The 138783-nt window shown below is 33.1% G+C and overlaps 19 protein-coding genes, 4 non-coding genes and 2 pseudogenes across 27 annotated transcripts in view; 14 read left to right on the top strand and 11 right to left on the bottom strand.

The window, feature by feature from the left end:
- Positions 1-6797, top strand: part of LOC105647772 (heat shock cognate 70 kDa protein 2) — a 10084-nt gene extending 3287 nt beyond the window's left edge. The window contains exon 3 of the mRNA XM_089722790.1: positions 6727-6797. Coding sequence (XP_089578916.1) covers positions 6727-6758 — 32 coding nt within the window. The 3' untranslated portion in view covers positions 6759-6797. The remainder of the gene's footprint in view (positions 1-6726) is intronic.
- Positions 5784-6722, top strand: LOC149495848 (heat shock cognate 70 kDa protein 2 pseudogene; annotated as a pseudogene).
- A 464-nt stretch (positions 6798-7261) lies between the features above and the next one.
- LOC149495847 (heat shock 70 kDa protein 4 pseudogene) lies at positions 7262-8734 on the top strand (annotated as a pseudogene).
- A 55-nt stretch (positions 8735-8789) lies between these two features.
- On the bottom strand, positions 8790-12896 carry LOC149495846 (uncharacterized). The gene is made up of 9 exons (XM_089722791.1): positions 12717-12896; positions 12577-12638; positions 12258-12348; positions 11875-11961; positions 11611-11664; positions 10687-10871; positions 9939-10021; positions 9715-9815; positions 8790-9253 (listed from the first exon to the last, which is right to left on the bottom strand). The coding sequence occupies exons 1-9, from the start codon at positions 12762-12764 to the stop codon at positions 9038-9040; spliced, it is 927 nt and encodes a 308-aa protein (XP_089578917.1). The 5' UTR covers positions 12765-12896; the 3' UTR covers positions 8790-9037.
- Positions 12897-18935: 6039 nt separating this feature from the next.
- Positions 18936-21877, top strand: LOC105647790 (heat shock cognate 70 kDa protein 2). Its single transcript, XM_012234021.4, has 2 exons — positions 18936-19280; positions 19905-21877. The coding sequence occupies exons 1-2, from the start codon at positions 19067-19069 to the stop codon at positions 21635-21637; spliced, it is 1947 nt and encodes a 648-aa protein (XP_012089411.2). The 5' UTR covers positions 18936-19066; the 3' UTR covers positions 21638-21877.
- A 523-nt stretch (positions 21878-22400) lies between these two features.
- Positions 22401-28004, top strand: PGGT-I (Prenyltransferase family protein). 2 transcript variants are annotated; one of them, XM_012234031.4, is made up of 11 exons: positions 22408-22797; positions 23209-23284; positions 23438-23496; positions 23654-23793; positions 24255-24310; positions 24390-24466; positions 24646-24691; positions 25060-25184; positions 25394-25461; positions 25542-25629; positions 27603-28004. In XM_012234031.4, exons 1-11 carry the CDS (start codon positions 22570-22572, stop codon positions 27750-27752), a joined length of 1113 nt encoding a protein of 370 aa, XP_012089421.1. In that variant the 5' UTR covers positions 22408-22569; the 3' UTR covers positions 27753-28004. The 2 variants fall into 2 exon arrangements, 1 of the variants encoding a protein (XP_012089421.1); XR_005178374.2 differs by lacking the exon at positions 27603-28004 and having other exon boundaries at positions 22401-22797; positions 25060-25301; positions 25542-25614.
- A 1576-nt stretch (positions 28005-29580) lies between these two features.
- LOC105647810 (uncharacterized) lies at positions 29581-31516 on the bottom strand. Its single transcript, XM_012234041.4, has one exon. It carries the CDS (start codon positions 30817-30819, stop codon positions 29875-29877), a length of 945 nt encoding a protein of 314 aa, XP_012089431.1. The 5' UTR covers positions 30820-31516; the 3' UTR covers positions 29581-29874.
- Positions 31517-34439: 2923 nt separating this feature from the next.
- Positions 34440-34513, top strand: TRNAN-GUU (transfer RNA asparagine (anticodon GUU)). Its single transcript has one exon. It is a non-coding gene; the product is annotated as a tRNA-Asn (tRNA).
- Positions 34514-35279: 766 nt separating this feature from the next.
- On the bottom strand, positions 35280-35813 carry LOC149495845 (RING-H2 finger protein ATL39-like). The gene has a single exon (XM_089722249.1). It carries the CDS (start codon positions 35811-35813, stop codon positions 35280-35282), a length of 534 nt encoding a protein of 177 aa, XP_089578375.1.
- A 10439-nt stretch (positions 35814-46252) lies between these two features.
- LOC105647821 (uncharacterized) lies at positions 46253-49374 on the top strand. Of its 3 annotated transcripts, XM_020684820.3 has the most exons (3): positions 46253-46411; positions 47010-48817; positions 48959-49374. In XM_020684820.3, the coding sequence occupies exon 2, from the start codon at positions 47279-47281 to the stop codon at positions 48776-48778; it is 1500 nt and encodes a 499-aa protein (XP_020540479.1). In that variant the 5' UTR covers positions 46253-46411; positions 47010-47278; the 3' UTR covers positions 48779-48817; positions 48959-49374. The 3 variants fall into 3 exon arrangements, with proteins under 3 accessions (XP_020540479.1, XP_012089441.2, XP_037495660.1); XM_012234051.4 differs by having other exon boundaries at positions 47010-49098; XM_037639732.2 differs by lacking the exon at positions 46253-46411 and adding an exon at positions 46434-46708 and having other exon boundaries at positions 47010-49098.
- Positions 49375-50353: 979 nt separating this feature from the next.
- On the bottom strand, positions 50354-53233 carry LOC105647830 (heat shock 70 kDa protein 4). Its single transcript, XM_012234060.4, has 2 exons — positions 52893-53233; positions 50354-52272 (listed from the first exon to the last, which is right to left on the bottom strand). The coding sequence occupies exons 1-2, from the start codon at positions 53104-53106 to the stop codon at positions 50540-50542; spliced, it is 1947 nt and encodes a 648-aa protein (XP_012089450.1). The 5' UTR covers positions 53107-53233; the 3' UTR covers positions 50354-50539.
- A 992-nt stretch (positions 53234-54225) lies between these two features.
- LOC149495844 (uncharacterized) lies at positions 54226-55006 on the bottom strand. The gene is made up of 3 exons (XM_089723339.1): positions 54848-55006; positions 54646-54716; positions 54226-54571 (listed from the first exon to the last, which is right to left on the bottom strand). The coding sequence occupies exons 1-3, from the start codon at positions 54945-54947 to the stop codon at positions 54473-54475; spliced, it is 270 nt and encodes an 89-aa protein (XP_089579465.1). The 5' UTR covers positions 54948-55006; the 3' UTR covers positions 54226-54472.
- A 4451-nt stretch (positions 55007-59457) lies between these two features.
- On the top strand, positions 59458-64455 carry UBC14 (ubiquitin-conjugating enzyme 14). The gene is made up of 6 exons (XM_012234070.4): positions 59458-59716; positions 59834-59936; positions 60588-60685; positions 60811-60911; positions 63364-63441; positions 64132-64455. Exons 1-6 carry the CDS (start codon positions 59671-59673, stop codon positions 64207-64209), a joined length of 504 nt encoding a protein of 167 aa, XP_012089460.1. The 5' UTR covers positions 59458-59670; the 3' UTR covers positions 64210-64455.
- A 3503-nt stretch (positions 64456-67958) lies between these two features.
- On the top strand, positions 67959-69611 carry LOC105647852 (CASP-like protein 4C1). The gene is made up of 3 exons (XM_012234081.4): positions 67959-68542; positions 68864-68999; positions 69110-69611. The coding sequence occupies exons 1-3, from the start codon at positions 68313-68315 to the stop codon at positions 69329-69331; spliced, it is 588 nt and encodes a 195-aa protein (XP_012089471.1). The 5' UTR covers positions 67959-68312; the 3' UTR covers positions 69332-69611.
- Positions 69386-72357, bottom strand: LOC105647863 (dolichyl-diphosphooligosaccharide--protein glycosyltransferase subunit 4A). 2 transcript variants are annotated; one of them, XM_037639733.2, is made up of 3 exons: positions 72223-72349; positions 70714-70790; positions 69386-70505 (listed from the first exon to the last, which is right to left on the bottom strand). In XM_037639733.2, exon 3 carries the CDS (start codon positions 70503-70505, stop codon positions 70392-70394), a length of 114 nt encoding a protein of 37 aa, XP_037495661.1. In that variant the 5' UTR covers positions 70714-70790; positions 72223-72349; the 3' UTR covers positions 69386-70391. The 2 variants fall into 2 exon arrangements, 1 of the variants encoding a protein (XP_037495661.1); XR_002286000.3 differs by lacking the exon at positions 70714-70790 and having other exon boundaries at positions 72223-72357.
- Positions 71881-71953, bottom strand: TRNAR-CCG (transfer RNA arginine (anticodon CCG)). The gene has a single exon. It is a non-coding gene; the product is annotated as a tRNA-Arg (tRNA).
- Positions 72358-72953: 596 nt separating the features above from the next.
- On the bottom strand, positions 72954-73025 carry TRNAH-GUG (transfer RNA histidin (anticodon GUG)). Its single transcript has one exon. It is a non-coding gene; the product is annotated as a tRNA-His (tRNA).
- A 3437-nt stretch (positions 73026-76462) lies between these two features.
- LOC105647880 (UDP-glucuronic acid decarboxylase 6) lies at positions 76463-80218 on the top strand. The gene is made up of 13 exons (XM_012234107.4): positions 76463-76602; positions 77067-77169; positions 77696-77782; positions 78028-78115; positions 78220-78311; positions 78435-78499; positions 78580-78668; positions 78919-78996; positions 79100-79193; positions 79307-79373; positions 79479-79542; positions 79621-79661; positions 79848-80218. The coding sequence occupies exons 2-13, from the start codon at positions 77080-77082 to the stop codon at positions 80031-80033; spliced, it is 1041 nt and encodes a 346-aa protein (XP_012089497.1). The 5' UTR covers positions 76463-76602; positions 77067-77079; the 3' UTR covers positions 80034-80218.
- A 1109-nt stretch (positions 80219-81327) lies between these two features.
- Positions 81328-86852, bottom strand: OVA1 (methionyl-tRNA synthetase / methionine-tRNA ligase / MetRS (cpMetRS)). Its single transcript, XM_012234117.4, has 12 exons — positions 86487-86852; positions 85945-86088; positions 85689-85838; positions 85243-85410; positions 84278-84402; positions 84001-84094; positions 83791-83889; positions 82942-83122; positions 82688-82803; positions 82183-82338; positions 81792-81920; positions 81328-81639 (listed from the first exon to the last, which is right to left on the bottom strand). Exons 1-12 carry the CDS (start codon positions 86784-86786, stop codon positions 81469-81471), a joined length of 1833 nt encoding a protein of 610 aa, XP_012089507.1. The 5' UTR covers positions 86787-86852; the 3' UTR covers positions 81328-81468.
- A 3550-nt stretch (positions 86853-90402) lies between these two features.
- Positions 90403-94374, top strand: ACR9 (ACT domain-containing protein). Its single transcript, XM_012234124.4, has 6 exons — positions 90403-90762; positions 91066-91290; positions 91380-91485; positions 92738-93068; positions 93463-93747; positions 93839-94374. Exons 1-6 carry the CDS (start codon positions 90606-90608, stop codon positions 93983-93985), a joined length of 1251 nt encoding a protein of 416 aa, XP_012089514.1. The 5' UTR covers positions 90403-90605; the 3' UTR covers positions 93986-94374.
- Positions 94375-101155: 6781 nt separating this feature from the next.
- On the top strand, positions 101156-105338 carry LOC105647918 (binding protein). Its single transcript, XM_012234138.4, has 8 exons — positions 101156-101349; positions 101431-101559; positions 102130-102245; positions 102745-102826; positions 103394-103453; positions 103538-103645; positions 104050-104095; positions 104838-105338. The coding sequence occupies exons 1-8, from the start codon at positions 101278-101280 to the stop codon at positions 105011-105013; spliced, it is 789 nt and encodes a 262-aa protein (XP_012089528.1). The 5' UTR covers positions 101156-101277; the 3' UTR covers positions 105014-105338.
- Positions 105339-105417: 79 nt separating this feature from the next.
- Positions 105418-106242, bottom strand: LOC105647909 (hypothetical protein). The gene has a single exon (XR_016321305.1). It is a non-coding gene; the product is annotated as a hypothetical protein (transcript).
- A 733-nt stretch (positions 106243-106975) lies between these two features.
- Positions 106976-107814, top strand: LOC105647930 (enoyl-CoA delta isomerase 1, peroxisomal). Its single transcript, XM_012234152.4, has one exon. The coding sequence runs from the start codon at positions 106976-106978 to the stop codon at positions 107720-107722; it is 747 nt and encodes a 248-aa protein (XP_012089542.3). The 3' UTR covers positions 107723-107814.
- A 1096-nt stretch (positions 107815-108910) lies between these two features.
- On the top strand, positions 108911-127580 carry LOC105647937 (uncharacterized). The gene is made up of 18 exons (XM_089722468.1): positions 108911-109422; positions 110593-110672; positions 111415-111465; positions 114162-114683; positions 114813-115070; positions 116005-116070; positions 116905-117084; positions 118063-118114; positions 118195-118479; positions 118954-119064; positions 120218-120409; positions 120523-120798; positions 122785-123384; positions 123882-124387; positions 124478-124538; positions 124636-124704; positions 125045-125659; positions 127038-127580. The coding sequence occupies exons 1-17, from the start codon at positions 109189-109191 to the stop codon at positions 125120-125122; spliced, it is 3621 nt and encodes a 1206-aa protein (XP_089578594.1). The 5' UTR covers positions 108911-109188; the 3' UTR covers positions 125123-125659; positions 127038-127580.
- A 661-nt stretch (positions 127581-128241) lies between these two features.
- LOC149495843 (THO complex subunit 4B-like) lies at positions 128242-131420 on the bottom strand. The gene is made up of 5 exons (XM_089722469.1): positions 131090-131420; positions 130796-130909; positions 129994-130062; positions 129722-129909; positions 128242-128716 (listed from the first exon to the last, which is right to left on the bottom strand). Exons 1-5 carry the CDS (start codon positions 131294-131296, stop codon positions 128551-128553), a joined length of 744 nt encoding a protein of 247 aa, XP_089578595.1. The 5' UTR covers positions 131297-131420; the 3' UTR covers positions 128242-128550.
- Between the last annotated feature and the right edge of the window lie 7363 nt (positions 131421-138783).

Here is a 138783-nt window from a genome sequence, read left to right as displayed (position 1 = left end):
ATAGCTTTTGCAATGGCTTGGTGAAAATATATGCTGTTTGGTCTTCAGAACAGCAATGGATAATTTGAATTTCATTATCATTTTCAGCTTCACGAATTGCATGATACTTGATTTTTATAAGTTTGGTTTTTCCATGGAAGATTGGATTCTTAACCATAGCAACAGCTGATTTGTTATCACAAAGTATTTTAGTTGGATTCTCTTGATGAAATTTCAGATTAGCTAACACCTTTCTCAAACAAATTGCTTGGTTTACAGCAGCAGATGCTTCAACATACTCTACCTCTGCAGTTGATTGAGCAACTGAAGCTTGCTTTCTTGTTCCCCAGCAAATGACAGCAGAACCAAGTGAAAAACAAAAACCAGTAGTGCTCTTCATATCGTCCAATGAACCAACCCAATCACTGTCTGAGAACCCCAACAACTTCACACCATTTAATCTTCTATAAAACAAACCAAATCCAGCAGTCCCTTGCACATATCTCAGAACCCGTTTGGCTGCTTTAAGATGGTTTTCAATTGGTGAATTCATGAATCTCAACAGTAAATTTGTTGCAAACATGATATCTGGTCTTATTACACATAAATAAAGCAAAGAACCAACCATGCTCCTATAAATTGAAGCATTTATAGAGTGAGAATCATCATCCTTTTGCAATTTTATTCCATGGGCTGTAGGTGTACTCACTGGTTTGCATTTGCTAAGTTCAAATTTTTTTAAGCAACTCCCAAGTAGGGGTGGCCACGGTTCCGGAATCGAACCGAAAAGGTTCAGTTTCGGTTCCGGTTTGGAACCGTCCGGTGACAAAACCGACGGTTCTAATCGATTTTCCTGCGAATCACATAATTTTAAATTTTAAATTTTGAAGACCGGTTTAAAAAAAATATATTTGAACATAAAAAATTAAAAAATACTTCAATTAAATTTATTTTTTTAAAGACTTGAACATAATTATTTTTTTTAAAAAAAAATTTCAACTGAATTTATTTTTTGTTTAAAAAAGTTTGAACATAATTTTAAAAAAAAAAGGGCTTGAACTTAATTTTTTTTTTTAAAAAAAAAAATTAAGTTGTCTATGTATCCTCTTGGGGTTTAGAGGAATCAAAGCCCGCGTAGTTCTTACTTATCTTATACCAATTTCACCCCTTTTACCTTAATCACTATTTGTACCACTTATTGATGTTCCCGTTGAGGACCCATCGTATAAATCATATAAATCTTCATTTTCTTTTGGATTTTCTTGGGCTCTTAGTTCGGCCTTGCTCCAATCATCCACGCATGATTGTGCTTCTAATGAATCGGGTGTCATGCGAGATCGTGTTTCATCAAGTATGTTTCCTCCTTGACTAAAAGCTTGTTCAACCGCAACAGTGGAGACCGGAGCTGCTAAAACTTGTTTTGCAATTAAAGAAAGAATTGGAAAAGTATTTGCGTGACGACTCCACCAATCTAAAATTGGAAAATCAGTATCTGCATAATCATTACCAAACTCAAAACAAGTAGTTAGATAATTATCAAATTCAGAAAAAGAACTGGATTCCCTTGTTCTTTTTTGTCTTTCTAGTAAAACTTGTTGAGCAACACCAACACCACTTACCGTTTGTGTTGGAAATTGTTGAATATTAGATTGAGAAGAAGTAGAAGTAGATGAACTAGAAACTTGAACAAATTCATTATATAATTGCATAATATTTTGTTTAACCTCATGCATTACTACATTTATATTAACATTATCTTCTACATCAAGATTTAATACTTCATAATAAATAGTCAAATAATCACACAAAACATCAATTTTACATCTAGGATCAAATACAATAGCAACAAGATAAAAGGGTGGTATATTTTTAAAATAAGATAACCATTTTTTTTTTTCATTGAAAAAATACAATCTTTTAATAAATCATCATTTTCAAATTTTTGGAGTGCACTAACAATATTAATACACGTAGATAAAAATAAATGAGATGTGGGATAATAAATCCCACTAAATTTATAGGTAGCATCATTAAAAATTTTTAAAATATCTAAAATTTTTGCACAAATATCCCAATTTTGTGGATATAAATTAATATCCTCAATATTATTAGTAACAAAAAAGCATAATAATTCTTTATAAGAAAAAGACTCGTTTAGTAATTCATATGTTGAATTCCAACGAGTTGGGACATCCCTTGGAAAATATTTTGGTCTTTTATTATTTTCTTTACAAAATTTAACCCAACTTTTCATCACTTGGGGATGTCCCCATAAATATGAAATAGCTTTTTTAATTGGAGAAATAAAATATTCAAGAATTTTTAAACCATCTTATACACATAAATTTAAAACATGGCATGCACATCTTATATGAAAAAATTTTCCACCAATATTTAGTTCACAAATATTTTTAAGTTCAATAATTGATTTAGTATTTGCAGAAGCATTATCAAATGAAATTGAAAAAATTTTTTTGTCAACTTATATTCATCTAAAATTGAAACAATTATTCTATAAATATTATTTGCAATATGTTTATCATCAAAAAACACGAAAAGCAATAATTCGTTTTTGAATTTTCCAATCATCATCAATCCAATGACATGTAATACCCCTATAAGAATGCATTTGCCAATGATCACTCCAAATATCACAACAAATTTAAACACAAATTTTCATTTGAGAAAATAAAAGCTCTAACTCTTTTTTTCCTTTATTATATAAAGAAATAATAGTTCGTTTTACAGTATTTCTTGGTACTCTTTTAGCAGAAGGATTTAAAACTTTTTGACAATAATTATTAAAACCTACTTTTTCACCAAAACTAAAAGATAAATGTTTCATAGAAATCATTTTTGCTAATTCTTCTTTTTGTATTTTTTCAGAATATTGAAATAAAGAAATGTTAGAAGATGCGTACCCGGAAATTTGTGTTTGAGACCGATCAACTCCTATTTTTGTTGGATGTTTTGTCTCCAAATGCTTCCAAAATGATCCATAGCCGCCTGCTTGTTTAAATTTATGAGATTTTTCACAATAATTGCAAATTACATCGTACATTTTCTCACCTTTGAATTTTTTCGTGAAATGAATGGCGAATATGTCGGAACTTTGTCTTGCTCTTCCAACAATTTGTGCTCGTTGCTCTTGCTCTTGCTCTTCCTCTTCTTGTAATTGCTCATTAAATTCAGATTCTTGAGTTGGAATTTCCAAATTTTCATTTGGATATCCCTCAAAATTAAATTGGTTGGAAGTGAAATCATAGATGTCGTTTGTAGGGATAGACGAATATTGTGTTTCTCCAATCTTTCCCTTGCCCTTACCCGAATTTGAGTTTCCTCCACTTGCCGTTATATGATAATAAGATATAATTTGGAAAATTGAATAAAAAAAATTAGAGAGAATAATAACTTAATAAGAGAGATTGTAGAGTAGAGAAGAATAATATAGAGTAGAGTGTAGTAAAATGTAGTATATTGTAGAGAGAGTAAGTAGAGAGAGTTGAGATTTTTTTGTAATGAATTTGTAAATGAAATGAGGTATTTATAATAAATCCAAAAAATCATTTTTCTAAAAATACCCTTGAAACTAGCTGTTATGGCTATTGGGAGGGGTAATTAAGAGATTTCACAATAAAATTTAAAAAAAAAAAAAAACTGGTCTGACAGTTTATAACGGCTAGAACCGCCGGTTCTAACCGGCCTGGGAACCAGCGGTTCCAATCCGGTTTCGACCGGTTTTCTGGAACCGCCGGTTTTGGTTCCAGAAATCTGGAACCGGAACCGAACCGAAAATCTCCGGTTCCGGTTCCGGTTCGGCCTGGTTTCGGTTCTCACCGGTTCCGGTTACGGTTCGGGACCGGTTCGAACCGACGGTTCCGGTTTTCGAAACCGTAATATGGCCACCCCTACTCCCAAGCAAATTTCTTTTGTGAAATAAAAATCCCTTGCTCATCTTGAACAATTTCAATCCCAAGGAAATAACACATTAAGCCAAGATCATTCATCTCAAAAACCTGCTACATCTTCAATCTGAATTCTTGAATTAATTGTAAATTGTTGCTTGTGACAAGTAGATCGTCAACATACACAGACATGATAAGCACATCACTTCCTTGTTGAGTTACATAAAGCGTTGCCTCATTCAAGCTGTGTTTAAAACCCAAATTCAACAAGTAATAATCAATCTTGACATACTAGGCCCTTGGGGCCTGTTTTAAGCCATAGAGTGCTTTCTTCAATAAACACACTCTATTGCTTCCATCATTAAAACCTTTAGGCTGCTCAATATACACTTCTTCCTTCAAAGACCCATTTAAGAAAGCTGATTTCACATCCAATTGAAAGACTTGCCAGCCTTCACTTGCTGCTAGTGCCAAAATCAATCTGATAGTATCAAATCTTGCAACTGGTGCGAAGGTTTCTGAAAAATCAATCCCTTGTTGTTGAGCGTAGCCTTTAACAACATATCTTGCTTTGTGCTTATTGATGGAGCCATCATAATTTAATTTCAATTTGAATACCCATTTAGTTCCAATTACATGCTTATTCAATGGTCTAGGAACTAAAATCCATGTTTCATTCTTCATAATCATCTTCAACTCCTCCTCCATGGCAGCTCTCCACTCAGGCAATTTTAAGGCTTCATCCACCTGAGTTGGTTCAAGTAAAACAATATTAAATCTGTTGTAAATTTTTTCTAGGGATCTAATTCCTCTAATTCCATAATCATCTTCATCTGATCCATCTTCATTGTCAACTGGAAGTTCATGCTCTTGCTAAAAATGATCTTATTCAAGAACTGATTTAGCATTTCCTAGCTCCCTTTTACTCCAATCTCATTCACCATTCTCATCGAATTTGATACTCCTACTGATATACACCTGTTTACTAATAGGATTTAAAATTCTATAGGTTTTGGATTCACTGCTATAGCATACTAAAATTCATTTTTCAGCTCTGAAACCATTTTTTGGTTTAGAAGAACAGAGAATTAAAAAAGAGATGGAAAATTCTGCAGAGAATTATGTAAAATGTGGAGAGAAAAGATCTTATCTCCATTATAGTAGAGTGAAAATATTTATACAAGAGTTATTCTAAAGTTTGTTCACCAAACCTCCATAAATCAAGGAATTTTGTCTTCCGAATTAAAGCTTAAAGTAAGGTACATCACATATTTTTCAAGTACTACTTCTTGACTTCAACTAATACAAGAGATGGAGATTACAACATAATAAAATAAAACAAAATCTAAATAACTTTAGCAAAATAATCTCCAATCAGCTACATTATCTTCATCAGCAAAATATATCAAATATCTGTCGACAATACTTGCTTCAATTTTACTTCAATGCAGCTGTAGCTGTAACCTTTAACACAAGCGCATCAACAATGATTATGACTTGAAATGATGGCTGAGGAACTGTATGCTTTTCGTATTGCTTGCTTATAGGATATGGGATCTTAAGATGCTCTACCGTTGCTGTTATTTTAGCTCAGTTATTCAAACTTTGGTTTCTCAATTGGATTGTCTCTTTTCTAGAAAATACACTGCATGGAATGTTCTTCTACGAAATTCATTTCATTTGTAAATTAGTTTTATTAAAAATTTATTCGCCATATATCTGTAGCATTGAATTAATTAAATTAAATATTCAACCTTATTTTTTCTATTAATTTTAGTAAAAGAATTGATATTAATTTCAATACCAAGGCCATCCTTTATTACTGAACTATGAACATTTTCCACCACATCAAATCCCTTGCCATCATCTGAGAGCATATATGCATCCTGCTCAAAATAATCACCCATTTTGGTGATGAGACCCTTACCCAAGCGCGTCAAATGTATGGAGCACGTGGAGAAATGTCTGGGGGATGCTAAGATGGACAACAGCAGTGTGCATGACGTTGTTCTTGTTGGTGGATCCACCAGGATTCCCAAGGTGCAGCAGCTATTGCAAGATTTCTTTAATGGGAAGGAGCTGTGCAAGAGTATTAACCCAGATGAAGCCGTTGCTTATGGTGCTGCTGTCCAGGCTGCCATCATGAGTGGTGAAGGCAATGAGAAGGTCCAGGATCTTGTGTTGTTGGATGTTACCCCCCTTTCCCTTGGTCTGGAAACTACTGGTGGTGTCATGTCAGTTTTGATCCCAAGAAACACAACAATTCCCACAAAGAAGGAAGGAGTTTTCACCACCAGCATTGACGACCAATCTACTATTTCGATTCAAGTCTACGAGGGTGAGAGAAGCAGAACAAAGGACAACAACTTGCTCGGCAAATTTGAGCTCTGCGGCATCCAACTAGCACCAAGGTTTGTTCCTCAGATTACTGTTTGCTTTTGTATTGATGCCAATGGCATCTTGAATGTCTCAGCTGAGGATAAGACCACTGGCCAAAAGAACAATATCTCAATTACAAGTGACAAGGGTAGGTTGTCCAAGGAAGAAATTGAGAAGATGATCCTGGAGGCTCAGAAGTACAAGGCCGAAGATGAGGAGCACATGAAAAATGTGAAGGCAATGAATGCTTTGGAGTACTATGCCTACAACATGAGGAACACTGTCAAGGATGAGAAGATCAGTTCCAAGTTGGCCGCCGGCGATGAGAATAAGATTAAGGATGCTGTTTATCAGGCCATTCAGTGGCTAGACAGAAACCAGCTTGCAAAGGCAGAGGAGTTCGAGGACAAAATGAAAGCGCTTAAGAGCATCTGCAATCCCATCATTGCCAAGATGTATACAGGTGCTGGTCCCAAGATTGAGGAAGTTGAGTAAGTGGACTGTTGGATGCTTTGAGTATGGTATGTTGGTCAGCATTAATTTTTTGTTTTAATATTTCTACTTTTAAGACATTATGTCAACGACTTATCCAATTTTTATTGTCAAGATATTAGCTTTATTTTCAAGTTTTGCTACATCAATGGCTTCTGGGTTTATTTAATTTGCGATTGGAAAAGCCAGTGCATATTGTTTGTTGTCTATTGCTGGTTTTTGTTCTATTTCCAACTTGTTGCCATTTACTATTAGCGGGCATTGGTTGATTTGGTTCCAAGCTAATTGTTTGTTGAAAACAGTTGTTGTTAGCTTAGCAGTGATTCAATATATCATTGTATATGCAAATTTAGGTGCTTGAGCAAAGGCGATTTAGTTTTTAAATGGTGTGCAATATAATGTCAAGTGCATCAACGATGATTATGACTTGAAACGATGGCTGAGGAGCTGTATGCTTTTCGTATTGCTTGCGTATGGGATATGGGATCTTAAGATGCTCTGTCGTTGCTATTATTTTAGCTCATTTATTCAAACTTTGGTTTCTCCATTGGATTGTTTCTCCATGGGATCTTAAGGCCCAAGATCACCTATCAGTCAAGGCCTCCACGGGACACACCCACCTAGGAGGTGAGGATATTGACAATAGACTGGTGAAACACTTTGCTCAAGAATTTAAGACAAGGAACGAGAAAGACATCAGTGGAGACCCAAGAGCTCTTAGGAGGCTGAGAATTGCTTCTGAGACAGCAAAGAGGATTCTTTCCTTTACTGCTGAAACAACTATTGAACTTGATTCTCTGTATGAGGGTATTCATTTTTATTCAACCTTCACGCCTGCCAAATTTGAGGAGCTTAACATGGATCTTTTCAGAAAATGTATTGAGCTTGTGCAAAAATGTCCTAGGGTTGCTAAGATGGATAAGAGCAGTGTACATGATGTTGTTCTTGTTGGTGGATCCACCAGGATTCCCAAGGTGCAGTAGCTATTGCAAGCTTTCTTTAATGGGAAGGAGCTTTGCAGGCCTATTAACTCAGATGTTGCCGTTGCTTACGGTGCTGCTGTCCGGGCTGCTATCTTGAGTGGTGAAGGCAATGAGAACGTGCAGGATCTTCTGTTGGAGGTTACCCCTCTGTCCCTTGGTCTAGAAATTGGCAGTGGTGATATGATTGTTTTGATCCCAAGAAACACAACAATCCCAACAAAGAAAGTGAAAGTTTTCTCCACCGACTCCGACAATCAACCTTGTATTTTGATCCATGTCGATGGGGGCGAGAGAACCAGAACAAGAGACAACTTGCTCGGCAAATTTGAGCTCTCCGGTATTCCACCAGGACCAAGAGGTGTTCCTCAGATTACTGTTTGCTTTGATATTGATGCCAATGGCATCTTGAATGTGTCAGCTGAGGATAAGACCACCGGCCAAAAGAACAAGATTACAATTACTAACGACAAGGATAGGTTGTCGAAGGAAGAAATTGAGAAGATGGTCCAGGAGGCTACGAAGTACAAGGTTGAAGATGAGGAGCACAAGAAAAAGAACGCTTTGGAGAACCGTGCCGATAGAATGAGGAATGATGTCTACGTTGAGAAGATCAGTTCCAACTTTGCTGCAACTGATGAGAAGATTGAGGATGATGCTATTGATCAGGGCATTCAGAGGGTAAGCAGCAACCGGCTTGCGAAGGGAGATGAGTTCGAGGACACGATGAAAGACCTTTGGCCGTGGCTGATAAAAAGAAGATTGAGGATGCTTATTGATCACGCCTTTCAGTGGCTAGATAGAAACCAGCTTGCAGAGGCAGGTGACTTCGAGGACAAGATGAAAGAGCTTGAGAGCATCTGCAATTCCATAATTGCCAGTATATATAATGATGCTGATGCTGAGACGGTACTGATATGGCTGGCAGCAAGGAACTGGTGCATGTCACAAGATATATACCATGATGCTGATTCTGAGTGGCCTGTTTTGATTCTTTGAAAATGGTGGCGACCAATTTTTTTTTTTTTTCTCAACTTATTTAATCCATATGTAATTTATATTTAAGAACTTATTTAGTTTAATTGAACGCTGATTTTACAAACTTGTTTGATAAGCGAAAACAAAATATTACAGAAGGGTTAAGAGAGAATATTATAGTCATCTAAAACTGCATTCTTGATACCTGGGCATTGTTCTCCATCTCGGTGTGTACTGTGTCCAAATCAAAAAAGACTTCAGGATCATGACCTATAATTTGTTTCTTGAATGTGAACCTATTCTTTCCACTGGTTACACATACTATCATGTTAAACCGCTGTAGCTTGAAACCCTCTTAACAGCTTCCTCTTCCATTTCTACAAGTTGACGACAACATGTTTCAATATCACGTGCCTCTTCCGTGAATTTGAACCTGAATTCCTTCCACTGGTACTCACCAAGGTCATCCTTTAGTACTGAACTTTGGATCTTACCCAGCACATCAAATCCCTTGCGATCAACTGAGAGCATATATGCATCCTAGACAATAGGCGACAGTTAGTTCAGCAGCTTTTTTAGGTATAGGGATTGGTATGTTCTCGAAGAAATAATAGATAATTGATAATCCCAAATAAAATGCATCGTGATGGAGCTGATTACAGTGACCCTATGGTTTCCTCTGTACTGTTTTTTAATAAATTTATCAGTTGATGTTTCTAAAAGCACTCAAGTGGGCATAAAATAGAACTGTATCAGCAACTTATCAATCTATATGTTGTAATCTCCAGCATTCATGAGGTAGTCGACCTCCCTCAGCTTTTCTCTGACCATCCTCCCTCAGGTCTCAAAGAGGGTCATTCTATAAATGTAATCAACCTCATTAAGATTCTAAGCATGTTTACCTGTGTATTATGCACCAGATGACAACTGGGGATCATGTCATTGTAATATCATAATTGCATGATCTCTATTAAATGCATGATGTAATTCAGGCAGCTTACTCTTGCATTTGCATTCATGTATAGGAGGCAAAAAAGTATTAGGGCTCTACGCCTTGCTTCACTTTGATTAATGCCATCAATTAGCTTAGCAGAAAAGGATGCTGCATGTGAAACAACTTTGAAGTGTTATTTGATCAGCACAAAATGCAAAAAAGATTTAAGTCTTGGTGGTACGCACGCTAACCTGCACAAACAATCACCCTTTTTGGCGATGAGACTCTTACCTAAGGGATCTGCTTTAGAGGTCTCCAAATCCTCCAATTCCACTTCATGAGAGCGTCCAAAGCCATCAATGAACATACATGAACTGGACAGAATTTTGATTTATTAGGTTTCTGGTTATTCATAAGAATTTTCCACCTTGGTTCATAACAAAAAAAAATATGCAGATTCCCCTTCAGGTAGTACGCAGATACCATATAAAACTTTACCATCTCCCATAGAAAAGAAGAAAAGAATAAGAATAAAAAACTCTACTCCAGAAATGATCCTATTAGCTACCCTGACAAACAGAACGTAGAGTATTAAAATGTGAGCAATGAATTGCTTATGTTAGCAAACAATTTCTCCAAGATGTGGATGCTCTTGTGGATGCTTCCTTGTAAGTGCATTAGCTGTGCTGGAGATGAAGACTATGATTTCTCTTTTTACTCAGTTTCCATGCAGGAGCTGATGCAAGTAAACACTAAATTTATCTCTTAAGGAAAAGGGGAAAAAACAGACTGCTTTCTTTCTTTCTTACTTTCTTTCTTTTTTTTTTTTTTTTTTTTTTTTTTTTTTTTTCTTAAAATGTTCCAAGTATGTGATTCCTACTTCATCCCAGATTCGAGTCTTGAAAAATTTCAGAATGCCAGACCAGAGCAGACCAGAGTAATTGAAGTCAGATTTGAGCAATCATGCCAATCTTTATAACAAAACTTCACAAACTAATACAAGATTAATATGATTTAAATTTGAGTAAATGTTGAATACCTTATATTGAACCTGTAAGCACAATATCTTTCAACTTGATCAAGTAGCTCCTTAAGGTTTTCACTTCGGGAAGTAGTAATAAGATTAGAAGAACTTAGTACACCAGAAACTGTGTAACTGTACTCGTTCATCATTCTCTGTTCATTCAATAAAACTTCTTTAACAGCTTCCGTAGCCAATTGAGCCTGTAAAAAGAATGATTAAAAAAAAAAAAGTTGACGTCAATATTCCCTTTTCTTTTATTTCCTCTTGCTATACAGAAATAGAATAATCCATAAAATCAAATCTGGATTCTGATCAGACAGTGTCCGGCTAGTTTACAAGACAAGTGTTCTGAACAGGTGTGATTACACGTGTTAAGAATAGGCCAGATTATTATTTACAGATATTATTTTATTTATAGTTCCTAGGCTTAACAATTGTACACCCTGAGAAATATTTTGTACTACTGAAGTGTCACGAATAACAACGTTATATGCTACAAACTATAGAGTTCAGCCATATCTTTATTGACGCATACCTCAAACTGTGTTAGACATCTATTTTAAGGGGTTTACTTTCCAAAGCATCATTTGCTAAAACTTCATCTATTTTTCACTAGAAATACTGAAGGTTCAGCATCAGACAAATGTAGATAAATAAGTAACAAACAGGAACCACAATGTTTTGAAGAGTGTTTTATGCTGTCAGCAATCTAAGGTTAGCAGATACAACAATTAGATGTCTCCACCACTCAGCACCCGTCCCCCTAAAAATAAATTAGAAAGAAAAACAAAACAAAACAATATCGACCAAATCACCCATGCACAAATTTACTCCCACGTGATTCTAATCAAATTGAATCACAAAGCCAATTGTTGCATTAATTTAGGTAAAAGTCCAATGTTTCATGATCACTGAAAGCTGTTCAAAAAATGGCCAGACCTTTTCATCTTTAAGAGGGAGTAGGTTCCCATTTAGAGCAATCCGTACAGGTAGCTGCAGCATGAGAATAAAGCGGTTAAGTTAGGCTCTTGCTGCATATTTATAGCAATTCTTATGTAAATAAAAACGAGCAAATGCCAATCTAACAGCAAATTATGAAAGGAAGTGGTTTGAGGAACTGAAATTATGGAAGAGAGGATAATGGAAGCAATAGATTAAACAACTGAACAATAAATGTGGCACAAGTCAAATTTAGAACTGAACCTTCCTTATTGATCTGAGTAAATTTGATAAGGGGCCAGGAAAAGGACTCGTAACAGCCAATGAACCCCGTTCATCAATGATTGTATTCTACATGAACAAAGAAAGAAATGAAAAAGGTATCAAGCATAATCACTAAAACTCATAAAAATGATTTTGAATGAAGTAAAGAGCCATTTTTCGACTTGGTAGTCTCTAAAAGCTGCCGTACTGCTCTACAGAATCTGAGAAATTTAGATTGTCATAAAAAACATAGGAGTAACTTGAACAAGATTCCTTCACTGAATAAAAACTAACAGGTGTTCATAAACAACTGCAATGAATATACATTGATAAAGAAAGATATTTTCAAGAAAAAAGAAGCATAGAACCAGTTAAAATTATACCATATTATGCATATCTTTTTCAGGTACCCAGACATAAGGCCTCCCTTTCTTGACTATGTATTTAACTTTTGAAGTGTGTATATCCTCCTTGCTAACATCAACATAAGAAAATACCGAAAAAGAAACACCAATTAGCTTAGCTTTATAGATTTTATACTGAGCTTGATTAAAGAGTAAATTTATAAATCTTATGACAAGTGAATGTTCAAGACTTTCCTTTTCTTTGCCCGCATTTTTTCCCTATCTAAGCGTAACTTAGACTTTGAATTACAGACGGCAAACAAAATGAAAACCCAAGTGTTAGATTGAATAAAGGTACCTTCCTTTGGCGTCTGCCTTGATGGTATTGAGTTGAGCTTGCCAATTTGAAGCCAGTAGATTCTGAAACATGCAGTGGTGTTAAACTTTGGTCAGGTGTAATTTTGTTAAGAGGAAAGGGAAAGAGGGATAGGGGCTGACCTTGCACCTCTCTGCGAGAGTTAAGACCGAAGCTTTTTTAACTTTCATTATGCCTTCAGTTTTAGCCCTGTTGCACGCCAACTGCTCGATGAAATTACACCTTCAACGTTTTCTTTGCGCGAGCTTGTTAAGTCGGAGCACCGAGCATGTAAAAGAGTCTGACGCGACTGACTCCTTTCTATAATTTTAATTATAACAGTGTTATCACCCACGCGATTCGCGGAGTCAAAGATAAAATAATTTTTTTATAATTTTGATATAAATATAATACGAAAATTAGACGGTTAACACCAACGTCACACGTTTAAACTGCTTAATATCATAAATAAGTTAAGTGGATTATATTGACCCATATACAATTCGTGTAACCTATTTAATATCATAAATAGGTTAACTGAATGCATTAACCTATATACGACCTACTTAATCTATTTTTAGTATTTTTAACTTTTGATCTATCTAACTCCAATCATATTTAAAAATAAATTTTCACATGTAAAATGTATAAATTCTTCAAGATTTATAATTAAAATAAAAAAGTAATACAACAATAAAATTTAAATAAGTTTTAGTTGAAGTATTTATATCTGACACTAATATTACCTCTCTACTCTTAATAAATGGATCACTTGCCGTTTATATTCATGTCATAAATGGTTGATTCGTTTATGACACGAACTTGTTTAACCTTAACCTTAACCCATTTATTTCGCGTGTTAGGTGAATCGCTTGTCGTAACTCACTTTGACACCCCTACTATGACCTGTATCAAAAAACTGATACACATTATTAATGTATTTTTCAATAGTGATAATAATTTTGAGAATTTAATTAATTATATTGAAATAAGAAATTAAGTATTTTTTTTATGTTTATGATTTATTATAAATGATTGTTTATTTATTTGAAATATTAATGTATTGTACTTATTTAGTGTAATGTGTCCTAAGCGTGTAGATTTTTTAAAAATTTACCTTATATCGCATACGTTCCCGTATCGCGTGATAAAGTGTTTTTTAATTTATTTTTGTATCTTTTTTTATTAATAAATAATCAAAAAAAATAAGAAATGACTAAATTTTTTTCGCGGAAAAACTTTGTTACTTATTTTTTTTTGGATATAAAAGAAAAATTAAATTAAATTTTCTCTACAAATCTATTTTTATAGTTTTTTATTTTCTTTCTAATTTGAAGAGAAAATTATCGAAATTCTTTTCCCTTATATTCCTTTCTTATTTCCAAATAAAATAGTTTTTGCTCATTAATATTAATTTAGTTTTTTTCTTCCTATATGATTTATCTAAAAACATAATTTTTTTTTCTTTATAATACGCACGATGCGCAAGGTAATATTAAAATATGAAATAGTATTTTATAACATCAATCAAAAATAGTAAAATTATATAATAAAATGATAAATTGTATCTGATTGACATATGCTGAAAAGTAAGATGTTAAAATATGTCTTCTTAAGTATCATGCGAAGTATTTCATAAGGTATGCAATAGCAAGAGTCATGCATGGTATGACCTATATGAAAAACATACACATTATTAATATATTTTTCAATAGTGATAATAATTTTAAGAATTTAACTATTGAAATAAAAAATTAAGTATTTTTTATTTTATATTTATAATTTATTATAAATGATTGTTTATTTATTTGAAATATTAATACATTACTTATTTAGTGTAGTGTGTCATAATCCTAAGCATATGGATGTATGAAGATTGATATTTTTCTTCCCTGTAGAACAAACCCTAATTAAAATAGCTACAAATTACTTAGCACCATCGCCTTATATCAAAAATTTTATTTCAATACTCCATTTTCATTCTATTAAATTTTATAAATTTTGACTCTATCAGTTGATGAGTTAAATCAATTTCTACGGATTGTCAATTGCGATTTTCACTAAGAGAGACAGCAAGAGAGTTAGTTGTCCGTTTTTATGTTATTAACAAAATGTATTATGACAATTAGAAATGAGTAAAATGATTGACCGAATTACTCAAAATAATTTCAATTTTCAATTTATTTTAGTTCAAACCAAAATTTCAAGGTGGTTCGATTTGATTTTATAAAATCCAATCACTTATATTTAAAATCGAACTATTTTTACGAAAAACAGAGTAAACAAATCAAATCAAAACAATTGAATTGAGTTAGTCCACTTTAATAACTTCAACTGGATTCGATTTTAATTCTGAAAATTTAATTTCTCTTTTTAAACCTCGATTCAATTTTAATTTTGAATCGAGCCTGCCTACTGATAATAATATTATTTTATAAATATATGCGAGACAACTATTTTCCGCATGTTTGGATGATAGGATCTAAAAGTAAGAGGGAGATCAGGGTATAACTAGGTGATGATGAGAGTGATAGTTTTCATGGTTAAATAATATTTTTTTGAATGGTAGTTAAATAATATACATAATAAATAATTAAATAAATTAACAATATATCTAGCATTAAAATAAAATATTAAGATAGATAAAAAGTGGTAATAGTTTAGTGTACAAAATTAATTGCAAGAGGATGATCAACTACACCAAATCGTTAAGAAAGTTCGGCAAGGGGGGTCCCTGGAGTTGGATGTTGTGGAACTGATGGAGATGGAAGGCAATGCAGGGGCTGATGTGGATTTCGTTCCCGAAACAAACCCGGTTGGCCAGGGAGTTAGCTTCCGGGACAAGTTATTGAATTCTAACGTCGAAACGTCCACCAATCATTCTGATTGAGATGAGGAGACAGACTGTGATCTCAGTAGTGATGAGGATGATGATGAAGAGGGCTGCCCCCACATCCACGTATCCCGTGCTGAAAAACATAGATTGAAGCGTCCGTGGCAGCAAGCTCTCATTATTAAGATAATAGGGTGCAATGTGGGGTATAGTTATCTGGTTCGAAGGTTGAAAGAGATATGGAGACCAGTATCTCCCATTGAAGTTATTGCGTTGGGGAACGGATTCTTAGTTGTTAAGCTCAATTCGGCGAATGACTATGAACATTCCCTTTTTAGGGGCCCTTTGATGATTGCTAACCATTATTTAGCGGTTCGTCAATGGCATGCTGAGTTTGACCCTTTCTTAGCCATCATTGACAGACTGACAGTTTGGGTTAGGTTTCCGTGTTTGCCAATTGAGTACTATGATAATGATTTTTTGATGAGGGTGGGAACACGATTGGGGAGACCTATCAGGGTGGACAATAACACTAGCTTGGTCACTCGCGGACGCTTTGCTAGGATGTGCATTGACGTGGATCTTACTAAGCCCTTAGTCTCAAAATTTAAATTGTGTAGGAGAATCAGGAGGGTGGAATATAAAGGCATCCATGATCCATTTAGTCTGTTTCCAATGTGGAATTTAATTTTGAGTATTCTTCCGAGATTTTCTGATGCGTCTGGCCAAAAGGTTAATATTCAAAAATCCTGCATTTATTTTTCTTCTAATGTGTCTGAGTCATTAGCTGCAGAGCTTATGGACATATCTGGTATTCCGCTCACGAAGGAGCTCGGAATCTATCTTGGAGTTCCTTCTATTCAAAACAGATTCAGCAAGAAGGTCTATCAATTCCTTATGGATCGGATGAGACAAAGGCTTTGTGGATGGCGGGGGAAAACTCTTTCAATAGCTGGACGGGTAAATTTGATTAACTCTATTCTGAGTACTCTTCCATATTATTGTATGCAGACTGCGTTATTGCCTGCTTCGGTTTGTGAGGAGATGGAGCGGATTTGCCGTAACTTTCTTTGGTCTGGTACGGCTACTGATTCAAGCGTCCATCTTGTTGGCTGGGATAAGGTCAATGAGCCTTGTAGTATTGGTGGATTGGGTATCAGGGATTTACGGGTTATGAATCGGGCTTTGTTGGGGAAACTGAGCTGGCGTCTTCTTCATCATCCCCAAGCTTTGTGGAGTCATTGTCTCATCCAGAAGTATATGAAGGGAGTTTGTTCTATGGAGTGCCATCCTAAGCAGTAATCCTCGCATATTTGGAAAGGGCTCTGTAATGGTATGGATGTAATAAAGAGGGGGGCATCCAAAAATGTTATTAATGGTTGCTCTACTTTGTTTTGGACTGAGCCTTGGTTGATGGAGTTTCCTCTTAGAAATTTCTTGCTTCATGTTATTTCGGTCGAGGAAATGACTAGAAGTGTTCGCAGTTACTGGGATGAGAGTGGTTAGTGGAAATGGGACGTGTTGGCTAGTAAGCTTCCTTCCAACATTCTGGATTTGTTAGGGCCTTTTTTCTCTCTGATAACTTAACTGCGGTTGATGGAATTGGCTGGAAACACACGGTTACAGGGGCTTATTCTGTCAAGACGGCGTATTCTATCCTTTTGGGTAGTAAGGAGTATAGGGATCCGAATCTTTGGAAGCTTATTTGGAGAGTGAAGGTGCCACAGCGGATTCGTTTTTTTCTCTGGACTGCCTCTCATAATAGCCTTATGTGCAATGCTAATAGGCTTTTTGCAGGAGATTCATGTCGTCTGGGACCTGCTTGAATTGCTCAACTTTGTTGGAGGATCAGTTACATGTTCTTTGTGAGCGTCCGCTGGCTCAAGGGATATGGGCTCAACTTGATGCTATTTCCTTCTGTCCGAACTTCTTTCTGCTTCAGTTCCCTGACTGGTTTCGAATTAATCTTGTTTCTATAGTGTTGAATGATGATGGATGTGGCTGGGACACTATATTTGCTACTACTGTTTAGTGGCTGGTGAAAATGAGAAACTTGAGAGTGTTCCAGCCTGTAGCTGCCACTTCTCCTCTTTCTTCTCAGTTTCTTATCTCCAAGGCTATGGAAAATCTCTATGCCTGGAATCATAGGAATATTGGGTTGGGTAATGGCAAGACTTATCGGACCATTTAATTAGTTGGAGTCATTCTCCCTTTGATTGGGTTTCTCTTAATACCGATGGTTGCTCAAAGGGGAATCCAGAGGTGGCGGATTGTGGTGGTGTTGTGAGAGATGGATCCGGGCATTGGTTGGTTGATTTTATGATGAATAATGGGCAGTGTCATGCTCTTGAAGCGGAATTATGCGGGGGGGGGGGGGGGGGGGGGGGGGGGGGGGTTTTCAGGGTCTGTTGATTGCTTTGAACGCTGGGTATAGGCCTGTGGTTCTTCAAGTTAATTCTCGGGTTCTTGCCTCTTTTTTGCGGCGGCCTGACCCTGTGTCAGGTAAATATGGCAATCATGTGACAGCGTGTAGAAATCTCATCAGTAGGGATTGGGAAAACTCTGTCAAGCATGTTTTTTGCGAGGCCAATGGCGTGGCAGATATCCTTTCCAATGAAGCTCTGAAGACGTCGAGGGTCTTGCATGTGTTACGAGATCCTCCTCCTGTGGTTGCGTCCTTTCTGCATGCTGATGCTGTAGGGGTTGGTTGGCCCAGAGTTGTTCTTTGTTAGTTTTTTGGGCTTGTAGCCCTCCTTTTGATAAAAAAAAAAAAAAAAAAAAGGTGGTAATAGTTTATACTACGATGTATACCTACCCATGGACTTTTATTCAATATTGCAACCTCGGGCCAGGTTAAGAATATTGCATACCTAACTTGAATTGCGGTTAAGGCTCAAAAACATTGTCCGAGCCCAATATTTTTATCGGGCCGAATTGGTTCCCAAAACCATGAACAAAATAAATGCGATTAAATATCTTAAAGTGAAAAATCACTTAAATTTTTTAAGAAAACTGTTGAAATTTTTTATTCTATAATATTATCAAAACTATAAAATCAAATAATGTGAGAAAAAGGTGCATTCAAAATTTAAATCATGAATTTTTTTTTTATAATCAAGAGGTGTAATCTCCTGTCAAACTTAAGTTTTCACTTTACAGGAAATGAATTCATTTACCAATATTAAATTATCATGAATTAAAGTATATTCATTAATTATTTTTTATTTTTATGAAATTTTCCCCTTTATTTGGCAATTGGTTTTGTTGGTGGGATGTCGTTTTCTGCCGGCCATATTGACTCATGACTATAATGCGAGTTCCGATTTGGCCTTCACACTTCAAATCAAATTCGAGTTGGTCAAAATTCAAAAAACGCATCACGCAAGGGAACTTCAATTTAAAAAAGCATGAACCAATCGTAACGGTTAAATTCTCATGATTAACGATCAAGATTCACCCACCTCACCTAAAGAACATTCTAGAACCATAAAAAACATCGAAAAAAACCTATATATTCCCCTCTCTGCAACCCAAAGCCACACGCTTAAGAAGCATAGCCCAACAAGAAAACCCTACATCGTTTGTTTTTCTACTTCTCTTTTCCTCTCTCTGCCGCTCGTTAGCTGTTGTAGACCTACGTTGTTTTTGTGATCTGACATAATGGCCGGCAAAGGTGAAGGACCGGCTATCGGAATCGATTTGGGTACTACCTATTCCTGTGTTGGTGTTTGGCAACATGATCGAGTTGAGATCATTGCCAATGATCAAGGAAACAGGACGACGCCGTCTTACGTTGCATTTACAGATACAGAGCGTTTAATTGGTGATGCTGCTAAGAACCAGGTCGCCATGAACCCTATCAACACCGTCTTTGGTTAGTATTTCTTTTGACTTTTAAAAAGAGGTCCAGATCTGATGTTGCTTTTGATTTTTGATTTTGATCTGTTAGTTCTGGTTAAATATTAGGGTTTGAATGCCAATGGATAGATATGGCATCTTGTAGATGATGTATTGTTTTCATATTTGTAGTAAATTGGTCTTTTATTAGAAGAATGGATTTTATTTTAGTGGGTTTTGCTTTATCTCAAGTCATTTGGGCATTATTGTTTGGAATGATTTTTGTGTTATTTATTAGTGGGCCATTTTTATATTGTTTCTTAATGACGATTTAATTGTGAGTCCTGTTGAAAAGAATTCTTGTAGTAAATAAGGCTTTTTTTCACTCTAATATGCGTTAAACTGCTTCTCTTTATCTAGGTTTAGGTTTCATCAAACAGGTTACAAGTTGCTTTAGTTTGTTTAGCACTTACATGGTCAAATTTGTTTTTTTAATTAAAATGCCATAATAGTTCATTGATAATGCTAGTATCACTGACGTTTGATCTTCTGCTTTATGAATGTTCTCTGTTAGGCTTAAATATGTGTTATTGTTCATTTACATTCATTGTTTAGTCTTTTTGTTGTGCTGCATTTACTAACTAGTATTCTCATTTCACAGATGCAAAGCGGTTGATTGGTAGGAGATTCTCCGATGCTTCAGTCCAGAGTGACATCAAGCTCTGGCCATTCAAGGTTATTCCAGGACCTGGTGATAAGCCCATGATTGTTGTCAGCTATAAGGGTGAGGACAAGCAGTTTGCTGCTGAGGAAATCTCTTCCATGGTTCTCATTAAAATGCGTGAGATTGCTGAGGCATACCTTGGAACTACAGTGAAGAATGCAGTGGTCACTGTCCCTGCCTATTTCAATGACTCTCAGAGGCAGGCTACGAAGGATGCTGGTGTAATTGCTGGTCTCAATGTCATGCGTATCATCAATGAGCCAACAGCTGCTGCCATTGCTTATGGTCTTGATAAGAAGGCGACCAGTGTTGGTGAGAAGAATGTGTTGATTTTTGACTTGGGTGGTGGTACGTTCGACGTCTCATTGCTCACAATTGAAGAGGGTATCTTTGAGGTCAAGGCCACCGCTGGAGACACCCACCTTGGAGGTGAGGACTTCGACAACAGAATGGTGAACCACTTCGTTCAAGAATTTAAGAGGAAGAATAAGAAAGACATTAGTGGAAACCCAAGAGCTCTTAGGAGGTTGAGGACTGCTTGTGAAAGGGCAAAGAGAACTCTTTCATCTACTGCTCAAACAACTATTGAGATTGATTCTTTGTATGAGGGTATTGATTTTTACACGACCATCACCCGTGCCAGATTTGAGGAGCTTAACATGGATCTTTTCAGGAAGTGTATGGAGCCTGTAGAGAAGTGTTTGAGGGATGCTAAGATGGACAAGAGCACTGTACATGATGTTGTTCTTGTTGGTGGTTCTACAAGAATTCCTAAGGTGCAACAGTTGTTGCAGGACTTCTTCAATGGAAAAGAGCTTTGCAAGAGCATTAACCCTGATGAGGCTGTTGCCTATGGTGCTGCAGTTCAGGCCGCCATCTTGAGCGGTGAAGGCAATGAGAAGGTGCAGGATCTGTTGCTCTTGGATGTTACCCCTCTGTCCCTTGGTTTGGAAACTGCTGGTGGTGTCATGACAGTTTTGATCCCAAGAAACACAACAATCCCAACAAAGAAAGAGCAAGTTTTCTCCACCTACTCCGACAATCAACCTGGTGTTTTGATCCAGGTTTATGAGGGTGAGAGAACCAGAACAAGAGATAACAATTTGCTTGGCAAATTCGAGCTCTCTGGCATTCCACCAGCACCAAGAGGTGTTCCTCAGATTACTGTTTGCTTTGATATTGATGCCAATGGTATCCTGAATGTGTCGGCTGAGGATAAGACCACTGGACAAAAGAACAAGATTACAATTACTAATGATAAGGGTAGGTTGTCCAAGGAAGAAATTGAGAAGATGGTCCAGGAGGCTGAGAAGTACAAGTCAGAAGATGAGGAACACAAGAAGAAGGTTGAGGCAAAGAACGCCTTGGAGAACTATGCCTACAATATGAGGAACACTATCAAGGATGAGAAGATCAGTTCCAAGTTGGCCACAGATGACAAGAAGAAGATTGAGGATGCTATTGATCAGGCCATTCAATGGCTAGATGGTAACCAGCTTGCAGAGGCTGATGAGTTTGAGGACAAGATGAAGGAACTTGAGAGCATCTGCAATCCCATCATCGCCAAGATGTACCAAGGTGCTGGTGCCGACGTGGGTGGCAGCATGGATGATGATGTTCCTCCAGCAGGTGGCAGCGGTGCTGGTCCTAAGATTGAGGAAGTCGACTAAGCTGGCTGCATGATGTTTAATGCTGAAATTTTATTGTAGCTCATCTGTGTATGAGTTTGTTGTTTTAGAGCGATAAGTTAGCTAGTAGATTAGTGAACTATCTGATCAGTTTATCTTGCTTTCCAAATTTTTGTTCTGCCATTAGTGCAACAAATTTTTCTGATGCTACATTAGTGGCATCTTAGTAATACATTTGCGATCAGAAAGGTTAATATATTCTAAAGATTCTGTTGACAGACATATTTGTTGAATCTCTGATAACTGAGAATTGGATCTTAAAATAGAGTTTTACTTCATATTTTAAAGTTAATGGTTTTACCACTTTACTGGTGCACTTGGCCACATGCATAAACACAAATGTTACAGGGTTTTCCAATATGATAGGTTTTGTAACCTGCTGAAGCAATGATAAGCAGCAAGCGCAGCTTTTGATTTCGTGGCTTCTGGCATCTGGCCCTATCTATCTAGCTATAGTTGTGTTTTATTTTAATTCTTAATAAGGTAAAACTAATTGTTGTTTAACTGTTTGTAAAAACATGTTTAAATTTGGTTTCTTTCCAATTCAATTTTCTATATACCAATCTTTAAATTTTCCTTTTTTCAGAGATGAGTATTCACTCCCATTTCTATTTTCTTTTCAATTTTTTTCATAAAAAAATTGCATTTTTTAAGAGGAGTTTTTTCCTTTTTTTTTCTATGAAAAAAGTGGTGATTTTATAGAATAGAATAGAATATAATTTATTTCTCATCATAAAAATGAAAAATTGAAAACAATAAAGACAGAAAAGACTAGAGAGTTTTTCCACAGTGAACACCATCGCATAAAACGTTTGAACCAAACGCTCCAACGAAGTTGAGAATCAGAAGCACCTAACCCACTCTCGCATTCAAAACGTCTCACTCTCTCTTACTCTAAATTATAGTGTTTGGCCATGGAAGCACCATTACCATCGCTACAGTGGGATCAATCATCCTCAGACGGAGAAGAACCATCACCATCGCCACCACTGTCATTATCGTTCGAGAGGGATCGCCACGTGGCGTATTTAGAGATGATGTATCAGATGATACCATACTACTATCAATCCCAGGAGATCAACCGCCTCACTCTCGCCTACTTCGCCATTTCCGGCCTCGACATCCTCGGTGCTCTGGATCGAGTAAAACTTTAATTTTTGCTCTTTTCTTGAGATTCAGTTTGCTTCCTGAGAAATAGGATAGGAGAAGAAAATTTGGATATGTTGATTTCATGGGAATTGGGATTTTATATTGTTAACAGCACAAGTTGATATGGAAATTCTTTTTTTCTTTTTGGATTTGTATTTGAAATATCTCGCAAGTATACGTTATGGGCATTAGATGTTAGTTACCTTAGAAAATTAATTTAGTTGCGATGTAAAAGGATTTAGTTTTTCTTGGACTTACGAGTAAACATGGAATAAGGGTTGGAAAGTTTGATACCTTCGTCCTGATCCAGTATCACTCAAGTCTACGGTCTACCTAAAGTTTGAAACTTCCATTTAAATTTTAACATTTTGGACAACAAATGGTTTAATATTTTTGTACTTTAGGTAGACAAAGATGCAGTTGCTAGTTGGGTTTTGTCTTTTCAAGCTCACCCTGGAGATGCAAATGATCTGAACAATGGTATGGATTTGATTACTGAGAATTTATATGATTTTGTAAGATTTAGTTATTATATCGGGTTATCTGACCTGTAGTAGATCTGCCTCTACCAGTATAAACTATCTTTGCTATTGAAAGAAAAAATATAATCGGTGAGCTATTTGTTCGTTGCAGGACAATTCTATGGGTTCCAAGGTTCTAGATCCTCTCAATTTCCTTTAAGCTCTGATGGGGTATTATAGAGTTGTGCTATTCCATAATTTTTTGCTTTGTTATTGGCAGCTTGTATTGAGAAGTTCATATCAACTTTGCAATAAAGCCACTGTTGCGTGCCTATTTACTATTTCCACTGGACATAACCTTTATCTTTTTCCATTGATTTACCTGTAGGTTCTGATTAACAATCTTAGTCATTTGGCAAGCTCTTATTGTGCCTTAGCTATACTAAAGATTGTTGGTTATGAGTTGTCAAATGTTGACTCCAAATCAATATTGACGTCAATGAGAAACCTGCAGCAACCAGATGGCAGGTATGCTTTATGGATCTTGTTCTTGGATCCCAATTCTTTCTTAATAGCTTACCTTTTAATACTTTCAATATTACAACATCCATACTGGAATAGAAATTACACGCTGCCAAGAATTTGCTTAACTTTTCAATTTAGCTCATACTACCCATTAGACCTTTCTTAGCTTTATTTATTGCCAATAAACGCCCCATCCTCCCAGTAAGCCTGGCAACTGGTCTTGTTTGGGTCGGAACTGACCCAGGAGTTCCTCCCAACCCAATGCTTCAGATTAACTGGCAGTTCTGGCCAGTTCGAGTAAAAAAGAAAACGGCTTAAACTGTTCACCTAACCGGACTTTGACGGAACTGCAATGGAACCAGCAGACCCAAAATTGGCCTAGATCCAAGGCAGGGATAGAGTTGTTATCTAGCATGAAAGTACATTATTGTCTTAACGTTTTATTCTATTTCATTTGTTTTCAGTTTTCTTCCTATCCATATTGGGGCAGAGACAGATCTTAGATTCATATATTGTGCTGGTAAGAATAGGAAATGTTGTGCATGTTGATGAAGCTATTTGAAATGATATAGCATCCACATGGCTATTTGATGTTTCAGTGGCCATCTGTTCTATGTTGGAAGATTGGAGTGGCATGGACAAGGAGAAAGCCAAGGACTACATCTTAAAATGCCAAGTATGTTTTTTTATTTTTTCCATCTTCTCTTTAGCCTCCAGAGTAATATATTTGAAATTTAATGCTTGATTCTTATGATAGATTGCCTTCTTTCTTTCTTTCTTTCTTTCTTTCTTTCTTCGCTCTTTACCTGAGCATATCGCATATTTACTTATATTACGAGTGACACTGTCTTTCAGTCATATGATGGCGGCTTTGGGATGGTGCCTGGTTCAGAATCTCATGGTGAGTCATAAAAAGATTCCTTCTCTATAATTTGGGCATCAAGGGGGGTCATAATTGGAAATTTCCAACTTTTTTGAAAACTGGTAGATTGAGGAAATTTTCACATGAAACTTGGTCTGAAGTGACATTTCCTTCCTTCCTCTTTGCCTTCTGCCTTTAATCATTCTTCTAATATCTAATTACTAATTGCTGCTATACCCAGTTCTATTTCAGCAGTCATCTTTTTTTTTTTTCTTTTTATTGTTAGCATGTCTTATGTATGATTGGTGAAAAGTTCATACAAACCGATTTCGTTTTTTACATTTCATAATTTTATGATTTTGATGCTTCCAATTTTATTTACCAACAATATTCATCTTAGCGGACAGGTGGTGGAACTTACTGTGCAGTTGCCGCACTTCAATTAATGGGTTTTATTGAGGATGATCTTCTGTCTAAAAGTGGAGCAGCTTCCATCATAGACATTCCACTATTGTTGGAATGGTGCTTGAAGGTTTATTTTCTTCATCTGGTTTCTGAAATAATTTATAAGAAAAATTCCAAAGTTGCAGATTTTATAACAATGGACAGACATGAAGGTCATTAAGAGCTAACTGCCAAATGACAAAATGTTTGTGAAATCCTATGTCCATTATTTTATTGTCTTTCAAGGTTTTCAATATATCCATCTCATAATTTTTCTTTTTATTCTCTGTGCTTCAGAGGCAAGCAGCTGATGGTGGATTTCAAGGTAGATCAAACAAGCCTAGTGACACATGTTATGCGTTTTGGTAGGTGCACCACCTGAGAAATGTCACACAATAAGTTGCATCTTTTTTCCTATGCCTTCATGAAGACAATACACGTGCAGGGTTGGAGCAGTTTTGAGGATTTTAGGAGGCTACGAGTTCATTGATGGGAAAGCATTACGTGGATTTTTGTTAACTTGTCAGTCCAAGGTGTGTCTATTCCTTTGCAAATTTCAACACATGCATGTTGAGATATGAGTTGATTTCAAGTTATCTGCATAACTCATTTTTTCCTTAAACATATTCACAAGAATGAGTCTTTATGGATGCTTTGGAAGTTTGGAACTCCACTAGACAGCTCCATTCTTGACAGCAAGATGATGACGATAACCCTTCAGAAAAGGACATGGGTTTGACTAAAAGAATAAGGACATGCCTAACCAAGCAGATTATGCAAATTTTTATTATACATTTTGCAAGAACTTGACAACCATATAGATAGTATCCAACTCTGTTTGTACTTACTTGGAATTCTTTGTTCATGCTTGAAGAAATTATCTGGACCAGCCCTGGCCTTTACCTCTGCCAAACTTAATAAGTTGTTCTTGAAATACTTGTGCCGGCAAATTTAAGCTTCCCGAAAGTCCGTCAGGTTGCATCTTTTTCTACCAATGACAATATTTCTCTATAGTTGAGAAATGTCTTTCTTGGGTCCTTACTCGCTTATGGAGCCATTAGTCATGCATTCTTTACAAATTTACTTGCTTCTTTATCTCAATCCAGTGGGGCCTATCATAGCGAGGGGTTTTAGGGGGTCAGAAATTTGAGGTTCTTGGCATAGGCTTGTAAGGGAGATTGAAAACAGAAGGTATTTAATGTAGATGGTTCCAAAAATTGGGTTAAAGTGGTTCATATGGCTAGGAAGACATTGAGAAAGTTGTCTAGTTTATATGATCAGAAGCCATCTAAGAAGCCTTCACTTTTGGAGATGCTTGCTTAAGTCTTTCACCAAACTTATATACTACATTTAATCGGGTTCATATGGACAATGAACAAGACAGATCTGTTATAGGGAATTGTGATACTCAATTACATAACTGACCATCTAAAATTGGATGAAATTTAAGAAAAATAGGTCATTACGGTAACAGTTTATGGCCAAGATACATAGAGCACATAAAATTGTATTTTCTTGATATGGTTCTTCAATATCTGCATTCATGCTTAGCATACTGTCTGATTGAACATTTAGTATCATGCTTTAATTGAATCAAGAATTTTTTGAATCTTAGTAAAGAAACAAGGACCATCAACCTTGTTTATAATTTCATAGATTTAGGCTGCATGAAGTGTAGTTTATATTCCTCATTGGTGCAGCTGGAGTCCAAACCCTTATCCTAGTTCGTCTTGGAGAGACGGGGCTTTTTGCAATTCTTGGTTTAGTAGTTGGAATCTTCATAAATAATTTGATAAATTTAGCAGGATTATTTGAGAATCTTATATTTTGGTCAAACTATTTAGCAAATTTCTATTTTTGTTTCTCTATATAGGATTGTAGCTTCTATACACAAATTCACTTTTTAGTTGAAGTAAAGTATTTGAGATATAAGAAACTGCACTCCCCTTCTATAGTTTTGTTTTACCGGCCTTTTTCCCTTGTCATTATAACTATGTTTATAAATTGCGAATAGAAATTCGTTTAGATGTTCTCAAATAAGTATAGTGAATATAAACCATAGTTAGTGGATTGACAATCCACTGAAGTAAATTAATTATTTATTTCCATTAGGAGGTCTTAAGTTCAAACGCAACCAATAGTGTTTAAGCTAGAGCTAGCCCTTACTCGTATGATATTTTGATCGACAAAGCTGTTGAAAGCTTTCCACCATTGATTGACAGTTCTATAATGGAACTTATTTTCATTCAAAACACCAACTAGATATCATATGACCTTTACTAAAAGTTCAGAGTGTAAAGTAACAGAATGAATTCTAACAAACAGCTAGTAGAAAACAGAATCAGACAGTGCTGTATGCTATCGAAACTACTGTCACTCTCATAAGTAAATGTATGATATATGAATGGTTATACTGTTTTTGTTTTCCTTCAATTTTTTTTCCCTTTTCGGCTAATAATATGACTGCTGAATTCTTAACTGCGTGCATTTATTGCTATTTCACCAGTACGGTGGTTTCAGTAAATTCCCAGGTGAGCTGCCAGATATATACCATTCCTTCTATGGATGCACAGCATTCAGTCTTTTGGAAGAACCTGGCCTTAACTCACTCTCAGTTGAATTGGGAATAACAGATGTTGCTGCCTTCGGAATCTGACTTGATTTTATTCTCTTCTTACCGTGGCTTTGTAATTCTATCTAATTCATTTTTTTCCGACTTAACCGAAATATCATACCTGGCAATACTTCTTGTTTACATGAGGAATAGTTCTTCTTGATCTCATTTATCTAAGAAATGTAAAATTTTTAGCACTGGCTGTACATTGCCAGTGATGTACATCTATGTAACAATATGTTGTTTAGATTTCACATTATCTCATGTTAATAAGAAAATTCAGAAAATTCTAAATCTTATGCTCTAAATATTTTAGTTCATTTATGTGGATATGCATCGATTTTTTAATTATAATTATATTAGAGAGAAATAGTTAATTCTGAAAGAACTTGTTATTAACCTCTTTCAGATAAGTATTTTAGTTCATTCATCTAAAATTTATAATTTTAGTTACGCTTAGGTTCCATTTAGTCGTTAAAACTTATTTTTAGTATGTATAGATTTCATTTGTAGCGAATTTCTAATTTAATATTTAAATTAAAAAATCATTTGATTTTATTGTATTTTTCAGATTCATTAAAGGGAATTGTGAGTCATTTGATAAAAGCAAAGATAGAAAATAAAAAAGCTCATGATTGTTTGAGCATTTAATACATAAAGAGCAGGAAGAAAAGGCAATGCCCGTAATGATTCTTGAAGCTTGGGGAGGGACAGACACCTTTCGGCCTATCTCCCCCACGAGACGGGTAATTTTCATCTCTTTGTTTTTTACGAAAATGCCCAAAATAAAACATCTCACCGTCACAATTCACAAGTCACTACTCAGACAGACACTTACCCTTTCTTCTTTTTCCAAATTTGTCACTTTCTTGGATTAGTACTTTCATCTTCTTCTTTAGCTAAATATTGTCAAAACATCAAACCCCTCTTCTCCTATTTAGGGCCATGATATGTTGATCTAACGGTCAGAAATCAATTTTGTAGCAAAAGGGTTATTATTTGTGGGCTATATACTATATATATATGCACTATATCCATAGAAAAGTATACAAGATTAGGACATGGCCATAATATTTGTTTATCTTGTTTATGTCATAAGCATGGAGAGCTAGAAAGTACGAAAGAAACATATAAAGCATTCAAAAATAAAAGTTGCTTTGGAGCCTGATTGTATGGGTGGTGGAACTTTTTTTTTTTTTCCCCTAATATTATGATAAGTAACAGTTTCAACAATGGCATAGTCAGGATTCAATGTTAGAGACTGAAAAAAAAATTCAAAATTTTGAAATTTTAATAATTAAGATGTCAAATTTACTATAAGTACCCATTTTGTACAAATAATTGCATAAAATTTATTTGAAATTTTGTATTTAATATAATGAAAGTACTCATTTCACTCTTAAAAAATTAAATTTTGTAGAGTTTAACATAATTAAATAAACTTTTCATTCATAAACAAATTATATATATACACACACACTAAGCAAGGAATAAAAACAAATTCTTTGGTAGAATTAGGGAGCAAAGGTCAAAAGAAAACATAAAAAAAAAAAAATCCCACAAACATCATAAAGCAACCAGAAATTAAGACTTGATTCAAAATATGAACTCCAAATCTTAATGGCATATAATTATATATTATTAACAAGGTTCCTTTTTTTTTTTCTTGATAACAAGTTTGTCAGCAATGTCAAATAGAGGTTTCCATGTAAAAAAAAAAAAAAAAACACTCTATTTTTCTTCTTTTTTTTTTTTTGTTTTTCTTTTTTTTTAGAATTACAGTGCTTGTGTGGACTAAAACAGCAGTAGTACCATCAGTCACAGAATGATTACATGTATAAGACTTAAGACAGCTCAGGGAGACATGTAGTTTGAATAACACAAGTAACCCCACAAGTCCACCACTTGCACTTGGCCACCTTTTAACATTATCCTGCAGAGAATGTTGTCTCCCCCTCTACTTGAAAAAGTTTTCACATAACATTACAGAAAGGGTTTTGCAAGATTAATTATAATTAACCTTTTAACACTATCCTCAAACACTCCAAGAAATATTTAAAATAAAAAAAAGAAAATCCTAAGAGGCTAAGATAACTAATATCTAAGATAATTAAAAGTTCAAAACAAAAGAAAGAACATTTTAATTGATCATGAAACGCAAGCACTAATGAAAGGCAGGACTTTTCTTGGCTGCTGATGTGAATCTCGAAGGTGAAGATGCAAGAGGTAGTACTTGTGAAGTGCTTGAATGGTACTGTTGAGGTGTATGACTAAGCTCTCTTTCTTTGTTCTTATCAACAATAATGGTTATAAAAGACCCATCTTCATCATCTTTCGAAAACTTTGAAGTAGCAGCTTTTTGTGTATAATCTTGACCAAACCCATCATTCTTTTGGACTTGTTTCTCTGTTTCTTCCATTAGTTTTTTTCTGTATAATTTCTCCTCTGCATCTTGCAAGAACTTGAATTTTGGAGGTGGAGATGACCTTAACTTATTAAACTCTGCATCTGTTGCCGATTCAAAAAGATGGTTGAATCTGGTTTGACTGTAGTTAGTATCCATAGGAGTAAGAGGAGGTGTAAAAAATGGTGGAGAAGCAAGAGGAGTTAAAAATGGAGTTTCTATATTTATAAGCAAATCACTTAAGCTTCTACTTCTTGACCCTTTTGTACTTCTGTTGTCACCCCTAGACTTATTACCATCTTCAGACTCCAGGTCCTCCTTTGTTTCTTCAATTATTGTAAAGAGAAATCTTGGTGGACCGGAAAGACTATTCAACCTCATGAGTTCTGCCTCCAAAGGATCATCACCAAAAGGCTTAAGCAATAAATCCTTGCTATTAAGCTGAGAATCTAGTTCATGATGAACAAGAGCATCTGTAATTCTAAGTGAAGAACATAGTTCTTGAGAATTCCTTAAAGAAGATGGCTTTTTTAGACAAAACATATAAAAAAGCTCTCTTGCTGGGCTGCTATAGTCATCTCCAATCTCTCTATTGGTGAATCTTCTCTTCCACCATAACAAATAGTAAAGCTCAGCTATAAGAGCTAATAAAAGGCACCCAAAAACTATACTCAAACCAAGTCCTACACTACTCAAAGATTTCATCTTTTCACTCTAATCACATCACAGCTGCTTAAAATACTGAAACAATAGAAATATCAAAAAGCATAGGTACAAACCAACAAAGTTACCATAAATAACTTGAAAATCACTCTCCAGAACTGCAAAACAAGAAGCCAAGAAAGGGAGAAACAAGCTTACAGAGAGAGATAATGGCTAGTCTCAATTCCAAGCTCTAGCTCTAGAACCAAGATCATAAAAATTGACTCATTGCTGCTTTTTATCAGATACCTTGCATACATAAAAATTCCAACTTTATCTACCAATAGAAAATCTAACCCAGAAACGCAAAACTCATGCCATCTGCTAACACCTATCCAAAAAGCTCTTTCTCTGAAAATCACATTCTGAAATCATGAAACATAATTATAAACTATGTAAACCCTTTTTCTAAAATAACCCCACATGAAATCAACCCATATACTTGTGGATAATTACATAATTTAGCCTACTATATATGTATCATATTTAGTTTTCTAATAAAATCCCAATCACATGCATTAGTAAAGAACATCAACAGCAAAAATAACCAATCTGAGATTGCTAAACTGCACAGTGCACACAAAAACAAGGGAAGCTTATTCTAGCAAATAAAAACACACATCAAGGGAATTGAGAGGCAAAAGGGTCGGCAAAATTTCTCACTTTTATGGCTTGACAGGTCCCATTCTTCGAGGGATACTCACATGGGATCACAAATAAAAGGAAAGTGATGTGTCACTGGAAATGTTATTGCATTTTTATTTACAGAAATGCCCTGGTACAGAATTGTTTTACCCAAAAGCTTATTGACTATTGGCTGAGTGCTTTTAGTGTTGAATAAACTATTCTTAGGGGGGCAATTTAGGACAAAATCTTGGACTGAAACTTTTAGCCTAATGTCGTCAACTTTGATTCTGCTAATGTGCTATTTAATATTATAATAATTTTCCAGCTGGTACTAGATATTGAACAACTATGTTTTTACTTTTTTTTAAAAAAAAACTATGTTTTTAAATTGAAAAATATATATATTTGGATATTTGTAAAAAAAGTTAATTATTTTTTAACAGAAAAAATTAAAAAAAAAAACTATGTTTTTAAATTGAAAAATATATATATTTGGATATTTGTAAAAAAAGTTAATTATTTTTTAACAGAAAATATTAGTACTTTTAGGTCGGATAATAGATACAGATGAAAACCCCACAAAGAAAATTTTAAACTTTCGAGTTTTATTAATAGGTTGTTTAATAAAAAGTATCACTTCCTTTAGAATATTCAATTTGTTATAATTAAGTATATTTAGTTGTCCCATAGATTTCTTTTATATGTAGATTGAAAGTAATATTCAAAAATTTTAAAAATAATATTGCCTTTAGGTCATTAAAAGCTTTTTTATTTATTGAAAACTAAGTTGAAGCTTTATTTGATAAGTGATCATCAAATAAAATTTCTAATTTACTGTTTATATTAAAATTTATTTTATATTATGTTTTATCACAGTTTAGTAAATATTTCTTCAGTTTCATATATTTTATATTATATTTTATCACGATTTGTTTGTCTATCGTTCGTTTTTTGATGTTTCAAAATGTTTATAAGGTTTCTAAATTTATATATTTAAATAATTATTTTTTTTATAATAACATTTATGATTGTCCATTAAGGCTCCGTTTGTTTTCGTAAAATAACTTGCAAAAAAAATATTTTTCACAATTTTCCATTACTTGAGCATTCAGGAAAATAAGTCAACGGAAAATATTTTCCTGATTAAAGGAAAATTAAGTCATTTTTTTAAGAAAAATAACTTTCTATTTTCAAGAAAGTTACACATTTTTCGGCTGTTAACAAACCTTATAAATCTATATTTTTAATTTATTAATCATCATAGACACGACTAACAGTCTCCATTTACTACAGACCACCATCACCGGCCACAAGTATCGGCAGCCACCAGCACCAGCCACCGGTCTTTCATAGTGTATATATATATATATTCACTCTTCTCATATTTAACAATAAAATTTTTAAATTATAAATTTTCTATTATTATTAATATTTTTTATAGTCTTATGAGATAAAGATTTTTATATTTTAACTAATTTTCAATATTACAATTAAACAACAGAAAATAAGTCATTTGGAAAAATATTTTTTCAGCAAATTATTTTACAGAAATAAACGTAGCATAAATCAAACACTTTTATTTGTACCTTCACGAGTTTAGAGTAAAAATGGGCAAAATAATTTCTGTTTACCAAATTCTTAATGTGTATTTTATTAAATCATGCAAATAAAATAGAACGTAGGGTATAATATAAAGTTTTATTTCGGTAAACAAAAGAGAGAGATTAAAAAAAAAAATGACAAAACAAAATTGTAAGTTACTTAAAAAGGATGTGAATTTGAAATCAAGGGATCCTCTCATTATGTTGGCCCAACAACTAATGATAAAAAAAAACTTCTCTGCCATGAAGTTTGGTTGGTTGTAACCTTATACAAATTCAATTACATTATGTGATCACACCATCATTATGCTCTTTGAAAAGTGTTAATAATATTATTTCACTACTAAATTAAATTATTCCTATGAAAGTTCTCCTATTTAATTTATTAAATAACATTTTAAAATTATTTAAGAAACAATTTAAAATAAATCTGATTGATATAAACACAAAATCAATAAAAACTATATACCCTTAAAATTGCTAAAAATAATTATTTTCAGTATGTGTAACTTATATTGAAAATGTCACAATGGAAGGGAAATTTGATTGGCATCTTTTGATAAAAAGCCCAAAACTAGTTGATTATAATTTCAAATCTTGAATCATATTGTTTTTAACCCATTACATGATTTAATTAGCAAGAATGTCTTGTGAGTAATTCACATGGAAAATACAAATTTTTTTTTTTTTTTTTTTTGCTTGAGTTGGAAACAAACAATCCCAAAAAATCATTTGCTTAAGTTAAAAACAATACTGTATATGCTTTCATTTCATCTTTGATTTTCTTGCCCAAATCTAAAAGAATATCTTTTGCTCCTTTTTTTTTTTTTTTTTAATGTCAAGAATAGAAAGGCCTGATGGACCAAAATAATACTGAGAACTTATCACATAAACGAGAAGACTAATCAGACAATAACTAATTGACATATAAGCTTTTTTTTTTTTTTTTTTAAACCAACATAACTCATTTGGCATACCTAATTGATAATCACCAACTATCAATATATGTTATTAAAATAAATTTTAATTTTTTCAAATCGTTTGGACAAGTATGGCATATAACTGGAAAAACTTGAAAATCTGTCCCCTAATGCTTGATGGGGACCCATGTTTGAGAATGTGTATATAAAAGAGAACACAGAATGGATCCATAGCTTGGAGAGTACATGTAATAGGAGAAAAAACTGTGTACCACATCTTCCAGTATAATCTATCACAAGCTCTCCACTGCTCTGGCCCAATAAATATTTTGAGATTAGCATTTTGTATAACATCAATCTATCTTTTTTTTAAAAAAAAAAAAAAAAAAGAATATCAATCTATCTTAGTTGTGAATGACTTTATGAGGTGTAAGTCAAATTTTATAAAAATAGAAATCAATATTTTAGTAAGCGAGCTGGAGTAGCTCAGTTGGTTAGAGCGTGTGGCTGTTAACCACAAGGTCGAAGGTTCAATCCCTTCCTCTAGCGATTTTCAAATCATGTGACATGATTGATTTATGGGCTTATGATTGTCTTGGACCTTCCTAGCCATAGAAAAAGGCTACATTGTGGGTCTAATGTTTTTGCCTTATTTTGGACCTTGTAATTTACTAAAAAGACCTACAGAATTCAATTTTTCTTTTTCTTTTTTTTTTTTTTTTTTTTTGGTAAAATAAGGTCTACCTTCAACATACCTCACAAATATGCAATATTTGAAACTTAATGCAGCTTTAAATTTAACGTGCCACTCAATTTTCTATGGTGAAAATAAGATTGTTGTTCTATTAGGATGTAAAGGCAAAAATATGACTTATTGCATATTACAAATTTCGTGATTGCACAACAACAACATTTTGCAACCCACTTGTAATATTATCATATGCAGTTGGTTCTTCAGAACTTACATTAGACATGCGGAGTAAAAGTTGAGGTGATATAGCATCCGTTCGACACACAGGACAGTTGGAGTGTGAATATAACCACATATCAATGCACGCCACGTGGTATGAGTGCATGCACTCTGGCAAAATACGTAATTCCTCACCTTCTTCAAATTCACCTAAGCAAATTGCACAAGTTCCTTCATCACCTTCATCACCTAAGCAAATAAGGTCTACCTTCAACATACCTCACAAATATGCAATATTTGAAACTTAATGCAGCTTTAAATTTAACGTGCCACTCAATTTTCTATGGTGAAAATAAGATTGTTGTTCTATTAGGATGTAAAGGCAAAAATATGACTTATTGCATATTACAAATTTCGTGATTGCACAACAACAACATTTTGCAACCCACTTGTAATATTATCATATGCAGTTGGTTCTTCAGAACTTACATTAGACATGCGGAGTAAAAGTTGAGGTGATATAGCATCCGTTCGACACACAGGACAGTTGGAGTGTGAATATAACCACATATCAATGCACGCCACGTGGTATGAGTGCATGCACTCTGGCAAAATACGTAATTCCTCACCTTCTTCAAATTCACCTAAGCAAATTGCACAAGTTCCTTCATCACCTCCACCACCATCTAAACCCATCCCCTTATGGTATTTGAATGCAGGGATGAGCAGCGCTGTTGAATTCTCAATTCCGCTCGCCGTTTCATTGGTTTCAAAATTGCTTTGTCGTAGTCGTTGGGAGTTAGCTCTCGCTGGATCGCGATTGCGCCATCCCATAGCAATGCAATGATAGATTGTGACGACAAGGGCCGCCGATCCAACTCCGATTAGGAGAACGGTGACTTTGTTATCCAAATCATCATCCATTACCATCATTGACATTAGTAAAGTAGGCACTCCTAAAAGAGGTAAATTAAACCAATGAAAATGGTGATGAATACAATGATTTCATTGTCTATGCACAATTTATTATTGCAAGAAGATGCTCTGTTTTGTCTTATGCCTTGTTGATTATGCAAGTAGCTCTAAGAAATGGACTGGATCTAGGTTTCTTCAAAGGATACTTGCTATTTGAATGAAATTAATCCATTTTAAATCAGAGCATTAATGGAATTAAGAAAAATATAATTTTTTTAAAGTTTTTAGTAATCCATTTCTTTATCATTTTTATTAAAGTTTACTCACACCAAATTATATATCGTTTTGAGAAAATTAAGATTTCTAATTTTACCTTATTTTTACTAAATACAATGATTATTTTCTATAATGTTTTTATCAATACAATAAATTTATTATAGGATTATTAACTATTGAATTATTAATATATTAAATAATTAAAATTTATGTCTTTCAGACTTTGAAAGTAACCATAAGAACCCAAGTATTTTTTCTTTTTGAAAAATAGGACTGCTTAGTTGTTATCTATTTATACTTCTATATCTATCTATCCATACTATATATAAAATTGGGAATGAGAGGGAATAACAAGATTACTTATATCACTCTTAATGAAATTTAAAATGTTTTAAAATACCCTTAATGATGATCAATTAAACAATTACAGTTTATTAGTTAATTGATTATAATTTATTTTAAAATTTAATTTTTAATAAATATATATGATAATGATACATTTGAAAATTTTTATATTTTAATATTTATTTGATTTCATTTTGATTATAATTTAAAGCATTTTATTTAAGAGGGAGATAAAAATAAAAAAATATTTTTTTTTATTAATACTCTTTTTTTTTTGTTTATGTTTGTATGATTTGATTGGATATATTTTTAAAAATAAATTTTCAAATAGAATAAAATTTTAAATATAAATATATTGCATATAAATATTCTAATATTTAATTTTTTTTAGTTCTTTTATGAAAAAAATAGTATAATTTCATGATAAAGTAGTGTACATGAAAATATTTAATTAATTTTTCCTTCACTTTCTTCCACTTTCTTTTTCTTATAAACGATTATATAAAATAAAAATAGTTGCCTAATAGTTTTCTTTTTTTATTATAGAAAATAATTTGTGATATTGTTCTTTTATAATACTCTTAGAAATAATTAGATTATGACAATAAAGGTGAAAAAATTTTATACAATAATAAAATTAATAAATATTTAATTGATATAATAGCTTATGTAAAATTTAATATTTCTTTTAAGCTCAGTAGAGAGTTTCATACTTTGTCTTTTGCTTCAAATCAGCGAATCAAGTAGTTCAGTCGCTGGCGCGAGCTACTAATTCCATGTCTGGTTCGGTGGAGCGGATCTATCTAATTTCATATCTAGTTCGGTGGAGTGGATCTTTTATTTCTAATGTAATGTTTCTTGATTCTAATAATATATGAAGCATTTACATTTTCAAAAAATATTTATATATTTCATTTATCACCACCATACTATCTTCAATGATTTTATAATTCCTGTTTATATCATTTGATTGGAGAACAATGAAAAAGATTTCCATTATCATAATCTTTCTATTTCTTTCTTTTTTTGTTCATTCAAATATCAAGAAAATAATATCTGAACAATAAATTAAACCAAAATCAAGCTCTAGTATGTGTTGTATCAATCAATTTATTCAATTAATAAAATATTAAAGTACTAATCAAATCCTAATGAGTAATTAAATATAAATTTAGGATATACAATTAAAGGTGGAAAACCCCCATTAAGCCCATGTCGAGTTGGGTAATACTATAATATTTTCATTGTTCATGACCCCTCTAGTTAAGCCCTGGTTAGTCATTTTACTGGATATATGCACTAGCTCAAAATATGAGCCCAATTGTAGCCCAAATGTTTTTTTTTTTCCCTGAAAAAATCTCACAATGCATTTAATTATGTCAAAATATACTTCACTGTGTCTAAAATTTATGACTTTTTACGACTATTTTAGAATTATATATTATTTTTATTTCATAATACTTCGTAACATTTGAAATTTCATGTCTTTTAGAAAAATTAAGAAATTTGTCTAAATTACAATAAATTATTGAATAAATTGACTATATTACCCTTGATTTAATACTACTTTTCTAAAAAAAATATTAAATTAAAATAATAATTATTAAATTGACATAGAATTTTACTAGCTAACAGAGTCGCTGATTTTTTATCAAATCAAAGGAATTCATATCATTTTAAATAATGAAATTAAACCTAAAAATATAATAAATTAATTTGATTTGACTCTAAGTAAAGTTATAATTTTATTGTACTTCTTTTAGAAAATCAATATATTCAATTTAGACTTATTCCCTCCATTTAATGTTGACCCTGCAAATTAGTCAATCTCAATTAATTAAAAAGATGACTTTAATTAAGATTGAGAGGTCACATTTCTTTTTTTTTTTTTTTTTTTTTTGATAAGTGAAATGTTGATAGGGTTATATATTTCAAAACTATCAATACCAACTTGGTTTCGTAATACATAATATAAAAAAAAAAAAAAATCATATATCTTATTTAACTAAACTTTTAAAGTGATAAGAAGATAAACAAAATGGTGGCGCAGGCAGCATCGAGGGACATATTATACCTTGGTCTTTGTGGATATTTTGGAGCCCATTCAATCTCCACCGCTTCATTATTATTATTATTATTATTATTATTATTATTATTATTATTATTATTATTATTTCCACAAAATTCCAAATTTATATTTCAATTATTCGTTTTAAATTGTTCTCCACAACCATGGTCAATTGGTCATTATTGAATTCATTTTACATATTCAACCGACAGGTTTTCTCCATTTTTTATAAATACATTCATTCTTTAATATATTTATTTTATTTATATTATTCTTTTATTTTATGAATAGACACGTGTGATTGTTTTAAAATTTATGCTTTTTAATAATGAATTAAAAATAAAGATATGTAATATTATTGATGGACATATCTTTACTAATATGTTGATATCATAAATGACCATATCATGAATGAAATTTTATTTTATTTAAAAAAAAAAAAAAAAAGATTATAACCAAAATGAGAAACACACACTTATAGAATCCTTCCTTCAAAGACAAGATGAGCCTGGACTTTTTTATTTTTTATATTTTTGAAGCTGGTGGGGATAGAACTATTATAAGTATAAAATGTCCTTATATTATTATTTTTTTTCTTTGGGGAATAGAGAGTTCCTAGATCTATCAAAAAAATTCATCAATTCAAATTATATCAGTCAATTATCAAATGATCTTTTAAATTTGCAATATTATATATATGCTTTTTTTAAAGAATTATATATATATATATATGCAATCTTTCTAAAAATTAATATAATAATAATTTTTAAATTTAATGTTATTTATATTTTCCTCACTTAAATATTTTTATTTGTCTCTTCAAAATTTTTCATTGTATTATTAACTAATTTTAATTTAATATTATATTTCTTTTGGCTGTCCTAGTTGAAGCCTTGCAAGATTCGTTTTGTCCTCCAGAAAAGATCAGTCGGTGGGATTAGTTAACCCTTAATCATCTTTTTCTTGATTCTAAATTGTGATTAATGATGGAATCTTCAATAATGCAACTTTCCATTATACAGAGTATATATAAATTAAAACTGCTCTGTATCTGAATCTGATCACCAATAACCTATCACTTCTTTGGAGTTGGCCAACCCTACCTACTAGGTATTATCTGGGACAGTGCTTATTACCAGTAAACACAAAATTAACCCTAATTACTAATTACTGTTAGAAATTTGAGCTCACATTTTAACAGATTTAGCAACTTAATATGCTATAACGTTGATTTTCACTGACATATACTTGCTTCTATTAGTATGATATTAATATTAATTAGTAATTAGGGTTTACTAATATTTGAATGATAATAGATTTTTTTTTTTTTTCTTGATTTGAACCGTTTGATGTCTCCATCCGCTTCCACGGAAAAGACTAATAGATTGATGATCGGGTTAAAAGTTATATTTAAAAAAAACCTTTCAACAATGATCACTTTAGATAATAAGATTCTTTAGATGAAAACTAATTTAATATGAATCAATAGGAGCGGATCAAGGTGGAGAAGCAGAGGCACTTTCCCCTCTCGTTTTTAACACCTCAATTCAAATTTTTTAACATTTTAGTCTATATATGTATATTAATTTAAATTTACTCTATTAATTTTTTATCTTTTGCCTCTATTAAATTATTACTCTTATATATTGCTCCAGTAAATTAAATTTTCTTGATTTGTCACATGAATGAATATTTGAATTTTTACATATAAACTTTTTTTTGATACATAAGAGCCTATTTGCTCCATAATAAAGGATAATCTTCCATTTTAATTAACATTTATTAAATTGATTATAATTTTTATAATAAAAATGACTCAAACTCAAGACTACGGTCGATTTGCATATTTATATATATAAAGTTTAAGACGATGTTACTTGACCTTTTCAAGTCACTACACATGTTGATCTAGACTAAATAGACCATTTAAAAAAAATAAAAATAAAAACATTTCAAAATATGGGAAAGTGTGACGAGGAAAACCAATTGTTTTTGTCCACCTATTTTAGATGATTTTGGAGTGCACGTGTGGGCCATGCTAAATTATTATCTCTACTAATAATTCACTAAAAGCTTAATTATTTATTTATTTATTTATTTGTATAACCACTCTCAACTATCCAATGAGAACGCAATTGGTTGGTCTTTTGTACTTTAGTATTGGAAACAGGACTTGTGAAAAAGACTACAAAGCTAAAAGAAAATTCAATTCTTGCAACTTATTTTCATTTTTCTTTGCAAAAATTAAATATTATAATATTCAAACATTAGTTTTTTTAGAAATAAACTTTTCAAACTTAGCCTCACCATTAAAATATATTAAATATTACATATAAAATAATTTAAAATTAGTAAATTTATTAAAAATTAGAAAGCTAATTAATAGTATTAGAATAAAAATAATATAATAAATAAAGTTGTTTTTAATAATAATAATAATAATATTGTTAGTAATACGGTAATTCTAGATCTTACTATGATAAATTTTATCTTTAATTTTATAAGAGGGATGAGATTATTGATTAATATTATTTTTATAAATAGGAGTGAAATATTTAAGTAATTTATCAAATTTTATATTTTCTTACGTGAAAAAAAAAATTTACTTAAACCATATATATTTTAAAATTATTTTTAACTTTTACTGTAGTGTGAACTCAAAACTTCTGAGATACTATGTCTTACTTTATAATAACGAATGGCCAATAAAAAAAGGAATAAACAATTGGTCAGGCAATAATACGGAACCTTCACGAATTTTGAGAATTATTATCTTATCACCCTCAATAAACGCCACGAACTTATCACTTGCACGGATAAGGACAACCTCAGATAACGCCTCAATAACAAAACACCTGGATCCAATCAAACGGTCGTGATAAGGGACCCATAATATTTTCACAAATTATTACATTATAAAATATATAATTTTTAATCAACAGTTGATTGGATCTGCCAATTAGACGTGTTACCGTTCCATTTATGTGAAGAGTAATAGGTCATTGTAGATAAAAAATAGGCTCACTTTTAATCTTGAACTTGGATTAATTTAATATATTTGCGTGAATAGAAGATTTTGGATTAATAGCAACAACAATCTCTATTATTATTTTTAATATTTTAAAATTAATTCTTTTATTGATAATAAGTAATATTTAAAAATTAATTATTTGGTACATGAACTTTTTTTTAAAAAAATAGAATATAATTATTATTGTGGTTTGATTTTAATATTAATTTTGAAATAATTATAAAATTTAAAATAGAGCAACTATCAATTTATTTGGCTCATAAACTATTAGAAATTGTAACATTTTTTTATTAAAATAGAATATAAGATATAATTATATTCTAATTTTCAAAAAAAGCATTCGTGTATCAAGAAATTAATTTTTAAATATTATTTATTATCAATTAAATAAATAATTTAAAAATAATAATAGAGATCGACTTACTGTTAACTCAAATTCCTTCACTCACACAAATGTATTACGTTAATCCAAGCCCAAAGTGAAGAGTGAACCTATTTTTTATTTACAATTTAAGTTCTAATTATAAATTAAGGTGTTATTGCAATAAAATGTCAAAGTTTAAGGTGAAATTGATATAAAGATCAAATTTAAATGAAATTGTAACAAAATATTAAAATTCATGATGAAATTGACATAATGATTAAATCTGAGTAAAATTGCAATAAAACCTAAAGTTGAGAGCGAAACAATAAATTAAGCTTTTTTTTCTATTTTATAATGTATTTTGACTCATTAGCTTCGTAAAAAAATTTTATGATCATTTTTTTATAATTTTTTTATTAAATATTCTGTCAAAATTTTTAATATAATCTATGAAAATAAAAAATAATAGATCACTTTAAAAACTTAAAAAGGCAGACTATTCATTAGTAACGTATAAAAATAATTATAGTCTTAATGATCGATTTATGTTTTAATAACAATTGTCAAAATTTTATTGAATATGCAAGATTAATATTCATCTGGTCATAACTGTCGGTTATCATTTACTAAACAGACTCTAATTAGAGCATTCTCTGTTGATCAATTTTTATTTGAATATCACTTTCGACCTTACATAAATATACATGTATAAATTATATATATCTTAGAGTATTTTTTTTCATTTTATTAAAAGATCAGTGAATTCTATTAGTTATTAATAATAAAATTCCATGTTTGGTTTATATATGTATTTTAATTCTTGATATTATTATTAATAAATTATATATTTTTTTTTTTAAAAAAAAAAAAAATATATATATATATATACATTGCCAGCCAAAAGCCAAATTTTATATGTTGGCTTTTAAATATGCTCAAGAGCTACTGCTTTTTGTCGTGCTGCCCCTTTTCACGTATAAATTTTCTCATAAAAAATAAATAGAATGCGCGTAGTACATGATTCTTGTGATATAGTTTGTTTGGTATTGAAATGCAAAATTGTTTTTAATTATTTTTTTATCATAAATTATGATCCCCACAAACCAATGACTTATCAATTTCATGGAGTGGCATGACTTAGTTAAGACATTATTAATTAAACATAAAAAAAAGAAAAAAACATGAGCTAAGTAACCAGGTACCATCTAGGACAGTACTTACAAGGAAACCTTCATGACATATTGAATAATATTAACAACACGTCAGCCAGAAATTAAAATTAGAGACTAAAGAATTTAGAAAAGCAAACTTAAAAAATTTACTATTTTAAATGGTAAAAATAAAAAATTTTAATATTTTATGGATGTTTCTTAAAATAAAAAAATTCGGCGGGCCTCCCGACCCTTCTAGCTCCATCAATGGTTACAATATATTGATGGAATGGAATGGATGATAAGGAACATTTCTCCATTAACAAAAAGTGTCAGAATTCGAATATTGGTATGAAGTTCCTTTAAACACACAGAATGGAACGGTTGCTCATTTCTGAGTTTAACGACGCGAATCTAAATTAATCGTGTCAATGTATTTCGAAGATCCCATAATTAAAGAAAAAAAAAATATTTGCAATTTAAATTAATGCAACAACATGTTTATATATGACAAAACACTATAACTATTGGGTACAATTTTGGAATTATTTATAACCCCAACTCATGTTTACATAATTATAGCATCCATATTTGTATTTTTTTTGTCTCCCCATAAACAATTTTACACGTCCTTCAAATATTTACATACTAATAATAGGATGAGACATTGGTAATTATTATTTTATTCTTAATCAAAACAAAATGAAACTTATAGTTACTTCTTTCATGAGATCATCAAGAATTTCACATCATACATTATTAGAAAAAGAGAAATTCTTTTTAAGTTTATAGTTTCTTGAATTCTTTTATTTTTCATTTTTTAAAAAATTAATTCAAATTTTAAAAAATTGACTTAATTGATAAATAAGCTCAAGAACGTGTTAATTAAAAATATTTATTCTTTTATATAAAGAAAGTTATTTAATTTAACTTGAAGCATAACTTTTGATGAGGTTTACAAGCCAAAAATATTAGTTAAAGTGGTTGAATTGTCGACTTATTATTAATACACACTTTTTGAATATTCAAAATGAGAAAATATAAAGTGTCTAATAAATAACAAAACCTCCTATAGCTTTACAACTTTTTTCACTTCACTTTTAGATAATGCAATTTACATATAAAAGCATGAAAATGATAGCAATGTATATCATCATCTTCATACATTGCATCTTCTTCTTATTTTATTCCTTAATTCAATAAATTAATCATCCTTATTCATTTAAAATTTATTCTTAACATTTAGCGTTTCGATTCAATCAAATAGTATTTATCGAATTGATGAAATTAAATTTATGGTTTTATATATTTTTTTTTATTTCATATTGAAACTAAATGAATATTTTACTATGATATTTTGAAAATTTACAAAATGAATAGTAGGATTAAAATTATATTAAATATTGAAATTCAAGATTTATGTTGAGTAACAAATTGTTTATTGAACTTTATTTTTAATTTTATAATTTTTTAGTCTTTTGAATTTTTGGACTCATTTGGTTTATAAAATATAAAGAGGATGGAATATAGATTCACTGAAAATAGAGTATCTTAAATTTATTTCAAATTTAATTGTATAATAAATATTTCATGGAGAAGGCAAACTTGTAACATTGAGAATACCATTTTTAAAGGGAAGGATTATAATTTTGACAAGTGAAAAAAAAAAAAAATCAACCATTTTTATAGATGAAGAAAATAAAATGTAAATTAATATTTTATTTTATGAAATATCTACTTTGTTAGTTATTATTCCATTAAAGCTTAATATCCCGGGCCAATCCCTTTTTATCTCCAAGAGCGAGCGGAGATTAGTCAAATTTTGTGGAATAAAAAAAAAATAAAGCTTAATATTTTCATATTATGTGGAAGAATGGTTTTGGATATGAACATATTGATTCAACAAAAGTCAATTTAGCATTGACCTAGTGGGTACTTCCGGGTCTAATTGAACTGCTATGATTCATACTTAATAAGCTGTCAAAATACCGTAGACACGCTAAGTCAAGCTTTTAATTGGAAACGAAAATATCTTTATGAAAGTAAGTTTGGGATAAATGAATTTCATAAAATTTTATGGATAAATCTAAATTTTTATGTTTAGTATAAAAAAAATAGAAAATTTTGATTTTAAGAATTCAATTCTATAAATTTAAATATAATCAAACCAATTCTATACAAACAGTAGAATTTTCAAATGAAATTTTAAAAATAAAAATAATGAAATTTTCAATTTTAAATTTATTACAAACATGAAAAATAAAAATGAATTCTATATATAATTCATTTATAAATGAATTCTACATTTGTATTCATTTATACCAAACGCAATGAAAAAGTACTATTCAAATATTCGTTTCTTCTCCTATATAAATTAGGTTTGATTTTCACATAAATTAAGAAAAAACAATAATATGATTACATTTTAATTTTATTTCTTTTTTTTATAATATGCCCATTTAGTAATAATCCATCAACTAAATATTCTTAAAAAAAAAAAAACATCAACTAATGAATAAACACAAGAGTCAAGACAATAAAATAGAGTTGGCTCTAATAGAACTATTTCCAACATTGTTTATATATACTACTCTAGGTTACTAATTATGAAGTATTAAGGTACTACATTTATTAGTAGATATGCCATTAAATCGGAACAAAATAAAAAAATTGGGTAAATTTTCCGCTTATAAAAAAAAGTAAAACAATAATATAGAATAAACAAAAATAAATAAAAAAGCAATTATATATATATATATATATATATATATATATATATATATGAACAAACGGAATATTACTTTTAACACAAACAAACAGGTTTTTTAAAATTTAATTATTGAATTAATAAAAAAATAGTAATTAAATGATTTTATAAAATTATTAATTTATTTTCACATAAATATTTTTACACTTAAACCATCAACTTTATATTTTTAATTTTTGGCTCACAATAGGAGGATGGAGGCGTCAATGACGGTCCCAGCCCTTCATAGGGTATTTTTTTTTTTTAATTTACTAAATAAATTGGTAATTTCATTTTACTTTCCCTCAAAACTTTTAATATTAATCTAAAGCCAAAAAAAAAAAAAGTTTTAATTGATATTTGAAAGATAAATAAACCGAAAAATAGAAAGAGGAAAGAAAAGGAAATCTACCACCTCTTAGTTTCAGGAGACGCCACTTTTGACCTTATCCTACCCACCGTTACTTAGCGGTCGTTTGTATCTAGTACTCGCCGTTAACTGTTGAAGGGTCTCTCTCCTATTTAACTCCGTCTCTTTTAACATCCTCCGTTACACACTCTTTCTCTCATTCTCTCTCTCACAAATGGGGATCGAATGTGCGAGACTCTGTTTTGGGTGGATTTGGAGCCTCTTCTTTTAGGTGATTTTCGAATCTCTTTGATTTTATTCATTTCCATTATTTTCTTTTGTTTTTTTTTTTACGGAGTTCGGGATCCATCTTAGTCTGATTTGGTCGCTTTGAATCTCTACTTTATCTGCTATTAAGCTTATTATCGTAGGATTTCTTTTCAGATTCTACGGATTTTCGAATTGTTTCCTTGTTTTGGGTTTTCTACCCTGTTTGGCAACTCGGAAAGTGCAGGAAATCGAATTTTCTTTGAAATTTTCAGTTTTCGGAGGGTTTAACCTAATGGGATCCTGAAAAATTGGAAACTTGGTATAATTTTTTTTACTTGGGGTTCGTGCTATAGCTTAAGATTTAACTTAATTAGCTTCTCTAGAATTACTGAGATTCTGTTATGATTTGTGGAAATCCAAATTTAATAGATTGAGTTATTCCTCTGGTTAATTGTTATTCTTGGTATCCAAGAGATGGACAGAGTTGTTTGATAACTTATAATTGGAAATCTGTAAACTATGTTAAAGAATCAATATATTTTTATTTTGTCTAGTTGATCTCTCTCTATTTCTTCTGTTTTTTTTTTTTTTTTTTTTTTTTTTTTTTTTTTTTCTGACAGGTCGGTGATTTACCAATGATATTGATGTCATCTTTTGCTGTTCTTTGAATCCATTGATGAACATTTGTCGATTATTGTGGTGGAAAAATTTGGGGCTTTAAAGATGAAGAGATTTATGAGTTGCTTGTTCGGTTTTGTTGATTGATTGGGAGCTCTGCTGATTTTTGTGGGTTTCTATTTGATTCATGATGCTGTTGATGATTTTGTAGCCGCTGTGGTTGACTTGCAAGTCATAAACTAGAATTCAGAAAAATAAAGAAGAAAAAAATATGGGGGAAACTATACTCACAACCTTGTCAATGGAGAATTATCATCCATCTACACTTTTATCAATGGATTCAAGTTCTCTAACACATGAAGAAATGGAGAGAGAGATGAATCGGCCAGTCATTCTTTCACGGCCCCCGGATATCAATCTTCCGTTGTCATCTGAGCCTAGCCCTCCTTCCTTGGGTTGGAATGATACATGTGACATCTTAGATGTTAGTCTTGCGCCTCAAACTTATGAGGTTGAGACAGTCATCAATGTCCCAAAAGTTACAAAGAAGTGCACAAAACGGCTTGATAGTATTTGGGGTGCATGGTTTTTCTTTAGCTTCTATTTCAAGCCTGTTCTGAATGAGAAATCAAAGTGCAAGATTATTAGGGACAGTAATGGCGTATCTGGTTTTGAGAAATCAGATTTGCAGCTTGATGCTTTCTTGGTTCAGCATGACATGGAAAATATGTACATGTGGGTTTTCAAGGAAAGGCCTGAAAATGCCTTGGGTAAGATGCAGCTGAGGAGTTACATGAATGGGCATTCTCGCCTAGGGGAGCGCCCTTTTCCATTCAGTGTTGATAAGGGCTTTGTTCGGTCTCATAGGATGCAGAGAAAGCATTACAGGGGTCTCTCCAATCCTCAGTGTGTTCATGGAATAGAAATTGTTAGATCACCCAATCTCATGAATCTTGATGAGGAAGAGAGGAAAAGGTGGATGGAGCTTACTGGTAGAGACGTAAATTTCTCAATTCCTGTTGAAGCAAGTGACTTCAGTTTGTGGAGGAACCTTCCAAACACAGAATTCGAGCTTGAGCGCCCTCTTCATCCATTAAAGAATAATGGGAATTCCCAACCGAGAAAATTGCTTAATGGTACCAGTTTGAATCTGTCCACCCAGTCATCAGACCATAGCAATGGTGAGAGCATAGACCTTTCGCCTGTATCTCATAAGCGGAAAAAGGATTATTTGCCACATGGAAATGATGATGAATGTCTCGCAAACAATTCACATGGTGACAGAGTTGATATGAATATCCATCCAGTTGAGCCAGCATGGATAAATGAGTTCAGTGGAGTAATGAAGAATGTATATGGGCCTGTTACAGCAGCAAAAGCAATATATGAAGATGATGAAGCATTCTTAATCATCATCAGCTTGCCCTTTGCAGATATTCAAAGAGTGAAAGTCACCTGGAGAAACACTAATTCACATGGAATTGTCAAGATATCTTGTGTAAGTACAGCCTGCATGCCATTTATTAAGAGACATGATAGGACATTTAAGCTAACAGATCCAACACCAGAGCACTGCCCTCCAGGGGAATTCATTCGGGAAATTCCCCTTCCAAACCGCATTTCAGAAGATGCTAAACTGGAAGCATACTGCGATGAGACAGGTACAATGCTTGAAATTATTGTCCCCAAACATCGTGTCGGACCAGAAGAACATGAAGTCCACGTATGCCTTCGCCCTCTCCTTGGAGTGAATGGGCATTTGTCGAGCTGAAAGATGCATTTATTTGAAGATGTAAGGACGGTTAGACTGGTTAGTGCTTCATTGATTACTAACCCCATTCCATAAAGGAAATTTATGAAATGATATTTGCATTTTTTTTCTCCGGATTACATGTATTTTCTATTCATTAAGCTTTCTTATTCTCTATTGTGTTTTTGAAAATTATTTTAGGCTTCACTAGGTAAGTAATCATCACGGTTGGGGGGAAGAGAATAGCATAGGAAGAAGAATCTTAACTTGTCATCATTACGAATATCATTGATTCAGTTATCAAGAGAAATGCCAGTCCCAGTGCTGATTTTAAGCATTCAGTTATCTGGACTTGTTTCAGGAGCATGTATAATATGGCTTCTGCCACTGGTATGTTCTAGTGAGATATTATATTACATTTGTGGGAGCTTTGTCTTTCAACATTTCTTCAAAGCTGTAATACAAGTTTCATCCACAACCGATGCAACTATGCATGCTTTATAGATCACGCATAGTTTTGGTTGAAACATTGTATTATCAGGAGGGATTTGTTTTATTAATGTGACATTTGCAGATCTTTGCTATAATAACATGTTGGCTTGGTAATTAGTTGATCATTTACGAAGCAAACAAGCATGATAAGCTAACATGGTGAAGCTATCTTCTTCATCTCACTGATAATATAAGATTCTCAAATGAATTGGCCTTGCCCTCTCCATTTTAATCCCTAGCTTGTCACACTTAGAACACCTGCATAATACTTGGAATGCACATCGCAGATTTTGGAATGATTATGGTAGCTATGATAGTTGTTGGTGGGATGCGGAAAGATTGGAAAGCCATCAAAATTAGATGGTCTTTTGCTTATCAAAATTCCCTTTTGCTTTTTCACTTTGGCACTAAATCACATAGCTATAGGTCCCTTGAAACACTAATTGGAGGTGGGTGCCCATGCACTATACAAAGGAAGATTGACTTAACGACCTTTTTATATTTAGTATCTTTGAAGGATATTATAGTGGGACATAAATCGCAATTATTGCGCCTTTTCCCACTTCGTGAAACTACTTAGTGAAATAGACATCTGGGAAAATAGCTTTTCTGCAATAGTCAAACAGCCAAAAGAACATATTTCAGTAATTGCTTGTAACATCAAAATTTAGACCCATGGATGCCTTTGACAATTCCTATTCCTATATCAATAATACAGCCGGCCAACCGATAATTTTTTATCCTTTAAAGGGTGAAAGGCAAGAATACTGTTGTGCCTAAAAAAGGGCTTTACAACGCACATGACAAATCCAACAATGCAACATTTCTAATATCGTCCAGACACTTACTAGTTGATGGGCATGACTAACCGCGTGAGCCCCACCACCTCTTCTCCTGTACCAATAATTGATGTGGGACACAAATTTTCTCACATAGCAACTTCATTAATGATAGTTTCTGTTGAAACAATGAGAATACTGTGGCAACACTCCAATTTCTTTTGTTGAATGGATTAAAATTTAAAACTTGTGATTAATTGTAAGCAATCATGAAGAATTTTAGCTAGTCTTGTAATGATAGCAATCAGAAACTTAAAAACAATCAAAAAGAAAAATACTACACAATATATTAAAGTTAAATATCAAATAGATAACAAAAGTAGCAGTTCAACAAAAAGAAACGCCTTCTCAAAATAACTGCTCAATAAAACCAGCAAACAGAAACGCCTCCCTTCCCAGTACCCAACTGCTCCACAAAACACCACCACCAAAAAACATTCTAAAAAGCAGCTTAATCTACTTCTTCGATCTTAGGGCCAGCACTACTGCCACCAGCTGGAGGAGCATCCTCGTCCATGCCACCTGCCATGTCAGGACCGGAACCCTGGTACATCTTGGCAATGATAGGGTTGCAGATGCTTTCAAGCTCCTTCATCTTGTCCTCGAATTCATCTGCTTCAGCCAGCTGGTTGGCATCTAACCAGTGGATAGCTTGTTCAATGGCATCCTCAATCTTTTTCTTGTCGTCTGCAGCAAGTTTAGAACTGATCTTCTCATCTTTCACTGTGTTCCTCATGTTGTAGGCATAATTCTCCAAAGCATTCTTGGCGTCAACCTTCTTTTTGTGTTCCTCGTCCTCTGCTTTGTATTTCTCTGCCTCTTGTACCATCTTTTCAATCTCTTCCTTGGACAACCTCCCCTTATCATTTGTGATAGTTATCTTGTTCTTCTGGCCAGTGGTTTTATCCTCGGCAGACACATTTAAGATACCATTAGCATCAATATCAAAACACACAGTGATCTGAGGAACACCCCTTGGAGCTGGAGGAATGCCAGATAGCTCGAATTTTCCTAACAAGTTGTTATCCCTGGTTCTTGCTCTCTCACCCTCGTAAACCTGGATCAAAACACCAGGCTGGTTATCCGAGTAGGTAGAAAACACCTGCTCCTTCTTGGTGGGAATGGTGGTGTTCCTTGGTATCAAGACGGTCATAACACCTCCAGCTGTTTCTAGTCCAAGAGATAGAGGGGTAACATCCAAGAGCAACAAATCTTGCACTTTCTCATTGCCCTCACCGCTTAAGATTGCAGCCTGAACAGCTGCTCCATAGGCAACAGCCTCATCAGGGTTTATGCTCTTGCATAGCTCCTTTCCGTTGAAAAAATCCTGCAACAACTGCTGCACCTTAGGAATTCTAGTCGAACCACCAACAAGAACAACATCATGTACACTGCTCTTATCCATCTTAGCATCCCTCAAACATTTCTCGACAGGCTCCATACACTTCCTGAAGAGATCCATGTTAAGCTCCTCAAATCTGGCACGGGTAATTGTTGTATAGAAATCAATACCCTCATATAACGAGTCAATCTCAATTGTTGTCTGAGCAGTAGATGAGAGAGTCCTTTTAGCCCTCTCGCAAGCGGTCCTCAACCTCCTAAGAGCTCTAGGGTTTCCAGAGATATCCTTCTTGTGCTTTCTCTTAAACTCTTGTACAAAATGATTCACCATTCTGTTATCGAAGTCCTCTCCTCCAAGGTGAGTGTCACCTGCAGTAGCCTTTACTTCAAATATACCCTCTTCAATGGTAAGTAGTGAGACATCAAAAGTCCCACCACCCAGATCAAAAATCAAGACATTCTTCTCACCAACGCTTCCAGCCTTCTTATCAAGACCATAAGCAATAGCTGCGGCAGTTGGCTCATTAATAATGCGCATGACATTGAGGCCAGCAATTACACCAGCATCCTTTGTTGCTTGGCGTTGAGAGTCATTGAAATAAGCAGGGACAGTAACAACTGCATTCTTAATTGTGGATCCAAGATAAGCCTCAGCAATCTCACGCATCTTAATCAGAACCATAGAAGAAATCTCCTCTGCAGAAAATTGTTTCTCCTCACCCTTGTATGAAACCACAATCATAGGCTTGTCACCTGGACCAGCAATAACCTTGAATGGCCATAGCTTCATGTCACCCTGTACAGAGGGATCACTGAATCTCCTCCCAATCAAACGCTTAGCATCTATCAATAACATAAATGCATACTATCAGCAACCCAACCGCTTCCAAGTTCAACACAAAAAACTTATACCAATTTCAAATTTCCTAATTAGTTGATAATTCCTAAATCAGTTCAAGTTATTTCATACTAAACAAATTCACAAAAAGTGGATAAAGAAACCTTCTTGAAATAATTTTATCCAAGAAACATAAGAATTAGCTGCTAATCTATTATCTACGGGCACCCTTATGGTGACTATTTCTAAAATAATAAATCATGATAATTCTTATAACTTCTTAATATGGGCTGGACATAAATCATGTTCCAATAACAACTTCCATAGATTCATTATAGTTAGACATAAGACATGTCATTACTGTTAGTTAAAATAGCTTCGAAGAAACAAAGATCAATTTGAAAAGATTATACCTTCCTTACGCTCTTGCTATTAGGGGTATCTATTAGCTTAAAAAGAAACAGTGATCATGTTTGTATTATTAGAATCTTTATTGCATAAGAGCAAACAAAAAATTTGCAAAGCTGAAAAATTTTGAAAATATCCAAGCCAACAAACAATATTTACTCCTTTTTGGAAAAAAAAAAAGGAGAGAAAATTTAAAAGTTTGCTACACAGTACTCACCAAAGACAGTGTTGATGGGGTTCATGGCGACCTGATTCTTAGCAGCATCCCCGATCAAACGCTCCGTGTCAGTGAAAGCGACATAAGACGGTGTCGTTCTATTTCCCTGATCATTAGCAATAATTTCAACTCTGTCGTGTTGCCAAACGCCGACGCATGAATAAGTCGTTCCGAGATCGATACCGATCGCTGGTCCTTCTCCTTTTCCGGCCATCGTAGAAATCAACGAATCAGATTATCACGAAGAGACAAAGACTTGGAAAACAGGGTTTACTCTTGTAAGATCTTTTCTATTCCTCTTGTATGGTATTGGTAGAAAATATAGGCAGTTCCCGGTACTTGGAGGTGTCATTATTTATATATGGTTTGCTTTTAAGGTTCGAGAACGTTCGGAAGGAATCTCAGCCGTTGGATTTTGAATGTACGGACGGTGTGGCACGTAAACAGTAATAATTATTACTAATTATTATTATTATTAAAGTTTCTGGTTGGTTCTTGAATCTTCTATAACGGTGTCTGAAGGTCGGCGAACGAAATATCTTCTACGACTGCGCTTCCGGCACGAACACGATATGAAATCTCGCCTGACGGCTGTCGGTGACTCGCTCGTTATGCGGGTTGGGCTTGTCTTTGGGCCTCCAATTTTGTTATCTCGGTTCAATTCTGGCCCATTGAAATCTACTTTCATTATAATTATAATTTTTTTTATAGTATCGAGGAATAACGGATTTAAACCAAGATTTATTATCAATTCATATATGTAGCTACTAATAGGTAATGTTTTAGTGTGCGAAAAACTATTATAATATTAAACTTAAGTAATCTATCTATTATAATACATATATCCCTATTTTCAGTCTACTTAAATTAATGATTCACTCGTTAATGCAAATTTAAATTTTAAGTCTTAAATTTATTAATATTTGAATTGATCTCAAACTCAATATTAGTTGTAGTTTATTTGAATTATGCTTTTAATGCAAGATAGGTCCATCGTCAAATATCATACAAAACATATGGATTAATATCCCTTTAAATATCTATTGATATGAAAACAAAATATTCATGCTCATGGCATCATGCTATTATTTTCAAATTATATCTTAAAACAAAATTGAAAGGGTGAATGAGATATGAAATCTCAATTTTATTTTTCTAAAGGAACGAACCTATTGATTTCGTTGCAATAAAATTAAATTCTCATAAATAATTAATGAAGATATAATATTTATTAATTTGTTTTCAAATGAAATACATTATGTATATTAATATGAATTTCATTGGACTAAACTTCCTTTGTTGCAGTTAAGAATAAATAAATAGTCGAGCAAGATACAAGGAAAACGAACAATATTAGAATTTGTAAACATTCTGTTCTAGATTACCAACAAGATTTTATTAATGCCTCGTAATTCAAAATCTGGCAGATCAAAATAAGAAAGGAAGCTAGAAATTAAATAGTAAGAAATTTATCAATTCAAAAAAGAATTGCATGTAATGGCCATCTTCTTCTTCTTCTTCTTCTTCTTCTTCTTCTTGGACCAAAAAACATTATGCTAGCATGATAAGGGTCTCTCTTCTCAGACAAGGATAGATGGAGGAGGGTGCAAATTTCCAATGGGGTTGGGTCCTGATGGGGACTTATTATGAACTGTTTTTTTGACCTGTCTTCCAGATATCTTGAAATACAAAAATAAATAAATTAGTGGTTAAGTTCAAAATGAAATCATAAATAATGATACATGGTAATTACCCTAGAAACAGAAATATATCTGGTACTGGGAGAGCTTGGCTTGGGTTGTGCATTTCTCAGCCTGGAATCAACTACAAGAAGCATAAAAACAATGAGTTCCCTTGTAACTATAATACCAATCATGATCGAATTAAACTGGAAAAAAAAAAAAAAAGAATAGACAACTAGAAGTGTATGTATATATATATATATAGTGGGTTGCCTGATTCTGCAGGATGAAGCAGTAACGCAGAAGAGCAATGGCACTGAGAAGCAATGAAGAGCGCAAGGAATGAACATGCTAAAATCTGCTTTGGCTTCATTTTCGGGCATGGGATTGTGTGAATTAACAAACAACATTTATAAACAGATTCTTTTGAGTATTAATAATTGCTAAGTTTGAATTCTAAGAGGGTGTCTTGGAATCCTATGCCTTTTACATTTAACTTCATGAACCCAGAAATGTCTATATCTTGTCATTATAGGTTGACCTTTTTTTTTCTTTTTTCTTTTTTTTTTTTTTTTTTTCTTTTGGAATTTCTTGGATTAAATATATAATAAACCCATTATTAATGTTGTTCTCCTAGTGCCCAACCAAAAGCTTTTTTTGTGATTCTCCTTTGAATTTTTTTATGTAGCATTGGTGCAAGAATCACTTTTACAATTTTCATATTAGATAATTGTTCTGCTACATAGTATTTAAGGAAAGTCCTATCAAGAGCTAATTCAACTACAAATGTTTTTACAGGTGCTGTATGGTATTTAAGTAGCCAGATGGTATCTAAATAAACTCCTTGCAGTAAAATTCAGTTGGAATGCAGTCCAGTTCTACTAATGTAATCGCTAATTGATAAATTTTACTTAAGTTTTAACACATATTTTCATTGTTTCATTTTTAATTTTGATTTGTTTTCAGCAACAGTTCTTTTTTAGTAATTTTTAGAGTTTTAACTAGTCAAAACGTTAAATATTATTATTTCTAGTGTTCGATAATATAACATTTGAACTAATTTTTAGAGGGTAAAAGTGTTTTATAAAAGGTTAATCCTGTAACGTTAGTTTTTACCATTTTATTGAAAAACTACTTAAACAGCTATTAGCTACTAGAACAGTTAAACAACTATCAAAATAGCTAATTTTGTCTAACCGTTTTTTCATTTAAACCTTAATTGGGACTTTCTTTGCGTATGCAATTAACTAATCATATAAAAAACATGATTGGAATTCCCTATTCACGTTCACCCAACAATAATTCATGTAAATGCAAAAAAAAAAAAAAAAAAAAAAAAAAAAAAAAAAAAAAAAAAGCACAATAATCTTTATACTTAAGGTGAAAAAGCTTAAGCTTTGCATCAAATTCAAGAAGCACATTGATTAGGAGCATCGTGCATATAAGCTTATGAGTGTGGAAAATAAGTCTTAGGAGTGGGACACCACTTATAAGAGAGGAGAAAAACCTTATCAAGGTAATGATTCTAAATCCCTTAATTAATCAGACAAGACAACTTATAATGATCTAATTACTACTATTTGAATTAACTTTTTTGTAGGTTTATTAGGCAATTGTCACATTCACTTTTAGGGTTGTCGATTAAAAGTAGTTTGTCTGCTTTAGATTCCTGTTATTCTTGTGGTTGATTTTTCTTTCATTTTCTTTTTATTCTTCGAAAATAATTATGGTAATAAGTCCTTAATCTTATTTGTCGGAAGTGAAATATTTTATTTTCATGGAATTTTTAATATCGATGTAATGATTTACTAATGTCAAAATTAAAATAAAGAATTTAATATAATATGCAAAAGTTAATCAAATAAAAAATGTTATTAAATTAGAAAAATAAAATAAAATTGTAGTATATCATCTTATAATCTTATTGTTAAACATTTACATGCAGTAATTAGTTTTTTCTATTCATAAAATAAAAAATGTTTGATCTTAAAATATATAAATTGCCATACTGGGATACAATTGTGCACATACCTTCAGGTGCCAAAGGTCTTGAGTTTAATTATCAGAATGCCCCCAAATGATGTTTTAATCAAATTTTATGTGGGCCTATGGGCTTTTTTTTGTGTCTCTTATTAACGAATCTCAGATGACGTCGCTGCTTTTATTTGGGCCTTCGGCTTTCTGGGCTTTTTGGCGTTTCTCACACTAATGTAGAACCTAGGCTTTTGTTGTGTCTCTCTTATTAATGTAAATCTTAGATAACTTGCCCTGCTTTTATTTTTAGCTGTTCTTTTGAACTAGCTTTATCTGCTTTAACATGTGATATAAATAATAAAAATATTAATTACATTTTATAACAGTATTTACTAGTTATGTGTATATTAATTTTAAATAATACAAATAAATATTTACTTTAAAAAAATAATTATGGTAGTGATTATCTTAATAGAAAATATCTAAAAGTCAAGTCTATCTGATGACGTTATTTTGTGCAAATAAGGATATTTTGTCCTTTTACAAAAAAAGAAAAATATAAAGAACTCTGACAATTTTTCCACACAACAATTTGCTATTGGCTTGGTGTGTCGGTAGTACCATGTCAATACATTCTTCAATCTTTATAAGATTAATATAATCCAAAACCTTATACAAATAAAAATTAGTTAGCGGCTAATAAAAAGAGAAGACTCCAAATGTAATTAACTAATTGAAATTTCTATCAGCAACAAAATATTGATTAATAATTTTTTCTGAAATGCTAAAAGTTAAATATTAAATGATTTAATTTATATTGTCGAATACTATAAAATATAGCGTTTAACCAGAACTATTTAAAAAGTTATTGCCGAACACAATCTAAAATTTATATACCAAGCAATTACTTTTTTGGACAGAAAGAAGAAATCTTTGAGTTGGCTGATTACAATTCCATAGATGAAGTCAAAAAAGAGCATAAACAAATATGGAGGAGGTCTGTTTGATCTGCTAAGAGCAATAAGAGCCATGATTTTGGAGATGCTTTTATGGCTTCCATGTGAGATGGCCAAAACCAGACCACCTTTCAAGAACTAGCATGGAATAAAGTGATTCTTGCTTGGACTGTACAAGCAAAAGGAATGATAATAGTAGTCATAGAGCTATCTATAGTATTCCTAAATCTCAAAAATTTGAGTCCAACTTGAATTTGTGAGATTCCAATCTTTATGTCTATTCTTCAATAATTTTATATTTTTATCATTGCATTTTCTTTTGCACACAGGACAGTGACTTTGAGTTTTGAAAATCTTGATTTTACATAATTCACATGTAAATAGCAATTTACTTATGATGTTTAATGCATCATAATTAATTTAATAAAATGAGAATCTTGAAAATGTATCACTATGCACTTTGTGTGGTAGATCTTTAACTGCAGGCTGAAAGGTCTATATTGTATATATTTCTGTCAAAGGCCAAATACAAACTCTAAATAAAAGTGAAAAGAGACAAATAATACAATTTAGAGGGTAAGATTGAGAAGCTCTCTATTGGAAGAAGAAGAACAAGTTGCACATTCAAGAGTGGATATTTTTTGTGCCCACTTAATTTTTGTTCATAGAATTAAGGTATATATATATAAAACACTAAAATTTGTAATTTGCATAAGATTTATAATTTTTTTAGGCCCATTAAAAATTATACAGCATGCCATTTAATATATTAAATCATGGCTCGAGATGTGATGAAAATTACATAATTTTCAATCTCATTCTAAAATATCAAAATATAAAAATAGTCTCATTCCATTCCATCCCATTTCAATAATATTCAATGAAATGAAAATTCAAATTAATGGGATAAAATAGATGGGTCTGGAATTAATCGGATTTTTCATATTTATTTATAGAAAAAGATTACTATAATTAATAATTGTAATGAAATAAAATTCATCAATAATTTCTAATTCACTATTAAATTCATGATAACAAGTAAGTTGCTACCATCTAGTCAATAAGAATATCAAGTATAAAACAAAATAATTCAAAGTACTCGGTATAGTTAAATTTATATATATATTATAAATTTAAACTCATCATTGTTACGTATATTTTACGAAATTTAACTCATTATTGTTATTTTGAAACAAACTGATTTTAATAAAAAAATCAGTCTCATTTCATATACCTTCCGGCTAAAACGATTAAATTTATATTAAATTTTTTAGGAACAAATTCAAAATTTGGCAATCTCATACACATCTCTAATAAGAATCGCGTGTAATATCATCTTCCCATCGAATTGAAAAAAAAAAAAAAAAAAACCTGTATATATAATTTGTTAATGACAAGATTAACATAACTGATAAGTAATATGTTTAGCATTCACATTATTATCATTTAATTAGAGTTTGATTGGTGGATGTTTATTTGAGTTATATGTTATTGTATTAATATTATTATTAGAAATTAAAAATTAACTAGTTGTAGTTAGTTAGTCTTCTCACATTTTTCTATAAGATGTGAAAAATACGAGGTCTCGGATTCAATTTTATAATGATCTTAAATTTATAAACGTAAGATATTTTTAGATTTGGATTAAATTCAAATTCAACTATGAAATTACTAATTTTCCTAAAAAGAATTATGACATCATATGTGGATTTGGATTATAAAATTATTAACTTTTCTAAAAAATTAGGAAAAGTATTAGAAGTATATAAAAAAATTTTTATGTGACTACCTATTACAATTTTAAAATATTAATTAATAACTAAGTAGGAAAATTGAATAGAAATTAGAAAATTATTCATAAATTTAAATTTTAATTAAAAAAAAATTTCAAAATAGGAGAAATCCAAGCTGGCTCGATATACTTATAAGATCCCCCCCTCTTGGGTTTTGAGAGAGAGAGAGAGAGAGAGAGCATAAAGCTGAAGTCCTAAACGGAACTCAAAATTCTATTCGGTTCTCTCTCATTTATAAATACCAAAGACTAAATTCACAATCCAAAGGTTTTATTATATACAACAGCCTCTCTACCTCTTATTGTCTTTCCCTCCCTTCTCTTGCGCTGTCCGTGTTTTTGTTTTTGTGTGTGTGTAAGCAGTAAGCTAATCAATGGCTGTGTCTCAAGCCAGTCTCCTCCTTCAAAAGCAGCTCAAAGGTCAACAACCCATCACCAAACCAAAACAAACCGATTTTTTTTCCCCTTTAACAAATTGGGTGTTTTTGTTTGTTTATCAAAGTTTTGTTTTTTAATTTTAATTTTTTGATTTTGCAGATCTCTGTAAGAACCCTGTTGATGGATTCTCAGCTGGTTTGGTCGACGAGACCAATGTGTTTGAATGGAGTGTTTCAATTTTGGGACCCCCTGATACCTTATAGTGAGCACTCCAATTCTTCTTTCTATGTGTTGCTTGAATTAATATTTTTATTTTAAAATTCTTTTGGCTTATTTGGATATTTTGTTTATTTTTGTATTTGAATTCGGTCTAAGGGTGTTTGGATAGTTATTTGGCTTATTTGATGCAGGGTTATAACCTCTTTGTGGGTATGTGTGTTTGGGTTGATTTTTGTTTAAGCACCGCATTTTTAATGTGGCTGATGAATGTTACTCTCAGGGTTTATGGGTTTTTATTTTGGGGATTAGATTGAAGGCTGCCTGATTTTGGCATAATCATTGTTGAAAGTCTCAATTTTTCTTGATCAAATTTCAAATTTTAATATCTTTTCTTTTGAATTGAAGTGTAGCGGTTATTTAATTTTGATTATGATCTTAACACTCATGCTTGAGAAGCTACCTAGAGCTTGATGTGATGACAGCTGATTATTGATTGTTCACTGGATTGGATTTTTTTTTTTTTTTTTTTTTTTTTTTTGGCATATAATGAAACTATTTATGCATTAATTTGTTTCATTAATTTCTTATGTTTGGTGATAATATAGCGATAAGGCCGATGGAATTTTGTTGGCTTATTTTTGGATTATGAAGTTGAAATTATGTTGTTTACTAACAATCAATTCTCCTTTTGCAGTGAGGGGGGATTCTTCAATGCAATCATGAGCTTCCCACAGAACTATCCGCTTAGTCCTCCAACTGTGAAGTTCACTTCAGAGGTGTGGCATCCAAATGGTGAGTACTTTGATTCTTAATATTTCCTACTTTAATTGTATATTAAGAATTTACATTATATATAATGCCTGCAAGCATGTTTATCTGAGATGGGAAAACTGATCTTGTTTGCCACCTCTGAACAGTTTACCCAGACGGAAAGGTTTGCATATCAATTCTTCATCCACCTGGTGATGATCCAAATGGCTATGAGCTTGCAAACGAGCGGTGGACTCCAGTCCACACAGTATGTGATTCTATTATTTTGTTTAGTACTGTCAATAAAAATAATTTACATTTTTCTCTTCATGCTTTTGCTTTTGCTTTCGCTTATTAAAGATGGGATGGAATCTTTTTTTGTCATTGTTGCTAATGCTAATAGCTGCATTGAAACTACTGTGCTTTTGCTCTTACTTCATTTGTGAAATATGTATATTTTTTCTTCTTCTGTATTGGAATGCTGCAAGTGTTGGAACAGCTTTCTGTCACTTGCAGTTCTCAATTATTGCTTCATTCGTCAATAAGGATGTGTGCCAAAAGAGATATGCATGCATGTCCCAACTCCTTAAGTTAACTTTCTGGCATGAACATCCAATGGCTATTCTGATTGGCAGTGCACCTTGATGTTTTTCAACCATATGGACAGAAACTTGAAATGACTGCAAGACTGAATGGCCCATCAGTTTATAGGAGCTTAGTTGTTGTAGCCCATATTGCAGTGCTTTTTATTGAGCCCTGGTACAACTCTAGTTTACATGAGCTAGCTTGGGGTTTGGTTAACCAATGGATGCATGGGAAACTGAAGCAAGCACTTTGCAAAGGATTGTGAGTGTCATTGATGAAGTACATGAAAGTGAAATTTTGTGACTTTCATCTTTAATTCTTTGCATAAAGGGAGAAGCCTAATTGAAGTCAGAACACCGGAAAAGAACTTTGTGCCAAAAGAGATATGCATGCATGTCCCAACTCCTTAAGTTAACTTTCTGGCATGAACATCCGATGGCTATTCTGATTGGCAGTGCACCTTGATGTTTTTCAACCATATGGACAGAAACTTGAAATGACTGCAAGACTGAATGGCCCATCAGTTTATAGGAGCTTAGTTGTTGTAGCCCATATTGCAGTGCTTTTTATTGAGCCCTGGTACAACTCTAGTTTACATGAGCTAGCTTGGGGTTTGGTTAACCAATGGATGCATGGGAAACTGAAGCAAGCACTTTGCAAAGGATTGTGAGTGTCATTGATGAAGTACATGAAAGTGAAATTTTGTGACTTTCATCTTTAATTCTTTGCATAAAGGGAGAAGCCTAATTGAAGTCAGAACACCGGAAAAGAACTTTGTGCCAAAAGAGATATGCATGCATGTCCCAACTCCTTAAGTTAACTTTCTGGCATGAACACCCGATGGCTATTCTGATTGGCAGTGCACCTTGATGTTTTTCAACCATATGGACAGAAACTTGAAATGACTGCAAGACTGAATGGCCCATCAGTTTATAGGAGCTTAGTTGTTGTAGCCCATATTGCGGTGCTTTTTATTGAGCCCTGGTACAACTCTAGTTTACATGAGCTAGCTTGGGGTTTGGTTAACCAATGGATGCATGGGAAACTGAAGCAAGCACTTTGCAAAGGATTGTGAGTGTCATTGATGAAGTACATGAAAGTGAAATTTTGTGACTTTCATCTTTAATTCTTTGCATAAAGGGAGAAGCCTAATTGAAGTCAGAACACCGGAAAAGAACTTTGTGCCAAAAGAGATATGCATGCATGTCCCAACTCCTTAAGTTAACTTTCTGGCATGAACACCCGATGGCTATTCTGATTGGCAGTGCACCTTGATGTTTTTCAACCATATGGACAGAAACTTGAAATGACTGCAAGACTGAATGGCCCATCAGTTTATAGGAGCTTAGTTGTTGTAGCCCATATTGCGGTGCTTTTTATTGAGCCCTGGTACAACTCTAGTTTACATGAGCTAGCTTGGGGTTTGGTTAACCAATGGATGCATGGGAAACTGAAGCAACCAATTTGCAAAGGATTGTGAGTGTCATTGATGAAGTACATGAAAGTGAAATTTTGTGACTTTCATCTTTAATTCTTTGCATAAAGGGAGAAGCCTAATTGAAGTCAGAACACCGGAAAAGAACTTTGTGAAGCGGCCTGGGGTTGAGTGTCAGATTGTTGCTAGATATGTGATTACTGTTAATTTTGGAACCCCTGATGAAAAAAATGAACATTATGCAGTGCAAAAGGAAAATTCTTAAATGTTCATTTATCATTAAGTTCATTCAAAAATAGACTGTAAACATCTCAAGTAACTACGAAACAAGGTCCCAAGGATAGTTGCATAAAAGAAATTGATGGCTGGCAGAAGAAATACACCTCCCTCTTGTCATTTGCTTACTCATAGGAAATTAGAGAAGAGTTGGAAATTTTCATTTCTACACAGATTTATATTGAATTTTTCCATTATTATCTTCAAATAGCTCTTCGTTTTATCTAAACCTGACAAGTAATTAAGTATTTCTTACTGGACTCAGAGGTTCTATTGTCTTTGTTTCACATGCATGCTTACTGTAAATATTTTGCACAATGTTTTTTTTTTTTTCCTCTTTTGGTCATTATCTACTTTTTGATGTATTGATATTCCTTGTCCTGTTACAAAATCTTGGTTGACCTTTTGTGATTGTAATTTCCAGGTTGAAAGCATTGTTTTGAGCATCATATCGATGCTCTCTAGTCCGAACGATGAGTCTCCTGCAAATGTTGATGCTGCTGTAAGTCTCTGATATCAATTACTTTTGTTAAGATTCCCTGTGCACAATTGCTTTTGGTGCCTGTCTGCTAGGATTAAGAATTGTTGGACTGTAGAAAATTCAGGTATTTTTGAATAATTGTAGGTTTTATAAACCAGTGGGATTTTGATATTAGAAAATATGAAATTTTAAGATCAAAATATAGGTGAACTCTAATTCTCAAGTCAAGTTTGGTCATAGCTTCACGAAGATTAGATTTATAATGAACATTTAAGCAATATTACTGTTATCAATAACCATTGCAATTGGTGAGCAACCCATCAAGTTTGCTGCTGTCAAACGCATCACTCTGACCATAACTACAACATTGCTCCAATCATCACCCTGATAAAAAAACCACCACCTTTACTCTTGCACTAATGCCACTACTGTTATGATGATGATTACATTTGCGCTAACCATCGTCATAAATGGTTCATAAATGGTGCAGTTTCACCACCGACGCCTACAAATCACCAGCAAACCAACAATTACTATACTAGGTCTTGGAATTTGTTAGTGCATTTATGGGTTTTGGTTCCACCTTTGCCATAATAGAGTAGCAGATTTAACTGCTATACGAGTTTTTTTTTTTTTTTTTTTGTCAGATTCTATTTTATTGTGGTCTACTCTTGTGAATGTCTTTAACACTTCTGTTTTGTATGTCTACAGAAACAATGGAGAGAAAGCAAGGAGGAGTTTCGGAAGAAAGTGAGTCGATGCGTGAGGAAATCACAAGAAATGCTATGATATGATCCAATAGACTGCTGCATTGCTTGCTGCTGAACATCTTTAAAAATGAAATCTTCAATCATGGAAGGGGGAGACGAGGCCATAAGATCTTATACTGAACCGTGTAACATTCTATTTAAGTTTTTGTTATCAATCAATCCATTATATTCCTTTTTGGGCATCTCTGAGAGAATTGTTGTTAGTATGGACTAGAATAAACCTGAGTTGGTTAATTCAAATCTTAGAGGTTTTATTTTCTTGAAATGACTTTTACAATAATAGTATTCTTTAATTTAATTTTTCCAACTTGGAACTACAGGATGCAATATATTGTGTGCCTTCTTAACCAATTTCGCCCCCGTTTTTTTTTTTTTTTAAACTAATATCTAAACCTCTCTCGATTCCCTTTCTTCCAGCATTTCTAAAAATTGAGAGCATCGATAAACTCAAGAAAATGAGTCAACCTTATCAGAATCCTGAAACCACAACCATCAACACCGGAATAACATTCCTGAAATTCTCCTGGAGGTATCCATCGATTTCACCCTTCCCTTCTCTTGGCTGATAATACCAACACCAGCATTGCCATCCCATGGCCATTCTCCATCCTATCAGAATCCTGAAACCACCACCACAATATCGGGGATAATATTCCTGAAAATCTCCCCCAGGAATCCATTGATTTCACACTTCCCTTCTTTGAAGCTAATAAAATTTAGTCCTCTGTTTGTCTCTTCTTACTCATTGCCAATTCATTGGATCACTAGTTTTGATTCAATCCGATAGTTTAAATTTTTTAAAATGTTAAATCTGAATCGGCCTCTAAACAATCAATTTCGGTCCCATTTCGATTCCAACCAATTTAGATTATAGTTTTGGCGATACACTTATTATTCTTTCCAGAAAAAATAATAGAAATTCATTCTAGGGTTACGAAAAATTAATGTAAATTTTAAAAAATAATAGTAAATTTTATTTTAACAACTTTTGAAATGGTCGTATTTGTATAAGAAATAAAATTCATTTACTTTAAAATAAATACAAAACAATGAAATAAATTATGATTTTATTTTTTCTAATGTTATTAATTAAATAAATTATACTGATTAAAAAAATTTAGAATCCTAGACCAATATTTCATTTTTTTTTTTTGACTTTTAACTTTTTAAGTCAAATATATCATATAGCACCATATTTATTTAGACATGTAGATGTGCATAAAATAAACTAACTGATTATAAAAATTTTAAAATATTAATAGCCTTTTAGGTTTGAACCGGAGTAGAACTGCAAGTTTTTGGGCCATTTTCAAAATTTTTGAAACAATAGTTTTAATTCGGTCGATTTATATATGATATAATTTAATTCCGATTCAATTTCAATCTAAATCGATCTATCTAACTATGCTTATCTCTTCTTATTTGTCCTGTCTATTATTCAAAAATTAATTAAGTCCTTACATTCTAGTAATTTCTTAATATTTTTTTATTTTTTATATAATAATTAAAAAATAATTAATTCACCTAAATTACACGAAATTGATATGGATTTGACTAGAACCTCGACTTATTGAAATGACAGCATGTACAAATCATCTTGAATGGTCCATAAAAGCTCAAACATTCGTGCTTCACTTCAGTCCTTGCGTATTTAGTTGAATGACTACTAATTTATACTTTGTGCAAATCGAGTGCCTACAAGTAATAATTTATTATTTATTTATAATTATGTAAACTATGATAAAATAATATTTTCTCCTCTATAAATACATGTCATATCTACAAAAATACCATATTTACAAATGAATGTCACGTTTATAGATTTAAGAAATAATAATTTTAATTTCATTTTTAACCTTTGCAAACTATGAACATCAATTGCTATCATTCTCAAAAATCTCTTTTTGTTATAAATAAAAATAATATAATCGATTTATTCATAATATATTATAAATTAGACAAATTAAATAAGAGACAAAAATAATATACATGTGACACTTATTTATGGACAAAAGAGTAATAATCTAACTCATGATTATATAAATTATATTTGGTAGAATATAGTAATATGAATCTCATTATATTATTATTGTATTATTATTATTATTATTATTATTATATTTATTAATAATATAATAATACTTATTATTATGAAGCATGCTTTTTTTTTCAATTTTCCTTTTTCATGTTGACTGAAATCACCAATTTATTCAATTTTCCATTGATTTGTGCATATATTATCTCAGATTTAATAGAAAAAAAAAAAAGGGAAAACAGAGATTAGGATGAGTAAAATAGAAATAAAATCCATTGAACATACTAAAATAGAAAGATGAGGATTATAATAAGTTAAAAAATAATAATAAAAAATAAAAAAAGTTAGAGGAAACTGATAACGTGAAGTTGCTTGTTCCGGTTGTATGGCAAACGGAAAACTCATGAAAAGGACTGTTGGCCATTTAGCAATCCAAATTCAGTTCACACTTGTACAACAGAAAAAGAAAGAGGAGACAACAAACAGCATAAACCTGCCCACCTCAAAAACAAGTGCCAAACCCATCACATAGCGCGTGACTATTATATTTGTTTTTAATAATTAAAGGTAAAAATATCCTTCATTTTTTCATTTCACATAAATATATATTTTTTTAGAAGAAAAATAAAAAATTTTCACCTCTCCAAATAAAAAAACAAAAGATATATTTATGAATTCGTTATTATGAAAACGTAATGTGTATACATCAACAAATATTTAATTTATGCGATAATCAAAGGTTATGTTGGATAAAATTAGATATTTTGATAGTTGTTAGTTATTTTAATAGCATTTAACGGTTAGTGTTTGAGTAGCTTTTTATAAAATGTTAAAAATTACTCACTTTATCCCAAAAAGATAATCCAACTTTTCTCTTTATTTTGTCCCAAAATATAGTACACTTTCTTTTTTTTTTTTTTTGCACTATAATTAATCATTGAATTGTCTACTATATTTTTAGTAAAGTTTACTTTATTTTCAATAATCTTCATTTAATTTTTATTTATCATTCCAATACTTATATGTTATTTAAGATGAGCATAATAAGAATGTTATATGAATTCAATTGTCCTTTAACCGTATTTCTTAATCTGTGTGAAAATAGAAAATGAACTATCTTTTTTAGACTGAGGGAGTATATGTTATATTATTTAACTTTTTACAAAAAGCTACATTAATCTTTAAAAGCTAATTCAAATGTTATGTTACCGAGCATTAACTTTTTATAAAATGATACATTAACTTTTAAAAGCTAGTTTAAATATTATGTTACCGAATATTATATTACCAGTTAAAATGCTAAAAATAATTATAATATTTTAGCACTATTGTGTCCTAACTCTCTCGACTCATTAAAAAAAAAAAAACATAAAGAGATTACAAGGATTTGATAGTGAGTAGAAAAAAAAAAAAGTTAAACATCGTATATTATTTTTCGAATATTTTTGACTCGAGTGTTTATCCTTAAATATAATTTAAGGACTTATATCTTATGCAGACAAATTTACAAGGGTGCATCTCTTCAAAAAAAAAAAAAAATTTACAAGGGTGCATTCCACACCTAATGGAGGCGCGTGATACAAGTGTTAATTACCAAAGGATAAAGCAAAGAAAACCTAGAAGCAACATCTTTTATTTTGCAAATTTTTTTTTTTAAAAAAAAAAGCAAGTTACAGTCTGACAGAATTAAACCCCACCATTCCTGCTTCTTGTCTGGCTGCCCTCTGCTCTTTTTACTCTCTTTCTCCCTTAAAATAAAAACACCCTCTCTAATCTCCTATCGTCCATCCTTTTTTCCTTTAATTCCAAAGCTTAAGCTTGCTTTCTTTTCAGTTTTCACCGCTTCCTTCACATTTCCTTCCTTCTACCTTTCCCCTTTCTTTATTTGCTCTTTCTTTTTGCCTTTTAACTTTCCCTCTTATTTTCCTTTTTCCTTTCTCACAAATCCCATATGAAACTCTTGCTATGTCCCGTGACTCCAGCTCTTTCATTCTCCATTTTATCCCTTTCTCTTTCTCTATTTCTCTCATGAATTCTTCTTCTTCTTCTTCTTCAGCTCAACATCACAACTATCACAATCAACCATCATGCGCTCCCCACAGTCCCTCCGTAACGGGGAGACTCCCTCGCCTCACCCGCGGATCCCTCCTCCACACTTCCACTCCACCGTTTCCGTTCAAAAGCTGAAGCGATTCAACTCATTGATTCTCGTCTTCCGACTCTCGACGTTTTGCTTTTCTCTTGCCTCTGCTGTTTTCACGCTCACTAACTCTAGGGGATCCGATTCCCCTCGTTGGTACGATTTCGACGCTTTCAGGTATCAATATCTTATACCTTTTCTTGAAAAATTCCTTTTCTGTCCCTGTTTGGTTGCTCAGAAAGTTTTCGATTCTTAAATTTTGATATTCTTTTTCAAATATTTTGGTTCCCGCTATTGCCGTTCTCAATTTTTTAAAGCACATAACTACAAGCTAGTATGTCAGGTACTAATATCCGTACTTAAATTATATTTTATTTTAAAATCCTATTTTGTTTCATTTTCCTTCACTTTCTCAGCAACCAAACGAAACTCTACTTCTCTTCAATTGCACTAAATTAAATTAACTAGTACTAAATGGGAAAAAAATTGACTAAGCAGGTACGTTTTCGCTGCAAATGCAATCGTTGCTCTTTACTCTCTCTTCGAAATGGCGGCCTCCGTTTGGGAAATTTCAAGAGGCGCAACTATTTTCCCCGAAGTTCTTCAAGTCTGGTTCGACTTCGGCCATGACCAGGTAAAAATGCACACTTCTAATTCCTAATTCCTAATTCCTTCTGTCTTCTCTTTCCTAGGGATTTTGACTTGGCGACAGCTTTAATGGCGTTTTTGTTTTGTGCGCGGTAGGTGTTCGCGTACCTGCTACTGTCGGCGGACTCGGCGGGGATGGCGCTGGCAAGAACGCTGAAAGGAGGGGACACGTGTACGGCTAGTAATGCGTTCTGCGTGCAATCATACATCGCGATCGCGTTGGGGTTTGCCGGGTTTCTGTTCTTAGGGTTATCGTCTTTGCTTTCGGGTTTTCGGGTCGTCTGTTTTATAATCAGCGGCTCTCGTTTTCATCTTTAGATTAATTAGGCAGAGAAAGGGAATATTTTGAGAGAGAGAGACGGAGGAGTAATGTTCTTTTTTTTTTTTTTTTTTTTTTTGAACTTTTTACTGTTTGAGAGTACTGATTGCGAGCTTGGGAGTTGGGACTGATACAGTGTGAAACGTGTGTCGACTTATTTTTGTTGTGTTGGCGATTTAGCACTTGTTAGGATCCTGTACATGGGGTTTCTGTATTCTTTGTGTGTAGAATTATTTTTGCTAACGAAATTAATTAGCTTGAAGTTTTACAATCTGAAAATATATCGATCTGAGGTTTTATAATTTACTTTTCCATTTGAAGAATATGAATTGGTTTGACACAAGATGAAAAAGAAAAACTTAATTATGATTAAAGAAGCTTGTTCCAACATTGACTCATCATTACGATTGATAATCATTCTAATAATATAACCTTTTAGCTCCATATAAGTACCAGGATAAATATGTCACGCCAAAATATAAACATGTAAGGTAGTTACTTAAAAGACATTTCATGTCAAAATAGTTACTATATTTCAATTAACACTAAAAACGCATTTAATTGCATCACTAGCACTTTCACGAACGTGATTACAACAACAATGAACAAAGCACTTGCAAAAGTAACCAATTGCCTGAATGTCAAAGGCACCCAAATCTTAAAAAAGAGATCTTAGTAGAGGAAAGCATGCACAAGATATTCCACAATCTTCAACTTCATAATTTTCATGAAGAATTGCAATTAATAACTACTACTAACTCATTCCATGGACAAGCCTGATGATTATCCTCTCCAATCCCTCCATCCCATACAGAAACATCATAGCCAACACACAAAGATGATAAAGAATTGTTCATATGATAAAATAATCATTGCAATTAATCATAATAAGTCTTAATATATGAAGATAATTTGTAACTATAAATCATTCCAACAATGATGATAAATTGATAGTAACCAGAAAATGAATATACTGAACTAAAATTTTCCCCTGTACCGAGCTAACAAAATTGGCATGTTCTAAATATCATTTAGCCTCTTATCCAAGAAACATCTATTTCAGTTGCCTTCATATTTTGGGTCAGCCATCACATAATGGTAAGCTATCACCAAAACAAATATAAAAATGCCAAGGAAATTGGCGAAAAATCCCAGGTCTTGATCATCAAACATCTGCAAAAACAGAAATTCAAATTTATCAGTTACAAGCCCATACAATCTCCAATTTATCTTTATCGCCCTCAAATATTCAAAACCATACATTAGCAGTGTAATTATGTTATATGCACTCAGTTACATACTTCTTTGGCTGCAATGCTTTACATCACAAGAGAACAATAAAAGGAGAAATCTATTATTGCAATTTTGCAAGTTATTTCACCTAGGTTCATGAGCAGATTGATTTATCGCCATATTGCAGCTTCTTTAAGATAGAAACAGTTCATGCATGTGATTCTTCTACATATATAAATAAATAGGTTACAAGAGGATATCAATTAATATGAAAAATAGCAAAATAATAACATGAAACTACTGTAATATACAAAAAGGTATATTGAATTGAATCAGTAATTATCTCATCTTCTTCATCTGATCAATCTGAAACCTAAATTTAACATTTAGTCCAGTTGCATAAGTATTACTATTACCTAATCCAATTTGGTACCATGGCTTATGAGTAATCTTTGAGGACAGGAAATTGAAATTCCTGTCTCTGAGGCTAACTAATCATCAATCCAATTTACATCCACCTCAAAATAAATGTTCCAATATTTTTGACAATTGGAAGTTCAAAATTTATGAAGAACGAATCTTTCTTCTTCTCAATAAAATAATTGCAAAGAGATATTTACAAGCAGAAGTAAAATTGTTCAGAAGTATTACTTAGACAATAATAGAACTACAAGATGTGGATCAAATAAACTATTTCAAAGTTTATTAGATAACCTCAGCTTGATGAAGTATGAAAAAGAACAAGAAAAAAATGAGAAGAGAAATAAACTGCTTGCCAAAGTTCATTTCAAGCATGCATACTTTTCATTCACTGGGTGGCTGAAGTATTTTCATTGACGTCAAGAAATTATATTCATAAGCCAATCAATGACTCTACTTCCCATTGGGTTAATAGCCTAGCAATTGAATGCTTGCCACAGAAGTGCTCTGTCTTGGGATCAAACACTGGCAACTCCCCTTCCATTTAAGAATTCCTAACATACCCAATAAGCAATGACTCCCATTCCAATCACACAACACAAGTAACCAAAATTCAAAGCAATATTATCTAGTCATGTCATTGTTTGTCAGCACAAATAAATGGCAATGATGGTTTCGATACTTGTAATCTCTGTTACCCAGCATGAACATATTATTAATAAAAGATTACCATAATGAAATTCAAAGGAAAATCGCCAAGCTAAACAAAACAACAAATTTTCTTGCTTTCAAGATTCAAGTACCTTAAGTAGCAGAATTTGTACTTCAGATCCATTTTCAACTAATGAATTACAGCAAGACATATAATGAGCAAAAAAAATAATCCACAAGTATGCGATCGCAGTGGGATTCGAACCCACGACCTTTAGATCCGGAGTCTAACGCGATATCCACTCCGCTATGCGATCACATGTATTCATGGAATTGAAACTTTCACATTTGTTCAGTATTCAAAAACTAGTAGGATCATCCAAAGACAAAAACCACTACAAAATTCTCAGCCAAACAACATAGAAAACGCAATACAGATCATTTCAAAACTACCAGTAAAATAAAAAATCATAAAACAAAAGCGAAGAAGACATTAAACGCCATTAATAGATCTCAGATTACTATCGGCTACTGCAATCTCAATGTCCAGAACTACACAGATGAAGAGAGAGATCATTTAAGATACCTTTGGGTTGATTTGACGCGAAAAAGCCAAAGACAGTGAGTTAGATCTCAACAACCAGACACAAACTCAGTCCTTCTGGTTCTGTCCTCTGTCTCGAATTCGATCGCTATCGGGACCTCGACGTCGATATTTTTGTAGCGGCTTGTTCACTTTTATTTGTGAGGGTGTGGGGTCCATGAACTAATGGTAAAGTGGGCTGGTCCAGTTTGATTATATCCAACCCCAGAGACCTATGGGCCTGCCCATTAAGATCTTGATTTTTTTTTTCCAGATAAAATTGAAAATAAATTTAACTTTTTTTTTTTTAATTTATAAAATGCAGTAGAACTCAAATGAGACCGTGACGATAAAATTAGTTGTTTTATTACATCAAATATGCTCTCTTAATCTTTAAATGTGAATATATATGTTATGCTATTATTTTGTACCCCTTGCAGAATGCCAAATAGCAGATTTAGTCATGTGCTAAGGCCACAAGTCTATCATACTACTCACTGTTGAAACAAATTGACTAGTATTCTCAAATTTTAAAAATATTAATGATAAATTTTTAGCTAATTCATTTTTCAATATTCATGTTAAAGTTGGCATTCTAGTGATTTAACTTTCTAATAAACTTTATAATATAAATCCTTAAAAAAATAAACTTTATAATACAATGATATAAAATACATAAAAATTTAATAATCATCAAGTATGGACCAAAATATGGGTTCGCAAAAACGTTATAATGTGGCTGCTGGGATTCGAGCCCAGGTCTCCACGGCCACAACGTGGAATTCTTACCACTAAACTACAGCCACATGATGTTTAAGTCAGCTAAATTATCTCTGTAATACTTTTGTTTTGGCCTCTAATACATTGCCAGACCATTAAATGCTTAATTAATTTATACTACCTCCATTCTATAATACTTGTCACATTTAAAACAATAATTTGTTCTAAAATATTTGTCATATTTGTAATTTCAAAGAATAATAAATATTTTTTTCATATTTACCCTTTTTACATGACCAATAATTATTACATCAATTTAATGGTTTTTTTTATAAAATTAGTATTAAATTATGGGAATACAATCAATTTAGTCAATAATTTATTATAATTTGGATAAATTTAATGGTTTTTTAAGAGACGTGAAATTTCAAATATGATAAGTATTATGGAACAGAGGTAGTAAATTATTTAACCATGTTTGGGAAGTGAGAAACAATAGTAAAATGTTTTTCTTTTTATAATTAGCACCTTAATATACTTAAAAACATAGGTTTTCTTCTACATCATTTACTATAAAATTCTTTTAATTTTCCATAAAAAAATGTACTTAACTTTTTTTATTTTTTCTAAGAATTAAAATTAATGAATTAACCACGATATTTATTATATGTTTTTCCATGTTTCTAAATTATTATTTATATATTTTTCTATCTAAATTAATGGATGTGCAAAAAAGAGTGATGAAGATATACATAAAAAGAAAAATGCAGTAAAGAGTTTCCTTTGTGATGAAAAATTCTTTTATATTTTCTCTATTTATTTTCCTTCCATATTTTCTTTCCTCTCTAAATTTGTTTCCTCTCCTTTTCAATCATACTGTTAATATCTCGGTTAATGAGCGTTCGATTGGCCAAGTCAAAACGTTGATGTCTTCATGAGTCGGATCTGACGCAGTAGATAAGGCTGATAGGTAGACCATCATAGACTGCCACTTGACTGTGAATATCTCTAATTGGGAAATTGGGTTGTATCTAACGTGGCAGATATCTCAAGTAAAATAGTATGTTATTGTTTTGATCACGAGACGCCAGTGAGGATTTAGTAGTAATCATGTGCTCTCCAGACCACCTATTACGCATGGTTTTAAGTCACAACCAATCCAAAATCCAATCATTGCTTTTTTTTTAAATTGTCCAATCATTTTTTTTATTTATTTTACACTGAACCAAAAAATTTTGGAGTTAACTCAATTATCATAAGAATATAATTGAATTATAAAAATTATAATTATTTTTTGAAATTATAAAAATTATTACTTTTTTAAAACTATGTATTTTCTAAAATTTATTTTTTCTTTTGATTTGAAAAATTCTTCCAATTACCAAATATCTCACTTATTAACTCATTAAATATTTTATTTAATAATAAAAATCTAAAAATCCAAAGGTTCAAAAAAAAATAATTATAAATATTTTACAATCTAATTTTAAAATTTCAAAGTTATAGTAACTATTAATTATTATGTTGAATAAAAACATAATATCCAAATATTATAGTAGATAAATAATACTAAATGAAATTAGATTTATATAGATAGAGAAAATAATAATAAATATAAAAATAATAATACATTAAGATAAGATAAAAAAATCCGAGAATTTGAATATATATAAAAATATATGCTTCTAAATTTTAGGTAAATAAATAACATCAATATATATAAAACAATAATTTTTTTCAAGAAGTTGACACGTGGCATAATGCCGCATAAGATTCTTCAATTTTGGTGATGCCATGTAGATGTTTTAAATTTTGATAGTGTCAAGTAGAATTTAATTATTAGCTCTAGTATTATATAAATATTGATATTAATTATCATAATTAATATATAATAGTAATTAATTATATTTATTATAATATTTTAACCTATCTTTCTCAATTAAAATTACATAATATTGATATTAATTGTCATTCAATTATCATATTAATATGTATTAAATAATTATATTTATTATAATGTTATAACCTATTTTTTAATTAAAAAATTATCATAATTTTAATGTTGAATATCATATTAATATATATTATAACTTATCTTTTAAATTAATATTATTATAACATTGATATTGAATTTTATAATTTTCGTTCATAATTATCATTTATTATTATGAATGAAAATTTTATATATGAAAAGAATCGAGGAAGTTAATGGTGAAAATATTTATTGATATTTTTATTAACAATGAATATTCAAACGTTTCAATATTTATTTGCCTTAAAATTATATTATATAATTGTCTTTATTAGTTTTAAGGATAATATATTGAATTGCATATTAATTGCATATTAGTGGACTATAAATAGAGAGAGCTTTTTGAGGTTTGGTACAATCAACTTTTTTTTTTTTTTTTTTTTTTTTTTTTTTGTAACTTCAATAATTCTTATATTATTTCTTTTCAACATTGATATAACTTTTTCTTCTAATTTCTGTTACTCTATCAAATTAAGAAAAAATTCACAAATAATAAAAGAAAACGGTATGTATGAAATTATCATTAACAATTATATATACACATTTATGATTGAATTCTATTATCCATTTTATTTTATTTATATTATTATTTTAATATTATCTAAGAAATTTATTAATTAAAAAATAAATTAATCAATGATTATTGAATATATATTTTTTTCTTTCAATTTTATTATATGTATTAATTTTTATATAATTAGTCTAATATTTTGAATTTGCAATAAATGTTCTTTAATTTAAACAATTTTTAATAAAATTAATAAATATTAAATTATAAATAATTTAAATTATAAAATTTTCTCAATTGAAGTATATATTTTAAAATATTATTGACATTATCTCTAATGTTATAGATAAATATATTTAATGTGCATAGCAAATGCATTGTGCTAGTTAAATTTATATAGATAGAGAAAATAATAATAATAATAAAAATAATAATAATAATAATAATGATGGCATCAATTTCATAAGGATAAATCTTATAAAAAAATGAAAAAAAATGAAAAATATAGACTTAAAACAGAGAAATAATTCTTTAAATCAATATTTGTGGTTTCATATAATTTATTTTTTATTTTAAAAGCAGCTTTTTCCAAGGAAAAAAGAAAATAAATAAATTTAAATAAATAAATTTTGCTTATTTAAAAAAAATGAAAAAAAAACTTAATCGAAATCAAACCGTAAACGTGTTTTAATTTTAATTTTTATATTTTATTTGCATAGGTGAAGAATTAATTTGCTGACATGGCAAGGTTTGCAGTAGGGTTAATATGGTACTCGTCATGAACTCGACTACACCTGAAACAGTCACACGAGTAAAAACCGATTACGTAAACAAATGCATTACAGAAAGATATGACTACGTGTCCTAACCTTGATAGTCACAACAACGAAAAAAAGTTAAAAAACGGCACCGTAGTAATTTTAAGAAATTGGGAGAGCAAAATCAAATCCTATTTTCCTGCTTCGATTACATTGGTCATTACCTCTATATATAACACTGTATCTCCCTCCAATGTCTATCGACTGTTTACTGTTTTTCAACTTGTAAACAAGAAATCATATCTAGAGAGAGATTAAAATCCTCTTATCTGCTTCTGATCGGAGTTCAAAAAAGAGATATAGCGGTAATTTATCAGTTCAATATTGATTTGCTTTTTTTTTTTTCCTTATAAATTTTGGTTTGTTTTGGTGGGAAATGAAAGTTGGTGTGAACGTGAGGTGAGATTCAGATCTTGAATTTTGGGAATTGGCGTGTGATGGGGTACAGTTTCGGTGGTTAGGAGCTTTCTGTAACTTTTCGTGTTTTTCAAGTTTTGATATTTCTCTGTTCTTTCTATCTCTTGTTGGTGTGGTTTGTTAGTGTAATTATTGTGATTATTTTTTGTTTTTTAATTTTTGGGTTTTTAAATTCGATTGGTGAAGCTCATTTTTCTTATATAAAGCTCCAATTTTTATTATTGTTTCGTGTTTTATTAAGGAATTTAGATCACTCAGGTTGGAGTCTGTAGAGTCTTATTAGTGTTTAATTTTGTGGGTCATTTATAAAAATGAAATTGATGTTATTTATTTATTTGGTTGTGTTTTTTAGGAGTTGAACAAGAATGGCTAAGGAAATTTCTAATGGAGATCACAATGCTGCATCAAAGCCACCACCAACTCCATCTCCTTTGAGATTTTCTAAGTTCTTCCAGGTATTTGATTGTCTTTATCAGTTTGAGTTATTACTTTTATTGCATGAGACGTGGTTAATCTGTTTTAAAGCAATTTGTGGGGAAGACTCCTCTTTGCCTTCTGTTTTCTACTTGCGTTTGTTGTGAACAATGCTTGCCACAAGAATCTTTAGTGGTTGCTCTAACATTGAATATGTTAGATGTAGTCTAGTTTTTGATTGAAGTAATGAAATAAGGTATAGATGCAAATCATAAATCAAAATTGTAATCTAGTTTTTTAAGTTTTGGTAGCCTTCTACTTTGGATTTTGATAATGAATTGACCTATTGATCTGAAGAGTTTCGTTATATGAATTATATATATTTTCACATGTTTCAAGTGCAAATGCCATGGCACATTATCTTGGACAGTTTTGTGCTTTAGTTGAGATATTCTTCACTCTTATTTTTGATAAATGCTGTTAGAAACAGATTGTTTCTTCATCTCAGTAATGGCTTTTCTTGCTCCATAAGTGAATTGTGATCTAAGAAATTTGCTTTGGTGGCAGTCCAATATGAGAATTTTGGTCACTGGAGGAGCTGGATTTATTGGCTCTCATCTGGTTGACAAGTTGATGGAAAATGAAAAGAATGAGGTAAGAGCATTTAACAGTCTCGATGTTTATTTTAATGGAATAGTTAAGATGAAAAGGAGTGGCATGTTCTTGTCCGTTTATTATTTTTACATTGCCCATTGTCCATCATGAAAAAATCACATCTGCACAAAAGGAAAAGCAAGTAAAACTACTAATGAATAGAATTCTTAACATTTGAGAATGCTTATGGTGGTGTATTGTTGTTCTCCTAAAAGTTTCTAACATATGTTTTGTATTTAATTCAGGTGATTGTTGTGGACAACTTCTTTACTGGTTCAAAGGATAATATAAGGAAATGGATTGGTCATCCAAGATTTGAACTGATTCGCCATGGTCTGCTGTTTTCATTTTAAATATTTAGTGTTTCACAATCAATCCATGTTGGTAACAGTGAATAACGTTTATTTGTCACATGTTAACAATATATTTTTCTACAGATGTCACCGAGCCATTGCTCATTGAGGTTGACCAAATTTACCACCTTGCTTGCCCTGCTTCTCCAATCTTCTACAAATACAATCCTGTAAAGGTATGTGCATATGTACATCATGCAGCTTTGCAGTATCTCTCTTCCCATGAAAATACTTCCCACAACTGTTGTTGCCTGTGGCTAAAGCGATGATTTGACATGCAACCATCCAATCTTTGACAGACTATAAAGACAAATGTGATTGGTACATTGAACATGTTGGGGCTTGCCAAGCGTGTTGGTGCAAGGTTTGAGACTAGTCCTCAATGTTTTTATAATGGCCTGTTATGGCGTTCTCATGTTGTAATGAGATTATTGTTGAGAACAGGATTTTGCTGACATCAACTTCGGAGGTGTATGGCGATCCGCTTGAACACCCTCAGACTGAGAGCTACTGGGGAAATGTCAATCCAATTGGTATATTTTACCTATGCAATGTTTGGTCTTTCTATTGAATCTTTCAATTTGAAGTTAAAACTCATAAGGAATTTTACCAAGAAGAGATTTACGTAAATCCCTTCTGTATATAAAAATTAACTTTCTATGTATGAGATTTTCATTTTACAATTTGAGCTACACATAAAAATTACTTGTGATGTTCCTCAAATAATTTCACATATGCATATGATAAACTAATTATTATTCTTGTATTGCCAAATTTTTACAGGAGTCAGAAGTTGCTATGACGAGGGAAAGCGAGTAGCTGAAACTTTGATGTTTGATTATCATAGACAACATGGCATTGGTAAAATCCTTACCTTCCTTCCTCTTTTTCTCTCTCTGAATTGATTTTGTGAACTAATATAAAAGGTAGATTGTTTTCTTATCAAAATTTGTTCCTCTATCAGAGATACGAATTGCCAGAATTTTTAACACTTATGGACCCCGGATGAACATTGATGATGGGCGAGTTGTTAGCAATTTCATAGCCCAAGCAGTGCGGTTAGTTGTTCAAAATCTAGATTGAAAATGAACTTCCTCTTCTCTGTCTACTAGTTATATTTTTTTGCTGCGGCTTTTGCCTTACTGTCACTTGGTTTTGTCAATACATGCAGTAATGAGCCTTTGACTGTTCAAGCACCAGGAACACAAACCAGGAGTTTCTGTTATGTTTCTGACATGGTATGTAAGAGTTCAGTCATTGCATTTAGTAACGATGGATAACAAAAATGAATTGTAATTAGTTGCTAAAATATTTGCAATAAACTTTCATTCAAATCATTGAAGGTTGATGGTCTTATTCGGTTGATGGAAGGGGAAAACACTGGGCCTATTAATATTGGAAATCCAGGTAATTACTTAAAACTAAATGACAAAATCATTTGGGTTCTTTAAGTCACTTTGAAAATCTTGAATTTTGATGTTTTAGGTGAATTTACAATGCTTGAACTTGCGGAGACTGTTAAGGAGGTTAGTTTCAGTTTGCCTTCTCCCTGCTCTCTCTCTTTCTGGCTTTAATCTATCTTACCTAGCAAATCTGTCTAAGCATTACCTGTTGCGAGACAAAAACAAAAAAATATTGTACAACAAAATAACAAATTGAGCTTCCTGTATCGAAGCCAGATAAAACCTATAACGAATGCATGCATATTGCAGCTCATCAATCCTGATGTGGAGATCATAAGGGTCGAAAATACACCAGATGATCCTCGTCAAAGGAAGCCAGACATCACAAAAGCAAAGGAGTTGCTAGGATGGGAACCTAAGGTGAAGTTGCGCGATGGTCTTCCACTCATGGAGGAGGATTTCCGACAAAGGCTTGGGGTCCCAAGAAAGAAGTGAACAATTGTATGTCTTCATTGACATTCCTTGCACCAGTCAGATGTTTCCTTTAATATATAATGATAATTACAATAAAGGGATTTTGTGCTATTACAATTAAAATAGGTATTCATGTAGAGAAGCTGGAAAATGTGTATGGATTAATCATGAGATAGCGTTTTATATCATGGATTAGTTCTTAGTTCGCTGCCGTTTGTTATTGCTTTTGTTTTTGGTTTTTGGTTTTTGGTCTTTTATTTATTTTTATTAGGAAAAAAAACGTGTTTTTTTTTTTTTTGAAAGTGTATAAATTTATTTTTTAATTTTTTTTTTTCAAAACTGTTTGAAAAAACAGAAACGTGTTTTAAAAAACAGAATTTTGTTTTTAAATGCATGTTTTCTTATTCTTTTCTTTACACCTTTGTAAACTCTGATTATTTATATATCATCATCATTGATTCATGAATCTCTATCAAATTATTAATATTATATATTTTATTTCAGTATAGATAAATTTTAATGACTGAGTATATAAATTCACTTCTAAACTTTATTATTTTAATTTTATGACGCCTTTAATCTTTATTTTGACTTATTAAACACTTTTAACTTATAAAATTATACTTATTAAACACTTTAATTTTCAAAATTATTTTATTAATCACGTCAATATGTAAAATTAAAATTAAATCAATTAAACGACACTCCTTAAAAGGAATTATTATTCTAAAAGTTATTATTATTCTAAAAGTTTTGTTAACTACATAGTAAGATATTGGTGTAAGTTCTAAAAAATATTGATTTTTTTTTTTTGAAGGGCAAAAATTATTAATATTAGTGTGGAGATATATATAATATTAACAAAATTTACAAATTTAAGTTACAAAATTCGAGAGTAAATTTACATATTCAACTAAGGTTTAATATTTATCGTACTAATTATTGTATTTGGCTAAAATCTTCTTTTTTTATCACTGTTTGATACTCTGATAATAATCCTTCTCTGTCTATATATATAAAAACAGTTTTTTGTTTTTTCAGAAATAAAAAACAAAAAATGTAAAATGACAGCAAACAAACCCTTGATAATCTCTACTTTCGGATATTCTCTTCCATTTTCTTTTTCTTTAAATTTTTTTTCCTTTCCAAAGCTTGCACCTTGAAACAGGAGAATTGCTCGGGTCACCATATAAATGTATTCCGGAAACTTCAATTGAAGGAGTACATAGCGATTCTACCAACGGTCTCAGTATCACAATCAAAGCCCCAAAGCTGCTCATTGGTGCAGCAGTATGAATTCCAAGGAATGTTTGGATTATAAAGCAGTTAATTGAGCTATAAATTTCAAATTATTTACCTGTTTCTCAATGAGAAGAAAAATTTTATAATGAAGGTACAAGGAGGTTAAAAAGGGGTGTGGATATAGGGAAGGAAAAGTTTATTCCAAAAGGGATTTCTAAGCTTCTGCAACAACTTGAGCTCGAGGTTTTTTTTCCTTGTTTTTCACAGACTTCTTACTTGTTGCTTCACCATCTTCTGTTTCTGTTTTGTTCTCAATCCTTGCAAAGACTGGTTTAGGTTGAGCCATGACCTGACCACCCTTCAGCCCTCCCCACTTGGTCTCACTCTACAATGGAAAATCCGATAAGTTAATGCAACAGTGCAAACAGCATTTTGGGTGCATATGTAGAGGGCAAGAAGAGAAGAAGGGGGGGCAGGGGGCGAGGTGTAAGAGAGAGTGAGAGAGAGAGAGAGAGAGAGAGAGAGAGAGAGACAAACCCATGTTATACTGTTGAAATGGTCCTGTGAGTAGCCAAGCTGTGCATAAATTCTCCAGGATAAACTTGGCGCAACAGGGGATAAAGCAATCGCTATAATTCTCATTGCTTCCAATATAATCACCAGATCCTGCTTAGCATCAACCAAAATGAAAACAGCACTTCAATAACATCTCAAACTAGGTCAGTTCAAAGCCATGCTCAACAACCACGCTTATCATGCTGATAAATCATGTTTTACCTATTATATTGATTCTTAGCATATGAAGTTAGAAAGTTGACTGATTTAAGATTAAAATGTTTTTTATTTCCATAAAAATTAACTGATCAATTTCTTGACAATGAGACCAAATTTTATTGAACACATTTTTTGAGACTGCACATATAAAAACCTTTGCAGCAGCTTCAGAAGCAGCACCCCCTTTCTTAAAAAGAGACCATGGAGTGCGTTCATCCATGTAGCCATTTCCAGCATTACCAATCTCAAGAACAGCCTCACAAGCCAATGACAAAGAGAGATTTTCATAATGAATCCGAGCCTTTTCAACCTATAAGAAAAGCATAATATGCATTAGGATGATGTGAAGCTGCAGATGGATAAAGCTTCTAGGAAACCTTACGTCATATGAATAGCAAATAGTAATGGAATTAGCTGATTGGCTTTAGAAAATTTACCATAGAGCTTAATGAACTAATGGTGGCACCAGAGTTTATCTCATGAGTATGAAAGCAAACATATAAATAAAAGTTCTAATGTAAAAACCAAAGTGAAAACAAAGCCATCCAACTATTGGCAATTTGAAAGAGTTGGACATTTAATTGGTAGATTTTTCACTAGAACCATCAGTTTTCAACGCATTTGTCAATGACGCTAGTATCGAAAAAATTCAGCCTTACCAACTTTTCAACATTGTCCTTGAATGCATTTCCTTCAGCTGCAATAGCTGCATCAACCACCAAAGTTGATTGACAATTCTTTTTAAGAAGTCCAAGAGTGCGGTTAAGAAGGTTTCCTGCATAAAATGAGTAAAGGATATATTAACTTCTTGATACATGATTTAAATTGCATTTTTATCTTTCAGCATCGTATTATATTTTTTTGAAATGTTTCAGCATCATATCAGATAATCATAAAAATCCAACTTAAATACCAATAGTATTGGCAAGGTGTGCATTGACAATGTTAACAAAACGCTCTTCTGAGTAGTCCCCATCACTGCCAAACTCCACCTCTCTGAGGAAAAAGTACCTGACTGCATCAGGCCCAAATTTCTCAATCAACTCATTTGGTTCAAGTGTATTCCCCAATGACTTTCCCATCTTCAGGCCATCCTATCATTTTTCAAAATAAAAAGCATTGCTGCATGAAATAAAATTGGGTGTAAGAGAGAAAAACAAAATCAAAGGCGTGCTCACTCATACAATACCGTCACTGAACCCAACATCATGATTTTATGTTCCACACAAATACATTTGAATTCTACTGCAAACCCGAATTCCAGAGAAACAGTAGCAAATCTACTCAAATAATGTTGGTAGGAACAAGCTAAATTTTATATACTAGAATAAAATTAAGTCCCCACTTATATCAATTTAATGGTAGGCTACAAAATTTAATTTAACCAGATATTTCCAATTTCATGTAAATCACATAGTGCAGGGAGATTTTTTATGGTTATAAGATAAAATGATAATAATGACTTTAAATTTAAATGTCAATAATGAAACATAAAGCATCCATGATGATTTGAAAAGGGTTGAAAAAGGAACAACTATATACTCAACTATGCACTCAAATGGAAACAACAATCCGTGAATGAAGGACAAAAAGAAGACAGAGAATGATGTTAACTAGTCTAGCACATGTTTGCATGAAGAGATTTTTTCTAAAGAACTAGCAACTTATTAGCTGCCAAACATAAATTCCAAGTACCTTAATTTGTTCTAGCGTCCCCTAGGAAGATCTAACAAACAAAACAAGTCATAGATCTAACAAGTACCTTTGTCAAGAATCCATGTCCAAACACCATCTTAGGAAGACCTAGACCAGCAGACATTAGCATAGCTGGCCAATAAACTGCATGGAAACGTAAAATATCCTGCAGAATTACAACAGGATCATATGAGAGACATTAAAAGCTGAATTCTGTTCAGAAATGTTTTTAGCAAAAAAGGAATCAAGTTCATAAAAATCGAAAAAATGGTAAAACCTTCCCAATCAAATGTAGTGAAGCAGGCCAACCAGAAGAAACAGCACTTTGTAAATTAGGTTGTTTGTTGTCCTCCGATAGAGCTGATATGTAGCTGCTCAACCAAAGCAAAAGGTCAGTCAAGTACTAACTGAGGTAGAAAGGTTGGTAATCTTTACTTTCTTCCATTTTCCCAGTAGTGAGTAAGTGGTCAATAAGATGTAAACAACTGCACTGACCAAGGGGTGACAAGCTTAGAAAGTAATACAATTGCAAACTGCAGAAGAAAGAATCATACCCTAGTAATGCATCGAACCAAACATATATGGTCTGCTTATTGTCATTAGGAACTGGAATGCCCCAATCCACTGATGCTCGGGAAATTGAAAAATCTTTCAAGCCACTTCTAATCCAGCTTTGCACCTGAAGTATTGATAGTAGAAGAGAGAAGCTGAATATAACTAGCATGGAAGGGGGAAAAGCCTTTTTTAGCGGAAAAGCCTTTTTTAGCAGAAAAATGACGCTGTATGTTCAAACAGAATAAAAGAAATTAAAAAGACAAAGAAAAAAGACTGTCAGGCTCTAAAGAAATAATTAGATTCGTGATGCTTCCATCACTAACATGCACCAGTGGAAAACAACAAAAGTACTAGGTATTCCGATGCAATATACTAAGCACATAATGCAACTTCTTTAATGCCAGTCACTGGTAAGTTTAAACAAACCAACAGATTGATAATCTTCAATCCTACATTCTCATTCCCTAAAATTAATAACCAATTAAATTTAAAATCACCATTTGATACATAAAAGAATAGGGCATTTTAGAATTCCTATAATCACAATTCAGAGCACAGTTAAAAGGACAGAACAAATGTATCCCTTGCCACATACAAGACACAATAACTGAGTTAATCTTGAAAAATAAGCTCTTGATTATATGGAACTAAGACGCTCCGTTGAAATTCCAACCAGCTTCACCAAGCCATAGCACGAAATCTAAAATTAGGATGACAGAACTTTGACTCAAGCCTCGTTGTTTCATTGCCCTTCATTCCATATTCAATAAAATGCAGAATTTATCAAATACGCAGTAAATACAACCTAATACGTACTAAACTAGCAATAACCCTAGTCAGAACATGATTATGTTGAACAGAACAAACAAACAGATTCTACAATCACGTTTAGAAAATAACATTGGATGCATGAGAAAGCTGAGCTTTTGCTGATCAGAAGAAAGGAGAATTGTCATTTCCTAACCTCATTCAAACGGAATGAAGGCTGCACAAAATTTGGACACTCTGTCAATGTTTCTTCTAATAGCTTTTGGTACTTTGACAAGGCAAAGAAATAATTATCCTCTTTCCGCTGAATGCATGGCTTTAGGTGCACGGGACAACACTTGTTATCAAGCAGATCCTTCTCATCCTATAGAATATAGAAAGCTAATGTCATTTCTCCACAAACAAATGCTAATGTTAATCTTGGCAAACAATATTTACATTTAAAAAAATGAAAGAAAAATTAGACTAGCACATGTATTATATATAATATAAAGAAGTGTCATCCCATTATGTCAACAATGCCTTTTTTTTTTTCTTTTGAAATTTGAAAAGAATGCAAAGGATGAAACTTTGGAAACTGTTTCTGATCAGCAAAATGCCTTGAGCATTATAACATGAACTAGATGGAAAAGTAAGGCACACCTTATACTCCTCACAGTTGACACAGTATAGTCCCTCATAGTCAGCGCGATAAATATCCCCATTGGCAAGAACTCTAGAATAAAATTCCTTGACAATTGCTTCATGCTTGGGATCAGTTGTCCGAATAAATTTGTCATAAGCAATTTCTAACTGCCCTCCAGAAAACACAAAATAAGAAAATCCATCAGAACATTCATAACAATCGAACTAGTAAGCTGAAAGGATAAGTAGTCAAGTAGAAAAATAAAAAGTTCACATCTTTCCAAAGTGTCTTGTAAGCTTGTGATATGACATCACAGTGCTCACTTGGGCTAGCGCCACAGGCAGCTGCAGCAGTAGCAATCTTCTCTCCATGCTCATCAGTGCCAGTAACAAATATAACTTTCTTCCCTAAAAGTCTCTGGCAATTGATATAAACATAAAAATAAATAAATAAATAACAGCCCCTTGTACACAACAAAACAACGAACAGAAACTACTCAACAATTTCTACACTCCATTAGAACACAAAACTTTACAAACAAAACCCACAAAGAAATATTAATTATCCAAATTCCAGTGACTAAAACAAGATAATTATGCAGACAAATCAAGTCTCAAAAAGAGCTAATCTTTGAAACCAAAAAAATCTGGTTCACACTTCTTGATCAAGAATAATCTTACCAAAACGATAACGTGTATATTAACTCATGCTTACCAACCAATTAAGCTGAAAATTTGTGTATTTTTTTTTTTTTAAAAAAAAAAAAAAAAAAAAAAAAAACAAAGCTCAAAATTGTGTAACAAAAACAAGTTAACCTGAAATCGAGCTATGGCATCAGCAGCGATGGTGGTATAGGCACTACCCATATGAGGAGGGGCATTCACGTAATAAAGCGGAGTTGTGAGGACAAATGTTTCAGCTGTCCCTGCTTCGTCGTTTTTACGATTGTCATTGCTAATACTATAAGTGCAAAACGCAGCCTTTCTTGATTTAGAAGAAGAAAGGAAGAGATTTGGAGGGAAACTAATACGAGTCTGGACATGGGTATTTGTTCTTGACCTTCTAGTAATAGAATATAAAGGGGTTAAGAGCGACTGGTTTATTCTCGCTGCCATTTTTTTATCTTTCAACTCTCTGCTACTATCAGCTTATGGCTGCTCTTTAAAACGCGGACGAGGCAGAGGCTTATCGATACAGAAGAAGCAAGAAAACATAATTAAGATAAACACTATGTTGCGGCCCAAACTGGAAAGCCCAATTTAAAGAATCTCCGTAATATTATAAGCTATGGACACGGGCCTGAACCCGTGGTCCCGGTCCTCCATGGCTCTTGAACGGGACCGGGCCAGGCAGTGTTCGTTTCAGACTATTTTTTTTTTGGAAAATTTAATGGGAATTCAAGAATAAAAAAAAATGTCATTAAATTTACGATTGGAAGAAAAAGAATATTTAATAAAATTTGAAAAATGCGGAAAAATGTCATTAACTTTACTTTATAAATAATTAAAATAAACCACAAAATCTTTGTTATTCCTAAACCTTGCAATTTGAATTGCTAGCTAAATTCTTAAAAAATTTGAAAAAACAAAATTTTCATTAATTTTGCAAATAATTATTTATATAATTGATTAATGTTTTTTTTTAGAAAAATGATCGATTTTAAAGGACAGATTGAATTGATTGTGTAATACGAAAAATGATTAGTTGTCTTATGGTAATATCACTAATGTAGCCTAATGACTTTAAATTAGTAGTTTACATTTTGTGGTCTTTTAATTAATTTATTGCAAAATCAGTAAATAAAAAAACATAACGAAATTTTTGATACCTTTCTTATCTCTAAATTAATTTTAAACTAAAAATTCAATGAAAAATAGTTTAATTCTTAAAAATTTTATAATCTAATAATTATTATTGTAGGAATATATATTAATTTCTAATGAGAAAATATTAAAAAAATTACAAATTGATCAATAATTTTGGGTGAACTATATTTTAATTCGTGGAGTGGAGTTGATTATTTTAGAGTATAATGATATCTTGAATTTTGTCTTTATGCAAATTTTTTTTTTTTCTGAAATATAATCATGGGATATGCAATGATATACAATGATAGTACCTTATTAGTTTCAAACAATGTTATTAAACTTGATCCATACATTGATTTGGCTAAATAATTGGATGGGTGAGTCATTTATTTAATTGGTAGTCAATGAAAATATATAATTAAAATAATTAAAATATCAAAAATCAATTTGGATCAATTAAGTCTCTATGAATTAACCTGTTCAATCACATATCAGTCGATTCAATTTAGTTTAAAAGTAAAATCAGTCCAATTTTAGAGTCAATTCACCAATTTTCGAAGTTAAACCTTGAGTAAAGTATAATAACTATGGTCTCAAACTCTCACATCTCATCTACTACATCATTAAGTAGAAGTTGCAGCGATATAGCTGAATGTGTATTTGTACATATTAAATTAAAAAAATGGTTCTTCAATGCATAAAAAATAAATGAATTTCAGCGCAAGAAAAAATTGAGCAGAAATAAAAGAGAAAGTATAAAAAAAATAAATAATAAAAAAATTAATGAATAGGAAAAAAAAATAAAAAGCTAAGTCATGTTTGTATATCTAACTTATGGACTAAACAGACAATAATATTAAAAATAAATTAAAATTTTTAATTTAATAAATAAATTAAAGCGATTCATGATTGATGGGAGATGACAGCGTGCCCCTAAACTATTCAATTCCACCATAGATTTCGTCCAATCATCCACGTTACTCCATTCGATATTATATTTCTAGTCATGTGATTTGACTTTCTCAAGACATGAAACTCGTGAATTGATGTTTTTTTGAACAAAACATCCCTTTTGCTATGGTTTTTTCAGCAGCATCCTTTGATTTATATTAAAAAGAAAAATTTTGTTTCAACTCAATGTCGGGTTGTTTCATCTCAAGAAAGAATTACCATCTTTTATTCAAAAAAGTAAACATATTTTATTTAAATAATGTATTTAATGGACAGTAAAATGCTAATTTTTTATCTTTTTGAACGGAACGGTTCCCACAATAAATTTAAGTAAAAATTAAAAATATAATAATAATAATTTATGATAATTACTATATAGTTCCTAAGTTTTTACAAAAACATTAGGAAAAATTTCGATTTTCAAAATGACATTACTTAGTTCTTACATTATAATTTTGTTACACTATAATAAGGTCTAATAATTAATTTCTCTATTAAGTAATTATGAAATATTATAAACACTCTTAAGAATAATTGTTGTATAAAAACTGAATAGTGTAAAGTTATAAAAATTGAGATTTTTACTACAGCATTTCATCATATTATAAGGACTACAGTAATTGTCTTTTAAAGTTACCTTTGACATTGCATAATCACGGAAAAATTAATCGTTGAACTTTACAGTGTAATGAAATTATAATGGAATGACCAAATAATATAATTTTAAAAATTAAAATATTTATGGTGTATTTGAGTAAAAATTAGTGTTTAAATAATAATTACTCCTAATTTCTTAAAAATAAAAAGATAGAAAAATATTAATTAAGATATAATTTAACAAGAAATTGCGTGTTATTTTATCTTATACTCTGTTAAAAAAAAAAAAACTTTTATATTAGACTTTGTGCCCTGTGGGTTATAGCCCATAGGTCTATACCCTATACTTTATTGACTTAAAATTAGGATGATCACGGACTTCACTTGTTATAGTTTCAACTCAGTCATATCTCTAAACGGAAGAGCAACTCGACTCAAAGGAAAGGCGCGGAAGAGCAACTCTACTCAAAGGATTCCGATCTCCTTTGAGTCGAGTCGATCTTTCGGAGAGGAGCGGAAGAGCAACTCGACTTAAAGGATTGGATTATACAAAATCCATATTTGATTCGCGAAGATTTTCATATGCCCATATTTATGTCCACTCCGTCGGATTTAGATCGGAGTGGATGTCGGAATGGATCTGGTCGGATAAGATATTATCTGATTTTTATTATGTTTAAAAGAAAAACAAAACAGAACAATAATTTAATAAATTTCATATTATTTATTGTGCTTAAAACACAAAAATTCCGAACAATAATTGAAAATATTGTATGTTTTGACAGCTATAAGAGACTTTAACAATTGTTAAGCGTAAAAAAAAATCATGCTTGTGGTCGTATTGTTCAACTCATATGCTTTTGTTTGAAGTGGATATTGGCTTTTGTTTAAAGTAGACATTGAAAAAAATACGAAGACGGTGAAAGAATTGAAGATAATAATTTAAAATATAAAAAAAAGAAAGTAAGAGAAGAATAAAGACAACTACACATCTAAAATTATAATAAGTAATTTTAGAAATATGAAAAAAAAGTAAAATTATCTTTCACAGATCGAATTCGGATTAAAGTATTCCATATCTGGACATATTTACGTGGATTTTATTTTGAAAATTCATATGTGATCTATCACTAAATGAATCGAATTTTATTCGCTCTATCCGAATCGGATCGAACCAAATATTCAATGGATCGGTCCTTTGATCATCCCTGCTTAAAACCCCAAAAGACAAATCCGCGATCACTGTAAAGCCATTTCCAGTTCCACTACGGACCAAAATCACGTGTCCCCACATAAACTCGTCGCGGACTCAGACTCAAACACAATGTGGGCCCCTTTCTTCCAACCGACAGGAACGGAAGCGGCCTCAAATTTTCATTAAGCAAAATGGCTAATCTCACCGCTCTTAGCATGTAAAACACCCACGCCAACCTCACCCTCACCCTCGCCATCTTCTCCTTTTCCACCTCAACTCTTTTACTTTCCATCAATACCCATACGCAACTGGTCCGACCTACGCTTTTATCAGGGACAATTCCGTACTTCTATTCCTTTTCTCTCTCCGCTGTCACCCAACCAATGGGTATTCCGACCAGCGACGATGTGGTTTTAATCCAACATGCTAAAACCTCCGCCGACCCCTCTGTCGTCACCGTCAATTGCCCCGACAAGGCCGGCCTCGGCTGCGATCTCTGCCGTATAATTCTCGAGTTTGGCCTTTCCATCACTCGTGCTGGTATTATATCCATTCTCCACACTCACACACGCACACACGTATATACCGGAAAAAGGTTGTATCTTTTCACTGCATTTTTTAGATATATGGTCTTGTTAATTGTTATGAATCTATGTTCTTTCTGGGTATTTTCTATTTTCAAGATTCATGATATTCTTTTTGTTTTTTAAGTTATCGATATAGAAATGGAAAATAAATTTATATTCTTGTTTTGGAAAACTTTTGTTTTCTTTATTTTTTTTCCCTGTCCCGTTGAATGTCAATTAGTAGATAGTTGAGTTGAAAATGGTTATTGTATGGCAGATTTTTCAACAGATGGAAGATGGTGTTACATAGTATTTTGGGTGGTTCCAGACTCGACCTCTTCATCACATAAGCTCGATTGGGATAGCTTGAAAAACCGGCTCTCTTTTGCTTCCCCTCCCTGTTTGATTCCATTCTATTTTGATCAGAAATCTAATGGTCCGTCGTTGCCTCCCCTCTATTTGTTGAAATTTTGTTTTGTTGACCGGAAAGGATTACTACACGGTAACTAACACTAGCTTGTGTGTTTATCTGCTCTCTAATTTAATTTTTAAGGAATGCTGTTTATTTTTTTTTTTTGTGGCTCCATGTAGATGTTACTAAAGTACTTACTGAGCTTCAATTTACAATTCAAAGAGTAAAAGTGATGACAACACCTGATGGGAAGGTTGTAGACCTGTTCTTCATCACAGATGGCATGTAAGTTTTGTATTCGATTCCTAAGAATTTACTCGAGTTTAATTTTTATGAGTAGTAACTGCTAATTGCATTACTATTGCTGGTTTTTTTTTTTTTTTTTTTTTTTTTTTTTTTAATTCTAATTATTCTTGCTATCTGTTGATAGAATGGTAGGTGTTGTTTTATTTGTTGTCCCAGTACTGTCTTTTGCATTGAGATCTATTCAGAATTCTTCTTATTTTCATTTCTGGTCTGGTTATTTTTTCTTTTATTGTTCCTCGAGATATTTCCTATGGGTGATTTTGACCCTCCCCCCCCCCCCCCCCCCAAAAAAAAAAAAAAAAAAAAAAAGCTGCAAAAGGTAGGTAAACCTCGAGATATTTTAGTCTGTTCAATGAAAATTTATGTATTATATTGTTCAACAAATTAACTCATTAGTATCATTTTTCGTTGTTTTACCAATAAAGATGATCACGTTTTCCCCCATATCTTTCTCTATATGCTCATAAATGGGATAAATGCATAGCCTGACTAACAACATCAGAAATGATCATGTTTTGCCAATCTTTTAGTTACCAGATGGGACACCTGTGAAAGGGGAAAAAGGTTTAAAACACACAATACTGCTATTGAATATAGGTGTACAGTAAGATCTATAGGTGCTCCTTTTTCTTTTTTCAGTACTTATATCTTGAAACCAAAGAATGCCTGAGGGGTTCCCCACGTTTGCACTTCATGTAGCTTTGCAATTTTTTGCTACATAGCTTTGTTGCAATTTTCTGATTGCACGCTTGGAGAGGCGTTGACAAAATTTGGAAGTAGAAATCAACAGATTTCAGGTGTTTATTTGCACTGATAATCATCATGTTCAATGGAAAATGCTTTTCCGAATGAATGGCCGAGTTTACTTTTTCTTTTCTTGTTTGTTAAATTATTGAGCATGAGGAAAATTTCTGTTGGTTGTTGGCTGACTCTCTCTTGTCTAAACTTCTAGCAGATATCTTCTAGTTATAATATTTATTCAGAAGGGATTTTTTGCTCAATTTCCTCTTTGTTTTTCTATTTTTTAAATCTTACTTTCCTAGTCGAACCTGATTTGAATGTAAAATTTACTCCGCACCTGCTATTCCTTGGTCTTCTAAACTGAGTCTTGAGGCATCTTGATTTTCTGAAGATTTAAATTTCCTGACAATGTTTCTCGTATCTCGTACTGGGATCAGAATTGTGGGTCACCTTTATCGTCAGCATCTGACATTGGTTAATATCATATCAGGGAACTTTTACTCACTGAAAAAAGGCGAGTTGACACTTGTAGACATCTGTTTGCTGTTTTCAAAGAGTATTGTATCAGTTGTGAACTTCAATTGGCAGGGCCTGAATATGAAAGTCTCCAGAATTTCTCTTCCCTCCCATTGACAATTGCAGAGGAATTGTTTAGCTCCTGTACCCAAGCAATTTTAATGGATACATCATCATCGAAGAAGGCCAGTGTTACAGTAGATAATCATTTGAGCCCAGCTCACACATTGCTACAAATACAATGCATTGATCAGAAAGGCCTATTTTATGACATATTGAGAACGTCAAAGGACTGCGATATCCAGGTACTTCGCACATGGTTTTTCATAACAAATTATATTCTTGATGTTTATCATGCAGCATCTTGAAGTGGATTTATATGTATTGAGTGTCACTCGCTCTCTGACCTCTGACGAGGTCCTTGCATCCATTGAGAGTTGAATTAGTTTGTCCATTATCCATTTTTCGTCCCACCCTTTAAGGTCTCTTTCTAGTCAGCATTTAGTAATTTTCATTTGCCTAAAAGCATGATGTGCAGACTTTTCTCTTTACCCTTATCAATTTATCTACATGTTTCTAGAAAGGGGGCCACTTCCATATATCCATTCTTAGGCCCCTGTCTAGTGGCCTGTCAGTCGATAATTTCAATTATTATTTCACCAATACATGGTTCTTCTTCTTGTTGTTTTTCTCATATAGATAGCTTATGGTAGATTCTCTTCAAGTGTGAAAGGGCACCGTAATGTCGATCTATTTATTCAGCAATCTGATGGGAAGAAGATAATAGATCCTAAGCTTCAGCTTACATTGTGCTCTCGTTTAAAAGCAGAGATGCTCCATCCATTTCGAGTAATTGTTGTCAACCAAGGCCCAGATACTGAACTCTTGGTTGCTAACCCTGTCGAATTATGTGGGAAGGGAAGACCTCGTGTTTTCTATGATGTTACTTTGGCTCTAAAAACATTAGGAATCTGCATTTTCTCGGTAAGGATATCAATTCTATTTTCACATTTTTTTCCATATACCATTGGCAACTTTCATAAATAAGCTCATTCTCATTGCTGTTGATGTGTAGGCTAAAATTGGAAGACACTCAACTGAGGATCGACAATGGGAAGTCTACAGATTTCTTTTAGATGAAAATTGTGAAGTTCCAATTGCCAGTGCTAAATCCAGAAAACAAATAGTGGACAGAGTTAGAAAGACACTGATGGGCTGGTAACATGATCTGCATTTTAAACATGCTGGTGAGAACAGTTTTTTGGTCCCAAAATTACACTCGAGTTCCCACATATCTGCACAGCAAGAAGAATCTCATTTGCTGATGTTCGATCAAAGCCATTAGTATGATCTTTGCCATATTGCTGGGCTTGTTCTTCTGTGCTATATGGTGCCATGAATTATTGGCTTCATCTTTTCCACCATGGTCACAGAATCATCCATCCAGAGCGTTCCTGTGACGATTCGCTGTTGTAAATATTGAAGTTTTTGTTCTTCTTGTTGTATTATTAATTTTACTTCAAGTTTTGGTTCATTTTCTTTGATGGAGTAGTTATGTAGAAAACCATTGGTTTGATCCAGTGATATGAAGTGTTATGCTCTTTTTTTTTTTTTTTTTTTTTGAAAAGATTAAAATCTCATTATTTAAGAGAAAAAATCCAACATAAAATGGGGAGTACTATCCCAAATAACATGGCGAGCATGACGATAGGCAGCTCTAGCTAGAGTATGAGCTCCTATATTAGCTTGCCTACGAACCCAACGGACCTCAAAATCAGGGTGAAGTCCTAGTAAATAGAGACAATCCGAAATTACAAGACCAAAAAAAGAGAAATCTGGAGCACTAGAGTTGAGAGCAAAAATAACAAGTTGCGAGTCCACATAAAAACATCCTGGATTGTGGAAGAAGTGCACAGCAAAAAGTAGGCCTTGACGAAGAGCAATCGCCTCAACTATGGCCGAGTCCGGTGTACCTTCATAGTAACCTGAAATAGCTTTCAAAAAAATACCTTCATCATCTTCAAATGTAATACCATATCCAGACATTTTTGATGCAGCAAAAATGGCGCCATCTGTATGTCCATGCCAATTTTTTGCGTGAGTAGGATTTTGCAAATTGATGACTAGACTTGGACTTTGGAGAGTGGTGGGGACTTGTGCTAGTGTTGGTGTAGACAAAGTTGATGCAGAGGGAAGGTGAATCATTACTGTACTATTTGACCCTTTGAACTTTAGATTGCCACTAGGATTGGGCTGGTGTATCAAACCCACTTGAGTATGCCTCTGAGCTGTAGTGAATTCTTGCATAGAGTGCATGGCTCGCGTGTAGACTTGAATGGGAGTTGAGTGAACATTTTCCCAAAGCCGTTTGTTTCTCATGTGCCAAATACCCCATAGAATATTAGCAAATTTAGCAATTTTAGGAGTTTCATTATTTTGTATTACCTGCAGAAAAAAATCTTTAAAAACAATATTAGTGTTGGGCACAAGAAAGCCTCCTAAATTCCAGACTCTTTTAGCAAAGTGGCAATTGATCACAGCATGATCAATACTTTCTACCTCACCACATAAAGGACATCCTTCAGTAACATTAACCCCCCTATTCTTAAGTCTCTCTCTTGTTGGTAAGACCCCTCTAAGAACTCTCCAAATTAAGTCTTTAATCTTAGGTTGCATTTCAATATCCCACACTGTCTTCCACCATGACCCAAATTCACCAACCCTCATCCCAAAAATCTCGCAAGTCACTTTGTAACCTGACTTGACAGTATATACCCCTTTCCTATCAAAATGCCACACTCGCACATCCTCTCTATCTCTAATGCTAAGGGGTATATTAAGGATTTGATGACTCTCTTCCACACTAAATAAACTAATGATTTTTCCAACATCCCATTTTCTCTCCCCACTCACAAATAAATCTTTAACTCTCAAACCCTCATCTATAAATCCTTGCCAACCCACTACCCTAAATGGAGCCTCTTTTGGTAACCATGGATCATGAACCACCCTAATTTTATCCCCATTGCCAACTCTCCACCGTACACCATGTTTCAACACCGTGCTAGCTGACCATATACCTTTCCACACAAAGCTAGGATTCTTACCCAAAGGTGCTTCCAAAAAATCCTTTCTTCTAAAATATTTTGCCTTGAAAACTTTATGGAAAAGGGTGTTCTCACAGGTTAGCAAACGCCACCCTTGCTTGGCAAGCATAGCAATGTTAAAACATCTAATATTTTTGAAACCCATACCTCCTTTATCTTTTCTGCCACACATTCTTTCCCAACTCAACCAGTGAATTCCTTTTCCTACTTCCTGCTTTCCTCGCCACCAAAATCGATTCATCATCTTATGGATTTCATTACAAAATGTCAAGGGCAATTCAAAAACACTCATACAGTAGGATGGAATAGCTTGAAGCACTGATTTGATAAGCACTTCTTTACCAGCTTTGGAAAGAAAATGATTCGACCAGCTGTTCATCTTTTTCCACATTCTGTCCTTTAGAAAGCTGAAAATCTGTCGCTTGTTACGTCCAATAACTGAAGGTAAACCAAGGTACATACTATCCTCCCTTGATGTTGTGACCCCCAGTAACTGTTCAATCTGCCTTCTCGTAGTCACATCTGTATTAGGGCTAAAAACCAAACCAGATTTTTGGAAATTGATAGCTTGTCCCGATGCTTTCTCATACTTCTGCAGAATTTCTTTTACTTTTGTTGCTTCACTCGTAGTAGCTTTAAAAAAGAAGAGTGAATCATCTGCAAAAAGCAAATGAGAAATGCGAGGGCAACTTCTACCTGCCTTACCCCCATGAATCCAGCCTTTTCTCTCAGCTTCATCAAATAAAGTAGTGAGTCCTTCCGCACATAACAGAAAGAGATAGGGTGAAATCGGGTCGCCCTGTCGTAACCCTCTACTAGCCAAAATTGGGCCCACAATCTCTCCATTAACAATAATAGAGTAATTAATTCCACAAACACACATTTTCATCCACTCGAGCCATTTTTCTGAGAAACCCAATTTAAGCATAACAGCCCACAAGAAGTTCCAATCAACCCGGTCATAAGCCTTACTAATGTCTATTTTCATAGCACAAGATCCCACCCCACAACACTTCTGTCTTTTAAGGTTGTGCATCATTTCAAAGGACACTAGAATATTATCAGTAATAGCTCTACCCGGTATGAATGCAGATTGATGTTCAGAAATGACTTTTGGCAACACAATTTTCAAACGATTAGCTAAAACTTTAGACACTATTTTGTAAAGAACATTACACAATGCTATGGGTCTAAAGTCTTTAGCCTCTTTAGGGTCAACAATTTTAGGGATTAACACAATAAGAGTATCTGGCAATGAATTAGGAAAAATACCTGCTTGTAGCCAATCATTGCAAGCCTTCACAATATCAGTGCCAATAATGTCCCAGAATTTTTGGTAAAATGCAGGATTAAGTCCGTCAGGGCCAGGTGCCTTATCCGGGTGCATGTGAAAAATAGCCAACCTAACCTCCTCCTCCGAAACAATCCCTGTGAGCCAATCATTGTCATCCTCGCTCACTTTCCTAGAAAGTAAAGAAGTGAGGTACGAAACTTCGTCTGGATGTTGACTTGCACTTGAAAAGATGTCACCAAAATAGTTCTGTATTGATCTTTTAATGCAAGAGAGATTAGTTGACCAATTACCATTCTCATCATGTAATCCTACTATTGTATTTTTCCTGCGTCTTGCTTTGGTTTTTGCGTGGAAGAATCTGCTGTTTCTATCTCCTTGGGTCAGCCAAAATTGCTTAGCAATTTGCTTCTTTCTAACTTCCTCCTCGGCTAGGAGAGCTGATAACTTGTCCTTCAAGGCTTGGTTACAATTTTCAGGATCCACCTCCCTATCCATTTCTAATTTTCGAGTAATACTCTTTTTTTGCTGCCAAAACTCTTTATTTCTGCTCCTTCCCCAAACCCGTAAGACATCAATGCACTGATCTCGCTTCTTCAAAATGCACATTTCACTATCGTCACCCCAAGCCGAGGCGACCACTTCTCGAATACCCGAATCACAGAGCCAAGCGTTATCAAATTTAAATGCTTTAGAGTTTGCCGTAGTAGCTGCTGATGTATGAACAATGATTGGGTCGTGATCAGATGTTGGTGAGATAAGTGTATTAACTTTTGCATCCCTAAAATGGTCGGACCAATTCTTATCTGCCATGGCTCGGTCAAGTTTCTCTCTCGGTAAACTTTTCCGAACCGTTTCATGGCCCATGTAAACCTGTATCCAGCTGATGGGAGATCAGTCAAGCCACAATCATCAATTGCCTCTCGGAAGCCATCAATAAGAGCTTGTGGGTAAGAACAACCCTCCCACTTTTCAGAGTGTGTGGCCAAATCGTTAAAATCTCCTAATATAAGCCAAGGTTTGTTGCAACGACCCCTCAAAGCTCTAAGAAGATTCCAGGCAGCACGTCTTCTGCTTCTATCAGCTACCCCATAATATCCTGTTAATCTCCATGAATAATCTCCTTCTTTAATCCATGCATCAATACAATGTTGCGAGAAACCTTGAACATCAAGTAAGGTTTCGTTATTCCAGAAAAGACCCAAACCCCCGCTCCTACCGTTGCAATCAACCCCAAAACAATTATCATAACCCATACTCCTACACACCTCCTCAAGTCTTTGTTTATGAACTAAAGTTTCAATTAAAAAAACCACTGCGGGCTTATTACTCAAAGTAAAATCTTTGAGTGCTTGAACTGTTCGGGGATTGCCCAGACCCCTACAGTTCCAACTTAGGAGTCTCATTGTGCACGGCCATCCCGCTTAATGGGATTGCCTGTAGTTTTGTGTGGACCGTTGTTATCCACAATTCTGCTTCCTGTTGAATCCTTTGTCAGAGAAACTTCAGGAGCTGGGTTTTTGCTAGTACTTCTTGGTCTTTTTTTTGGGTCATCTTGTGTCTCAAAACCTGTATCCTCTTCTTGGCCCAACTGGGCCTCATGGGCCATATTATAGTTTTCCAAGTCCATTCTGGAAGTTGACTCAGATGAACTACCATCATCACAATTCAAACCTACTCCATAAAAAGAAAAGCGAAAATCTCGCGCTTTATTTGTGTTCTTATTTTCTCCAGCAGTTACCTTCGAATCCGCTGCACCTCCGAAATTGGCGTTATGCCCATACTCGCGTAACCATGGACTACCCTGCTGTTTCCGCCGCCGTCTCGTCAGAGCCCGTAAGCTTTCATCCCATCTAAAAACAATTTCTTCCTGTTTAAGATGTAGTCGCAGATCACAAAAGGCTTCAGAGTGACCAAGTCGTCCACAGAGGAAGCAAAACGTACTCAGTTTTTCATACTGGAATTTGACATAGAACACCATACCAGACTTGTCATTCAGCCTCTTCTTTCTCTTTAATGGTTGACGTATGTCTAGTCGAACTCTCATCCTCATAAAGTCATCTGCATCAGAACTACTTGCTTCCCCGTCATATTCCAAGAAAGACCCAACAAAATCTCCTAACATTTTTGCTATCCCCTCATTCATATAACCATTGGGTAAATCTGCCACTAAAACCCAGAAATCAACATGTAAAAGTGGAATATGCATAGGTATCTCTCCTGTAGCAATTGGTTTCCAAACCAAAAGGTGTCGATTAAAGCTCCAAGGGGATCCACACATGACCCTAGCAAAATCCACTTGATTAAAGAAACGAAACAGGAACCGTTTTCCACCGAGATCTGATATATCTATGCCTCCCAATGGATGCCAAACATCTGCCAATGTGTTCCTCATAGCTTGAAAATTAATGATATTATAAGTGAGAAACATACCCACAAAGCAAAATTCATACGGGGTAGTTTCGATCCCAGGTGGAGTGTCGATCTCGAGACAATCATCTTCATCATCTGAGATAGACAAATGATTAAAGTGTTGTTCCATAACAAAAGCTAATTAAAGACAAAAGAATAGGGACAGATCTATATTTTAATCATGAGGTAAGGAAGGGGACGAGAAGAGAGGTACAAATGGTTAAATTTTTGTTTCATAATAAGAGCTAAGTAAAAAGCAAAAGTAAAGAGACAGATCTAGGTTGTAATGATGAGATAAGGAAGGGGAAGAGAAGGAAAGAACTGTCAAGAGACAGAGAAAGGCGTGCACAAGGCAGAGAAAAAAATACTTTGTTTTAGACAAAAGTTTTTGAAGTGTTATGCTCTTAAATCAAGATTTTTGAACTGTAAGCTCCTCGGATGTTTATTACCTTAAACTCATGCATAATTTGGACTACAACTTTGTACGATCCTAGAGCTAAGCCATTATGTTTTGTTTTTGAGGTAATCTTGAGGCAGGGTTGTAAGATTAAAGCCCTGCAACATGTATAAACACAAGTGAGTGAAACCTGTAATGAAAGTGAACGCAAATTACTCTATTCTGTTTTCTTCTTCTCCCTCTTATTTTCTTCCCCTGAAAATGTAGAGGGGAAGAGAAGAGAGAAGATTATTACACTCTCACCTGATTATGTGTGTGAAAGTATTGTAATGAAAATGCACCTAGATCTCTAATCAATGTTTGAGACCATAGGCAATATATACAATATAAAATTTTTTTCAAGTTTGAAACATTTTTATAATTTAAATATTTTTATTTATTCTAAATGTTAAAAAGATTAATTTTCTACCAAGAGTGTTGGGATGACACTTTTTTTTTCCCCTTAATAAAGGATGAGGGACCTGGCGTGAACAAAATTTAATGATACATGTGTTTAATACGAAAAAAATTAACTTTTCATATAAATAATTATATCAATGACAAAAAATAGATCTCCTAAAATATTTTTTTCTTAATTTAGCTTTAGGAGATACATGTGTTTTAATACTGAAAAAAAATTAATTTTTCATATAAATAATATATCAATGACAAATAATAGATCTTGTAAAATATTTTTTTTCTTAATTTAGCTTTAGGAACTAGCCAGTGGCACTCACCCTCTAAATTTAAAATTTTCCTAAAGTTTACGTTATAATATATAAAAATTTTTACATTTTACTTATAACATATTGATTTTTTTTTTTTTTAATTTCAACCCTCTACGTTTTGATTTTTTTTTTTTCGTCCCCTAAAAATTTTTCCCAATTCCATTACTGCCTATGTTGGACAAAACCAAACCGTTTCATATATGGATCATAAACGTTATTTTGAAATATGATTTTATCAGAGTCTATTAATTAAAAGATGAGTTTTCCATATTACAATTAAATGTACAAATAAATAAAATCTTCTAAAAAATAAATTTTATACAAATAAACAAAGCTTTCAAAAGAGATTAAATGAAAACAATTAATTGGCACGACAAAGGATTTATATATATACTAGTACATGTAGCGAAGTCATTTATTCCCCGAAAAATATAAAACGTAACAAAAAAAATTCATCATCAAAAATACAATTTACGAAAGGAAGGAGCAACCTTTCTTTGTTTCTCTGTGACTGATACGCTTGCTAGTGACTGAACAAAGATGATGTTGAGACAATTCATGAAGAATCAAACTCCATTTTCTAACTGTCTTCACTTCTTCTATAATCCTCATGTAAGTTATTGCAGTTTCCCAAACTTCCATTCGTTCAATTCTTAATTTACTTTTTTTTAATTTCTATGTTATTATTTGCAGAGAGAGCTCCATAGTAGAAATAAGAAGGCGATGGAGTTAATAGCGAAGGGATGGAGCGCTTTGCAAGAAGTTGATCGAGTCATCGATTACTGCGAACTCAATGATCACCGTCTTATTCCTCTTCTTAGGGTAATGACGGTAGCTTAATTGGAATTTACGAGGTTCACTTGAATATAGGGTTAGAATGAAACATGAGTGGAAATTTTTTTAATTGTGTTTCCAGGTTTATATTACTCATATCATTTTAGGAGGTTGAAATTCACATGAGCTTTAATGATGTAATTGATTGAGGCGCTTGAAACTGGAAATAGCTGATTGATTATGTTTTCTAGTTGTAAGATTGTCTGCCCTACTATTATATAAAACTAGATTCAAAATTGATATGTTTTTGGTTTGCTTGACACCATTTATTTATTTTTCTTATTATTAGAGGATTTCGTTTTATATGAAACATGTGTTCTAGTTCAGGTTCATATCTACTTTTTTTTGGCATGTAAATGTCACAATATTTTTTTTCTACATGTCGAAGGGATGGAAAAGAAAGAATATCTTTTATATATCCACCCAGTTTGTCAACTTTTTTGGAAATGATATGTATTTTTGTATTAAAAGTGGAGAAGAATCTTAAACTCATTAATTGTCAGTATCTTTGCTTTTGATAATATTTAATGTTTACTCATTGTGTTTGTTTGATATTAGACTGCAAAAGAGAATTTTGAATTGGCTTTGGAGGCTGACAACTCGAATACCCATGCCAGGTATTGGTTGTCCAAATTGCATTTGAAATATCATGTTCCTGGGGCATGTAAAGCTGTGTAAGATAACTTTCTTCTTCTCTTTTTATCCTCATGCTTTTGTGATTATGGTATGAGATGTAGCATAGTCATTCAATAATTTCCCCAAATGTTCTGAGATTTAGTGAAGCAATTAGATGATTGGCTGTTTCCCCTATCCCAATAAGAGTGTAGGAATTCAGGCTAGTTGAGTTCCAGATTGGATACCCTGTCTGCTGTTGGTTCTTTCAACAGGCATTATATATAGCTCTCGGTTGCGAATTATGAATATGGATGCCTTTCAATTTCAAAAAGTCAATATAAACCATACTTGGCTAGATACTTATTATTTCTGAAATCCATTTTGATAGTCAATTTTGACAATAACGGATATCAAGTAACACTATGTTCTTATAATTCTTAAAATTTGTTTAGTTTTATCTAATGTATTCATTTCATATAGTTCACTTTTTGACTTCTTAGTTATGTTTCTATTTTCTGTTGCATTGATGTTGTTTTATCTTTCCTTGCCATGACTTAGAGGAGCTGCTTTGTTGGTGGAAGCAGCAGATATGGGTGATCCAGATGCACAATATGAATTAGGTTGCCGGCTGAGAGTTGAGGTTGGTTAAATTAGTGTCTGTCAAGTGATTTGTCTGTGAAACTGTGATGATACTTCTTTATTAGATCAGCTCCTTTGGCAATAAAACCATAAGATAAGATAAAAAAAAGATTACTTTGTGAGTGATGTTTGCATTACATGAATGCAGTAGACAACAACCTTCTAGTAAACATTTACAACTGTACTTACAAAATTTTAAGCAATGGCAGGAATTATATACCAACATAAATGTAGTGGTACTTGTTAACTACTTAATTTTATGCAATGGCAGGAATTATATACCAACACAAATGTAGTGGTACTGGTTAACTACTTGTGAACTTAGTTTTTAATGTAGTTTTTAAGAGCTTGGGTTTTTAAACGTCTTTTTCTCCTTCATCCGATTTTTTATTGTTAGGATACATTTTAAATTCATGCTGATGAGTTACAAAGCTCAATGTCTTAGATACTTCATGCTTGTAAATGGTATAGATGTGATGGTAGATGGCCAATTATTATATGGTGGTTCTGTTAGTTCTGAATGTCATTTAACATTACTTGGTGATCTTCTTGTCCTGTTATTTGGTAGAATGATTATGTCCAATCAGATCAACAAGCTTTTTATTATTTGGAGAAGGCTGTTGACCAGGTGTGTTTCCAAAAGCCATTATACTCAGCAGTCGATGCTTGCTTTATGTCTCATTGCCTCATTCAAGCTATTGCTATGTTCTAGTTGCATCCAGGTGCTCTTTACCTTCTCGGTGCTGTATATTTGACAGGGGATTGCGTGAAGAAAGATGTTGCTTCGGCTTTATGGTGTTTTCATAGGGCATCGGAGAAGGTAATCGAAAGTATTCTGTATACTAAATAAATCGTTTTCTAAATCAACTTGTATTAGTCCTTAAGCTGAGCACTCCAAGCATCTAAATGTGATAATTATTGAAATTCTCAATTGTTCAAAGTCAAAATAGTTGAACTCTAAAACAGGAGCATTACTAAGTAGTAACTTCCTTTGAATGCATTCAAATGCCAAGTCAATTTCAGAAAGTTGTAGTGTGCACTTGCTCATAAAGAACACAAGTCTATTGTACGTGGCTGATATTTTTGCAGACTGCCTGTGATTAAAAATGTTATTTTCAATCTTTGCGAAACAAAATGGCAATCCCGAATTCTAACATAGTTTCAAATTCGTTTTTAGTGCATCAACTTCATACAGAACTCTCTTCATATTAGCATTTTGTGCAGGGGCATGCCGGTGCAGCTATAGCATATGGATCTCTCCTTCTTAGAGGTTAGCTTATCCCACCTTTGTTACCTGTTCTCTTAGAATTCCTTAATTGTTTTTCACACTTTTACTCTTTCACTGATTTATGTGTGTTATACAAGCATAAGATTATTCATTAGATTGACATCTTACTGGGTATAACTATGCACCAAATTATGGACTTGTATGTTAGGAAAACCTTCTTCCCAATTGGCTTGATGCATTTGATTTTTCCTTTGTGAAGGCTGACTGCTTATGATGGTGACGAAAGCAATCATCCTCCTATGAACAAACCCTGAACTTTATCTAGGCTGGGGAGAAAACTTAGATTCGCAGTTTAATGTTCATCTAAAATTAAGAAAAATACCAAGTTTTCTGCCTGCATTCGTACTGCGTCTTTGCTGTTTGGTTGAATAGATGCATGATTGTGTAATTGATAAGGGGTCAACTGTCCATGGGAGTTATTTTGAGTGAACCGCGTGCGCGCGCGCGCGTGTTTTGACGGGATTATAAGCTCCGGATGTTTATGAGCTATTACTTGAAAAGGCCAATAATGGCCTGTTGCAAGAAGGAAAAGAAAACCCCTATATTACAAAGTTGAATCTGCTGTTGGCAGGCAGTGAAAAGGTGATATAATATTTTCTTTTTGTTGGGGAGAGTGGGTGGGGGTGTTAAATAGCATTGCTCAAAAACTAGAGGATCATCTACGGTTTTACTATGCTCTAGAAGTGCTTAATTCTGATTTGGGTATCAACGGTGTATGTCTCAGGTGCTCAAGTCCCAGAATCACTCAAGAAATTCAATTTGAAGAGGGTTTCTTCCACCAAAAAAGCAAAACCTCCTGAAAGTGCTGTGTTGAACAAAGTAGAAATAGCAAAAGAACAGTTTCAAATTGCAGCAAAAGCAGGATGTGATCTTGGATTGAAATGGTTGCAAAGAATTTAGGAGGAAGAAAAACGCCTACTTACAGAGAGCAGCTCTAAAGATCCTTCTCAAAGCTAAATTGATATGCTTATCAAGCAACATATCTAATCCGAGAGCAGATCTAGAGATCCTTCTCAAAGTTAAATCGGTATGCTTATCAAGTAACATATCTAATCTTCAACTCAACCGAGATAGAAATTCAGGAAAATTTTCATTTTTCTACTAGCGATTTTAGTTCTTGATTTTTGAGATCATCTTGGAGTCTGTAATGTGAGAAGGGACCGTTTACAACAAACTAAGGATTTTTTTTTTTTTGGAAAAAAAAAAACATTTTAGTTGCATATCATTTCCAAGTTGGTAGTTGGCTATATAAAAAGCCTCTCGTACAGATCTATGCTTGCTGCAAATATGATATACAGTTTGACTTGGTTATGAAGATGACATGTAACCATACACATTTCGTATGATATAATAAGTTTGTACTTCCCATTTATTACAAAAAAAAAAAAAAAAAAAAAAAAAAGGAAAAAAAAGAAAACCCTTTTCTTCGATGCTTACAGTTTTGACACGGTCTTGATCTTCTCATGATTCAGAACTTCATCGAAAAGCACCATCCTATTTTTCCCATAAACGGCACCGTTCCATCCTCTTTTCACCAATTCCTCTCCCAATCTAACGGCAGCATCAACTGTCGCCTCCGCGCTATCATGCGCCGAGTGCACAATCCCTCTTTCCACTGCCATCTCCGCCGTTAATTTCTTAGCCATCATAATAACTTCTTGCCTAACTTTAGCATCTCCAATTTTGCACTTCAATAGTCTCACGAACCAGTTTGGTATTACAAGTCCAATATCCATCTCGCTCATGTATAGAAACCCTCTGTCCTTCCTCATCACCACATAGTCATGGCTCAAAGCTAATATCATCCCGGCGGCTGATGCGTGGCCGTTTACGGCTGCTATTGTCGGCATTGGAAGAGAGATTAACTCCGATACGAGTAATTCTAGCGTTGATGGACCCGATTGTGGTTTTGATAGATTAGATTTTGCATAGGCAAGTTCAAGGCCATTGGAGAAGAATTTGCCGTGGGCGGTGGTGATGAGAGCGAAGCAAGGGGAGGTGGACGATTCTGTACGGAGTCTATGAAGAGCTGACCTGATGGAATCGATGAGGGTTGGGGTTAGCCGGTGCTCGTCGGAGCCGGTCAAAGTGAGGAAGTAGATATTGCCTCTCTTCTCTAGCGTGCACATCTCTTTTTCTTGTTTTTTTAATGTTTTTCTGTCTCAATGATAGATTAGACAGACAAAAATCCTAAAACAATTACTTTGGTTCTCATCTCTCCGTCGATCTTTATTTTATAGACGAGATTTAGAAAGAAAAGTAAAAGCAACTCATCTTTGATTTGAATGCAATAAATAATTAATAAAAGAGTTCGTTTTGAATTGGTTTATGAAATATAAGAAATTAAGAGAGAGTAGGGAGGAATTGATTATTTGTAATAGGATGTTAGTTACATAATCTAAGGGGTATGAACTAGGATACAAAATAAATATGATCAAAAGATGTAACTTTACCCGTTAAATGATATATCTCTTTATTTTAAAAGATATAATCTTATATTATATACTTTTACAACAACTTTGTATAAAATAAATTCAAATTCAATTTGAAATTTCAATGGTCAGAAAGAAGTTGGATATTGTTTCAGCTTTTTAGGCGGCTCCATTCCAGTATGAATGACAAGGTTGGCTTTGAATTTCAATGGCACAACAGAGGAATATAGATAATTCAATATTTACCTGATCCACAAGAGTTGGTGGTTCATTTATTTTATGCATTGGTTTGATCACCCAACAAGAGATAAAACCTTCAGATACCCATTAAAAAAGACTCCGGCCAATGTAAGTTGCAGAATTTGCTCGAGGAAGACTACGCTTTATTTTTTATTTTTTTATTTAATTAAAAGGAGGAGGAGAAGAAGAGATGTGCACGTTAGAAAAGCGAGGCAACATCTATATCCTCACCCTGATTGGCCCAGGCGAGCACAGACTAAACCCCACACTGTTCGACTCCATTCAATCAGCTCTCCGGCGGCTGCGTGCGGAGCCAGCCTCCCCTTCTTCCGCTCTCATCACCACCGCCCAAGGCAAATTCTTCTGCAATGGTTACGATCTCGCCTGGGCCCGATCCGCTCCGTCAACAGCCATTACTCAGTCCCGTTACCAGCTCATGTCATCAAAACTCCGGTCTCTAATCTCCGACTTGATCTCTCTTCCCATGCCTACAATCGCCGCCGTCACTGGACACGCGTCAGCCGGAGGCTTTATATTTGCTTTAGGTCATGATTATATGTTGATGAGAAAGGATAGAGGTTTCCTTTACATGAGTGAGCTTGATATTGGATTGGTTATTCCCGCTTGGTTCAATGCAATTCTGAAGTCCAAAATCGGAGATACGAATGTGAGGAGAGAGTTGGTGTTGACGGCGGCGAGGTTGACAGCAGAAATGGCGGTGGAGAGAAGAATCATCCAGTCGGCACACGATAGCTCGGAGGCGACCATCGAGGCAGCGGGAAGGTTGGGAGAGGAGCTGGTGAATAGGAAATGGGATGGACACGTGTATGCAAAGAATAGGCTAGCAGTTTGGGGCCGTGAGGTGTTGGATAAGATTGGATTTGATGAAATTGTTGAGGGACAAAATGGAGATAGTAATGATAAATCAAAGCTGTAATATTGATTTTATTTTTCCTACTGATTCTTCTTTGATCTCGTCTTTATCGTTGAACTACTATTAATAATAAATTAATATTAATTTTAAAAAAACATTTATACTTGATGATCATAGGGTGTATGTATATATACATATGAATGTGATGATCATCTTATTACAATACATTTGATGTATTTTTATTTATTCTAACAAAAAAAAGGTATATAAAAACGCATATAATATAAAAAACGAATAAAATTTCACAAATGAATTAGATCCCCGAATGGTGAAAAGTGAAAACTTTTACCTATCGATATAAAATGATTACTAATTGATATTTTATTATTTGATGAGTTATGTAAAGAGAAATGTAGACATATTTTTCAATAATTTTAAACATGATTAGATCATATTAATAGAAAACCATATAGTGAAATAATGGCAATGAATAGTCAGCAAGTGGAGAGCAATTGTCTATGGTGCATGCATTATATTCTGTCACTTCGATCATATACTTTAAATCAAAATTTATTTATTAATTTATTATTAGATTTTTTATAAAAAAAATATAGAGACACTTTGATGGTGTGTATTTCATATCTTGATTCTTCTTAATAAAATATCCTATTTGATTTTTTTTTTACATAAATCACGACCAAGCAAGTTCCTACCTATACTTTTTATTTGATAAGGGCAGAAAATTAAATTCTTAATTTCTTACCGAAAATATGATATTTTTAAAAATATAATTACATCAATAATTTTAATTATAAATATTTAGACAAATTTAGATTTATTATCAAGTTATTGTATATGCATTTATCAGCGGACTATGCGATTGATGTATTCTCATAATCTAATTTAATACGATTAGTTTTTTTAATTTTTTTATTAATTCAATATTTCTATAAATTTTAATGTTGCAGTAAGCAAACGTCTATAACTGTAAACTGTAATTGCTCAGTTAATTACGGTTAAAAGCAGAAAAAATTTTCAGTTTTTTTTTTCCTCCAAATTTACCATTGGATCCTCAAATTATCTTTCAAAGTTTGACATTCTTCTCCCACTCTCTAAAAAAGCGAAAAACACAATTTAGCGCTTGCCAGCTAATGCAGCCCCATAAATCTACGCATATACTTACAGCTAATACTCCCTCAAACCCAATTTCAATAATTATTATTAGTACTAATTAATCAAATCTTAATCTAATCTAATCTCTCCATCTCCATCTAATCGAATATTAACCCAAAATTAAACTAAAAACTTCTTTTTTCTCGCTTTTTCACTTCCTGTTTCACACAACAGAGAGAAAAAAAAAAAAAAAAGCACTTGCAGTTTCGATTTCTTCAAATGTGGAGTCTTCTTCTTCTTCGTCTACAGACTGACTTCGACGCGTTCCTTTTCTTTTTCAAGCCCTAAGCTGACGAACAAATAAATCTTAGTTGCATAGAGATTTCGTGCACTAACCTTAACCGCTTTCGATTTCCATGTCTTCTACTTTCAGTCCGTCACGGAACAGCCCTGGGAGTTCTAGGCTACAGCTGTTCCAACTCGGAGCCGTTGGCAGTGTGTCTAGGTTGAGATCTTCTTCGTTCAAGAAACCGCCGGAGCCTCTTCGCCATGCCATCGCAGATTGTCTTTCCTCCGCTGCTGCTGCCGGCGCTACCTCTCATCATGGGAATCCCTCCGTTGCTGTCACTGAAGCATCTAGAACTCTTCGCGTGAGTAATTGCGTTGCCTCGTTCTTTTTCATTCTGTTGGATCCATTGGATCTTTGAGTTGAGAGGATTTGAATTGGTTTTATTTTGACGATTTAATTTGGTGTTCAGGTTGTAAATTTGGGTTTTGTTGTATTGGAATGTTGGTAAACTGAGGGAAATTAAGGAAATTACTGGCATTTAGGCTTTGTAAATGGAGCTTGCTTAGTTCCTAGAGTGCCGGGCATAACACAAAGCGTTGAAGAATTTGTTTCGATTTATCTTATTTATGCATTTTCTCGGCAGCTAAACATGCTGTAGGGCTGTAAATAAAATTCTTTAGTGGAAATTTGTTGCCATTTTAGTCAAATTGAATTTCTTTTTAGACAGTGAAAGAATTTTGAAAATTAAATATCAGTTAGTTTTTTCATGGAGATAGTAGTTGATTCGGCTTCCAATTATTATTAGTTTCTCATTCCGTAAATGTTCTTTCTTTTTTTCTTTTTGTTTTATATACTATCTCTTTTTTTCAATCTTTAAACGGCATCTGTTTCTTATCTAGAAAGTTAGAATACAATAAAATTCTGCTCCTTGTGGTAATTGACAAGGGCAGGTGCCTTATTTGATTGCTTTGTTATTTTTGAGTAACCAGCCATCACACGAGGTAATTTAAGCAATTTTGGCATTGGATAGATAGGAGTCATTGGTAGCACCAGTTTTCCATCTTTTGTTATTCCTCTTATTATACTTAGTGAAATAACATTAGTTTAAACTATAGATGGAATAAGGAAGAGGAAAGGGAATCTTTGAACATGCTTAATTGAATCGCTGATGCAGTGTTTTTTTTCTTTTTTATATTATTCCTATAGTGCAACACAAAACATACTTTGCTTTTCTCAGTCTTTCTTTGAGACCCTCAATTAGCCTTGGTCTTGAAGTGTGCTGGCAACATAAGATTGTCTCCAAAGAAAAGCTTATCTAATCCAATCTAAAAGTCCTCTGTGATACTCTTCATGAGTAATATGCTTTCTGCTTGGCCCTACCATAGCTTGAGTGTTAAAGTGACCGAGTTTGTATTGGTTGCCCATGGGTTCAAATCACACTGATGAGCATATAAAAGAAATTCTAATATGTACTAAATTAATGTGCATGCCATTTAATTTTTGATCTTACAACTTCAATTCACAAATGCAGGACTATTTGGCTTCACCTGCAACAACTGACCTGGCTTATATTGTAATTTTAGAACATACAATTGCTGAAAGGGAGCGCAGGTAAATGTAATATTTCATTTTTACATGTAAGTGCTCATTGTGAACTTGCTGTGCCATGTGAAATCAAGATTTGAAATGCTTGTTTCTTCCATGTCCATGTGGTTTATTCTTTCATTAGATGCTATTTTTTCTAATCTTTCCCTTCTGATATTTGATTTAAGATTTTATTTTTTTGTGCTTAACTGTATTTTATGTGTATGGTTCATGATTTATTTTAGTCTATAAAGAAGACATGCTATCGAAATTTATATACAATTTACTGTCTTATTCTAAGCTATTGATATGGTATTAATGCTATACTAATTGGTTGTAAAAATTTCTTAATGCTGCTTTAACCTCAATGCTATACTTTTAATGTAGATGTTAATATTAGTATTTCATATATGAAAATTATTTGCTATTATCATTGTGAAAATTGTAATATCTACAAAAAACACAAAACAGTTTGTTAGAATAAAATTTCCTAAAGCGTACTAAAACCCTCCACACAGTTTTGCAAGTCAAATGTGAATTTTTATATGTAAAATTGGATCAAAATAATCTCTAGATTTCATTTCTTTTATTGCTTCACTAATATCCTTTGCATCTTTACATATTATATTTCCATTGATATGCATACATGCCATTCCCCTTTATTTTTTCGTGCTCAATTTGTGTTTTGTTTTTTTAGCATATATTTTAGGATAATAGCTGTTATAATATTTAAGTCTTTTTCTGCTGATATGGCTTTCATCTGCTCCAGCCCAGCTGTTGTTGCTAGATGTGTTGCACTTTTGAAGAGATACCTTCTAAGGTATGTTTACTTGCACAAGCTTGTTTCTGTTATCTTGTTGAGTGTAAATAAGTGATTATTTAGCTTATAATGATAACACGGAACTTGATGTGTTAATGATAATTGATTGTTTAGCAGCACGTATTTCATTGGAGTTACTTTTTAAGTACTGTTGCCATTTGATAATGCAGTTCTTTTGTATCTGAATTTGTATAGAGACCTGTGATTTAAATGCTAGCATTACACAAGTATAGCCATCGACTTTGTTGTGTTGTTGTATCCTGAGGATATTTGAAGAGGTTTCTTGATTGACTTATCTAGGCATGAGACTTGAAGCATTGTTTTTGTTTTCTTTGTACTTATGGTATAGCTTCATTATTTTGTTGGTTTTAACATTGAAGACTGAACGCACATGTAAATAAGAGGATATGGTGTGGATTTGAGATTGTATTTATATCTTGGAAAAAGTACTATTTAGTTCCTGAGGTTTGACCTAATTTACTATCTCATCCCTCTATTTTGGTAAACTCTATAAGTAGTCCCTGAGATTTAGCTTCATTGGACTATTTTATCCTTCTGTTAGAAAAAGTGACTTTCACCATTAAATAACAATGAAAGACTGCATTTTCCTTTGTATAATATAAATACAAAAATGCCTTGTCCACTAACCCACTAATCCTCCTATCTCCATCTTTATCTTTCTCTCTCTTCTATGGGTATCCCTCTCCATTTTGTTCCTTTTACATCTCCACTAACCGAAACCTTCTATTCTTGGGCAACAGCATCCTGTTCATTCAGTTGGAACCCCTGCTCATCCATACACTGGAGTTCAGTTTGCTCCTCATTTGGAGCATCCTATGCCATAAGCTTCTGCTGGATGGGGAGCAGGTATTCTGGCAGTGCGTCATTCTATGGCCGCACAGATGAACAATGGGTGAAATTAATCCCCTAGAATTGATTTATTTGCCCATCATTACCATTTTCCGGATGAAGCCAGAAAGAAAAACTATCTTATCATTGATGGCGTGGGCTGGAGAGATATCTTTTATTCTTTGCATGTTTAGACCATAGACTTAGATCTATTTTTGTTTTATTTTATTATTAATTTTTGGTAAACAGGTCAAGATAAATGAGATGAAATGGGGGCAATGAGTATACTAAACTTGTGATGTAAGAAAGGAGCTGCATACTGATCCCAATTCTGAACCTTGGTTGTACTTGGTTGTATTGTGAAGTCTATAATATTTAGATTTTGTTTTGAATTGGGAAAATAATATTTTCAAGGATCACAGCTTTTGCAGTTGTTGGGTTATTATTATTTATTAATTTTTAAACTTCTTTTCACAATTGAGTTTTCAAGAGATTTTAGAGTTTTTGATATTGATTTAGTTGGCTGTTCAACTATTTCTATTATCCACTCCATCCTCAATTGGATACCCATTGCAAAATCTAATCAATTTTGAAAAAAGAAGACATGGAGATGAAAGATAGAGAAAAATAGACATGGAGATGGATACCCATAGAAGAGAGATATAGAGATGGAGATATGGAGGATTAGTAAATTAGTGGACAAGGGAATTTTTGTATTTTTATCATATAAAGGGTAGTGTGGTCTTTTTACTGATATTTAATGGTGAAAATGCCTGGTTTTAAACAGAATGATGAAATTGTCCAATGGAGCTAAACCTTGAGGATTACTCATAGGGTTTACCAAAGCAGAGGAATAAGTTAGTAAATTAGGTCAAAACCTCAGGGACTAAATAGTAATTTTCCCTTATATATATTGTTTTAGAGTTGCCTATATTAAAGAATAATTTTTTACCCTATAGTTTGACATTAGCCTTTCTTCCGTTATTATATTTATATTATTATATTTATATCAGTGCCTTGACTAAAACACCCAAATTTGTTCAAATTTTATTATGTCTGCAATGATCTATAGTGAAGCAGCTCTTGCTTTTTTGTGGCCTTAGAAGAGGTTAAATTTAGAATTCATTACATTTAGCTGGGTTTCTGCTTTTCATACTTATTGATATTCAGTTCAGAGATTTCTAACACGTTCCTTGGAGATATCATTGTACTTATCCCTTAGATTTGATAGTTAATGAGCCAATTTATGTTTCATGAACTATGTATGGTTTAGTACAAAGCCAAATAATGCTTAATTTGTCTATGTTTAGCTCTTCATTTTTTTCATAGAGGTGTTTCTGCTACTTGTTTTTAAGATTTTGGTTTTCTATAAATTTTCTTTTGTATTCTTTTGGCTAAGTCAACCTGCATGACTGTTACTTGGACCTGTCCTAATAGAATGTGATATAAACTGATATTGATGCTTGGAATACTTCTCCCTCACATTGGTCTCGCAACTTGTCATAATATGTAATGTTTTGTGTTGTCTTGATGGTTTCCCATGGGTTTCTAGTCAATCAAATGAAAGCTTCTTTTACTGCAGTTTTGTATCAGTTTTTTTGGTATTTGGGGAGAAGGACAGGTTCTCTTTTTTTGCTATCATCTTGGTGTTAAATAACTCATTGGAGCCCACGTACTAAATCTGATCCTTTAGAGGGTCAATGATACTTTAATTATTTATTTATTTCCATGTCATTTGTGCATTGAGCAGGCAATTGATGTCTTTCCATGTGTATCACTTGATAGTAGTCAGCTCTGCTAGATTATATTGTTAGGTTTTTATGAGTTTTAATATTATTTTGCTGCAGATATAAACCCAGTGAGGAGACATTACTTCAGATTGATCGATTTTGTGTGTGCACAATTGCTGAATGCAATATTAGCCCGAATAGACGGTTGTCACCATGGTCACGATCTCTGAATCAACAATCTGTTCCATCCACAGCTTCTACAAATTCTTCACCTTCTCTGCCTGTATCCAGTTTTGCTTCCGGTGCACTTGTAAAGTCATTAAATTATGTACGTTCTCTAGTAGCTAAACATGTTCCAAGGCGATCATTCCAACCAGCAGCTTTTGCTGGAGCTCTCTCTGCATCAAGGCAGTCTCTTCCGTCATTGTCATCTTTGTTGAGTAGATCCTTTAATTCCCAGTTAAGCCCTGCAAGTAGTGGAGAATCTTCGGAGAAAAAAGATACTGCCATCTTACCTGTTTCGAACTTATCAAATATGGAAACAGTTGTTACAAGAGAGGACCTGGATTACATTGCAGGTGATGTTTTAAAATGGCGTTGGGTTGGGGAACATCCTTTGTCATTTCTCTCAGCTGAAAAGTAATAGTTTCTTTGCCTTTTTTTCTTCATCTAACTTTTCATTTTGCAATAGAAGTTGGTTGTTTATGTAATGTTGTCACAAGACGCTAAAAGAGTTCAACTGAATTCTCATCCTGTTTTATAATACAGTGGTCGTTCTGTGGACCTTCAAGATATGAGCACGCGTAATTTCCTAGAATTAGGTGCTGCAGCTCTACTGGTAGGAGACATGGAAGCCAAAATAATGGGTCAGCCTTGGAAATATTTCAGAACTGCTGATATGCCTTATCTTGATCAACTATTGCAGCCCTCATCATTTACAACCATTACTAATTCAGCCTCTGCTCGACCCCATCTGAGGGCAATAACAGCATGTAAACGCAGTAAAGCAGGACCTCGCCAAATTTGGTATGTTCTTCTAACTGATATTACTGTTTTGCTATGCTTGGAGAATTTGTTCCATTTTTAAGATTACTTTTTCCCATTCGTGCATTAATTTATTTCATCTCTAAACGGATAAATGGTGACTCATTTTGTGCTAAGATAAGAGATTGTCCTTTTCATTTTATGGTCTTCATGTGATAGTAGATATTAAAGCAACTTTGGCTCAACTTGAAAAGTGATGCGATGGTTGTTATCATTTAGTCTTTACCTTTAGCACACCTGGGCTCTTCTGTTCTGTCTGAGAATTGTTAGATTTATTTGAGCGTGAAATTCAGCGTTGGGAAGAATACTCATGATATCGGTTTATTTTAGACCATCCAAATTTGACTTGCAATGTGCCTTCTTTTAACAGTTAATAACAGCAATTGAGTCAAATCAATATGGGAATAGTTATTGTTTCCTTATCAACTTCAGTCCATCCTTTTTCTTTTCTCTTTCTCTTTTTTTTACATTTGTACATGAATGAATCATGAGCTGGAAGAAGATAGAATAATACTTGGGAAAAGTTCATTTGATTTTTCCTAATCAATAGCAAGAACTGTAGACTTGATAGAACATTAAGAAACGACTAAGAAAATGTGTCATGAAATGGTAAAGAAAATTGTCTATTAGTACAATTTACACCAGATATATATGATATAACTATTGACAAGAGGAGAATACAGGCAAAAAAAAAGGATGAAAACAAAACCAAAAATTTCATACGTATTTATTTTACGATATGTTAATGGGTCATTCTGCAATACATTTTCTTTACATTAGTCTGTTTGCATGTCTAGTTATCATAAAATTAAAGCTTTTCCTGAAACATTATGATAATTAAGATGTCCGTGCATTTCAATTTTATATAGTTTGGAAATTTAGTAGCATCTCAACTATTTTTATTCCTGTTTGGCAGGGAGGATTCTCCAGCAAGCACATTCCGCACACGTGCTCGACCTCTTTTCCAGTATCGTCACTACAGGTACAGAAGGGGAGATTGTCATTTATGGTCCTCTTGCGATTTAGATGGCTCTGGTTTTCGTTCTTTTTGTTTTTTCGAACATTTATAGGTCATTTATGATTAAAGGAACCATTTTTTCTTCTCTTGGCAGCTGTATGAACTTATATCTGCATTTTCAATGATACATGCAATAGTTTTTCGTGAGTGCTTCTATTTCTAGGTGTAGCTCCAGTCAACATCCCCTCCCCCCCCCCCCCCCCCCCAAAAAAAAAAAAAAAAAAAAAACCCACCCATTCAACAGGCAGAAAATTAGAGGACAGGGAGTGGAGGATAAGACTTCCTCACTCAATTGGGTTAGATAATCAAGTAAAAAAAAAAAAAAATTACATGTGAAAGCAAATGAAAAGAAAAGGCCTCACCAATAATACTGCTTTAATATATATATGTATATATATATGTTTGTGTGTGTGTGTGTGTGTGTGTGTGTGTGTGTGCGTGCGTGTTTTGTAACTTCTAATAGTTCATAAATGCATAATATCTTTTGAAGTTGAATCTGAAACTTCAACCTGTGTTCTAAGACCAATTGGAATGTGTGTGTGTGAATATAAAATCAACAATTTTCTATTGGTGCTTCTGGTGTCTGGCTTTGGATTGAAAATACCTCTCAATGTTCCTCTTTGGTATTTATGGTATTGCATTTGACCCCTGCCATTTCATTTGCTTTTTTAACATTGTAGATTATGGAAGTGATTTGTTTGGATATAACTGTTGTTTACATTCAAGAATAGAAGCTTAAATCATAAGCTTTTACCATTCCCATGTTCCTCTCATATTTTCCTTTTCAATGTAATTTAGTGAACAGCAACCTTTACGTCTGAATCCTGCTGAGGTATGCGAGGTTATTGCTGCAGTTAGCTCAGAGACATATTCACCAAGTGCTAATAATTTCACTGTATCATCTAGATTAAGTAATAACAGTGGAAAGCCATCAATGGACGTGGCTGTGAGTGTGCTTATTAAACTTGTCATCGACATGTAAGTTCTGTTGCAGTTACCAGTTGTTATTACTTAATTCTATTGTATATTTCATGTTCAACACTAGAACTTTTTGTATTTACATATCTATTCTTGTGGGTGTGCATGGATAATTGATTTATACATTCATTTGTAGCTTGCTGTACTAGACATTTGCGTCATATCTGAAATGCTGTTTACTTGAAGTCATGATTATATTGGAAGCCACCTATTTACTGGCCTTCCTCAGTCTTCTGCTGGGGCCTAAATCATTTGAGACATGGAAACTGTGCCAATTGTATGCAATATGGAAAACAAATATAGGCTGCAACTATTTTATAGTTTAATCCGAGGGATTCAGCCTTATTTTATAGTATATGTGGATTAGTTTTGTTTAAGTGAATGCGATTAGATAGGCTTCAAAAACTGAATTTTTGGATGGTAGTTTTGTTTTTGGAGCGAAGGCATTCCTATCATGAATGGTTACCAAACCAGAGGTTGCTGATGTAATTGTAAATTGTGATTTTTATGGTTGGATCGTAATATCATAGTGAACAATATGTGCTTGAGTCGTTACATAACCTTTCATTGCAAAAGAATTTCTATCTTGAATTTTATTGGCCTGCCTTTTCCATGTAAAGCAAGTAGCTACTAATTTTCAAAAATATTGCTTAAATTCACATCTAGCCTATTTTGTTTATATCTTGTAAAATTTATTGCCATAATTTGATGTAAGTAACCATTCATGGAAGCTAAATTGTCGAGATATTAAAATTTGAACCGTGAAAGTATTGTTAATAGAAATAAATGACCATAAGCATACTGTCTTCCTTTGAGGACTTAAGTATAAAATTAGGTGTGGAAGATTCTTGAGGTTGAAAGCACTTGGATAGCCCGCGATTACTCTTTAATCAGTCAATGGGATCTTTTTCTTTGTTTTCCCTCTTATAATGGTCACACAAATTGCTCATGGAAGGTTATTGTAAAATTTCTTTGTAGGTATGTATTGGACTCTGGGACGGCTGCTCCACTCACTCTATCTATGCTGGAGGTGCTACATTATGAAATGTTGTTTTTTGTGATTGCAGATGTCAAGAGCTGCTAATGTTTATTTTCGAAATCATATTTCAGGAAATGCTTAGTTCTCCAAAAGCAGCTTGTCGGGTTCGTGCTTTTGATTTGATTCTGAACCTTGGGGTCCATGGTCATCTATTGGAACCAATGGTGGTGGATGATACTTCAACAATTGAGGAAGAGTATTCACAAGAATCATTTGCTGATACTGATGAACAACTTGCAGCACCGGAGAAAAGAAAAGCAGATTCTGTTAAGAAGTTGGGCACTTCATCAGCTATTGATAACTTTGAGTCTTGGATTTTAAACATTTTATATGAGATACTTCTTCTTCTTGTCCAGGTATATTTCCAGTTAGCATCATTTATGCAATTCTTTGTTTGGTTGGTTTACCTCAATTTTTCTTCGCCTTTGAACTGAATGTATGTGTTGAATCTGCTTATTATGCACTTTTAACTGAAAGAATTATATTTTATGAAATATGAGGAATCTAGACTTCAAATTCAAACTGATACCATCATTATCTTGTTACCATTGTTGTCTTATCTGCAATCAAACACAGTACGTATTATTGAAGACTGAAAATCTGTTGCATGACCAATGATGAAACTTGGAACTTGAATGAGAATGCAAGATATGAGTTGGAGAAGTACTTTTAAGTGATTTTACTTGAAAATCCAGAGAGAAAAATTATTTAGCCAACTAGTTGATATCACGAGATAGCATTGTTTGTGTTTTATCTTGACTGTTGGTAATGCACTATGTTTAATGTCCTTGTAAATTCTATATCAACTGATCTCTAAATTCCTTTTGCAGACACAAGAGAAAGAAGAATCTGTCTGGGCATCTGGTTTGAGCTGTTTGCTTTATTTCGTTTGTGATAGAGGCAAAATCTTGAGAAAACAATTGGAAGGCCTTGACATAAGGGTGAGCTAATAATGTCCTTCACCATTTCAGTTCTTTGCGGTCCTATTGCAGAAATGCAATTTCTTGCTTTTCCGCTTTATTTATTCTGCTGTGTGCGGCAAAATTGTCTATTTTGTCTTTGTTACCCTCGACCATTCTCTTATTGGCTCGACATGAAGGTGAGCTAACTTTTCATCTGAGCGGTACCATCAGGAATTGTAATTCTTTACCCCTTATTTATTTTTGCTGCAATATGTATGAGTATGTTTGTATATGAGATTAATTCTAAAGAGTGCAACTTGGAGATGTGTTGGAAATGTTGATTCCTCAACCACATTTGCCATGCCTAAACGGTGTTCCATGGTTGAGGAATTCGGCCCGATGACTGATCAGGGGTTTAGATTTGATAGTTCACTATCTCTTTCAATTATGATGTGGGTTTGGTTTGAAAGAAACGTATTGCTGTCATATTGACTAGAGTCTTAAACACGGATCAAAAGTAAAATATAATGTTAGCTGGACTTTAAATTTTGTTGCCGAACCCCAGGAGAATGCATTCTGATCTATGTGTATGAGAGAGAACAGATTATGGATGGAAGAAAGAAATCATATTTGGAAAGGGTTGTATAGTTTTTCAGTCTATAATGACAAATTGCTCTAATGGATTTCATTATGCCCTTATATATATATAACATGATTTCCAGTGACTAACTTTGAATTGACCAAGATTGTTGAAATAAAACATTCAAGCCAATATCTGTTCAGGTGCTAAAAAGCTTGGGTTGGACAATCTAAGCAACATAAGAAGTGTGCAAATTTTAACTGAAAAAAAAAAAAAAAAAATCTTATTTGTTATTTATTCCTGTTTTAACATCTTTGCAGCTACCGTCACATCTCATCCCTATTTGGGGTTATCCATGCACTCATGCTATATTTAATTTACACTAGAAATATTTTTGATTTTATTACATTACATTCCATTACAGCTTACCAGACATAACCCTTGAAGTGTACAATGTTTGTATCTTGTTAACTCTATAAGCTATTAAACTGTGATTTGGATGCCTTTTGTATGGATCTGTGCAATAATATCTATGTTCTAATCTTCTATTATTATGTACATCAAGTTCTTTTATCAGTCAGGCTGGATCTTTTTTTCTGCATCCATTTTCAGGTCATTAAGACACTTATAGAGACAAGCAGGATGTATTCTTGGGCAGAATTAGTTCACAGCAAGCTTATTTGCATGTTAACAAACATGTTTTATCAAGCCCCTGATGAGCCAACACTAGATGTATCAAAGGCTCCAGTTTTCCTCATAGACCAAATTGATCTGATTGGAGGAATTGAGTTTATTTTCTATGAGGTAATCATTGATCTTCAAATTTGGAATAAACTATTAAGTGATGTTGATTGGCTATTGTGGTTGTGATGCATCCATGAGCATCTAATTCCACATGCTTTTGTTTTTTCTTGCAGTATTCTCTCGCCAGCTTGAGAGAAGACAGGAGAAATCTATATTTGGTTCTTTTTGACTATGTTGTGCATCAAATAAATGAATCCTGTATAGCTTCTGGAGTTTCTGAATATAGTGATGATGAGATTCGACCTTTGTCAGCCTTGCTTTCTCTCGCTGATGCACCTGAAGCTTTTTATATTTCTGTAAAACTTGGGGTGGAAGGCATTGGAGAGCTTTTGAGAAGATCAGTTTCTTCTGCATTGCCTAGGAATTCCAACAATGAACGACAAAATATGGTAAGGCTAAGTAAGTTTGTGTGAGGCCAAGGGTGTGCATGTTGTGTTTCATCTAGGAAGGCCAATGGCTGATTATTTCTCTAACACTATGTTTGGACTAAACAACAGTAATATGCCTTTATCCCCAACTAGTTGGGGCGAGTCATATGAATTAATTTGTTTCCATTCCGCTTTGTCCATGGTAGTTTGCACTAACGTAAAGAAGCCGTAGACCTTTTGAGACAACTTCCCTGCTTGTAGTTCTAGGTCTACCTCTTCACCATTTAGCACTCCACCATCCATGTATCACTTATGGATTGGAGCACATGGTGGGGTTTATGTAGGACATGACAAAACCATGGGTATCTGCTTAAAGAGGAAAGAAAATAAGAGGGAAAGGAAAATTTCGAAAAAAAAAAATCCTTATATTTGGATATAGGGGGAAAGTAAAGTTATTTTTTTCCAGTAGTTCATTGTTATAGTTTTTTTTCTATTTTCCCTCCACTTTGAGAAGTATTTTGGAAGGGAAATAATTATCTTCCTTCCTCTTCCCAGACAAGGGATAATGTTGTTCCCTTATTATTTTCTTTTAAGAGAATCCTAGGATCTAACGTGCAATCATGCATTTGTGTTTACTATGTGCTTCTATCTCTTGCATTTTCTTGTATAACAACTAGGTTGGGTAGCTAGAAAAATGTAACATCATAGCTGAGTTCCTCACTTCTTATTATTCATGCTTCTGTTCAGTGGCAAATCCAGGAAAAAAATTTTCTGGGGTCAGTATATAATAAAATAAAATAAAGAGAGTTTATTCTGTATTTTAAGAGGGGTCAATTGAAAAATCAAAAGGAAATTAAGAAAGAAGAGGGGGCAATTGACCCCCCTTTCTATAATGTAGATCTGCCACTGCTTCCATTATATGAATCTTAGGGCCCATTTAGATAAGTGGCTGGGAACTATTATATGGTGTTTGGACTTCCAACAACTAGTTAAGGGTGTTTGGTAAATCCGATGATTGGAACAGTGTTTCAATATCTAGTGGCTAAAGGTTCAAAATTAGAATTGAAACTTTGAATGTTGAAGTTTGTAGCTGTTAGCATTTGTACCTCCAATCCAATGGTTGGAATAGTGTTTCAATATCTGGCAGCTAAGGGTTTAAAATTATAATTGAAACTTTGAAAGTTGAATTTCATAGCTGTTAGCTTTTGGTCCTCCAACAGCCAATGGCTAGCCACTAACTACTGGCTACCGAGAGTGACGGCAACAACTAAACCAAACAAACCGTTAATCAAATGGTCAATGAAAGGCACTAGTTTCTTATGATTCCCTTTTCCATTCCACTAAAGGTGCTGAATGTGGCCGCGCTATAGGCCATAGTGGGACCTCATCTATATCCAACAAAATTTATGTTCCAGTTAACCATCACCCTCCCAGTACAATGTCATTCAATTAAACCATTTGGGTGTTTGGCTAATACAATGTAAATTGCTTAAATCAAATGTGCAAATAAAGTAATAATAACTATCAATTCTTCTATTTGATATGTGAAGTTGCATAATTGATTCTTCTAACATGTTGCTATAATTATTGGATATATAAAGGGAATATTACATTTACAGATGTAAAAAACTATTATTAAGAAAGATACTATCAGAAATAGGTTTAGGTTTGACCAGCCATACTATCTGTTTGTAAAAACAGATTCTAATATTCCTTTCAACAGTCATTTGTTGAGCAATGAGACCAGGTTAACTTCAGTAGAAAGTTTATGTAAAGAAACACTGATCTCTATCATTTTATGATGATTCGTTCTTCCCTGCTTCATCATGTGAAACTTGCATCTTCCTTTCCTGTCCTTTTATAGAGTATTCTTATGGTAATTTAGTATGTAATTGCTTAAGCACATTGCATATGTGCAATTATTCTTTCTTTGAAATGTTGATAGATTACTTTTTTTTTTTTTTTTTTTAAATCACTATTGCACTTTGAATCTAATTTATCTTGCAGCTCTTGGAGAATATAACAGAGAAATTGGATGCAATTATTGGTTCTTTTACTCATTTAGACAATGAGTTCTCCCATCTGTTGCATCTAACTAAAGCTTGCAAGTTCCTGGAAAGTATTGAGAGTGGAGACCGTGTTATCATGAAAGCAAAGCTTGCATGGGCCACTTTGCATTCTCTTCTTCATTCTGAAAGAATTGCTTACCGCCAGAATGGCTATACCTGGTTAGGCGATTTGCTTATTGCAGAAATTAGTGATGGAAGGGATGTGAATATATGGTCAAATATCAAGGACTTGCAGCATAAAATTTCTCGTGCTGGTAATACTGATTCTTCAGTTGCTTCAGACGTTCCTTTGTCTATTTGGCTCATGTGTGGGCTTCTGAAGTCGAAAGACTGCCTCATCAGATGGGGCTTCCTATTTGTCCTTGAGAGGCTTCTTATTCGATGTAAATTTTTGTTGGATGAGAATGAAAGCATCAATCTTGGACACGATCATGTCAACAACCGACTTGAGAAGGCAAATGCAGTCATAGACATCATGAGCAGTGCTTTGTCCCTGGTAGCTCAAATAAATGAAACAGATCGAATCAACATTTTGAAGGTATATTTCTTGGATACATGGTTACCAATAAACTAAACCTTAGGGTAATTTTAGGATCATGGGGAAGTTACCTGTGTTATAAGGGCACATAAAGTTTGATCCACCACTGCTATTTTTAGCTATTGGATAATTCTCATGATACTTCCTCCTTAAATTAATTATGAAATAATTTCTGCTTGATTAGATGTTAATTTTGCGTGTTATTTTTCATCCGAAATTTCTAGGACAAAATATAGAATTATCTGGCTGTGGAATTATTAATAGCACCTTCCCTAGTATTTAAGGGAAAGATCTGTCAATTATTTGGTTTATTTTCTAAAAGTAGTTTTCTTGTCTTTTCCTTTTTTTCATTTTTCTTTCTTTTTCTTTTTTTTTGGAAATTATTGAATCAGGGTCAACATTGTTTGCTTTTCATTTAAGACCTAGTGTATAATCCATTTTTTGTGGAGTTTGATAATGAGTATTATTCCTCACATTCCTTCACTTTTTCTAAGCAGATGTGTGACATACTATTCTCTCAATTATGCCTGAAAGTTCTCCCCTCAGCTGTGATGCCATTTGGAGAGAATAGCCAACAGGGAAAAGTGTATGGTGCCACAGATGAAACTAGAAAAATTGAGGGTACTGACCTTGTCTCTCAGCAAGAGAACAGTCTACGAAATGATTTTGTAGAGGAAGCTGATGGCAGACCCAGCTACAAGATTAATGGTTCACTGATGTGTGAGACAGCATCAATGGCGGCGATGCTTCTCCAAGGAAAGGCTATCGTTCCTATGCAATTAGTTGCTCGAGTTCCAGCTGCATTGTTCTATTGGCCATTGATTCAGCTTGCTGGTGCAGCAACTGATAATATTTCACTGGGTGTTGCTGTTGGAAGCAAAGGAAAAGGAAACCTTCCTGGTTCTGCATCGGATATTAGGGCCACTCTTCTATTGCTTCTAATTGGTAAATGTACAGCTGATCCTTCTGCTTTTCAAGAAGTTGGTGGAGAAGAATTTTTTAGGTGATTTCTCATTCTCTACTCCCCTAGGATGATTCAGCATTACCTTTTTGTTAAGACATACAAACACTTTTCACTTTTGGTTTTTGGCAGGGAACTTTTAGATGATACAGATTCAAGGGTAGCATATTACTCTTCAGCTTTTCTTTTGAAGGCAAGATACTATATTTTTTTCCCTCTCTCCTGATAACTATGAAGTTTTGATTTCTTGGATTTTCAACGTGTACTCATTTCAATCTTGGATTTTTCAGAGAATGATGACAGAAAAACCTGATGAGTACCAACACATGCTTCAGAATCTGGTCTTTAAAGCACAGCAGGTAGGACTTTATTATGCTGTTCGATGGAAATAAAGCAGTTTTAAGTGTGAAATATACTGTGAGACAACAGCTAAGGTGCAAGCATAATCCATGCTAATCTCTATTTTATATGTGCAATCAGTTAAAATGGTGGGCTGATATTTACTAGATTTCTTAGATGATATACCATTGTATCCTGTCATGGCCCTTCAGTACTGCTTTAGAATATTGAGATGTTATCTTATTCAAATCCAAGTTTTCGTTAATACATTATCTAATTTTTGCAGTATTGTTGTAGTTCTGCTTATGGGATAGCAGTGATTAAATATCACTGACATTTGCTTATGCTTCTTCTGTACAGAGCAACAATGAAAAGTTGTTGGAAAATCCATACCTTCAGATGCGTGGGATACTCCAGCTATCAAATGATGGGCTGTAGTAACCTTTGTGGAAATTAATTGCTTCTGGTCTTGGAGATGATTTATTGATGTGTAACTTTAATGTTCTTATAGCTCAACACCCAATTGTCCACCTCAGAACCTTTGAGCAAGATCTGAAGATCCACCAGCGGATTGTTGTTGATTTTCTTGGCATAAATAGCACAGTTGTTCTCTAATTCATGGAGTAATTTGACCAAGCTAAAAATATAAGAAAAGGCTGATTATTACACGAGTTGAGATTGTGTCTAGCGGTGAAATCCATTGTGCTCCTAGATCAGCTGCCTCTTTAATTATTTTGCCTCTCCTTCTAGGAAAATGGTGAGACGGATGATGTCAGCTTTATTTTCTCTAATCATTAATCGGAATATGGGAAGATACATGATGTTTGTGAAATAATGTGTTCACATCATCTGAGGTTTAAAATCTGGAGAATTGTCACTAAAGAGTACAGTATGGTCAGGAAACTTTTGAAGTAACACAGCCATCCTTCATTTGCCTCTTTAACATGTAGTTTGTGGGATTCAACACATCTTCAGGTACGTTCATATCTCATCTTTTCAATATTTAATTTAATTACAAATTCAAATTTAAGGGCTATTTACTAATTCAATGGTGAAAGTCTTAGACTTGCATAATGTATTTGGATGTTTATGAAAGAAAGGAAAAAGTGAGGAATAAAATGAGGGTAAGAGAAGTTAATTCCCTCCCCACCATCCCCCCCCCCCCCCCCCCCCTCTTTCCCTTTTCAATTTTTGGTTGAAGCGGGAAATAGAATAAAATTTCTTTCCCTCGTTAGAGGGTAAAGAGTAAAATTTTACAACTTATAACACCTGAAAATGAATTTTAATATTGGAAGTTCAAAGTTGAGCTTGAGGTAAGGATAAAACTAGGGCTGTGCATTAGATGGTCTAGACTGCCAATTTGAACCAAACAAATTTATTTTGGTGGTTTGATTTAGTTTAGCCCTCTGAGTGGTTTAGTTAGAAAAAATAAATAAATAAAATATTTTGGTTTAAGGTATGGTTTTAAATTGTAGGAGATCAAACCAAACCATAAATTGAATATTTCATATATAGTATATGAACAAATATTTTTACATTGTTTGTCTAATTACCCTTTTAATTTTTCGGTGATCACTTCGAGTAAGATAAATTTGTGTGCATGTGTTTGAAAAGTAAAACTTCAATGAAGAGATTTTTTTTAATATACTTTTCAAATGTTAATTTCTTAGTGTACGTTCGGTAATTTACATCTATATATTTTTTATTTTATTGGATGATAATATTATGACTGCATTGCTAATATTTAAAATAAAAATAACTCTTAAACTTCATTGAAAACCAACTAAACCATTTTGTTTCTATTTGTTTTGGTTTGGTTAGAAAAAACATTAACTCAAAATTTTTAATTTTACTTGTGAAATTTCTTCTGCTACACAATTGGAGTATACTCAGCTAGAGATAAAACCAAAGTTAATAACCTCCTTCCATCCCCGAACTCTTCTCTTTCTCGCATCCTCTTTTAACTAAGGAAAAAAAGTGCTAAGATGTCAATAGCTTCCTTTTCCCTTTCCAAGTTTAGAAATATCCTGCTATTGGGGATATCACCTTCCTCTTTTTGTGTATTGGCCAAATAGGCAATTGTTGGTCCAAAACCCTACATTGGTCAAACAACGGAAAGATGCATTTAGGGCTGACCCTAGTGTTTCCTTCTAAGGACCCAAATTCAATTGGTCTATAATTCATTAATGGCCTGTAATATTTTCTCTCAACCTGCCTTTTAAAAATGTTAATCATATTCTCAAATGACTGAGAGGTTCTTCCTCAAGCATCGTGCGAGTCTGAACATGCTAAATCTGTTGTGTCATTGCGCTGTTCCTGTATTGACGTGTGTATCCTTTTCATGTGGATGCAGTTATTGGTGGGCATAGATCTAGAGAAGATTTCCCAAGCAATATCAGGAGAACCTTTTTTGTCTGTACAGAACCATAATTGTTCTTGACCTATCTTTTTGAATTCCTGAAGACTACATTAATGCTGGCTTCTTTTTTAATAGCCATCCTCGCATAATAAAATCAGTGAGTTCTTTTTTAACACAGAGTTTTATCAGCTTTGTTGTGTCGACTGCATACCTAGGATTTTGTATGCATAGCGAATAGGACCTGAAAGGTGCTAGAAGCTTCGGGATCAAAAAAGCTCTCCTATGTTGTTGAGGGGATATTGATGTAACTAAAGACATCTTCAAAGTGCAGCTCTTTTTTTTTTTTTTTTTTTTGGAGTTTGTATTCATTATTTATTTTTGACATTGTAAATATGTAATTTTTCCATCTTTTTATTTTTTGTTTTGGTAGCAAATTGCGATTTTGATGTATAATGGTTGAGAAATTTTCTAGTTTTGACGTTTGAAAATGAGATGGTTTAAATAAATGGAAAGTTTTGGTGACTGATCACTTGCGTATGTTTTGTTTTGTTCTTTTTCTTTTGACATTTATTCAGAAATGATATGACAAATTATTCTATCATCTATCTTGCCTGTTACTGATGAAATTTTATCAAAATGCAAGTCCTTACAGAGGGATCTTTGTTTGTTTTATGCCTCCCATTTAGTGATCAGTCAGTTCCACTTGAACGTTTTGCCCAGTGAACTTCCAAGTATTGTGATTTCATTAGCGTAGAATTAAAAGTGAATAGTGAATGATTGAATTGCAGACATTGTGAATTGTAGAAATGGATTAGTTTTGAGTCGGGTAATCGATGGACTACAATTGGAACTTTATCTTCCAGCGAGTACAATTTCTAGGTTTAATATTTCATCTATAAATCAATTAGGTTTTGAGTTACAATTGCACGAATAAAGCGTATTGAGCCAATGATTAACTATCACCTCTGGAGAAGAATGAATGAAGCGTATAAATGAGAGAGATGCAGGTGATCCTTGTCAAGAGAATCTTCCTTGCACAATTGGCATTGCTGACGAGCTCTGCTCTTGCTTGAACGGTTTATCAAAATGCATTCTGAATTTATGATAAATGATTAAGCCAGCCAAACTTACTGTATTATTTACAGCTAGCTACAAGCATTACAAATGAAATTAGTGACAAGTTGGCAAATGTTGGGAGTGTTCAGAAAAATTTTACTCTATTCAGTATAGAGTGTGATAATGCAAGTTCTGCTCCACAGCATACACAACATTCCACTATCTGATTCAAATTTATGTGATGCTATATTGAGTCTCTATCCAAACAAAATGGTTGGCATAAAAGCAGGGAGTAAACTAACATAAAAAGGGTCAGGCCCTGCATGTGTTCTGCCATGAACCTACCTAGCAACTTTTCATCCGTCTACATTCTAACTTCTTTCACCCCAAAATTACAAAACCCTATGAAGTAGCAGTCAATGCAAGGAAATATTCAAATTAACTTTTAAGATCAACTTATTTGCATGGCTTCAAAGTGATATCTCTCTAAATCAGCATCAAGCTCATCTGCAGTTAACTTTTCACCATGGCCTCTCCCTTGCCCCTGGCCCCTGGTGTATCCTCGACCATGAACATCAGTATGTCCCTGTCCTCTAGTTCCAAAGCTTTCTTGACCGCTGTCAAATAACAATTGAAAGCATTCTTATTGGGGGGAGGGGGAGGTATATTATTGCTCATAATGTAAAAGACTAGAAATCAGGAAAGGAACTCTCCTTCACAGTTCAAAGATTTCAAAACAGATAATAAATAACTTCAATCTATCAAGTCATAGACAAGTTTAAAGACCTAAGAAAATTTATCACCCTTTAAAATTAATGCTTTGTTTGGATGGGTCTAAAATATGGGTGGATGTAAAATAGAGGGTGAAAATGTCACCTTCTCGCCTAATTTTCACTCCATTTTGGGAGGGAAATGAATAATTTCACTTACACCCTTATTTTACTTCCTCCCTCTTCCCAAACATAGCATAAAGCCTGAAAAGTAAGAATAATATACTCCTTGGTCCTTTATTTCCTTTTTACCATCTCACATCCATCAATATAAGGTGCACTGTGCTATAATGCCATCCTCATCCAGAGCAGTCATTGCATCTGCCCACTCTTAGCACCAAAAGAGTATGCATGATTAAAGATGTTGATTACTACCTGTTTAAGAGTACTTGATTTGATTTAGTTATCAAGTAGAAAACATATAATTTTGCTTTTTTTTATTATATGTATAGAAAACCACCAGCGATTAATGAGGTTTAAATATATGAAATTATATTTATTGACAGGACAAGAATGAATATATATATATATATATATTTGGGTGGAAATCTACAGGAAGAAGAAGAATTGAAACATGAGTTTCCAGAATAAATGCAAATTATGATATAACTTCAGAAATCAAAGCCCATAAGTATCGGTATTGCCTCAAAAAAACAATTAAAGCAAGTAGACTGATTTCTTTACATATATGCTAAAAAATTGCACGAACCTGTGAATGCAGCTAAGCCTTCCAAGTTACAAGTCCAAGTTAAAAAAGTAAACAAATTTTAAGAAGTCAATGGGCTTAATAGATGGTGTGTTGTTTGTTAATAGTTACATGAAAATAAAATAAAACAGTTAACACCAGTATACCTTCTAAAGCCACCATTGTGTTTCCCCAAGTTGCTGGTTGTCGTTAAAGCCATAGGAGCAGGAGGAGTAAACAAATTAACTCCTACAAGTTCAATTCTAATTGGTTTTCCATCAAGCTGAACATTGTTGTATCTCTTGATAGAAGCTAGGGCATCTGCCTGACGTGCGAAGACAACTTCAGCTGTTCCCTAGAAGAGAGAATTTATCTCAAGTCATAGGTACACATGCAAAACTTATTGAGAGAGAGACAGACCCTAAATACGAGTAAATACCTTTGATCTTCCACTTTTATCATAATGGAGCGAGTACCTTTTTAATTCACCAACATCTGAGAAAAGCAACTGCAGAAAGCCTAAAATCCATTAATGGTATATATTCAGTTCCTTCAATCTTGCGTCTTGCATGACACATAAAAGTTAGTCCAATGATACAACAAGAAGAAGGCCATGTGTGCTAGCACAGTGAATATCGACTTCTGATAGACTATTGTGGATATACTATCTGACTGCTCCTTATCAGGATATAGCTAGATGTTGGCATGAACTCGCCTCTTAAGCAATATTGCCATCTTACAGCATAACTGCCAAAAATACTAACACTGATCTACAATCCACACTATGAATAATTGCAAACCTGCCAATATAATGGCTGGATTGACTCTACCTATTTGAGCAAAGGATGACTCGGTGCATGAAGCATCCCACATTTGTGTTGCAAATCTTCAAAAATAAAAATGTGCAGACCATGATAATGCAGAAAAAACAAATTTAGCTAAAATAGGCAGAGCAATCCAAGATTAAAAGAATAATCATAATTGACAGTGGAAAAAACCATGTAAACTCTTAGATATAACTCACAAGCTATGTCTATATCCAGTGAAAATACATTACTCAACTTAAAATTTCCAATATATATATATATACCAAGAAATTTTTGAATGTCAAGTTAGGCAGCCCACCACATAACGAACCACCCTATTATAAACAAAGCAAAAAAATAACCACCTAGGATTTTCTTGTAACAAACAACAAGAATATCATCACTGAAATTCAGAAACAAAAAGAAGAAGGATACCTTGATGTCCTCATTAGAGACACCATAATCCAAGTTGGATACGTATAGCTTGGTACCCGACTCCTTACTAGACCCTCCAATTGGTGACGTTATCGGCTCCCGCACTAGCGTTGCCTACATTACATTTTTTTACCTATATATATGAGTTGAAACTTCATACACAGAAACACATAATATATATAATATACAAAAACCCAAGAAATCAGATAAGAGTGCTCACACTTTTTATGTTCTTTCCGGGAGATAAAAAAAAAGGAAAAAACTAGAATTACTATTCTTTGGATTTAGGGTTACCGGTGGCATTGGGTACGGCCAGGGTCTAACCGGATCTCGGTGGAGAAACCGGCGATAGGGGCCATGAGTCGGACCAGAACCAGCAACTCTGCCTCGGCCTCGGCCTCTACCTCTGAAATTGCTGGTACGTCCTCCACCTCCTCCTCCTCCATGTCGATTGTTTTTGCTGATTATATCATCGAGAGACATGTCCAGAGAGCTCGACATTGTTAGTTTTTCCCTTTTTTCTTGTTTGGCTTTGGATTTTAAGGATTGTGAAATGGAAGAGCAGAAAGTAGAGAACCAAAAATGGTGCACTGTAGGGTTTAACAAGCCAAATGAGAAATCAACAATAACATAATTTTTTTTTTTAATTAATTAATGTCCTTATCCAAACGCCATGTTTAAGTATGCCTGGGCCTTAGGTGTGGTCCACAAATGAAAATGCTGGGCCCATCAAAACTTTTTGGGCCAATACAAGAGGTAGTCCTCCCCAATTGGATCAGCAAAAATATATTGTATTTTTCTCAATGAGTATTTCCTTATCTTTTTGAACATGAGACTAATATTAAATTTAAGTGTATTTTGAAAATTGTAAAATTTCATATTTTTAGTTAGAAAATAAAATTTATAAATTTATAAAATATTTTGGACTAAATATTATGTGGTTTATGACAAACTTGCTGTATTTCAATGGAATTTTGATAGAAATTTATTTGTTTATTCCCTCAAGCTGATTGGGTTTAAATAAACTGAAGTATCCACAAATTTGGGAATAAATTTCTAAATTATAGCCCTAATTGATGCCCATTTGTCTTCTAATTATGGCTGGCAATTACAGCCTTAATTGGCTCCCTAATTGATGCCTAATATGTCTCCTACTTGATACCCATTGTCTCCTAATTATGATTGACATTTACAGCCTTAATTAGCTCCCTAATTGATGTCTAATTTGTCTCCTAATTGATGGTTATTTACAGCTATCTTACAACAGTATAGTCAATTAATTACAATAGTATACTAACATCCCCCCCTCAAATTGATGCTGGGCGATCAAGAAGCATCAATTTGCCAACGAGAAATTGATGACGCTGTCTTGTCATAGATTTTGTGAAGACATTAGCAATTTGAAGAGCTGTGGAGACATGTGAAAGAGAAATGACACCTGTATCTACGGCCTTTCGAATAGAATGACAGTCGACTTCGATATGTTTGGTACGTTCATGAAAAACAGGATTTGTAGCAATTTGTATGGCACTAGTGTTGTCAGCATGCAGAGGAGTAGAACGAGGCTGAGGAAATCCAATTTCAGCAAGTAACCCACGTAACCAAACAATCTCTGAGCAAGCAGCGGACATAGCCCGATATTTAGATTCAGTAGAAGATTTTGAAATACGGTATTGTTTCTTACTTTTCCAAGATATCAAAGAATCGCCAAGAAACATACACTAACCAGTTATAGAGCGTCAAGTGTCTGGACAACCGACCCAATCAGCATCACTGTAAGCAACAAGGCATACGGGAGAGCCAGTAGGAAAGAATAAACCCTGAGAAGATGTACCAAGAAGATAGCGAATGATTCGACGAACTGCCACCAGATGTAAGTGACGCGGAGTACTCATGAATTGACTGACTTGCTGAACTGCAAAAGAAATATCGGGCTGTGTAACAGTCAGATAATTCAAACTGCCAACTAATTGCTGATAAAGAGATGGATCAGGAAGAAGATCTTTGTTTTGACTATGATACTTGATGTTTAATTCCAAAGGGGTATCAACTGGAGATGAATCCTGAAGGCCTGCTAAAGTAATCAAATCTGTAGTATATTTGTGTTGATGCAAAAATATCCCAGAACAATCATAGTGAACTTCCAGCCCTAAGAAATATGTAAGTGGACCAAGATCCTTCATATTAAAAGAAGTTTGAAGAGATTGTTGAAGATTGAGGATTGTTGATGTGTTAGTGCCAGTGATAATAATGTCATCTACATAAACAAGGAGTAGAACAAAACCAGCAGAACTCTTGTGAAGAAACAAAGAGGAGTCATATTTGCTTTGCACAAATGAAAACTGAAGTAAGGTAGACCGAAACTTGTCAAACCAGGCACGTGGAGCTTGTTTGAGTCCATACAGAGACTTTTTTAACTTACACACATGTGTTGAAGATGAGGTAGTTAAACCCAGTGGAAGTGTCATATAAATATCTTCTTTAAGATCACCATGAAAAAAAGCATTTTTGACATCCATTTGATGAAGAGGCCAATCCTAAGAAGTAGCAACTGCAATAATAGTACGGACAGTAGTCATCTTTGCAACTGGAGCAAAGGTCTCCTCATAGTCCACTCTGTACTTTTGCTTATTGCCAAGAGCAACCAATCGAGCTTTATATCGATCCAAAGTTCCATCAGAACGACGCTTGACTGAATAAACCCATTTACATCCAATGGGCTTAACATTTGGAGGGCAAGGAAGAATGTCCCATGTATGATTTTCGTGAAGAGCTTGAAGTTCATCCTGCATGGCTTTTTGCCAACGTTCATTCTGGGAGGCTTGTGAGTAACAAGATGGAATAAAAATATCAGATAAAGTGGCAGAATATCCAGTAGGATTATCAGAAAAACCATACCGTCTTGGCGGTCGGGATACTCTGGTAGATCGATGCAGAGTAGATTCAGGAGAATCAGACATAGATGAGGGATCAATCTCGGGAAGAGGCACCGTTGGTTGACGTCTTTCATACACAAATCCAGGCTTAAACCGATTAGGAACAATTGGTAAATCCTCAAAAATTGGAAGAATGGGAGAAGAAGAAGAAGACTTAGCAAGACTAGGAAAGAAATATTGATGCTCAAAGAAAATAACATTTCGAGAAACACGAAATTTGTTAGAAGTGGAATCATAGCAAACAAAACCCTTTTGAGAAAAATTATAACCCATAAATGCACATTTAACAGATTGAGCTGAAAGTTTATGACGTTCATGAGAAGGTAGATGAACAAAACAAGCACAACCAAATGTGTGTAAATCATGATAATTAGGTATTGATGATACAGACGAAAATATGGGAAGTCAAGACTTAATACCTGAGAAGGCATTCTATTAATTAGATAAGTTGCAGTAGATAAGGCTTCAACCCAAAACTTAGAGGAAACTGAAGATCCAATTAACAAAGTTCGGGTTACATCCAAAAGATGACGATTTTTACGCTCAGTAACTCCATTTTGTTGTGGTGTATAAGGACATGAACGTTGTGAGACAATCCCTTTCTCACGAAGAAAATTTTGAAATTCATAAGACATATATTCTCCTCCAGAATCAGATTGTAATACTTTAATACGAGTAGAAAACTGAGTCTCAACATAGGCCAAAAAGGTCTTGAAAACAGAATATACATCAGATTTAGAATGAAGGAAGTATACCCATGTATATCTACTGTAATCATCAATAAATGTCACAAAGTACTTGTATTGAGCATGAGAAATAACGGGCGTAATGCCCCAAACATCACTATGAATTATATCAAAACATTGGACAGCACGACTACCATTAGAAGGAAAAGGAAGAGTTTTGCTTTTACCGAGTCTACATGTGGAACAATCAAAATGAACCTTAGCAAGGAATTCTTTATTGCCCAAGAAACCAGAATTTGATAAATGAGACAAAATAACTGGATTAGGATGACCTAAACGTCTATGCCATAGTTCACTTTTACTAATAACTGTAGTACAAAATGAAGAGATACGAGGAATGGAAAACAGTAGTGGAAATAGTCTCCCAACTTTAGGCCCCTTCGCGATTACTGTCCCCAATTCCTGATCCTGCACAAGACAACCATTACGAGAGAAATGCACATCATAATTGTTATCTACTAACTGACCAACCGAAAGAAGCTTAGTTGAGAGCTTTGGAGATATAAAAACATTGTTGAAACATGGCCTAAGATCTCCAATCTCAGTAATAGGTATTGTACTACCATTTGCAATCTGAATTTCAGTTGAACCGTGATATTTGCAAACATTGGTAAGCATGCTAGATGTGTTTGTCATATGATTTGAGGCAGCAGAATCAACAAGCCAAAGTTGAGAGGAGGAAGGGGTATCATTACCTTGTAGTCCCAAGGCGGAGAAGGCTGAAATGATCATTTGTTGTACCATTTCTGGAGTAAGAATCACAGGTTCAGCAGCTGAAGAGGGAGTTGTAGAAACCGTTGAAGCAACAAAATGAGTGAGATTATTTGGTGCAATTGGGGCAGCATTCGATTTTCGATTTTGAGGCCGTGTCGGACACTCCTTTATGACATGTCCTGACAATTTGCAATAATTACAAAACTTCTTTCCACAATTGGCAGCAATATGGCCATAATTTTTGCAGTTATAACATTGAATTCTACTCATGTCCCGACCCTTTCCTCTTCCTTAGGCAGCAAAAGCAACCTTGACAGTATTTTCTTGTTGGAGAGAGTTCTGAGTGAGAAAATGTTGTTCTTCGCGAAGTAATTCGCCAAAACAAATATCTAAAGAAGGTGAAGGAACATGACTCATTAAATTTGAGCGAAGTGTCTCGAATTCAGACCTCAACTTCATTAAGAATTGATCTCTTTTGCTTTGCTCATGAATTTCTTGAAGTATAGAGAGAGATTCTGCAGGTACTTTAGCATAAATAGTGTCAGTAAACTCAGCCCATAAATTCTGAAAACCAGAATAATATTCCTCAATGGAGAGATTTCCTTGGGAATAATTAGCAATATCGCTCTCCAATTGAAAATGTCTTGCAGCATTGTCTTGATTATAAACCTTTTTCAAGTAATCCCACATGGCCTTTGCAGTTTTAGAAGACCTCAAATTAGAAGCAATAAGAGGGTCAACTGACCCCAGAATCCATGTCATTACTCTTGCATCTCTAACTTTCCAATGAAGCAACTCCTTAGCATCTTTAAGAGCTGGATCACTTCCATCTATATGGCCCAACAGTTCTTTTCCTGTAACAAAGAGCTGGAACTGAAATTCCCATGAAGAGTAATTTTTTCCGGTGAAACGGACATGAAAACTCTCAACTGTGTTGGAAGTGGCCATCTCAAATAGCACAAGGAGACCAGAAATGCAAAATTAGTAATAACAAAACCAGGAGCAGGTCTACTAGAAGAAGCAACAGACCTATCACGATGAAAATCCTACAGCCAGAAAGTTGCAGAAAAATGTCCACCATAATCTCTTCCAAATGAAGAGAACCTCCAAATAGAAATTCGGAATTTCTATGACCGAGAGTTCATCAAAGATATGAACTAAACAAAGAAAGCAGAAACAGAAACTGCAGAATTAAAGACAGCATAATCTGCACTTGGTTCTTAAAAAAAAAACAAAGCTGAAACTCATAAAAGAACAGCTTTAAAATTGCCTAATTAGGCTCTGATACCATGACAAACTTGCTGTTTTCAATGGAATTTTAATAAAAATTTGCTTGTTTATTCCCCCAAGCTGATTGGGTTTAAATAGACTAAGTATCCATAAATTTGGGAATAAATTCTTAAATTACAGCCCTAATTGATGCCCATTTGTCTCCTAATTATGGCTGGCAATTATAGCCTTAATTGACTCCCTAATTGATGCCTAATATGTCTCCTACTTGATACCCATTGTCTCCTAATTATAGTTGACATTTACAGCCTTAATTAGCTCCTTAACTGATGTCTAATTTGTCTCCTAATTGATGGTTATTTACAGCTATCTTACAACAGTATAGTCAATTAATTACAATAGTCTACTAACAGTTTATTACGCTTTTTTAATTTTAATTATGTCTCCATTTAATTATGTCTACTATCAAATAATATATTAAATTTTCAATTTAAGAGATTTTTTAAAATTTCAGAATCAAAAACTTATTCTAGTTTTTTTTTTTTCTTCTCTCTTTATGTCGCTGACTTCTTTCCTTCTCTAAAGTGAAGAATAAGTGATTCTCTCACTATCGAGTCTCATCCTTATGTTTGTAAAGCTGAATCTCTAGTAGAAATCATAAATAAAGAATGAAATGTTGGTGTTTAACTTATACGGTATGAAATCTTATCTTTGATGTATTTGATGAAGTGTTGAACAATATTTACGATAGGTAATTTAATTTTAAAAATGTATTTCTTAATTTTTTTACCTTTTCTAAAAGTAATTAATTATCAATCTACTGTTTATATTTTGTTCAATTTTTGTATTTTAGGTTCACAAAAAAGACAATGGTATTAATCATATATTTTTTTTTTTTTGTTTGTATTAGAGGAAGAGATTCGAATCTAGATCAATGATCAAGTCATACGTATACTTACCATTAGGTTATATCTTAGTGTATAATCATAAATAATTTTTGAAGTCATTGCAATGTGAATATCAATTTCATATATTGAAATTTGTTTTTAGGAATTTATTCGTAAGAGAGAGATAGTCTAAACGTTAGTGCTATTGGAATAATTGTATTACTGGTCCAATATTTTTTTTTTGAAAGAAAATTAATGATAATTTGAGAAGAATAAAAAGTAACTCATTAATATCAATAAATAATATATATATATATATATATAAAATAGACATTTTTTTCCTAAAAAGTGCCACGTGATATTATATTAATTATTACCCTAGAGAGTGCCATATAGGATTGCAAAAAATTTTATATTGCCGCGTAGGATTAGAATAGTTAGGTTATGCTGCATAAGATTTCGAGGATTACAAAATGTTTGAAAAATTTATAATTATGGTATATTAATTGTTTTGTTTTAATTTCTTATTTATTGAAATTAACTTATAAATAAATGAAAAGTATAAATGCTAAGACATAATAATTAATAATACAGTAAGAAATTAATCATTTAACTTAATAAAATATTAAATAAATAATTAGCACTTCAAATCATAAATTTTTATTTGACTATATAAATAAATAAAATTAAAAATAATATTTTATTTTCTAAAATTATTATTATTATTATTATTATTATTATATTTTTAAAAAAAAAGGTTTATCTAATTACAATTTATAAAATTTTTAATTATATTTATTAAATTAAATTTAAACATTACAAATTCTAAAATTATTTATCTACAAATCAATTTAATAAAAATTGAGATATAAAAATTTAAATTAAATATTAAAATTAATATTTATTAATTTACATAAATAATTATCACAATCATTATATAATAAATGATTAATCATTTATCAATATATTTATCATTATTTGAAATTATTAATAATAAAAACTGATAATAAAAATTTGATTAAACAAAAGACTAAATGTTTTTATTTCAATTCGAATTGTTTAAAATTAATTTAAATGAACATTTTGCACAAAAAACTGCTTAGTAAATATGATGAATGATATGATATATATAAAAATATTTTAAAATATAATTTTTAAACAACTATAGCTATAATATATTTTTTACAATGAGAGTTTTATAATGCATTTTATTTTATTTAAAATTTTTAAATTGCAATTCACTGTGTAGTCAAAGCTAAAACATTTGTGATATAGTTTAGATTAGTTGAATTTATTTGTATTTTAAAAAAAGATTACTTGAATTTAACTATGATTTGAATAATATATAAAAAAATTTCAAATATAGTTTTGAAACTTATCACAACTAGAGTTTTATACTAAAAATGCACCTAATATTTGTTTTAAATATAATTTAACGAGAAAGCAAAAAAAAGGGAAAAATACATAGTCTAGAC

Source organism: Jatropha curcas, chromosome 6 (assembly GCF_041381405.1).
Source record: "Jatropha curcas cultivar XTBG-Jc1 chromosome 6, XTBG_Jcur_1.0, whole genome shotgun sequence".
Classification (NCBI taxonomy): domain Eukaryota; kingdom Viridiplantae; phylum Streptophyta; class Magnoliopsida; order Malpighiales; family Euphorbiaceae; genus Jatropha; species Jatropha curcas.
Note: the sequence above shows the minus strand (reverse complement) of the source record. Positions and strands in the feature narration are given on the sequence as shown.

What these genes read in the sequence shown, in the direction of transcription:
- LOC149495846 (XM_089722791.1), bottom strand. Translation starts at nt 12,764, where the DNA reads ATGAAAGTTAAAAAAGCTTCGGTCTTAACTCTCGCAGAGAGGTGCAAG. An exon ending in TACTCAGATCAATAAGGAAG is followed by an intron (nt 11,665 to 11,874) that starts GTTCAGTTCTAA and finishes CTCATGCTGCAG; the next exon opens with CTACCTGTACGGATTGCTCT. An exon ending in TCCCTCTTAAAGATGAAAAG is followed by an intron (nt 10,872 to 11,610) that starts GTCTGGCCATTT and finishes TTCTTTTTACAG; the next exon opens with GCTCAATTGGCTACGGAAGC.
- LOC105647790 (XM_012234021.4), top strand. Translation starts at nt 19,067, where the DNA reads ATGGCCGGCAAAGGTGAAGGACCGGCTATCGGAATCGATTTGGGTACT. An exon ending in CCCTATCAACACCGTCTTTG is followed by an intron (nt 19,281 to 19,904) that starts GTTAGTATTTCT and finishes CTCATTTCACAG; the next exon opens with ATGCAAAGCGGTTGATTGGT.
- PGGT-I (XM_012234031.4), top strand. Translation starts at nt 22,570, where the DNA reads ATGGAAGCACCATTACCATCGCTACAGTGGGATCAATCATCCTCAGAC. An exon ending in TCCTCGGTGCTCTGGATCGA is followed by an intron (nt 22,798 to 23,208) that starts GTAAAACTTTAA and finishes TTTGTACTTTAG; the next exon opens with GTAGACAAAGATGCAGTTGC. An exon ending in GACACATGTTATGCGTTTTG is followed by an intron (nt 25,462 to 25,541) that starts GTAGGTGCACCA and finishes ATACACGTGCAG; the next exon opens with GGTTGGAGCAGTTTTGAGGA.
- LOC105647810 (XM_012234041.4), bottom strand. Translation starts at nt 30,819, where the DNA reads ATGAAATCTTTGAGTAGTGTAGGACTTGGTTTGAGTATAGTTTTTGGG.
- LOC149495845 (XM_089722249.1), bottom strand. Translation starts at nt 35,813, where the DNA reads ATGTCAATGATGGTAATGGATGATGATTTGGATAACAAAGTCACCGTT.
- LOC105647821 (XM_020684820.3), top strand. Translation starts at nt 47,279, where the DNA reads ATGGGGGAAACTATACTCACAACCTTGTCAATGGAGAATTATCATCCA.
- LOC105647830 (XM_012234060.4), bottom strand. Translation starts at nt 53,106, where the DNA reads ATGGCCGGAAAAGGAGAAGGACCAGCGATCGGTATCGATCTCGGAACG. An exon ending in CCCCATCAACACTGTCTTTG is followed by an intron (nt 52,273 to 52,892) that starts GTGAGTACTGTG and finishes TGTTATTGATAG; the next exon opens with ATGCTAAGCGTTTGATTGGG.
- LOC149495844 (XM_089723339.1), bottom strand. Translation starts at nt 54,947, where the DNA reads ATGAAGCCAAAGCAGATTTTAGCATGTTCATTCCTTGCGCTCTTCATT. An exon ending in GCTTCATCCTGCAGAATCAG is followed by an intron (nt 54,717 to 54,847) that starts GCAACCCACTAT and finishes TGCTTCTTGTAG; the next exon opens with TTGATTCCAGGCTGAGAAAT. An exon ending in GATATATTTCTGTTTCTAGG is followed by an intron (nt 54,572 to 54,645) that starts GTAATTACCATG and finishes TTGTATTTCAAG; the next exon opens with ATATCTGGAAGACAGGTCAA.
- UBC14 (XM_012234070.4), top strand. Translation starts at nt 59,671, where the DNA reads ATGGCTGTGTCTCAAGCCAGTCTCCTCCTTCAAAAGCAGCTCAAAG. An exon ending in CCTTCAAAAGCAGCTCAAAG is followed by an intron (nt 59,717 to 59,833) that starts GTCAACAACCCA and finishes TTGATTTTGCAG; the next exon opens with ATCTCTGTAAGAACCCTGTT. An exon ending in GGACCCCCTGATACCTTATA is followed by an intron (nt 59,937 to 60,587) that starts GTGAGCACTCCA and finishes CTCCTTTTGCAG; the next exon opens with TGAGGGGGGATTCTTCAATG.
- LOC105647852 (XM_012234081.4), top strand. Translation starts at nt 68,313, where the DNA reads ATGCGCTCCCCACAGTCCCTCCGTAACGGGGAGACTCCCTCGCCTCAC. An exon ending in TACGATTTCGACGCTTTCAG is followed by an intron (nt 68,543 to 68,863) that starts GTATCAATATCT and finishes TTGACTAAGCAG; the next exon opens with GTACGTTTTCGCTGCAAATG. An exon ending in TCGACTTCGGCCATGACCAG is followed by an intron (nt 69,000 to 69,109) that starts GTAAAAATGCAC and finishes TGTGCGCGGTAG; the next exon opens with GTGTTCGCGTACCTGCTACT.
- LOC105647863 (XM_037639733.2), bottom strand. Translation starts at nt 70,505, where the DNA reads ATGTTTGATGATCAAGACCTGGGATTTTTCGCCAATTTCCTTGGCATT.
- LOC105647880 (XM_012234107.4), top strand. Translation starts at nt 77,080, where the DNA reads ATGGCTAAGGAAATTTCTAATGGAGATCACAATGCTGCATCAAAGCCA. An exon ending in ATTTGAACTGATTCGCCATG is followed by an intron (nt 78,116 to 78,219) that starts GTCTGCTGTTTT and finishes ATTTTTCTACAG; the next exon opens with ATGTCACCGAGCCATTGCTC. An exon ending in TCTGTTATGTTTCTGACATG is followed by an intron (nt 79,374 to 79,478) that starts GTATGTAAGAGT and finishes AAATCATTGAAG; the next exon opens with GTTGATGGTCTTATTCGGTT.
- OVA1 (XM_012234117.4), bottom strand. Translation starts at nt 86,786, where the DNA reads ATGGCAGCGAGAATAAACCAGTCGCTCTTAACCCCTTTATATTCTATT. An exon ending in TGGTTCGATGCATTACTAGG is followed by an intron (nt 84,095 to 84,277) that starts GTATGATTCTTT and finishes TTGGTTGAGCAG; the next exon opens with CTACATATCAGCTCTATCGG. An exon ending in CACTACATTTGATTGGGAAG is followed by an intron (nt 83,890 to 84,000) that starts GTTTTACCATTT and finishes GTAATTCTGCAG; the next exon opens with GATATTTTACGTTTCCATGC.
- ACR9 (XM_012234124.4), top strand. Translation starts at nt 90,606, where the DNA reads ATGGGTATTCCGACCAGCGACGATGTGGTTTTAATCCAACATGCTAAA. An exon ending in CCTTTCCATCACTCGTGCTG is followed by an intron (nt 90,763 to 91,065) that starts GTATTATATCCA and finishes ATTGTATGGCAG; the next exon opens with ATTTTTCAACAGATGGAAGA. An exon ending in TTCTTCATCACAGATGGCAT is followed by an intron (nt 91,486 to 92,737) that starts GTAAGTTTTGTA and finishes ATATCATATCAG; the next exon opens with GGAACTTTTACTCACTGAAA.
- LOC105647918 (XM_012234138.4), top strand. Translation starts at nt 101,278, where the DNA reads ATGATGTTGAGACAATTCATGAAGAATCAAACTCCATTTTCTAACTGT. An exon ending in TGGAGAAGGCTGTTGACCAG is followed by an intron (nt 103,454 to 103,537) that starts GTGTGTTTCCAA and finishes GCTATGTTCTAG; the next exon opens with TTGCATCCAGGTGCTCTTTA. An exon ending in TGGATCTCTCCTTCTTAGAG is followed by an intron (nt 104,096 to 104,837) that starts GTTAGCTTATCC and finishes TGTATGTCTCAG; the next exon opens with GTGCTCAAGTCCCAGAATCA.
- LOC105647930 (XM_012234152.4), top strand. Translation starts at nt 106,976, where the DNA reads ATGTGCACGTTAGAAAAGCGAGGCAACATCTATATCCTCACCCTGATT.
- LOC105647937 (XM_089722468.1), top strand. Translation starts at nt 109,189, where the DNA reads ATGTCTTCTACTTTCAGTCCGTCACGGAACAGCCCTGGGAGTTCTAGG. An exon ending in TGGAAGGCCTTGACATAAGG is followed by an intron (nt 119,065 to 120,217) that starts GTGAGCTAATAA and finishes ATCCATTTTCAG; the next exon opens with GTCATTAAGACACTTATAGA. An exon ending in CTTCAGCTTTTCTTTTGAAG is followed by an intron (nt 124,539 to 124,635) that starts GCAAGATACTAT and finishes TGGATTTTTCAG; the next exon opens with AGAATGATGACAGAAAAACC.
- LOC149495843 (XM_089722469.1), bottom strand. Translation starts at nt 131,296, where the DNA reads ATGTCGAGCTCTCTGGACATGTCTCTCGATGATATAATCAGCAAAAAC. An exon ending in GGCCGTACCCAATGCCACCG is followed by an intron (nt 130,910 to 131,089) that starts GTAACCCTAAAT and finishes AATGTAATGTAG; the next exon opens with GCAACGCTAGTGCGGGAGCC. An exon ending in ATAAAAGTGGAAGATCAAAG is followed by an intron (nt 129,910 to 129,993) that starts GTATTTACTCGT and finishes TCTCTCTTCTAG; the next exon opens with GGAACAGCTGAAGTTGTCTT.